The sequence below is a fragment of the Plecotus auritus genome (assembly GCF_963455305.1).
Source record: "Plecotus auritus genome assembly, chromosome: 2".
Classification (NCBI taxonomy): Eukaryota; Metazoa; Chordata; class Mammalia; order Chiroptera; family Vespertilionidae; genus Plecotus; species Plecotus auritus.
This window is the reverse complement of record NC_137771.1, coordinates 220,713,148-220,833,973: the sequence shown is the minus strand read 5'-3', so window position 1 is coordinate 220,833,973 and position 120,826 is coordinate 220,713,148. Positions and strand designations below refer to the sequence as shown.

Sequence of the window (120,826 nt, the reverse complement as noted above, 5' to 3'; positions counted from 1 at the left end):
CATACGTCAGCAGCCAGGCAGGAAGTCGGAGCAATTGAGATGAGAAAACCCCAAAGGGAGACCAGTGAGGTTATTTTATTTACGGACGTGGTGACTCTTCTTTCACCCAGTTTGTAATTGTGGCAGGCGAACCCCCAGACAGTCAGGAGACGGAGTCGTCAGCCACTGAAGTCTCTTATCACATGAAGTCACACCCACTCCCGCCTCTTGGCCAGCCTGGGGCAGGGGAACCGATGAGAATGCTTGCTCAGTCCTGCCGCCCTCCTCCCTTCACCCCTGCCCACCGCACACACTCAGACCTCCGGAAGGTCAGTGATGAGGGCCTGGCGGCGTCTCTGAGCAGCGGTCACCTCTGCACTAGACTTCCCCGAGGGGGCCACGTGCAGAATGGGCAGCTAGACCAGGCCCTCCAGCACAGCTCTTAGGTGCTGCCCTGTCAGACCCCACCAGGGCGTCCTCCCTATCCACTGGGTGAGCTGGAAGTGCCCCCCTTTGGCACCTGCTGTCCTGCTCCTGAGAGCCCTCAGCACCCCCACTGTCTCTGGCTCAGCCCTCAGCACCCCCACCTCTCTGCTCCCACTTCTGGACACCAGGGCCGGGTCCTGCCGTCTCTCTGTGGGAGATCTCGGAATTAGTGGTGTTGACCAGAGGGTCGCCCTGCGGGTGGTCAGCTGGACTCCGCCCCCACCAGGCTCCCGGGTGCTTTGTGGTCTCTCCGTAGCCCCTGCAGAAGTCACTGGACCAAGGGGTCAGAATGGTCGCCAAGCTTCCTGTCCTTGCCCTGAGCTGAGAAGTCATCTTCAAAAATCAGTCTGTTGGTCTGGACGTCACAACCATGAGGCCACCAAGACTGCGGTTTTCCCTTAGGCATTCTATTGTCACGAACCAAGAGGAAGTGTCTGGCTCCGTTTTAACGGTTGAGCAGCCCCCGTGAAGGACCCAGGCAGGTCCTGGTCACCGCGGCCGCTGGCCCAGGGGTGCCTGCTGTTGTGACACTCATAAGGGGCCTTGACTGTGGCTGGAACTCGTCAGAACTTAAGTCTGTTTTCATCGCTGGGATGTCCTCCGTTGAGAATGTCTGCTCACGCCCTGGGTCCCGTATGGGCCTTGGTTCCCGTGTTTGTTAGAGCTCCTCAGACCCTGAGGACTGACGGAATGAATCAAGCCCTGGGTGTGCCGATAGCATCACCCATCTGTGCTGGCTTCTCACCTCCACTTACCAACGTTTTAACATAACAGTATATGCTCAACAGATATGCAACCATCTCTCTGTCATTTCCATCTTCCCTTTCATTTTCTTCCATTGTCTTACCTTTAGAAAGGTAAAACATTTCCTCCAAATAGCGGGGAAATCTAGTCTAGAACCTTTTGCTTTCCAATATCTGTAACTTTAACTTTACCAGGTTATGCCAATACCAGGTTGACTTGTTTAATTTTAGTACAATTTAATACCTGGAGGCCAAGCTTTCCCTCATTTTTTCAAAGTTTTTATTTTATTTTATTCTGCCTGTGAATTCTTGGAATGCTCCGTAGATCACTTCATTAATTAACAAGGCAAGCTTTGGCCCTAGCTGGTTTGGCTCAGTGGATAGAGCGTCGGGCCTGCGGACTGAAGGGTCTCGGGTTCGTTTCCGGGCAAGGGCATATGCCTGGGTTGCAGGCTCAGTCCCCAGTAGGGGGATGTGCAGGAGGCAGGTGATCAATGATTCTCTCTCATCATTGATGCTTCTATCTCTCTCCCTCACCCTTCCTCTCTGAAATCAATTAAAAAAAAACATTTTTAAAAAAGGGCAAGCTTTGGGATTTTGATTGGCATTGTATGTGTGTGCATGTGTGGGATATGTGTGTGTGTGTGTGTGCATAGGTGGGATGTGCGTGCATGTGTGTGTGTGTGTGTGTGTGTGTGTGTGTGCGCGGTGGAGGGCAGGGGATGGGTGTTGGCAAAGTTAATGGGCGCTACAGCAACCCTGACACCAGGAGTGATGGCCACGGTGAAAACAAGACAAGTTTGTCAGCAGCCCTCCACTTCCCAACCTGGCAAACGGTGAGACAGAAACGCCCGGTCTTGGCAGGACCAATGGAACAGGGGCTACTCTGCACATCTGGCCGTCCTTGGCCTTGTTCGGGGTTCAGGAGGAGCCCTGGAAGTCAGAAGCAGATGCAAAAATTGCTGTGGAAAATATTTCTCCAGAAATCACGACCTCGAAGAAGTAACTCCAAATAAAAATACAATTTGTGCTAAGATGTTCTTAAAGGGTTTGTTATTTATCACAGAGAAGACTGTTGAGAAGAATCCCCGTGGATTTACAAAGGTGCCCAGCTCAGCGGAGTGGGGACTATTGCACAGGAAACACAACATGCTTGTCAAAAAGACAAGAATGTAGCTCGTCAAACCATATGCAAATTCACGTGCAACCGCAGGCTGCCCTGCGAGCCATTTATCAGCTGGACAAAACCCAGAACGCCTTACCTGAAAAGATGTAAATATTTCAATGTTCTCTGCATTTCCCTTCTCCTGTTTGCATTCATAATTTAAACAAGTCTTGATTTGTGGTTTTTGTTTCCACACAGTAGAAGAGATTGAATATTGTGCCAAGGCGAGGTGGCACCGTTCGCTTGCTGAGGAAGTCCTCGGCAGGGACATGATGGCTCCCCGTGTGCACTGCTGTGCTGGCGACCCGTGTGTCTGCCTCCTTCCTCTCTGGGCGCCAGTCCTCCCCCACCCCCCCCTGTCCCCGTGGTGAGCCAGACCATGGAGTGACACCCTCAGGGCAGAGAGAAAACTGGGCGTCTGGGTTACCCCAGAGAGAGAGAAGCTGTGAAGGGGGGGTGCTTGGAGGTCATGGGCAGTGCCCAGTTTGCCCCTCCCACAGGGGTAAACTGAGGCTCAGGGATTGGGAAGTGGCAGGTGAGAGGGACTAAACACCCTGGGGCCCTGGCTGCCCAGGGCAGGGATACTGCCAGGCCTAAGGGACAGTGACAGCAGAGATGTGGGGTCTAGCAGGGACATGGGGGCGGCTGCCGTGGGGCCTGACTTGGCGTGAAGGGCACATCTTCTTTCTCCAAAATAATGAGTAATGGGTGTGTACAGAGGTGGGAGTGGGGGGAAGGTCCACGCCTGTGGGATTGCCCAGGGGGTGCAGGAGCCTGAGACTTCTCTCTCACAGGTCCCCTGGCCTGGCCCAGACCTCTCCCCGCCCCCACCCCTGCCCTTTGCTGTTCTCCTTGAGGAGGGAACATCCTTGTCTGGGGTCAGCCCCACCTTCCCCAAGGCATGAAGGAGGCTCTAGAAAAATCTCAGCCTTTAGAAATCAGAAGGGCCCTGCTCAGGGTCTGGAAACCCCAGATCTGATTGGACTGAGGAGGAGCAGGCTCAGTGTGGGCCTCCTCCCTGGGCGGTGGGGCACCCGCCCTGTCCTCGTGGGGAACTGACCACGGGGAGCCAGGGCTCCGGGGGCCGGAGCCGCCACAGTGCCCTGGCTGTGTGATCTTGGGCAAAAATCACAGTTTTAAGGAGGAAACAGCAGAGCTTCCTGCTGCTCAGCTCCGGCTCCCACATCCCTCCTGCAGCGTCACCTCCCCGAGCAGGTGGCACTGACAGCGGGACAGGCCTGGCCTTGCGACCACCGGTGGTCTGGCTCCATGTGGACTCCAGGGCCTCCCTAGCAAAGCCCCTGGCACGGAGCATTCCCACCCCCCCCACCCCCCCCCAGGCCTGGGTGGTGCCGGCCCCGCCCCTCCGCCCCCTCCAGGTTCCCAGGGTGTCATGTCACCCCAGCAGCATCCCAGGGAGGCAGGAGCCCCCCTGGTGGAGGGTTCGGGGTGTGAAGGCGGAGCAGAGGGAGCACTGGCCCTGAGGGGGCAGCCCCAGGCCATCCTGCACACACAGCTGCAGTGAGGGGCAAACGGAGGCCAGAGGAAGCAGCCCTGTGGAGGAGGGGTGTCCTCCGACCGCACTGGCGACTGGGGACCTGAGGGCGCCTCCGCTTTGGTGGCAGAGCGGAGCCCCAGGACGTGCTCACGGAGAGCCGAGGCCCCCCAGAAACATGCAGACGCAGCCCTGCTCTGTGTAAAGAGAGTCATAAATATATTTCAGTGTAGACAACGTACAATAAATAGCTGTATGAACCTGTAGGGCGGCATCACGCCTGTTCTCCATCTGGGCTCGACAACCAGGGCAGCGTGGCCAGGCCCCAAGTTGACACCGCAGGGAAGGTGACCGGGCTTTGGTGTGTGAGGTAAACAACTGTATGAACTTTCCTGTAAAGCGACATCCCGGCAGGGCCCCGAGGCATGCAGGGCAGCTCTGGTTTCCGGGTGAACGCCCACGAACCACCCGAATCTGTCCGCGATGGGCACCCGGCCAGAGAGGTGACAGACGTCTCCAGTTGGAGGAGGGCCAGGACAGCGAAGCAGCAGCTCTGGAAGCGAGGTGCATCTCCCCAGAGGTTCCAGGGCTTCTAAGGTGGGGTTCCGGGGTGCAGTGAGGTGGGTCCTGATCCCGGGGGGCAGGCCTGTCACCCTGTCCTGAGCTTCAGCACCCGGGAGAGGGGCTCCTTGGCGCTGGAGTAGACGAGGTAGGAGCCGGCCGTGGTGCGGAAGGCCTCCCAGTCCCGGCAGCCGAAGGTCGGGAGGCTGTGCACAGCCACGAAGCCTTCGTAACCCTGCCACCTGTGGGAGAGACACGTCAGCCGCGGACGGGCTGTCTGGGCCGGGCGGCCTGCAGGGCGGGAGAAGCTGCCTGCACGTCCAGGCTGTGCACTCCCCGGGCTCCTGCCCACCCCCCCAAGTGGGCAGCCTGGCCTCCTGTGCTCTTCTCCAGGCCTCCCCCTGCCTCCCCCATGTGCACGGCACGGAGGGGCCCCACGTCCCCGGTGGCACAGCTGCCCACTTATACTCTCAGAGAGCTAGACGCGGAGCCTGCAAAGAGGGAAAGTGAGGCCTGGAAGAAGGAACCTGCCCTGCCCACCACCCTGCAGCTCCTCCTATCCACCCAGACACTGGTCCCAGCCCAGAGTGCCCTTGGGGACTCTGCCACCGGGGCGGGGGGTGGGGAATAGGAGGGGGGGGCAGTGGCAGGGAAGGGTCCTGGAAGTTTCGATGGGTAACTGTAGGGGCTAAGCCCACACCGTCCCCACTCCTGGGGTCACAGTTGACATCGAGGCGCCTGCCCTCAGACACACACACCTGTCACCACATGGGTATGGCGCCCCCGGCACACTGCTCTGCAACTCCCTGCCCCCCAGGTTTGGATCGGGAACCCGGCCCATGGCCTGCTGCTCATGCAGTCAGCGGTGTCTGGGTTTTGCCTTCAAAAGGGATTTACTGACAGGTGGTTCCAACTTTTGTGGGGTGGAGCTCTCACAGTGGGGTGCCGGGTTCAAAGGCATGAGTCGTTTTAATTTTGTTATTTTTCCAGACTACTTTCCAGAAAGGCTGGGCGATCCCTGTCCTGATGGGAAAGGGCCAGGGTTCCACCCCCCCCTCCCCCCACTTCCACGCACCACTCCCAGAAGAATGGAGGGAAGAGAATGTGTCATCCTCCTGCTTTGAGAATAACAACTTCCAATGTTTATTCACATCTTCCATTGTTTTCTTCTGAAAATTCCTGTTCATATATTTTGCCCATTTTTCTGAATTAAAAAATATTTTATTACTTTGTAGGGGTTCCTTTTCTGTCCTAAGTGTGGTAAAGTTTGTCTTTTGATTTTGAATAGGATGTCTTTCTCCATTTATAACTTTTAAAGGTATGTAGTCAGCCAGGTGACCTATTTCCAGCCTTGTTTAAGGAGATCTCCATGTCTTCTTGTATAACTTTGTGGTTATAAAAAAATCATCTTAGCTTTTTCCTAATATTTCTATAGTTTAATTTTTTACATTTAGATGCCTAATCCTCATAAAACTTATTTTTTTCTATATAATATGAAGCAGGAATAGAGCTTTATTTTCTTCTAGATGGACAGAAAATGACATACAAATTATTTTACTAAGTAATGCATCCTTTTTTCATTGAATTGAAATACCACATTTATCACATTAAATGGCCATAATTATTGGCTTTCTTGTGGAGTGTATTACATGCCCCCACAGATTTATTTCTGCAAAAACCCACCTGCTTTCCTTGCACACTGTCAGAGCCTCCTTCACTGTTTTTATTCTTCCCACTGTTCTTGGCCACGTTTGAAAATTTAGTCTTAATACATTTAATTAATTTTAAAATTATGCTGTCATGTTGAACACTCTACAGCAAAAAAAAATTAGAAAGCCCAAAGAAAGTTGATTTTTCTAATAAAACATAGGTGACCAGAATTGCCTCAAGAAGAGACGGAAAACCTGATTACACCAATGACCCCAGGAGACACTGGAAAAAGGGACCTGGCCGGGGGGGGGGGGGGGGGCGCTTTAGAACGGGGTGTAACCTAATCATAAAGGAAATAGCGAAATCCTACTATTGAGACTCTCCCAGGCCAGAGGCGTGGGTGGGAAACGTGGTAACGGGTACCTATGAAGTTAGGCCCCGCCTCAAACTGGGTGAAGGTACAGCCCCAGAAGGAAACCACAGAGCAATTTCATTTCCTATTAAAGATGCAAAACTCGTAAATCATGCCGAAACCATTGGTAGCCACTGGCATGTTAAGTAATTACATAGTATCAAGTGGCACTCGTCCCAGGAATTCGAGGAAACCTCTCACAAGTCATTGCGTCAACAGATTAACCCGGCAGAGCCACGTGGCACATGGAGGCACGCCGGCCCACGGGCCCACGCGGACTCGGGCGCCGGCTCCCGTCCTGCTCAACCCTGTGACCCTGAGCCTGCACTCCCCACGCCCGCCGGCCGCACTGCTGGCCTCACGGTTCTTCTGGACGGTCTAGCGGCTGGGAACACTAGGCAAACAGTGAAAATATGAGCAGGAAAGAGGCCACGTTGCTTGTATTCACAGAGGCAGTGGTGTGTTCCGGACTCCCACGAGTCTCTGCTCCAGAAAACGATCAGAATTGATCGTTCGGTGGTTTGGTCATGTGGCTAGACACAGAAATGGTCACAAAAAGCAGCTGGAAACGGGAATGGAAAACCCACGTGCTGTGCTTACAATACGTGAGCAACAGCCAGAAGTGAACTTAGCAAGGATGGCACGGTGCCCGTGTGAGGACGTGAACTGTTACCGAAGACACGTGACGGGTGGAGAGACCCGCCGGCTTCCTGGGTGGGAACATTGAACAGAATCCTGTGTCTGTGTACTGCACCCGGCCAGACTCAAAGATGTGAGCATCGGCATGACCGCGGTCACCTGGCTGACCCAGGGTGTGACCGGCACTCGGGTGCACGCAGCTCCAGGCGGCCCATGGGCTCCAGGCTGTGACTCACTCTGAGCCTGGTCGCTGGCAGGGAAGGGGAGTCTACCCCAGGTGAAGCAGGTGGGGAGAAGGGTGCGGCCTTCCCAAGCTGTTTACCTGTAAATAATACTGTTTACTGAGAAGGTGTTTCCGTCAAAGGAGTTGGCAACCACCAAGAAGTAATCTTCTCCCACTGAGAAGAACTCCCAATCCAGAGCGCTGCGGGAGCAAGGGACAGCGTTAGGGGCCAACGTTAGGGGACAGGCACTAGGGGCCAACGTTAGGGGACAGCATTAGGGGCCAACGTTAGGGGACAGCATTAGGGGGCCAGCATAGGGGGCCAATGTTAGGGGAGAGCATTAGGGGCCAACGTTAGGGGACAGCATTAGGGGACAGCACTAGGGGCCAACGTTAGGGGACAGCACTAGGGGCCAACGTTAGGGCACAGCATTAGGGGGCCAGCATTAGGGGCCAATTTAGGGGAGAGCATTAGGGGCCAACATTAGGGGACAGCATTAGGGGCCAACGTTAGGGGACAGCATTAGGGGCCAACGTTAGGGGACAGCACTAGGGGGCCAACGTTAGGGCACAGCATTAGGGGCCAACATTAGGGGACAGCACTAGGGGCCAACGTTAGGGGACAGCACTAGGGGCCAACGTTAGGGGACAGCATTAGGGGCCAACGTTAGGGGATAGCACTAGGGGGCCAACGTTAGGGCACAGCATTAGGGGCCAACATTAGGGGACAGCACTAGGGGCCAACGTTAGGGGACAGCACTAGGGGCCAACGTTAGGGGACAGCATTAGGGGCCAACGTTAGGGGATAGCACTAGGGGGCCAACGTTAGGGCACAGCATTAGGGGCCAACATTAGGGGACAGCACTAGGGGCCAACGTTAGGGGACAGCACTAGGGGCCAACGTTAGGGGACAGCACTAGGGGCCAACATTAGGGGACAGCATTAGGGGCCAACGTTAGGGGACAGCACTAGGGGCCAACATTAGGGGACAGCACTAGGGGCCAACGTTAGGGGACAGCACTAGGGGCCAACGTTAGGGGACAGCACTAGGGGCCAACGTTAGGGGACAGCATTAAGGGACAGCACTAGGGGCCAACGTTAGGGGACAGCATTAGGGGCCAACATTAGGGGACAGCATTAGGGGCCAACATTAGGGGACAGCATTAGGGGCCAACATTAGGGGACAGCACTAGGGGCCAACATTAGGGGACAGCACTAGGGGCCAACGTTAGGGGACAGCACTAGGGGCCAACGTTAGGGGACAGCACTAGGGCCAACGTTAGGGCACAGCATTAGGGGGCCAGCATTAGAGGCCAATGTTAGGGGAGAGCATTAGGGGCCAACGTTAGGGGACAGCATTAGGGGCCAACGTTAGGGGATAGCACTAGGGGGCCAACGTTAGGGCACAGCATTAGGGGCCAACATTAGGGGACAGCACTAGGGGCCAACGTTAGGGGACAGCACTAGGGGCCAACGTTAGGGGACAGCACTAGGGGCCAACGTTAGGGGACAGCATTAGGGGCCAACGTTAGGGGACAGCACTAGGGGCCAACATTAGGGGACAGCACTAGGGGCCAACGTTAGGGGACAGCACTAGGGGCCAACGTTAGGGGACAGCACTAGGGGCCAACGTTAGGGGACAGCATTAAGGGACAGCACTAGGGGCCAACGTTAGGGGACAGCATTAGGGGCCAACATTAGGGGACAGCATTAGGGGCCAACATTAGGGGACAGCATTAGGGGCCAACATTAGGGGACAGCACTAGGGGCCAACATTAGGGGACAGCACTAGGGGCCAACGTTAGGGGACAGCACTAGGGGCCAACGTTAGGGGACAGCACTAGGGCCAACGTTAGGGCACAGCATTAGGGGGCCAGCATTAGAGGCCAATGTTAGGGGAGAGCATTAGGGGCCAACGTTAGGGGACAGCATTAGGGGACAGAATTAGGGGCCAATGTTAGGGGAGAGCATTAGGGGCCAACGTTAGGGGACAGCACTAGGGGCCAATGTTAGGGCCAGGCATTAGGGCATGGAGCCCGAGGTACCCCAGAGCTCGGATGCTGGTTTCCAGCCAGTTCTAATCACAGAACTTGGGGCCCAGGTCCCACCCCAAACCCACAGAGGAGGGGCCAGGCTTGAAGGGAGTGATTTTCTCAGCCACACAGCGAGTTTAGTCATTCACTTAAAATTTAAAAAAAATTTTAATTGTAGTAAAATACATATAAATTTTTAACACTTTAAAAAAAATCCTCACCCAAGGACGTGCTTAGAGAGGAAGGGAGAGAGAGAGAGAGAGAGAGAGAGAGAGAGAGAGAGAGAGGGAGAGAGAGAGAGAGAGAGAGAGAGAAACATCGATTGGTTGCCATCCAGGTATTAAAGCTGCAACCCAGGTATGTGCCCTGGCTGGGAATTGAACCGGCAACCTTTTGGTGCCTGGGACGACACCCAACCAACTGAGTACTCCAGCAGGGCTCATTTGAATCACTTTTACATGCACAGCTCAGTGGCATTAAGCACATTCACAGGTTTGTGCAACCACCACCACCATCCCCTTCCAGAACTTTCCAGTCTTTGCATGTCCGACTTATTTCACTCAGCATCTTGTCCTCTAGGTTTTTCTATATGGCAGCCTTGTTGGAATTTCGTTCCTTGTTAAGGCTGAATACCATTCCACTGTGTGGACGGACACAGTTGCCTATCCCTCCCCCGTCGATGGACACGTGGGTTGCCAGTGTGAATGGTGCTGCTGTGAAATGGGTACAGAGTCTTTCACTCTGAAGAGGTTGATATAATCAGAAAAGTGCTAAGCTGAGGGCATTCCTAAGCACTTGCAGCCCCCTGGAGGTGGGAACGTGAGGAAACTTGCCACCTCCCTCCCCTCTTCCCGCTCCTTCCCGACACCAATAAGGTGCCCACATAGAAATGGTCCCCTACACTTGGGAGCTGTGTTTCTTGTTGCAAACGGACACGTGCATTCTGTCTTAGTTGAAAAGCTCCTGAATCTGCTAAGGATGAGTCTGTGCACAGACTCGGTCAGTTCTGAGGGCTCTGACAGTTAACTTCCTGGAAGACCTCCCCAGAATCCTGTCCCTCCAGGAGGCCCCACCATCACCACTCTGATGACGCAGGCCCTGTGCCCACTTTACAGGTGAGGAAACTGAGGCTGTAGCCACACACTAGTCAGTCAGACACCGAGGCCCAGCCAGTGAGTCTGTGTCTGGTGGCCTCGGGCTGAGGCCTGGTCGGCAGCAGAGGGCCCCCTGTCTGGTGGAGACTCACTGCAGGTTCCCTCCCCATGGGGATTGAGAGCTCTGGCCTAGAGCGGGGTGCTCAGGCAGGACCCCAGGAGTGAGGGGGTGTCTAGGAGGTACTGGGGGCATGCAGGGATGGCTGAGGCCGGCGGAGACCCTGGGGCACCTCACACCTTCCTTCTCCCATTGGCCAGGATCACGTCTGGGCCTCTTCCAGCCATGGCCACTTATGATTCAGCCCATAAGTGCTGATTGTGGCCCAAGTGCTGGCCACAGCTATGCTCCCTGAGGAGTGGCCTGAGCGGTGTGGCCCTGGGAAGGGTCAGTGGTGTCATTCCACATGAGTTGTTCCTCCCATCGTAACTGGGTTCTGAAACCAAGACCCATGGAAAAGTCGCGAGCAGCAGACGTTCACAGCCTGCACCCCGCGCACCGCAGAGGCCGCCTGGCCTCGCCAGGAGGAAGACGGTGTGCAGCGCACTTCCTACTCTTCTCGAGGCAGCGCGACAGCAGTTACCCTGACTGTCCTCTGAGGGTTCTTTATTCTTTAGAACAACTGCATTTAGGCAAAAGATGGAAATGACCTACATGTGCATCAACGGACAACTGGGTGAGTGAAATGTGGCCTGTCCATACGATGCCCATCATTTGGCCACACAAGGAATGATGACACGTGTTCCTTCGTGTGAATGTCCACCACAGGGGATCCGCGGGCACGGGCAGCCGGCTGGTGGTGCCAGGGGCTAGGGACCATGGGGGAGGGTGACAGTTAAAGGTAGGGGTTTCTTTCCCAGGCACGAAATGTTCTAAAATCACCTGTGGTGATGGTTGCACATACCTGTGAATTTAATACAAACCACTGAAGTGTAACAAACGAACCACACTGTTTCAAAGGAATTAGAGTCAAGATTATAAACACCAGCCACAAAATCCCTGGACTGGCCCTGGAGGAGGTTTGCAACATGCAGGAGTGAGGCCACGCCCCACCTACAAGGGATGCAGGCAGCCTTCTGTGCTGGTAGCCACCGTGTGTGGCTTTGGGGACCGAGCACGAGGCTGGGCATGCCACCTCCTCAGGGTGGGCTCGGTGGGGAGCGCAGCGGGGAAGGTCGCTGTGAGCCGACCTGATGCTGTGCCCAGCCGGCCTCGCCCTCCCACCCAGCCAGTCACCGGCTCAGCCATACCTGCAGGTCGGGATCTCCTGGAACTTGACGAATGCCTGTGCAGTGACGTTCAGCTCGTAGATGACCGAGTTGATGACGTAGGAGTCATTTTGCACTTGCGTTTCCACATCGTAGCTGTGACTGTTGGCAACAGCGAGAAAGATCCTGTCTCCAATATGGAAAACTTCCCAGTCCGCGGCGCCAAATGTCTGGGAGGGAAGGAGAGGAGGGCAGGCCGCACTCATGAACAGAGACTGCAGGAGCCGCCAAGTGACGCCACACACACACACACACACACACACACACACACACACACACACACCGCCAAGCTCGTCTGGCAAGGTCCCCGCTCTCCAGCCTGGATTCACTCAATTTCCCAAGGCATTGACTCTCACTCCCTTTACAAACATGAGTGCCAGTTGTGCCTGTACCTGAACTGTGCCATCTGAGGTGACTGCTTCTTAGCCATCTGTGCCACCCACTCGCCCAAGTCCCAATGCTGCCCTTCCTTCAAGGTCTAGCTGCTACAACACCTCTTCCAGGGAGCCCTCCCTGCTTCCTCCAGTCTGGCCCTGAACTCTGAAGCAACCTCTAGGTACCTCTTGTATTTCTTACTATGCGCTGTTCCTGCCTGAGGTTCTCCCCACAGCCCCATCTCTGGGTCCCCGTGCATGCTGTTGCTCCTAAATCACTTGTCACCCTCGAGGCTGAGGTGTGCAGGGTCAGCAGGGCTGGGCTTTGGCACGAGTGGCCAGCTGTGGAGCCTTTGCCCCACACCTCGAGCTGCATGAGCTGATTTGCATGTGGGGCCCACAAGGAGGAAGTTCACGGCCAGCATCTTGGGCCTAATGGTGTCGCTGGTGCATGGGGAGGAGAGGACCAGCGAAATCCACATCCAGGCCCTGGCCTGAGCTCAGGAGAGAGAGGGCAGGGCAGAAACGAAAGGAGACATTTTCCTGGGGAACAAGGGGCAGGTGCAGGGAAAGGCCCAGTGGTGAGAGAGGGAGACCCTGGCAGTGCACTGTGGCAGGGGACAGTGTTTTTCCCCACGCCCAGCAGAGGGCGACATTGTCCGCCTCGGCCCAGACCACAAAGCTGCTGTCTGAGAACATTCCTGGGGGCCCCTAAGCTGGGCTGGGAGCCAGGAGCTCTAGAAACAGGTCTGGATCGGTCCTGAGGAGCGGAGCCAAGTAAGGTTAAGCCAAAGGATGACTCACTAGGACAAGGACCGGAACCAGGACACCTGGCAGCCCCTGATCCCTCACAGGGGCCAGGAGCTTGGTAAGGCCTTTCTGGATCAGCGTGTCCTCTCCTCCACGCGGCTCCGGGAGGTGGCACCATTCTTTCCCTGGGGCGCCCCACGACTTCTGAGCAGGCTCGGACACTGGGGGCCGCAGGGGCCTTCAGCATCACCCGCCCGGTGGCTGCTTCACGGACAGCGACAGTTACAGACCCACACGGGGCGGAGAGTCACACACACCGGCAGAGAGTCACTCACACCGGTAGAGAGTCACACACACGGGGCGGAGAGTCACACACATGTGGTGGTGACTTCGCAGAAACCGATCAGGAGATGTCAGACTGTTAGATCCCAGCTCCTCTGACCTGTGCTGGGGAAACCATGTCAATGGGAAACGGCACACGCGTGTGCAAGAGTAAATGCACATACCTGTGTGCACACACCTGCATGTACACACACCTATGCACACACTCCTGCATGCATGCATGCACACGAGCACTCCCACAGAGTTCAGGGGCCAGGAGCTGAAAGAGGATCTCCCCCAGGTAGCCAGGACTTCCTTGGGCTCTGAGCCACTGGACTCAGACCGCTCCCTTCTCCTGAGCCCCAGCACCGAGGGTGAACAACGGGGGCCGGGAGGGTGCTGGGGCATTGGCAGCTTGGGAAGAAGAGGTCCCAGGGTGTGGCGGGGGTGGGAGGCATGGAGGAGTATCAGGTGGGCGTCACTCAGGGGGTCCATCATCCTGCCTCTGCTCTGTGCGCCCAGCCGGTTGGAGCCGATACAGCAAACACGAGGAGCTTCGTTCCATGCGAATTTCAGAGGAACAACCATTTTCCAGGACTTGTGTATCCCATGCAATACTCAGGACATGCTCTTACTAAAAAGTCATTCCTTGTTGCTCTAGAATTCAAATGCAACAGGCACTCTGCAGCGTATCTGGCCACAGGCTAGCAGAGACCAGTCACTACTGCCAGTGACCCCTCACCCCACAGTGTATCCGCCAGGAGCCCCTCAGAGCGGGGCCAACGCCTGCACCCTGGGCCAGAGGTTGGGCTCCCCGCACTGGGAAGCCGGTCTGAGGCTGCCTGGGGCTGCACCAGCCTGAGGCACCTGCTGGGCTGGCGGGCTCTCCCTTCTTCCCCTCCTTCCAAGGGAATTCCCCCGGAGCCCTGCCCTGCCAGCCCTGGCATGGTGCCCGGGGGCTCGGGAGCACCTCTTGGGGTGATGGTGCCACCCGGAGCCCCTGGAGCCCCTGATAGCCTCCCTCGAGGGTGGGTGGGCTCCCGGGGTCATCGGACCAGTGTGGGCAAGGAGGTCCTTGGGTTCCAGCTTTGATGGAGCAAAGAACCAAGGGAGTGGGGGTGCCTGGGAGAGGGCAGGGGAGGTGGGGACACTGCCAGGGGAAGACACCCAAAGGACCTGGGGCGATGCTGCCATCCTCACTGCAGGCAGTTGGTGGGCAATGGTCTTATCCTGGGAGGCTGTGGAGAGCACCACACTCCCCAGCAAACTTCTGGGTACCCCTCCGAGCTCCTCCCCCTGACCCCCTCGCCCCGCAGGCCTTCCAAACCATGCCGCCTGAGCCACTGCCAGCTCCTGCCTCCCAGAGCCAGCGGAAGTCACAGGAGAAAGCACCCTCTCTCGCAAGCATGGCCTGCATTGAGCCTGGCCCCTCCCAGGTCTTTCCTGGGCGTGGGGACCACAGGAGGGTGCTCTCCTTACAGAAGTGGATCTTAAACCAACTTCCTTGCCTCTTTCTTTCTTTTCATTTGCTTCTGGACATTTGCATTCTTGGTGGAGACGGTTTCCAACAAGCCCACAGCTTCCCCGCCACCGGCACACCTGCTGGTCACTCCGTGCAGCACCTCCATGTGTCCCATCCACCTGCCTGGCTCAACGCTCCCTCCATCACTGACCCTCTCCCGGGGGCCCTGGGCACTCAGCCAATCTGCCCCAAGCCTTCCTGCTCTGGGTCCTCAGGTCCACCAGGGCCTTACCCTCAGGCCCATCACCCAAGGCAGCGAACCCGGAACCCAGAACCTTGGTCAGCTGTGCCTCACTCCCCTCCCTTACCATTTCCCCTCCTCATCCCCACCCCCTCCACCTGAGCCTCCATTTGATCACGTGACCACAGCCCCACAACCCCACAGCCTTCACTTAGGGAGCAGACACCCCAGCAGCTGGAGGCTGGGTTTCCATGCACGGAGCCGTTCCCTCCTGGACACGCCCAGCTCAGGCCTCCTTTGGTCCAAGATGATGAGAATGAGTAGCTGGGGCCTGGGTTTCTGCCACCTGGAGGGAGGATGCTAGAGTCCCTGGTGGGTGGGCAGCCAGCCTCCACTCACACCTGGACCCAAAGCCCTGTGTGCCCGGATTCCCCGGGAGTAGCAGCTCCACGTCACCCAGACCCACCGCTGCTCCTCCCAGCGAGGGCAGGGTGCACAGTTCTGCAAACAGGGCCCAAACCTGCGCCCCGAGCCCTGCGAAGGGGCTCCCGGGACGCCGGCACCTCTCCCCCGACATGCTCTCTGAGCACCCTGCCTCTCCTGCTTCAAAGCTCACGGTCACACCAAACTCCACACCAAACAGTAAACACATCGAGGCCTCTCCAAGGCTCAAAAGGACTTAAACACAGTACAGAAATGCTGGCAAAACAGGAAAGTGGGATTCTGTGGAGTTTGAGGAATTGTCGAGGTGTGAACAGCTGCGGCTCGTAAGAGAAGGCGGCCTTCAGGCAGGGCGTAAAGCTGGTGGATGCCCTCCGAGCTTGGGTGGCCACAGTGCCCTGAGCGTCCATCCAAGCCGCCCCAGAGTCCTGGCTCCCAGGACAGCTCTGCCCTCGGGCTGGAGACCTCCATCCTGGCCACAGAGTCCTGCTCCCGCCACCTGCTCCTGGATGTTTCTCTTCTGCCCTCGGCCCGCGCTCCTTAGCGTTGCATCGCAGGGACGAGCCTTCACCTCCGTGCAGCTGGCCCATTTCTGCCCTCTGCCTCCGCCTCCCTTCTGAGGATGCCCATGTCCAGGACTGGGCACAGACTGAGCTGGCTCACAGATGCCACTTGAAAATGCAGGGCCACCTCCTTCCAGGCCGGTTTGTCTGCCGTCATGGACATCACCATGGATGGGTCCTGTAACCACCTTCCGGACCCCTCCTCCTGCCTTCCCTCCAGCGTCTTGTCCTGGCCCTGTTTTTGTTTTGTTAATCCTCACTCGATGATATTTCTTCTATTGCTTTTTAGGGAGAATGGAAAGAGCGGGGGAGGGCGGGAGGGGAAGAGAGAGAGAGAGAGACATCGATTGATTGCCTCCTGCACACACCCTGACTGGGGCCAGGGATCGAACCTGCAACCCAAGTATGTGCCCTTGAGCAGATTCAAACCCGGACCCTCAGTCCATGGGTTGACTCTCTAGCCACTGAGCCACACCAGCCAGGGTGATAATGACAATTTGTAAGAATCCTCTTCTGCTTCTGGAACTAGTTCAGTTTCTCCCCATGAGGGTCTGTGTGTCAGGGGTGAGGGGTCACTTTAGCCTCCGTGTCTCAGGTCTCCTGTCGGACCCCTGGACACCCTTAGTTGTCTGAGTCCGTTTAGTGGTGAGGAAGGCTGTGGCTGGATTTGCCGCTGGCAGGCTGTGTCCTGGGACCTGGGACCTCCGGTTGTGGCCCTTGGAGACGTGCTGTAAGGAATAGCTTCCTAAATCGGCCTTTTGTCGTATTGCATCTTTTTGTTCAAATGTAGGCAATTTAGGATCACCGTGTTGGTAGCTGTAGGATGGCAATCTCCAAAATGACCCCCAACCCACTACAGGAGCCCCCCCCCCCATCACATGATGGTCTGGCCCTGCCAAGGACCTGGCCTGGTTGACCAAAGCCACGAGCTGCCCCTTCTGTGCCAGGCTGCGGCCCTGCTCCCAGGACACCACAGCGCTCGGCTCCCGGCCCCAGCGCGCCTGCTGGAGACTTGGAAACAATCACCTGAGTCTTCTTCCAGAACAGTCTCCGGTTCCTACCATTGTCCCTCCTTCCATAGGATTCAGATCCCTTCCAGACCCGCCCACCTCCCCAAGCTCCCAGGGTGTCGAGCTGCAGCTGCACAGCCCTCACCCCTCCTGGGTGGGCACCTCACTGGGGCGCTGCCATCCCGCCCGCTTCCCAGGCACCCACGGGGCCTCGGTGACACATGCAATTAACTTAGAGCCCACGGAGTTTCCACATGCACGGCCGTCGCCTGTCGCCTGCACCCCTGCCCGGGGCCTCCACACGGCCCTTTTCCTGCGGCCCTGTCCCTGCTAGTCCGGGCTCCTCGGGAACCTGCTTTACCACCGCAGACTTGTCCCGCCCACCCCTAACCCAGATGCCTTTGACCTCCTCAGTCTAATTCCAGTCAGAGATCCCGTCACCCTGGGCAGACCCCGCCAGCCCATTGCTGAGCCCTTTCAGATCAGCACGCACCCCCAGCACCTCCTTCTCTCACCAGGACGGCTGTGCTGTGTCCCCGAGTCTCAGCGTGCTATGGCACCCAGCAATGACCTATGTAAGGAGCATTCGAGAAAGACCCTGCCCGACGCTGAATAAAGCCACGGCACCACAACTGGGTTCCAATCCCGGCTCCATCGAGAGCAAGTCCGATAACCCCCGAGCCTCAGTTTCCCATGAGAAGAGGAAACTAGTGGCAGAAGTTACTGCACAGCCCAGCCAGCGTGGCTCAGTGGTTGAGTGTCGACCTATGAACCAGGAGGTCATGGTTCGATTCCTGGTTGGGGCACATGCCTGGGTTGCAAGCTTGATCCCCCAGTGTGAGGTATGCAGGAGGCAGCTAATCAGTGATTCTCTCTCATTGTGGATGTTTCTGTCTCTCTCCCTCTCCCCTCCTCCCTGAAATCAATAAGAATATATATATATAAGAAAAAGAAAAAGAATAATGCCTCGCCCTAGTCCTGCTTCCCCAAGCGAATCCCCCCCACCCCACTTGGGAAGCAGCACTCTGAGTGTTAACCTTGGAGTCATGCTGGCTCTTCCCGGCCTCACTGTCCAGGCAACAGCGCTCGTGAATTCGGCTTCCTGGAAGTGCTTTAGAAGCCTCCGCAGCTTCCTGACGGTGCTGCCACCTCCCTCACCGGGGCCGCAGCTCCTGCCCCGCGATGGGCACATGCACGCCCAGCCCTGCCCCCGTGCTCCTGTCATGATCCACGTCACAGCCGCCTGGGACACGTGCGGTCCGCCGGGGTGTCTAATGCTGTCCCACCCTAATAAATACGTCTGCAGCCCTGATCACAGGTCCTGCCGGCCAGCCCATGGCGACTGGGACCAAATGAGGGACATCGAGATCTGAGGGAGTGTGGAGAGTGCCACCCCACCCACCGCATGTGGCTAGGTCAGAGGTCAGCTGCCCAGCCGCCCCAGGGCAGGAGCCTGGCACCCAGAGGTGGCCAGACAGTGGGGGTCAGGAGGCCAGTCTGAGCACCCGACACAGCCAGGACACCTTTGTGACAGAGGGACAGGCGAGCCAGCGCACCCCTCCTCTCATGTTAGGGCTCCCCAGGCTCTTTTGGGGGCTAACAGAGCCTGACCGTGTGCAACATGACCTGAGCCTTATTCAGCTGGAAGGCACCTGGGGTGGAGGCGCGGGGGTGAAGGTCCCGACCCGGCACTGGTCCTGGCTGGGGCGCCCGACCCTGCATCACCAGGCGCTGTGTGGGATCAGTAGGCGCCTGGGGGCACCGGGCGCAGTGCAGTTCCTTACCAGGAAAGACTGGAAGAGCCGGAAGGAGCCGACCAGCCAGACGTACAGGTGGGAGTGCACCTTGGTGGACGTGCCGTTGAAGGCGTTGGCCACCACCAAGAACGAGTAGGGCCCCACCGTGAAAAACTCCCAGTCGTAGGCGCCGGAGGTGGCGATGGTCTGGTTGGCCTCGAACAGGCGCGTCCGCGGGTTCCACTTGTAGATGACGCTGTCGATGTTGTGGTTGTCTCCTGGAAGCCAAGCGGCTGCGATGAGGGAGGGGGCACGGACTTCTGTGGCCTCACGGTGGCCTTGGCGGAACCCTGGCCTCCCAGACCCTGCTCCAGGGCCCCTGCCACCTGTATAGCCCAGCCAGGCCTGGGCCACTCTGGGTGTGGCCCGCTCACCCCACACTCTCCTGCACCCTTTCACTCCCCAGCAAGGACGCCCTTCAGGTGGCCTCACTCCTGCCTCCTCCCAGATGAAAACCCTCAGGGTGCTCCCCTTTGGGTGGCTCAGGACCCTTCCCATGGCCTTCAGGGTCTTGGAGGTGGAGCCCCCTTCCTCTCCCCAGCCTCACCTGTCACAGCCCAGGGCCCCCTTGGCTCCCATCTCTCCCGCAGGTCAGGCCGCATGCTCCCTGGGGCCCCTCTGGCCAGCCTCTCACTTCCATGGAGAGCTTGGGGTCGCCCTGCCCATCAGCAGGTGGTGGGGGCTCCTCCTCAGGCCCCCACAGAGCTCCCTTGCAGACCTCAGGCTCAGGGGACACTGAGCATGGAGCCCACTGAGGCCTGAGCTAGAGGTGCCCTGCAGGGCCGTGGCCACCTTGGACCTCCCCTCCCAGCCTGTCCCCCATCACACCCATGTTTCACAGGGTGTGTGTGCACACGATGACCTGTTTTCAGAAACCAGGTCCATGTCCTTCCAGTGACACCCCACCTGTCCACACCCCGTCCCCTGGGCTGACCCTGGGCCTGCTGGTCAGAGAGGTCACCTTCCCACTATGTCAGTCAGAGCCTCCCAGAAGGAGGTGAGTTAGTTAGTCAGTTAGTCAGTTACTAGTTAGTTAGTTTTAAATGAGGCAGTCTGGGCAGCCAGGTAGCCCTCATTTCTGTGGCGACTCTCCTGGGGGCAGGCACAGACCACCGTCTTCCTACCTGGACAGATGGGGAGGTGCTCAGGTGTGTTCACCCTCAGAGGCCGCCATCAGGTGGCCGAGCCTGAGGAATTGGGCTGCTGTGATTTATTATCGTTTTTAATGAGATGAAGACAAGCTTTGCAGTGAGTCATGCCCGCCCCGGGAGGGTCACCTTCAGGTTGCAGGTCACAGCCCTACCTTCCCTGTGGTTGGCCACAGCCAGGAAGTGCTCCCCAGCCACCTCGAAGGCCTCCCAGTCCCGGGCGCTGTGGGTGGCCACCCTCTGGTAGGGTGTGAACCGCAGCTTTCTCGGGCTCCATTTGTAAATGACGGAGAACTCCTGGCCCTTTTCGTTGGGGTCAAAGTTGGCCACAGCCAGGAAGATCTGCAAGAGAGGACCGGGACATTCAGTTCCCTGCCCGCAGCCAGGTCTGTGCAGGTTTCCCAATAGCCGCGTCTCTGTCCGCATGGGCAGGCGTTTGTCTGTCTGCTCACTGTTCCACCCCCAGTGGTGGGTCGAGGGAGGGGCAGGGCTGTACCCAGCACATGCGTGTAGGTGCAGGGACGGAGGCGGAACCCACCCTCTGTTACTGATGGCCTTGGCCGCCTGGGAGCCTGTCTCCAGACCCGTTCATTACATTTAAAACCCTTAAATGTGCCCATATTCGCTAGTCCAGGGGTCCTCAAACTTTTTAAACAGGGGGCCAGTTCACTGTCCCTCAGACGGTTGGAGGGCCAGACTATAGTTTTTTTAAAAAACTATGAACAAATTCCTATGCGCACTGCGGGCCCAGGACGAGTCGGCTGCTAAGCAGGACAGGCAGCGGCACCCGGCAGGCCGGATAAATGTCCTCGGTGGGCCGCATGTGGCCTGCGGGCCGTAGTTTGAGGACGCCTGCACGGCTAGTCCATTAGTGCCATGTCTACCTCCCAACCCCAGGAAAAGCTTCATCACAAAAGTGTTCCTCATCACCCGAGGGAGTAGGAAAGCTCGTAATGCCCTACTCTCCCCCAGAAAGTGGTGTTTGCCATGCAGCCAAGTAGGACACAGAAACCCACTCCATGTGACGTGACCAGCGGGCATGATCGCGCGCTTATGTGGCTGTAACAGGGGCCAGGAGCTTGGCCTGTCGGGTGTGCGCGCTAGAACTAGGAGCCAGAATGCCCAGGTAAGTCCTGTATCTGCTTAGGCAACCTGACAGATGATCTCCCCCTTGTTTTTCCAAATTTCCCTTTTATGTAAAGTTATTATTTTTGATAATTAAAACATAAGCACTTTTAAAATATCATCAACCAAATAATCGGAGAGCGAGTCTCATTCACCATGTTGGACCGGGCGCAAGAACCATGGCAGGCAGCCAGCCACCGGAGGGCAGGGGCTTGTCTGCTTGCTCACTGCTCTACCCCAGTGGGTGGGTCCAGGTGGGGGCAGGGCTGTACCCAGCACATGTGTAGATGAGTGAACGATTTAGGGACAGGCATGGGAAGGTGTCCCCAAGACACTGTTGTTTCAAAGGGAGGAGCTGGGAGAAAATTCATCTGAACGGGAATGGGGTCCTCTCAGACCCTCCACCCGCAGGCCCTCTTGGTGCATCCCTGCCTGGAATGGGGGGCGGAGGGGCTGTCCTTGAGGGTCTCTGTCGCTGGGGCCTGTTTGTGGGGGACAGGGGTAGGCAGGATTGGGCGGGTGGATCAGTTGCATTCTCTCATGACTTCTGCCTTGTTGCCGGGTCCAAGTCAAACGACCTCCACTGGTTTCTAAGTTAGTAACGAGGGTCTGCACCCTATCTGGGCGGCATCTTAGCCAATGGCTTTCCTAGTGTATCGGAAGCTGAACAGACTTTCTCAAGGCCCCTTCTGGGTACAGAGACGCAGGGAAGCCGTCTGGAACCCGACAAAGGCTTTGGAGCCACGAGAAACACGTTTTCCTGGAGAAGCCGTGTCAGGAGCCCACCCTCCGGACTCTGCAGGTGATTCCAACTTGAAAAGGACGGAGAGTCACGAACGCACACTTGCCTTCTTCCCGATGGTGAAGTGCCTCCAGGACTGCGCCTGGTGTGTGCGGATGCTCTGGTACGAGGCGAACTTCCCGTCCGTCCACTTGTAGATGGCGGACGTGGCCTTCCGATTGGCGGTTGCTATGAAGAGCCCGGCCTCGGGGATGACGAAGACCTCGATGCCCAGCGTCTCCGAGTGCGTGAAGAGGTGCTGGTGCTCCTCCACGTAGTCCAGTCTCTCTTTGGCTGGCGAGAGAGACATGGAGACGCGGTTAATGGTCAACGTTTCCCGGCACGGAAGCCTGGAGGCACCATCCTGGGAGCATGACCCCAGGCCCTGAGCCCTGACCCCGGGGCATTAGCGTGGGGCAAGGGCAATTTGCTCAGAGCACCTGGTCACCGCCAGAGGCCTGTCGAGAAGCCCACTCGGCTTGTGTGGGTTTCAGGATCTAGCGAGCCCCAGTGGTACTCATTGGGGGAACCCGATGTGTTGGGTCTTGTGAGACATCCCCCACGCTCACTGCGGCTACAAAAGGCTGTCGTCCCCTAAGGTGACCCAGGAGCTCGAGAGCAGTCCAGCTGGAGCTGGTCCCCCTTTCCTGTGGACACCAGGGCTACCTCACTCCCCCTTCCCACACCAGGAATGGAGCCCTGGACGGCTTGCTCAGTGGTTAGACGTCAGCCCATGAACCGAAGGGTCTCAGGTTCTATTCCCAGTCAAGGGCACATACCTTGGTTGCAGGCTCAATCCCTGGCCCTGGTCTGGATGTGAAAGGGGGGCAACCCGTTGATGTGTCTCTCTCACATGGATGTTTCTCTCTCTCCTCCCCCAACCCCCTCACTCCCCTCCACTCTCTAAAAAAAAAAATCAGTGGAAAAAATATCCTTGGGTGAGAATAGAAAAAAAAAAAAAAAGGGAATGGACAGCTGCAAGGCTTGCTGCGGCAATAATGCCCTCGGGTCCCTGGCATCATCACATCGAATCTACGGTCCGAGCACAGGCAGGGTGCGAGGAGGGAGAGTGGGCAGGGCCCCCACGAGGGAGGCTGGCTGTAGGGAGTCCTGAGCTTTTCCCTGGGCAGGGACGAGGGGAGGTGGCGAGCCCTGCCAGCCTGCCTGTGGTGCCCAGGAGGGCGCATGGTTCCAGATGAAACATAGGGGCTTGCTGCTCTGAGTGGGGGTGCCTCCTAGTCTCAGGTAACGCTGACTCTGAGCAGAGCCGCTAAGTCTCCGGAGCCCCGGGACCACGCCCTCCCTGTCCACCTCACCTGCCAGCACGGAGACCCACTCGCTGCCCACGCACAGGTACAGCCCCTTCTGCCCGGCGTCAAACCAGAACTGGGCATCCTCCACTTTGGTGCACGGAGGAGGGGATCCCAGCGTCACCTTCATGTCGGTTTCTGGGCAGACAGGGAAGTGTCTGGTGAGTGTCCAGTGGAAACGAACTCCCTGCAGGAGGCAGTCCTGCCTTTGCTCTGAAGCTGGGCTCCCAGGACCCACGCAGGCTCTTAAACGGGTCCCAGGAGGCAGGGAGACCAGGGCATGTGGCCGGCCCCAGGGCGTCTGCGTGGCGGGACGTGGTAAAGCTCCCTGTGGCTCCAGAGCAGTATGTCCACCTCCCCCTGGGCCTCCCACTCTTCTGAAAATCCTCCCATATCTGTGACCAATGGGCATGAGTTTATCTAAACTTCTGTTTGGCTTCGTGTTGTGGCATTTTGAGCCCATCTCTTCTTGGAATTACGCCTCCATCTCAGGTCAAACACACACGTCCTAAATGACGCTACTTGGCCACTTCAAAGTGATATCTGCCCTGTGGCCCAGGCCCGAGGCCAGGCTGTGACACTGAGCATGCCCTTGACCCCTCACAGCACGGGGCAGAGGCCTGGGGGCCGAGTCCTTCCCCCGGAGAACCCCTTTGGTTACAGCGGTCCATGTCGCCTGAGGAAGATGCCCAGAGGCCTCCTGCCCAGGGGCTTGAAAACACCGTTACGGGACTGGCTCTCAGTGTCACCCGCTCAAGGTCAAGGGTGTGCCCAGTGAAGCTGGGGAGAGGACCAGGTTGTCCTCCCACCTCGCCGAATAGTGGGGGGTTAGGTGGGTGGGTGAGGGGGTTGGATTCTCCCTAGCAGGGGCTGTGGTTTACATAAATTGTCAATAGCCCTGCCACCATGGCTCAGTGGCTGAGCATCGACCTATGAACCAGGAGGTCACGGTTCGATTCCTGGTCAGGCCACATGCCTGAGTTGCAGACTTGATCCCCAGTGTAGGGCGTGCAGGAAGCAGCCAATTAATGATTCTCTTGCATCATTGATGTTTCTATCTCTCTTTCCCTCTCCCTTCCTCTCTCTTAAATCAATAAAAACATACCAGTATTTTTTTTAAATAATAAATAGTCAACCTCTTACCTTTAGATTGGGAAGGTGCAAACAGAAATTAAAAAGGCGAAGCTGGGGACCCTCTCGGCAGGGGGTTCATGGAAAATAGAAATGTATCTTGCAAAGGTGGGGCCCCCACTGGGACAGGGGCTGGGGTGTGGTGTCTATCGGGGAGGGATGAGGAGAAAGGGCCCCCATCGCTGCTCTGGGCAGCAGGTCGAAGTCGGAGGCTCAAGAGGAAGCAGACTTCTAGTGGGAGCAGGTGGCTCTGGCTTACTAACCATAGGGATATTTTAGCACCTCATTATCCTCCGGCTTCCCCGTGAGACCCTGCAGGATTGGGGGGATGGACAGCACGAGCTCTGCATTCCTGCAGGGACACAGCCTGGGAGTGGCGTCGGAGCCGGGCAGCAGGACCAGCTGCCTGACCAGGCCCTGCGGAGAGAGGGACAGTGTGTTCAGACCCTGGGAGATGGTGGAAATGCCGTGAGGGGCTAGCCATCTCTAGAGCTAGGAGGTAAGAGTCTGCATATAGGTTATGGGGGGCACTGGGTGCATCAGTGGAGAACTAGACACCCTTCTAAGGTCACTAAACCACAAGGGGGCTTTCCTGTGGACTAATCTAGAGTTACTGGCCAACATTGCTTATCTATCCACCCATCCATCCACCCATCCATTCATTTGTCTATCTATTCATACACCATCCATCCAACCATCCATCCATCCAAACATCTATTATCCATCCACCCACCCCCCTATCCATCCATCCATCTATCCATCCATCCATCCATCCATCAATCCACCCATTCACCCATCTATCCATTTATACACCATCCATCCTGCCATCCATCCATCCATCCATCCATCCATCCATCCATCCATCCAAGCATGCCATCAGTGAATATTCACAGAGCACCTGTTATACATCAGGCATGGTTCTAGACATAGGACACACAGGGAACAAGGCTCCCCCACCTCCACTCTAGGAGACAAACAATGAGCAAAAACAAAACACAGCTGGTCTGAAGGTGGTCAGGGCTATGATGAAGAGCCAGGGTCGGATCTAGGAGGGCTGGGTGCGGAGTCATCTTCTCAGAGTGGTGGGCAAGGCCTCCATGGTAAGAGGACATGGGGTAGGGCCCCAAGGGAGTAGGATGTGCGCCGTGGCAGCAAAGGGGACATGTGGGCAGCAAAGGGGACATGTGGGCCAGGAAGAGGGCCCTGAGGGTGTAGGATGTGCGCCGTGGCAGTAAAGGCACATGTGGGCAGGAAAGGGGACATGTGGGCAGGAAAGGGGACATGTGGGCAGCGAAGGGGACATGTGGGCAGTAAAGGGGACATGTGGGCAGTAAAGGGGACATGTGGGCAGCAAGGGGGACATGTGGGCAGCAAGGGGGACATGTGGGCAGCAAAGGGGACATGTGGGCAGTAAAGGCACATGTGGGCAGCAAAGGGGACATGTGGGCAGTAAAGGCACATGTGGGCAGCAAAGGGGACATGTGGGCAGCAAGGAGGACATGTGGGCAGTAAAGGGGACATGTGGGCAGTAAGGGGGACATGTGGGCAGTAAGGGGGACATGTGGGCAGTAAAGGGGACATGTGGGCAGCAAGGGAGACATGTGGGCAGTAAAGGGGACATGTGGGCAGTAAGGGGGACATGTGGGCAGTAAGGGGGACATGTGGGCAGTAAGGGGGACATGTGGGCAGCAAGGAGGACATGTGGGCAGTAAAGAGGACATGTGGGCAGTAAGGGGACATGTGGGCAGTAAAGGCACATGTGGGCAGCAAAGGGGACATGTGGGCAGTAAAGGGGACATGTGGGCAGTAAAGAGGACATGTGGGCAGCAAAGGGGACATGTGGGCAGCAAAGGGGACATGTGGGCAGTAAAGGGGACATGTGGGCAGTAAAGGCACATGTGGGCAGTAAGGGGGACATGTGGGCAGTAAAGGCACATGTGGGCAGTAAAGGGGACATGTGGGCAGTAAAGGCACATGTGGGCAGCAAAGGGGACATGTGGGCAGTAAAGGGGACATGTGGGCAGCAAAGGGGACATGTGGGCAGTAAAGGGGACATGTGGGCAGCGAAGGGGACATGTGGGCAGTAAGGGGACATGTGGGCAGCAAAGGGGACATGTGGGCAGCAAAGGGGACATGTGGGCAGTAAGGGGACATGTGGGCAGTAAGGGGGACATGTGGGCAGTAAGGGGGACATGTGGGCAGCAAAGGGGGACATGTGGGCAGTAAGGGGGACATGTGGGCAGCAAAGGGGGACATGTGGGCAGTAAGGGGGACATGTGGGCAGTAAGGGGGACATGTGTAGGTGAGTGAACGATAAAAGGGGACATGTGGGCAGCAAAGGGGATATGTGGGCAGTAAGGGGACATGTGGGCAGTAAAGGGGACATGTGGGCCAGGAAGAGGGAACAGGGAGTGCAAAGGCCTTGTGTCAGGTGTGCCCGGCGTGTGTGGGACTCCACTGAGCCTCGTGTTCCTCATTCCTGTCTGACACGTGACAATCTGTGGAGCCAGAGCATCGGGACGGCAGGCCTGTGGTGACAGCCCCTCTGCGAACACTGACGAGGGAAGGCCGTCAGGCAGCCCGTCCACACTCACCGTGAACAGGCCTTTGGTCCTCCTCCGGCTGCCGATGAAGAACCTGGCTCCTTGCACCGACAGGGTGGCTGGGAAGGGCACATCGGCAGTTCTGAAAACAGTGGGTGAGGGTTTTAGCCGTGGGAGAGCAGCAGTGCAGGCCATTTGTGTAGAAAAGGACAGAGCAGTGCCGCATGCGGGACGTGCCAGTGTCCTGGGTGACTAACACAGGACCACAGGCTGGGCGGCTTCAACCACGGACATCCATTTCCTCACAGTTCTGGGGGCCAGAAGTCCAACACTGAGGTGCTGACAGGCCCGAACTCCTGCAGAAGGCTCCAGGGGGTCCTTCCTGCCTCTTCCTGCTCCTGGGGGCTCCTGGCTGTGGCTGCATCACTCACTCCCTGTGCTCACCATCACATGGCTCCTCCCCTGAGCCTCTTCTCCTCTTCTTAGGAGGACACCGGTCATTGGGTCAGGACCCACCCTCTCCAGTGTGACCTCAACTGAGCTGGATCACACTGCAAAGGTGCTATCTCTCAATAAGGTCCCAGGCCCTGTGGGACATGAATTAGGGCGGCCCCCTTCGCCCCAGGATGGGGATCTTCTGCAAAAGCGTGTGCTGCCGGGAGTTCCTCGCCACTTCACAGAACGTCCAGTGGCTCCTACGGGCATGGGGTTTCCAGCCAGTTCACCGTCCACTGAGCCCTGGGGGTGGGGGGACAGATGGTGTCAGGGCAGAATGGGGTTCCCTCTCTGGTGACTTGAGCGTGTTGGAAAATGTGGCTGGAGTTGGGTCTTGATGTGCAAGGGGGGGCCAAACTCTGGGGAAAGGTGAGAAGGCGGGAGCCCCGTGGGAGAGGACTGTGGGGCTGGAAAGCCAGGGGTCTCTCCTCACTGCCCAGCGTCTCCCGGGCCTGGTGCCAGGTCCTCTGGTCCTTCCAGTCTTTGCCGTCTGGTGAGGTCAGCCCAGTGTCCGCACAGTTCCCAGGTGGCCTGAGTTCTGGCCTGTGAAGCCCAGGGCCTGAAATCCTCCGTGGCCACTGTGGCTGCAGCCCCGGTTCCCCGCCCCGGCTGGGCCTTTTGCACCCTCCCCGCATGGGTGTCAGCTGCGGGCGCTCGGCCTTGAGCAGCCATCGCCCTGTAAAGGCTCTGGTGTAGCTGAGAGCGTGGTGGGAGGGGTGGTGTAAAAGACATGTTTAAACCAAGTGTATACACGGTATGGATTCTTTTGATTGTGGAATAAGTTTCATAATAACAAAACAGAGTAAGATTCTACCTTTGAAAGTACTATTTGGTATAATGATAGATTTAAAGTAAGCTGGACCACTCGACATGCAAATGTCTCCAGCCCCACTCAGCAAGGATGGATGCGGAGGCCCATGGGTCAGCAGCTGGCCAGGCCGCAGGGACTCGCTGTCTCTGGCCCAAAACGAGGCGCTGGCAAGGACAAGTAATGAACTCGGGCTTCTCCATGCCCAGGGCTGTGTCAGAGTTACTCAGGATCCCTCTGCATGTTTATCTGGAGTTTCAATGAATATTTATTCCCTTATTTCAGATGAGGAAACTGAGTCAGAGAGGTTAAATGACGTGTTGAAAATCACACAGCAAGACCTGGGCCTCAAGCCGGGTCACAGCTTCCGCTTGTCTCTGGTGCCCAAGTTCCTTATGCTCCTCCTCTGTGGCCCTTTCGTCATGGTAACAGCGCCCTGCAGGGCACATACCTGGGCAAGCTCAGCCTGGACTCACACTTCAGCCCCCGCCCAGGGCCAGGCGTCAGCTCGCCGCCCTCCGCCCTCCGCCCTCCGCTCTCAGACTGGTGCCTGCCCTTGTCCCGGCCCCACCACGCCCTCTCTGGAGGCAGGTGTGCTGTCCACCTGCTGGTGACCCAGGCACTCCTGCCACAAAGGCTCCCCCACAAGCCTGACGCCTCCGGCCCACCCTGCAAACTCGAGCTGCCCCTGGATGTCCACTCTGGACTCTATGTCGGACAGCCCACAGCACCAGGCGACCCACCCCGGCATCCCGGTACCCACATGTCCACGGGGACGCCGCAGTCCGTGGTGAGGGAAAAGGAGTCTTCAGACACAGCCAAGACCAGCGTGTGCCACTGGCTGTCCATCAGGGCGGGGCTGCGGAAGGACACTCGGGTCTGCCAGGCGCCCGCCGCGTCCTGGCTGAGGAAGAGGAAGTGCAGCCGGGTGGGTGAGTACCGCAGGCCCAGCAGCAGTGCGTCGGGCCCCTCCGCCACCACCGTGAACAGGTACTCATTCTTCTGCAAGAGAGGGCGGGCAGGTGAGTGCAGGCAGGTGCGGGCGGATCAGGTGAGGGTGGGAGGTGAAGGTGGGCAGGTAAGGGCAGGGCTCACAGCGCAGGGCTGGCTGCCACAACCCTGTGTGTGATAAAGCCAGGGGCACGCTCACTCCCATGACCATGCCGGTATCAGGAACACAGGAAGCAGTGTGCTGGTGAGGACTTAGAGAAATGTGAGCCTGGTGCGCTGCGGGTGGGAAGGTAAAATGCTGCAGCCCCTATAAAAAACAGTGTGGCGTTTCCTCCACAAATTACAAATGGAACTGCCGTATGATCCAGCAATTCTCTCTGCTCTAAATCCAAAGGGACTGCCAGCAGGGTCTCAGAGAGACACATGGACACCTGTGCGTCCTGCAGCGTTACTCACAAGAGCATTATCCACGCAGAAGCAACCCAGCTGCCCACCGGTGGATGGAGGGATGAGCGTAAGTAATGCGGCCAGCCACAACATGGAGCATCTTCAGCCTTAAGAAGGAAGGTCCGACATCGACAGGGATGAACCCCGACGACATTGCGCTGAGTGAAACAAGCAGTCACGAAAGGACGAAGGCTGTAGGATTGCACTAACACGGGGTCCCTGGAGCCGTGGCATCCACCGACACCGAGTGCAGAGGTGGGCGCCAGGGGCCGGGGGCCGGGACAGGAGCCAATCTTTAATGGGAACAGAGTCATCCTGGGAAGATGAGAAAGTTCTGAGATGGAGGGTGGCTATAGCTGCGCACCAATGTGACTGTGCGTCATGCCATTGAGCCATACTGGTAAAGATGATTAAAACGGTAAGCTTCCGGTGATGTGTGTTTTACCACAATTTAAAAACCACACCCCCTCCACAATGGTGACTTCAAACACAATGTGACCCCAAAACCCCAGCCACCCCAGCCACTCGAGCTGCGCAGACACATGTATACATGCCTATAAGCAATTGCAACTTAGAGTCTCTAAATTCCTAGCCGAACACAGTTCAAAGAGTAAAGAATTGAAAGTGATGAAACCTGGGTGATAATTACAGTGTCATTTTTTACAAGTCTTTGCCCATGCAACACTGCGCCCCGAATTCCATGCAACTATTATTCTAAAGAAGTTCAAAGCCTCCACATGCCTCATAATTAATTTAATGCCTAATCAGCAAAATCCACTTGGCTCAGATTGGGTCCCTTGGCCTCTGACCACTCCTTCACGGACCTTCCTGTGTTGGGGTGAGAGTCCCACCCAGTGCCCCGCCCAGAGGACGTAGGCGTTGTGATCACTCAGTCACTCATGCCTAGAAGTACTCCTGGCTGGAGGAGACCCATGTCTGGTGAGAACCCTGTTTCCCAACACCGCCACCGCGGCAATGAAATCAGATGGAGGAAGCGCTCAGGTGATGAAGTGAGTTTATTGGGGTGCAAGAGGAGGTGCTAACAGGTTGAGAATGGAGGTCAAGTGATGGACCGAGAAATTGGGAGGGAATGGCAGGAGACCCTGAGGCAGGTGGAGGCTCCTCCTGGGAGGCAAGAGCCCAGGGGAGCACTGAAGTTGAGGGCTCCTGGGAGCAGAGGTCAGCTCAGAACAGTGGAGTCTGGGGGACCCCATCCTGAGTGGGGGCAGCCACCTGACACTGCTCAGGACCAGACTGAGGGGTGGCTGGGAGGACCACAGTCACAGGGTGAGACCTGAGCCAGGTTGGCACGGGGGACATGCCTGCTCAGCAGCAGGACTTCTGGGCCGAGGTGGAGACACAGCAGGCCGGGCGGGAGCACACGGGGCGGCAGAGCAGGGACATGCAGGAGGAGGGTCTGCAGCAGGATGAGGTGCAGGTGGTGGGCTGGCAGCACGAGGGGGCTGGGCAGGGGGTGGTCCCAGAGCAGACAGGCACACAGCACAGGGGCTTGCAGCAGACAGGTGTGCAGCTGATGGGCACACAGCAGGCCTGCTGACAGGGGGAGGAGGTGCAGCAGGAGGGCTGGCAGAACAAGGATGTGCAGGAGCTGGTGCAGGTTGACTGGCAGGGGCTTGGCCCACAGGTGGTCGGACAGCAGGGGCTGGGTATACAGCTCACTGGGGTGCAAACAAGGGTAAGGCAGGAGGTCGTGGGGCAGCAGTTGGGGACACAACAGGTGGGGACACAGCAGCTGGAGGCACTGCAGGTGGGGACACAGCAGCTGGGGGTGCAGCAGGAAGGCTGGCAGCAGCTAGGGATGCAGCAGGAAGGGGCGCAGCAGGAGGGCTCACAGCAGCTCTCTGGACAGTCGTCCACCTGCCAGGAGGAGTCCGTGCAAGTGTCACAGGTCCCGGGCTGGCAGGCACGGCTGCCATAGCTCATGTCATTGGAGCAGACGGACAGGGTGGATGCGGCCATGGTGGGGCAGTGGGGCTGGAGGAGGGTGTGAGTGTGAGTGTGTGAGTGGGTGAGTGAGTGTGAGTGTGTAAGGTGCCCAGGGCTGTTGGTTTTTATACCCTCCTGGTGTTTGTTTTCCAAGCAGGAGGCTTCCCACGCCTCCTTTCCTTGTTGATATTTTGAGCTGAGTCCTGGGAGCCCTCATTTCTTCTGGTTTATTTCCAGGAAAGAGTCTGCTGCTTGTAAATGTCTGTCATTGTTGAAGAGTGGGTTGACCCTGCCCTGTGTGTGTTTCCTAAGCAAACACCCCTGGAAACATCTGGAGTGGTGGAGCCCTGGCAGCCCACCTGCCCTGCCGTGCTCCACTGCCCAGCTGTTCTCCTGACGTTGCAAGGGATGGTTTGAATCCCAGAGTCAGACACGGCAGCGGGGGCTGAAATTGGGACACTGCTGCTCATCGCTGCAGGACATCCCCACACCCAGGCGGCTGAGGAGGGGGCACCAGCCACAGAGGAACGCAGTAAAGGGGAAGGTAGACGGACAAGGGCCTCAAACAGCAAGAATGACAATAGCTTTGACTATTTGAGCTCCTTTGCTTTCCAAATACTTTCAGACTCAGCTTACTGACAACAAAAAACATCCTGCTGCAATTTTTATTGGGAGTGCCTCTAGTCTACAGATCAATGTGAAGGCAACTGACATCCACCCATGAGGATGGTCGAATTCCCCATTTATTCATGTCTTATTCATTGATTTATTTCATCAGCGTTTTGATAGTTTTCATTATGTTAAATTTATGCTAGTTTTCATTTTTTATTTTGTTGTAAGTCATACTTTTCAACAAAAAGATTGAAATCCAATTCTTTATTAATATTGTAGGGAGGTGGACAAAAGTAGGTTAAATTACCGGCCATCATTACCTAAAAAATAAATCATAGGCAAGGATACAAAATAATAACAATAATAATGAGACAAGTAATAAAAATAAACAATACAATTATCAATAAACAAATAATAACACAAGAATAAGCTGTTTCATGTACTCATAACTGTAAATCTACTTTTGCCCACCCCTGTATAGAACTACAATTAATTTTTACTATTTTAAGTTTGCATTCTTCAGCCTTGCCAAACTCTTATATTTCCAGGAGACCTTTTGTAGATTCTGGCATGCACGTTTTCTACGTGGACAAGCATGTCCTTTATGAATAGAGACAATTTTATTTCTGCATTTCCAATATGCCTGCCTTTTTACTCCTGTCTCTTGTCTGGGTCAGACCCTCAGTGTGAGGCTGAATAGGTGTGGTGGGAGAGGACATCTGTGTCTGGTTCCTAATCTCAGGGAAAAGTGTTATCTTTTCAATGGAATGTGGGGTTGGCTGTGAGATTTTCAGAGATGCCTTATATCAAGTTAAGGATTTTTTGTTCATTCCTAGGTCACTGTAAACCTCAGAGGGAACTCTCCATAACCAATTCTATGAGGCCAGTATTACTCTGATACCAGAGCCAGACAAAGACACTACAAGAAAAGAAAGCTACAGGTCAACATCCCTTATGAACATTGATATAAAATCCCTCAACAAATTACTAACAAATAAAATTCAGCAGCAGATGAAGAGATTTATACACCTTGGCCAAGAGAGATCTATTGCTGAAATGCAAGGAAGGTGCTGCATATGATAGTGTATCAGTGTAATATACAACATTAGCAGAATGAGGGGAAAATACACACTGGTCTCAACTGATGCAAAAAAACACAACCCACATTTGACAAAATTCAACACACTTTCATGATAAAAATACTCAACAAACTAGAAATGGAAGGAAACAGCATATATATAAATATATGTGAATAAAGACATGAATATGTATGAAAAAGCTACAGCAAACATCATACTCAATTTTGAAAGACTAGAAGCTTTTCCTCTAAGACCAGGAGTAAGATAAGGAGGCCCACTGTTGCCACCTCTGTTCTCCATAGTACTGGAACCTCTGGGAAAGCAGATAGCCAGTGAAAGAAATAAAAGGCATCTAAATGGGAAAGAAGTAAAATTATCTGTGTTCACAGGTGCTATCATATTAAATGTAGAAAATCCTAAAAATTCTTGGGAATGGCTCATTCTTTAAAGTTTGCTCTCAGCTTTGTCAGGTAGGACTGAACCACTGGGGCTAATTTTACCCACAACTGAGGCAATGCCCTCTGAGTGGTCTCCCCGATGTCCTGAGAATCAGGACCATGTTCCGACTGGCAGGTGGGAATAGGCGCTACTTTGGGCATGTTTCATTTCTGGGATTAGCCCTCTAATTTTGTGGATTTCCCCAATCCCAGACTCACATGGGGTTGCTGATCATTACTTCGCTGACACTTGAGGGAGACCCTTTGAGGACCAAGAGTTACTCAGGGCAGATCTCCCTCTCTGGCACTCTGGCCATAAACACTAGCTGCCTGGGGCTCCCCCATCGCCCAGGGCCGCCTCTGACTCAGGGGTGCATGGAGCGCTTGGGTTTTCCACAAGAGCCTGGAAATGCTCTAATGGCGGTGAGTGGGGCCAATTATGAGGCTCACTTTGTGTGTTCCCCTCTCTCAGGGGGCCCTGGTGTGTGATCTTCAAATCCACCATCTGAATACCATGGCTCCACGATTTGGCTAATTGATTGGTGAGGCCCTGACAGGAAGGTCATCCAGTCCCTCTGACTCGATATCAGGGTTGGAGCAGCCCCTCCCACCCTCCCTCCATCAGGTCTCTGCTAACAGTGCAGCCCTGAGGGTGGACCACAGGGAAAGCCCCAGGCCCACGGTCTGTGCAGCAAGGAGCCCCATGTTTCTGATGGGACAGTGGGTGGAATGGCCCCGGGGCCGGACACTCCTTAGACCAGGACTTTCTGCAGGAGAGCAGCCTGAGGAAGCCCAGGCACAGGCCCAGCAGGCACTGACCTCCGGGCCAGGGCGAGATCCCTCCTGGTGCCCCACCAGGAGGAGTTAGGCCACTGCCCTTTGGGATCTCTCAGCCAATCATTTCTAGAAATATCCCTGACTGAAGAAGGCAATGTCTGGTGAAAACCACGTGTCCCCACCCTTCCCCATGAAATCAACTGAAGGAAACGATCAGGTGATGAGGTGAGTTTATTGGGGTGCCTGAGGAGGTGCTGACAAGCTGAGAGTAGAGTTCAAGTGACTCAACAGAGAAACTAGGAAGGAAGGACAGGTGTCCAGGGGCAGGCGGAAGCATCGTGTAGGAGGAAAAAGACGAGGGAACAGTGAGGGCCAAGGGTCCTGAGAGTAGACATCAGGTCAAGTTAGTGGAAACTGAGGGACTCCGTAGTGAGTGGCGGCAGCCATCTAACACAGCTCAGGACCAGACTGAGGGGTGGCTGGGAGGACCTCAGTCACAGGGTGAGACCTGAACCAGGCTGGCCCTGGGGGACATGTTTGCTCAGCAACAGGATGTCTGGGCTGAGGTGGGGACACAGCAGGCCGGGCGGGAGCACACGGGGCGGCAGAGCAGGGACATGCAGGAGGATGGGCGGCAGCAGCTGGGCTGGCAGGAGGAGGTAGAGCCACAGCAGGAGGAGGCGGACACGCAGCAGGCAGGCCTGCACACGGGGCGGCAGATGAGGGACACGCAGGAGGAGGGTCTGCAGCAGCTTGAAGGGGCTGGGCAGGGGGTGGCCCCAGAACACACAGGCTTGCAGCAGATGGGTGTGCAGCAGAGGGGCACACAGCAGGCCTGCTGGCAGGGGGAGGAGGTGCAGCAGGAGGGCTGGCAGCTAGCCTGCTGGCAGCATGTGGGCGTGCAGGAGCTGGTGCAGGAGGTAGTGCAGGTTGACTGGCAGGGGCTGGTCCCACAGGTCACTTGGCAGCAGGGGCTGGACATGCAGCTCACTGGGGCACAGACAAGGGTCAGGCAGGGCGTCAGCGTACAACAGCTGGGAGTGCAACAGGTGGGCTGGCAGCAGCTGGGGGTGCAGCAGGAAGGCTGGCAGCAGCTGGTGACACAGCAGCTGGGGGTGCAGCAGGAAGGCTGGCAGCAGCTAGGGATGCAGCAGGAAGGGGCGCAGCAGGAGGGCTCACAGCAGCTCTCTGGACAGTCGTCCACCTGCCAGGAGGAGTCCGTGCAAGTGTCACAGGTCCCGGGCTGGCAGGCACGGCTGCCATAGCTCATGTCATTGGAGCAGACGGACAGGGTGGATGCAGCCATGGTGGGGCAGTGGGGCTGGAGGAGGGTGTGAGTGTGTGAGGAAGTGTGAGGGTGTGATTGTGTGAGTGGGTGAGTGAGTGTGAGTGTGTAAGGTGCCCAGGGCTGTTGGCTTTTATACCCTCCTGGGTGTTTGTTTTCCAAGCAGGAGGCTCCCCACGCCTCCTTTCCTTGTTGATATTTTGAGCTGAGTCCTGGGAGCCCTCATTTCTTCTGGTTTATTTCCAGGAAAGAGTCTGCTGCTTGTAAATGTCTGTCATTGTTGAAGAGTGGGTTGACCCCTGCCCTGTGTGTGTTTCCTAAGCAAACAGCCCTGGAAACATCTGGAGTGGTGGAGCCCTGGCAGCCCCACCTGCCCTGCCGTGCTCCACTGCCCAGCTGTTCTCCTGACATTGCAAGGGATGGTTTGAATCCCAGAGTCAGAGACTGGGCAGCCGGGGGCTGAAATTGGGACACTGCTGCTCATCGCTGCAGGACATCCCCACACCCAGGCAGCTGAGGAGGGGGCACCAGCCACAGAGGAATGCAGTAAAGGGGAAGGTAGACGGACAAGGGTCTCAAACTGCAAGAATGACAATAGCTTTGACTATTTAAGCTCCTTTGCTTTCCAAATACTTTCAGATTCAGTTTACTGACAAGAAAAAACATCCTGCTGCAATTTTTATCGGGAGTGCCTCTAGTCTACAGATTAATGTGAAGGTATCTGACATCACAATATCTCCACCCATGAGGATGGTTGAATTCCCCATTTATTCATGTCTTATTCATTGATTTATTTCCTCAGCGTTTTTATAGTTTACATTATGTTAGATTTATGCTAGTTTTCATTTTGTGTATGTCATACATTTAAACAAAAAGTTTGAAATCCAGTTGTTTATTAATATTATATGGAGGTGGCAAAAGTAGGTTAAATTACCAGCCATCATTACCTAAAATATAAATCATAGGTAAGGATACAAAACAATAACAATAATAATAAGAAAAGTAATAAAAATAAGCAATACAATTATCAATAAACAAATAATAACGCAAGAATAAGTTGTTTTGAGAGAAACCAAGATGGCGGCATAGGTAAACACCTAAACTGCTGCCTCGCACAACAATTTCAAAACTACAACTAAAAGACAGAACGGACACCATCCAGAACCGCAGGAAAGCTGACTGAGTGAAAATTCTACAACTAGAAGGAAAGAGAAAAGCTCACAGAGAATTGGAGGTACAGCAAAGGGGCTTTGTGCGCGCAGAGAGGAAGGGCGGCTGAGAGCCTGGCTGACTTTCTCTGGCGGAAGGGGGAAGGGAGCCCCCGACCGCACTGAACCCCAGTTCTGACTGCACTGAACACCTGTTCCGGGCGAGCCCCTGGGGACCCACGCTCTTGTGGGGGGAGTCTGGACTCTCGGGCGGAGAATCGGGAGCCGGGAAAGCAGAGGACTGAAAGTCTGCTCGCGCCAGTGCGCACAAAGGCTGCGGAGGCTGCCACAGGCTTTCCCTAGCAGAAGGGAGTGAGAGGCTACTGATGGCACTGAACTCCAGTTCTGACTGAAGTGAGCCCCAGTTCTGACTGCAGTGAACCCCAGTTCCAGGCGAGCCCCTGGGGACCCACGCTCTTGTGGGGGGAGTCTGGACTCTCGGGCGGAGACTCAGGAGCCGGGGAAGGCGGAGGACTGAAAGTCCGCTCGCGCCAGTGCGCACAAAGGCTGCGGAGGCTGCCACAGGCTTTCCCTAGCAGAAGGGAGTGAGAGGCTACTGATGGCACTGAACTCCAGTTCTGACTGAAGTGAGCCCCAGTTCTGACTGCAGTGAACCCCAGTTCCAGGTGAGCCCCTGGGGACCCACGCTCTTGTGGGGGGAGTCTGGACTCTCGGGCGGAGAATCGGGAGCCGGGAAAGCAGAGGACTGAAGGCACACACGTGCGCGCAAGGGCAAGGCTGACGGGAAGCCAAGACTGAGACTCCACCCCATCCAAGCTGAGCACAGAGGCTATTGCAATTTGGCAAGCCTAATCCTATAAGGCTGTCTCCAGCACCGGACTTCTCCCAGCATAGACACAGCTGATCCTTACAGCCAACTGGCCTGGAGGTCAATTCTTCCCAGTGATACCAACAACAATAAAGACTTAATTACAACAAGGCTGTACACACAGTCCACAAAGGTGTGCACCAAGAGTGTCCACCTCAGGTTAACTGGGGAGGCAGACCCACTGGGCCAAATTGGAAACCTAGCACACAAATCTACCAACTCAGGGAAGCAGTGAAAATGCGGCGTCTAAGAATCAGATCACAAACAAAAGAAATGGAGGAAAACAAACGACTGGATATAGAATTCAAAACCACGGTTATAAGGCTTTTTAAGAATATCCTAGAAAAGGCCGATAAATATAACGAGACCCTCGAAGAGATGAAAAAGGACCAACTAGAAATTAAACATACACTGACTGAAATAAAAAATATTATACAGAGACCCAAAAACAGACAAGAGGAACACAAAAATCAAGTCAAAGAATTGAATTACAAAGAAGCAAAAAACACTCAACCGAAAAAGCAAAAAGCAAAAAAAAAAATCCAAAAAGTTGAAGATAATGTAAGAAGACTCTGGGACAACTTCAAGCGTACCAACATCAGAATTATGGGGGTGCCAGAAGAAGAGAGAGAGCAAGATACTGAAAACCTATTTGAAGAAATAATGACCGAAAACTTCCCCCACCTGGTGAAAGAAATAGACTTACAAGCCCAGGAAGCCCACAGAACCCCAAACAAAAGGAATCCAAAGAGGACCACACCAAGACACATCATAATTAAAATGCCAAGAGCAAAAGACAAAGAGAGAATATTAAAAGCAGCAAGAGAAAAACAGATAGTTACCTACAAGGGAGCACCCATACGACTGTCAGCTGACTTTTCAACAGAAACTATGCAGGCCAGACGGGAGTGGCAAGAAATTTTCAATGTGATGAATAGCAAGAACCTACAACCAAGATTACTCTACCCAGCAAAGCTATCATTCAGAATTGAAGGGCAGATAAAGAGTTTCACAGACAAGAAAAAGCTGAAGGAGTTCATCACCACCAAACCAGTATTATATGAAATGCTGAAAGGTATTCTTAAAGAAGAGGAAGAAGAAAAAAGGAAAGATAAAAATTATGAACAACAAATACATATCTATCAACAAGTGAACCTAAAAATCAAGTGAATTAAAAAAACCTGAGGAACAGAATAATCTGGTGAATATAATAGAATCAGGGGCATAGAAAGGGAGTGGACTGATAATTCTCAGGGAGAAAGGGGTATGGGGGGGTTCATAAAGAGACTGGACAAAAATCATACACCTATGGATGAGGACAGTGGGGGGTAGGTAAGGGCAGAAGGTGGGGTGGGAAATGGGTGGAGGGGAGCTATGGGGGAAAAAAGGAGAAATAATTGTAATCTGAATAAAGATTTATTTAAAAAAAAAAAAAAGAATAAGTTGTTTCATGTACTCATAACTATAAATTTACTTTTGCCCACCCCTGTATACAACTACCATTAATTTTTACTATTTTAAGTTTGCATTCTTCAACCTTGCCAAACTCTTATTTCCAGGAGACCTTTTGTAGATTCTGGGGGAGTTCTATGTGGACAATCATGTGCTCTGTGAATACAGACAATTTCATTCCTGCATTTCCAATATGCCTGCCTTTTACTTCTGTCTCTTGTCTTGTTGTGCTGGGTCAGACCCTCAGTCTGAGGCTGAATAGGTGTGGTGGGAGAGGACATCTGTGTCTGGTTCCTAGTCTTAGGGAAAAGTATAGTCTTTTCAGTAAAATGTGGCGTTGCCTGTGACATTTTCCTACATGCCTTATATCAAGTTAAGGATTTTTTGTTCATTCCTAGGTCACTGTAAACCTCAGAGGGAACTCTCTATAACCCATTCTATGAGGTCAGTATTACTCTGATACCAGAGCCAGACAAAGACACTACAAGAAAAGAAAGCTACAGATCAATATCTCTTATGAACATTGATGTAAAAATCCCTCAACAAAATACTAACAAACCCAATTCAGCAGATGAAGAGATTTATACACCTTGGCCAAGAGAGATCTATTGCTGAAATGCAAGGAAGTTGCTGCATATGATAGTGGATCAGTGTAATATACAACATTAACAGAATGAGGGAGAAAATACACATTGGTCTCAACTGATGCAAAAAAAACACCGCACATTTGAATGCAACACACTTTCATGATAAAAATACTCCACAAACTAGAAATGGAAGGAAACAGCATATATATAAATATATGTGAATAAAGAAATGAGTATGTACAAAAAACCTAAGCAAACATTATACTTAATTTTGAAAGACTGGAAGCTTTTCCTTTAAGATCAGGAAAAAGATAAGGAGGCCCACTTTTGCCACCTCTGTTCTCCATAGTGCTAGAAGATCTGGAAACCAGATAGCCAGTGAAAGAAATAAAAGGCATCTAAATGGGAAAGAAGTAAAATTATCTGTGTTCACAGGTGCTATCATATTAAATGCAGAAAATCCTAAAAATTCTTGGGAATGGCTCATTCTTTAAAGTTTGCTCTCAGCTTTGTCAGGTAGGACTGAACCACTGGGGCTAATTTTACCCACAAGTGACGCAATGCCCTCTGAGTGGTGTCCCCGAGGTCCTGAGAATCAGGACCATGTTGCACCTGGCAGGAGGGAATAGGCGCTACTTTGGGCATGTTTCATTTCTGGGATTAGCCCTCTAATTTTGTGGATTTCCCCAATCCCAGACTCACATGGGGATGCTGATCATTACTTCGCTGACACTTGAGGGAGACCCTTTGAGGACCAAGAGTTACTCAGGGCAGATCTCCCCTCTCTGGCACTCTGGCCATAAACACTAGCTGCCTGGGGCTCCCCCATCACCCAGGGCCGCCTATGACTCAGGGGTGATGGAGCGCTTGGGTTTTCCAGTTTTGCACAAGAGCCTGGAAATGCTCTCATGGCGGTGAGTGGGGCCAATTGTGAGGCTCACTTTGTGTGTTCCCCTCTCTCAGGGGGCCCTGGTGTGTGATCTTCAAATCCACCATCTGAATACCATGGCTCCACGATTTGGCTAATTGTTTGGTGAGGCCCTGGCAGGAGGTCCAGTCCCTCTGACTCTATCAGGGTTGGAGCAGCCCCTCCCACGCTCCCTCCCTCAGGTCTCTGCTAACAGTGCAGCCCTGTGGGTGGACCACAGGGGAGGCCCCCGGCCCACGGTCTGTGCTGCAAGGAGCCCCAGGTTTCTGATGGGACAGTGGGTGGAATGGCTCCTGGGCCGGACACTCCTTAGACCAGGACTTTCTGCAGGAGAGCAGCCTGAGGAAGCCCAGGCACAGGCCCAGCAGGCACTGACCTCCGGGCCAGGGCGAGATCCCTCCTGGTGCCCCACCAGGAGGAGTTAGGCCACTGCCCTTTGGGATCTCTCAGCCACTCATTTCTAGAAATATCAGTGGCTGGAGGGGATCCAGGTCTGGTGAAAACCACATTTCCCCACCCATCCCCCATCAAATCAGATGAAGGAAGTGATCAGGTGATCAAGTGAGTTTATTGGGGTGCCTGAGGAGCTGCTGACAAACTGAGAGTAGATGTCAAGTGACTCAACAGAGAAACTAGGAAGGAAGAACAGGTGTCCAGGGGCAGGTGGAGGCATCGTGTAGGAGGAAAAAGACGAGGGAGCAGTGAGGTCCAGGGGTCCTGAGAGCAGAGGTCTGGTGAGGACAGTGAGACTGCGGGATCCCGTCCTGAGTGGGGACAGCCACCTGACACTGCTCAGGACCAGATTGAGGAATGACTGGGAGGACTACAGTCAAAGGTGGGACCTGAGCCAGGCTGGTACTGGGGACATGCTTGCTCAGCAGCAGGATGCCTGGGCCAAGGTCGGGACTCAGCAGGCTTGGCGGGAGCACACGGGGCGGCAGAGCAGGGACATGCAAGAGGATGGGCGGCAGCAGCTGGGCTGGCAGGAGGAGGAAGGGCCACAGCAGGAGGAGGAGGGCACGCAGCAGGCAGGCCTGCACACGGGGCGGAAGATGAGGGACACGCAGGAGGAGGGTCTGCAGCAGCTCGAAGGGGTTGGGCAGGGGGTGGCCCCAGAACACACAGGCTTGCAGCAGATGGGTGTGCAGCAGACAGGTTTGCAACAGACAGGCCTACAACAGACTGGCTTACAGCAGACGGGTGTGCAGCAGACGGGCACACAGCAGGCCTGCTGGCAGGGGGAGGAGGTGCAGCAGGAGGGCTGGCAGCTAGACTGCTGGCAGCATGTGGGCGTGCAGGAGCTGGTGCAGATAGACTGGCAGGGGCTGGATCCACAGGTCACCTGGCAGCAGGGGCTGGACATGCAGCTCACTGGGGCACAGACAAGGGTCATGCAGGGCGTCAGCGTACAACAGCTGAGAGTGCAACAGGTAGACTGGCAGCAGCTGGGGACACAGCAGCTGGGGGTGCAGCAGGAAGGCTGGCAGCAGCTAGAGGTGCAGCAGGTGGGTTGGCAGCAGCTGGGGACACAGCAGGTGGGGGCACAGCAGGAGGGCTCACAGCAGCTCTCTGGACAGTCGTCCACCTGCCAGGAGGAGTCCGTGCAAGAGTCACAGGACCCGGGCAGGCAGGCACGGCTGCCATAGCTCAGGTCGCTGGAGCAGATGGACAGGGTGGAAGCGGCCATGGTGGGACAGTGGGGCTGGAGGAGGGTGTGAGTGTGTGAGTGTGTGAGTGTGTGAGTGAGTGTGAGTGTGTAAGGTGCCCAGGGCTGTTGGCTTTTATACCCTCCTGGTGTTTGTTTTCCAAGCATGAGGCTCCCCACGCCGCCTTTCCTTATTGATATTTTGAGCTGAGTCCTGGAGCCCTCATTTCTTCTGGTTTATTTCCAGGAAAGAGTCTGCTGCTTGTAAATGTCTGTCATTGTTGAAAAGTGGGTTGACCCCTGCCCTGTTTATGTTTCCTAAGCAAACACCCCTGGAAACATCTGGAGTGGTGGAGCCCTGGCAGCCTACCTGCCCTGCCGTGCTCCACTGCCCAGCTGTTCTCCTGACGTTGCAAGGGATGGTTTGAATCCCAGAGTCAGAGACAGGGCAGCGGGGGCTGAAATTGGGACACTGCTGCTCATCGCTGCAGGACATCCCCATACCAATGCGGCTGAGGAGGGGGCACCAGCCACAGAGCAACCCAGTAAAGGGGAAGGTAGACAGACAAGGGTCTCAAACAGCAAGAATGACAATAGCTTTGGCTCTTTGAGCTCCTTTGCTTTCCAAATAATGTTAGATTCAGCTTATTGACAACAAAAAACATCCTGCTGCAATTTTTATTGGGATTGCCTTGAATCTACAGATCAATGTGAAGGCAACTGACATCACAATGTCTCCACCCATGAAGATGGTCGAATTCCCCATTTATTCATGTCTTCTTTGATTTATTTCATTAGCGTTTTTATAGTTTTCATTATGGAAGATTTACGCTAGTTTTCTTCTTTTTTTTTTGTATGTCATACTTTTATTTATTTTTTTAAATATTTTCAACAATACAGATTTATTTATTTATTTATTTATTTATTTATTTATTTATTAAGGTATTATATGTGTACATATCTTACCATTATCCCCCCACCCCACTCCCATACATGCCCTCACCCCGCAATGTTCTGCATCCATTGGTAATTCTTATATGCATCCATATAAGTCCTTTGGTTGATTTCTTATTTCCCCACCCCCACAACCTTCCCGTTGTAATTTGACAGTGTGTTTGATGCTTTACTGCCTCTGTATCTATCTCTTTGTTCATCAGTTTATAATGTTTTTTTCTATCCACAAATGAGTGAGATCACGTGGTATTTTTCTTTCATTGACTGGCTTATTTCACTTAGCATAATGTTCTCCAATTCCATCCAGGTTGCTACAAATGGTAAGAATTCCTTCTTTTTTATGGCAGCATAGTATTCCATTGTGTAGATGTACCATAGTTTTCTGATCCAGTCATCTGCTGACGGGCACCTAGGTTGTTTCCAAATCTTAGCTATTGTAAATTGTGCTGCTATGAACATAGGTGTGCATATATCCTTACTGATTCCTGTTTCTAGTTTCTTAGGATATATTCCTAGGAGTGGGATTACTGGGTCAATTGGGAGTTTCATTTTCAGTTTTTTGAGGACACTCCATACTGTTCTCCACAGTGGCTGCACCAGTCTGCATTGCCACCAGCAGTGCACGAGGGTTCCTTTTTCACCGCAACCTTGCCAACACTTGTCGTTTGTTGATTTGTTGATGATAGCCACTCTGACAGTTGTGAGATGGTACCTCGTTGTCGTTTTGATTTGCATCTCTCTGATGTTTAGTGACTTTGAGCACGTTTTCATGTGTCTCTTGGCCTTCCTTCTGTCTTCTTTTGAAAAGATTCTATTTAGGTCCGTGGCCCATTTTTTTATTGTATCATTTATCTTCCTTTTATTAAGTTGTATAACCTGCCTATAGATGTTGGAGATTAAACCTTTATCAGTGATAACATTTGCAAATATGTTCTCCCATACAGTGGGGTTTCTTGTTGTTTTCTTGATGGTTTCTTTTGTTGTGAAAAAGCTTTTTATTTTGATGTAGTCCCATTTGTTTATTTTCTCTTTGGCTTCCATTGCCCTAGGGGCAGTATCAGTGAAGAAGTTCTTTGGCATATGTCTGAGATTTTGCTGCCTATGGATTCCTCTAGTATTTTTATGGTTTCCCGTCTTATGTTTAAGTCCTGTATCCATTTTGAGTTTATTTTTGTGTATGGTGTAAGTTGGTGATCTAGTTTCATTTTTTTGCATGTATCTGTCCAATTTTCCCAACACCATTTATTGAGGAGACTCTCTTGACTCCATTGTATGTTCATGCCTCCCTTGTCAAATATTAATTGCGCATAGTGGTTTGGGTCGATATCTGGATTCTCTATTCTATTCCATTGATCTATATGTCTGTTCTTGTGCCAGTACCAGGCTGTTCTAAGAACAGTGGCTTTGTAATACAGCTTGAAATCTGGTATTGAGATCCCTCCTACTTTATTCTTCTTTCTCAGGATTGCTGTGGCTATTCGGGGTCTTTTTTTATTCCAGATGAATTTTTGGAGAGTTCTTTCTAGGTCTGTGAAATATGCCGTTGGTATTTTAATGGGGAGTGCATTGAATCTATAGATTTCTTTGGGTAGTATGGACATTTTAATGATGTTGATTCTCCCAATCCATGAACATGGTATGTTCTTCCATCTGTTTACGTCTTCCTCTCTTTTTTCAGTGTCCTTCAGTTTTCCGTGAATGCGTCTTTTACCTTCTTGGTTAAGTTTATTCCTAGGTATCTTAATTTTTTTGGTGTGATGGTAAATGGGATTGCTTTTTTAGTCTCTCTTTCTGTAAGTTCACTATTGGTGTACAGAAATGCCATAGATTTCTTGGCGTTAATTTTGTATCCTGAACATTGCTGAATTCATTTATTAACTCTGTTAGTTTTTTGATGGAGTCTTTCGGGTTTTTTATGTACAATATCATGTCATGTGCAAATAAGAACAGCTTTACGTCTTCTTTTCCAATTTGGATGCCTTTTATTTCTTCTTCTTGTCTAATTGCAATGGTTAATACTTCCAGTACTATGTCAGACAGGAGTGGTGAGAGTGGGCATCCCTTTCTTTTCCTGTTCTTAGGGGAAATGGTTTTAGTTTTTGCCCATTGAGTATGATGTTAGCTGTAGGTTTAGCATATATGGCTTTTATTATGTTGAGGTATGATCCTTCTATTCCCACCTTGTTGAGAGTTTTTATCAAGAAAGGGTGTTGGATTTTGTCAAAAGCTTTTTCTGCATCAATTGATATGACTATGTGATTTTTATCTCTCAATTTGTTTATGTGATGTATCACATTTATTGATTTGCGGATATTGTACCATCCTTGCATTTCTGGGATAAATCCTACTTGGTCATGGTGTATGATCTTTCTGATGTAGTGTTGGATCTGATTTGCTAAAATTTTGTTGAGGATTTGGCATCTACGTTCATGAGGGATATTGGCCTGTAATTCTCTTTCATTGTGTTGTCTTTATCTGGTTTTGGTATTAGGGTGATGCTGGCTTCATAGAAGGAGCTTGGAAGTGTTCCTTCCTCTTGAATTTTTTTGGAATAGTCTGAGGAGGATAGGTTTTAGTTCTTCCTTGAATGTTTGGAAAAACTCTCCTGTTAAGCCATCTGGCCACAGGCTTTTGTTTGCCGGAAGCTTTTTGATGACTGCTTCAATTTCTTCCATAGTTACTGGCATATTGAGCTGTTTAGATTCTTCCTGATTGAGTTTTAGAAGGTTATATTTTTCTAGGAATATGTCCACTTCCTCCAGGTTGTCCAGTTTGTTGGAATAGAGTTGTTCATAGTATTTTTAAACAATCCTTTGTATTTTGGCGGGATCTGTTGTTATTTCACCTCTTTCATTTCTGATTTTGTTTATTTGGGTCCTCTCTCTTTGCTTCTTGGTGAGCCTGGCTAGAGGTTCATCAATCTTGTTTATCCTTTCAAAGAACCAGCTCTTGGTTTTGTTGATCTTTTGTATTGTTTCTTTGGTCTCTATGTCGTTTATCTCCGTTCTGATCTTTATTATTTCCTTCCTTCTGCTTACACTGGGCTTTTCTTGTTGCTCTTTTTCTAACTCTTTGAGTTGTAGGGTTAGGTAATTTATTACCATTGTTTCTTGTTTTTTGCAGTATGCTTGTAGAGCTATGAAGTTCCCTCTTAAGACTGCTTTCGCTGTGTCCCATAGATTTTGGATTGTTGTGTTTTCATTGTCATTTGTTGCCATGATGTTTTTTATTTCTTCCTTGATCTCTCTGGTAACCCAGTCATTGTTTAATAGCATGCTGTTTAGTCTCCATGTGTTTAATTTCTTTGGATTGTTTTTATTGCAGTTGATTTCCAGTTTTATGCCACTGTGGTCTGAGAAGACGCTTGATATGATTTCTATCATCTTGAATTTGAAGAGACTTTGCCTATGTCCCAACATATGGTCTATCTTTGAAAATGACCCTTGTGCACTTGAGAAGAATGTATATTCTGTGGCTTTGGGGTGAAATGTTCTGAAGATGTCAATTAATTCCATCTGGTCTAGTGAGTCATTTAGGATTGATGTTTCTTTGCTAATTTTTTGTTTAGAGGATTTGTCCAATGGTGATAGTGGGGTATTAAAGTCTCCTACTATGATTGTATTGCTGTCAATCTCTCCCTTGATATCTCTAGGAGATTTTTTTATGTATTTGGGTGCTCCTGTATTGGGTGCATATATGTTTACCAGAGTTATTTCTTCTTGTTGGATTGCTCCCTTTAGTATTATGAAGTGGCCTTCCTTATCTCTTGTTATGTCCTTCACTTTGAGATCTAATTTGTCAGATATAAGCATAGCTACCCCAGCTTTTTTTTCATTTCCATTCACCTGGAATACCTTTTTCCATCCCTTCACCCTCAGTCTGTGTGCGTCTTTTTTTCTGAGGTGGGTTTCTTGTAGACAGCAGATATATGGGTCTTGTTTTCTTATCCAATCCGTTACCCTATGTTTTTTGATTGGGGCATTTAATCCATTTACATTAAAAGTTATTCTTATTCTTTAAGAGTTATTTTTATTCTTTACCCCTGTGTTCCTTCTTCGCTTCATAAATATATATATATATATATGAAGCGAAGAAGGAACACAGAGGTAAAGAATAAAAATGGTGACAAATAAGTACCTATCAATAATAACTTTAAATGTAAATGGATTAAATGCCCATATATATATATATATATATATATATATATATATATATATATATATATTTTTTTTTATAGCAGACCCTTTAGCATTTCTTGCATTGCTGGTTTGGTGGTAATAAATTCCCTTAGTCCTTTTTTGTCTGTGAAGCTCCTGATTTCACCTTCAATTTTGTTGTTTGTTTTTTTAATATATTTTATTAATTTTTTACAGAGAGGAAGGGAGAGGTATAGAGAGTTAGAAACATCAATGAGAGAGAAACATCGATCAGCTGCCTCCTGCACACCTCACACTGGTGATGTGCCCGGAACCAAGGTACATGCCCTTGACCGGTATCGAACCCGGTATCCCTTCAGTCTACAGGCCGACGCTCTATCCACTGAGCCAAACTGGCCAGAGCTCACCTTCAATTTTGATTGATAGCCTTGCTGGGTACAGTATTCTTGGATTCAGACCCTTCCTTTGCATGACTTTGTATATTTCATTCCATTCCCTTTTGGCCTGATGAGTTTCTGTTGAGAAATCAGTTGCTAGTCTGATGGGGGTTCCTTTGTAGGTAACTTTCTGTCTCTCTCTGGCTGCTTTATAGATTCTTACTTTGTCGTTGGTGTTTGCCAATTTAATTATAACATGCCTTGGCATTGGTCTTTTGGGGATCTTTTTGCTTGGGACTCTGTGGGCTTCTTGAATTTGTGTGGGTTTTTTTCTTCCCTATATCAGGGAAGTTTTCTGTCATTATTTCTTCAAACAGGTTTTCTATTTCTTGCTCAGTTTCCTTCCCTTCTGGAACCCCTATTATGCGGATGTTGTTTTGTTTCGTGTTGTCCCAAAGTTCCCTTAGGCTCTCCTCCTGCTTTTTAATTTTTTTTTCCTAGAAGCTGCTCTACTTGGGTATTTTTTCCCATCTTGGTGTTTGTTTTCCAAGCAGGAGGCTCCCCACGGCTCCTTTCCTTGTTGATATTTTGAGCTGAGTCCTGGGAGCCCTTTTTCTTCTGGTTTATTTCCAGGAAAGAGTCTGCTGCTTGTAAATGTCTGTCATTGTTGAAGAGTGGGTTGACCCCTGCCCTGTGTGTGTTTCCTAAGCAAACACCCCTGGAAACATCTGGAGTGGTGGAGCCCTGGCACCCACACCTGCCCTGCCAAGCTTCCCTGCCCAGCTGTTCTCCTGATGTTGCTAGGGATGGTTTGAATCCCAGAGTCAGACAGGGCAGTGGGGGCTGAAATTGGGACACTGCTGCTCATCGCTGCAGGACATCCCCACACCCAGGCAGCTGAGGAGGGGGCACCAGCCACAGAGGAATGCAGTAAAGGGGAAGGTAGACCGACGAGGGCCTCAAACAGCAAGAATGACAATAGCTTTGGCTATTTGAGCTCCTTTGCTTTCCAAATACTTTCAGATTCAGCTTATTGATAACAAAAAACATCCTGCTGCAATTTTTATTGGGAGTGCCTTGGATCTACAGATCAAGGTGAAGGCAACTGACATCACAATGTCTCCACCCATGAGGATGGTTGAATTCTCTATTTTTCATGTCTTCCTTGATTTATTTCATCAGCATTTCTATAGTTTACATTATGTTAGATTAACGCTTGTTTTCTTTTTTCATTTTGTGTAAGTCATACTTTTAAACAAAAAGTTTGAAATCCAATTGTTCATTAATAGTATATGGAAGTGGGCAAAAGTAGGTTAAATTACCGGCCATCATAACCTAAAATATAAATCATAGGTAAGGATACAAAATAATAACGATATTAATGAGACAAGTAATAAAAATAAGCAATACAATTATCAATAAACAAATAATAACAGAAGAATAAAGTGTTTCATGTACTCATAACTATAAATCTACTTTTGCCCACCCCTGTATACAACTACAATTAATTTTTATTACGTTAAGTTTCCATTCTTCAACCTTGCCAAACTCTTATTTCCAATATGCCTGCCTTTTACTTCTGTCTCTTGTCTTGTTGTGCTGGGGGAAACCCTCAGTCTGAGGCTGAATAGGTGTGGTGGGAGAGGACATCTGTGTCTGGTTCCTAGTCTTAGGGAAAAGTATAGTCTTTTCAATGGAATGTGGTGTTGGCTGTGAGATTTTCATGGATGCCTTATATCACGTTAAGGATTTTTTGTTCATTTCTAGGTCACTGTAAACCTCAGAGGGAACTCTCTATAACCCATTCTCTGAGGCCAGTACTACTCTGATACCAGAGCCAGACAAAGACACTACAAGAAAAGAAAGCTACAGGTCAACATCCCTTATGAACATTGATGTAGAAATTTCTCAAAAATGCTAATAAATCAAATTCAGCAGCAGATGAAGAGATTTATACACCTTGGCCAAGAGAGATCTATTGCTGAAATGCAAGGAAGGTGCTGCATATGATAGTGTATCAGTGTAATATACAACATTAGCAGAATGAGGGGAAAATACACACTGGTCTCAACTGATGCAAAAAAAACACAACCCACATTTGACAAAATTCAACACACTTTCATGATAAAAATACTCTGCAAACTAGAAATGGAAGAAAACAGCATATATATAAATATATGTGAATAAAGACATGAATATGTAAGAAAAACCTACAGCAAACATCATACTCAATTTAGAAAGACTAGAAGCTTTTCCTCTAAGACCAGGAACAAGATAAGGAGGCCCACTGTTGCCACCTCTGTTCTCCATAGTACTGGAACCTCTGGGAACCAGATAGCCAGTGAAAGAAATAAAAGGCATCTACATGGGAAAGAAGTAAAATTATCCGTGTTCAGAGGTGCTATCATATTAAATATAGAAAATCCTAAAAATTCTTGGGAATGGCTCATTCTTTAAAGTTTGTTCTCAGCTTTGTCAGGTAGGATTGAACCACTGGGGCTAATTTTACCCACAACTGAGGCAATGCCCTCTGAGTGGTCTCCCCGAGGTCCTGAGAATCAGGACCATGTTCCGACTGGCAGGTGGGAGTAGGCGCTACATTGGGCATGTTTCATTTCTGGGATTAGCCCTCTAATTTTGTGGATTTCCCCAATCCCAGACTCACATGGGGTTGCTGATCATTACTTCGCTGACACTTGAGGGAGACCCTTTGAGGACAAAGAGTTACTCAGGGCAGATCTCCCCTCTCTGGCACTCTGGCCATAAACACTAGCTGCCTGGGGCTCCCCCATCGCCCAGGGCCGCCTCTGACTCAGGGGTGCATGGAGCGCTTGGGTTTTCCACAAGAGCCTGGAAATGCTCTCATGGCGGTGAGTGGGACTAATTATGAGGCTCACTTTGTGTGTTCCCCTCTCTAAGGGGGCCCTGGTCTGTGATCTTCAAGTCCACCATCTGAATACCATGGCTCCACGTTTGGCTAATTGTTTGGTGAGGCCCTGGCAGGAGGTCCAGTCCCTCAGACTCTATCACTGTTCCAGCAGCCCTTCCCACCCTCCCTCCATCAGGTCTCTGCTAACAGTGCAGCCCTGTGGGTGGACCCCAGGGGAGGCCCCAGGCCCATAGTCTGTGCTGCAAGGAGCCCCAGGTGTTTCTGATGGGACAGTGGGTGGAATGACCCCGGGGCCGGACACTCCTTAGACCAGGACTTTCTGCAGGAGACCAGCCTGAGGAAGCCCAGGCACAAGCCCAGCAGGCACTGACCTCCGGGCCAGGGCGAGATCCCTCCTGGTGCCCCACCAGGAGGAGTTAGGCCACTGCCCTTTGGGATCTCTCAGCCACTCATTTCTAGAAATATCCCTGACTGACGAAGGCAATGTCTGGTGAAAACCACGTGTCCCCACCCTTCCCCATGAACTCAAGTGAAGAAAGGGATCAGGTGATGAGGTGAGTTTATTGGGGTGCCTGAGGAGGTGCTGACAAGCTGAGAGTAGAGTTCAAGTGACTCAACAGAGAAACTAGGAAGGAAGGACAGGTGTCCAGGGGCAGGTGGAGGCATCGTGTAGGAGGAAAAAGACGAGGGAGCAGTGAAGGCCAGGGGTCCTGAGAGCAGAGGTCAGGTCAGGTTAGTGGAGACTGGGGGACCCCGTCCTGAGTGGGGGCATCCACTTGACACTGCTCAGGACCAGAATGAGGAATGACTGGGAGGACCTCAGTCACAGGGTGGGACCTGAGCCTGGCTGGCCCTGGGGACATGTTTGCTCAGCACCAGGATGCCTGGGCCAAGGTTAGGACTCAGCAGGACAGGCGGGAGCACACAGGGCGGCAGAGCAGGGACATGCAAGAGGATGGGCGGCAGCAGCTGGGCTGGCAGGAGGAGGAAGGGCCACAGCAGGAGGAGGTGGACACGCAGCAGGCAGGCCTGCACACGGGGCGGCAGATGAGGGACACACAGGAGGAGGGTCTGCAGCAGCTCGAAGGGGCTGGGCAGGAGGTGGCCCCAGAACACACAGGCTTGCAGCAGATGGGTGTGCAGCAGATAGGTTTGCAACAGACAGGCCTACAACAGACTGGCTTACAGCAGACGGGTGTGCAGCAGACGGGCACACAGCAGGCCTGCTGGCAGGGGGAGGAGGTGCAGCAGAAGGGCTGGCAGCTAGACTGCTCGCAGCCTGAGGGCATGCAAGAGCTGGCACAGGAGCTGGTGCAGGTTGACTGGCAGGGGCTGGATCCACAAGCCACCTGGCAGCAGGGGCTGGACATGCAGCTCACTGGGGCACAGACAAGGGTCCGGCAGGGCGTCAGGGTACAACAGCTGGGAGTGCAACAGGTAGACTGGCAGCAGCTGGGGACATAGCAACTGGGGGTGCAGCAGGAAGGCTGGCAGCAGCTGGTGACACAGCAGCTGGGGGTGCAGCAGGAAGGCTGGCAGCAGCTGGAGGTGCAGCAGGTGGGTTGGCAGCAGCTGGGGACACAGCAGGTGGGGGCACAGCAGGAGGGCTCACAGCAGCTCTCTGGGCAGTCGTCCACCTGCCAGGAGGAGTCCGTGCAAGAGTCACAGGACCCGGGCTGACAGGCACGGGTGCCATTGCTGAGGTCGCTGGAGCAGACGGACAGGGTGGAAGCAGCCATGGTGGGCAGTGGGGCTGGAGGAGGGTGTGAGTGTGAGTGTGTGAGTGTGTGAGTGAGTGTGAGTGTGTAAGGTGCCCAGAGCTGTTGGCTTTTATACCCTCCTGGTGTTTGTTTTCCAAGCAGGAGGCTCATCACGGCTCCTTTCCTTGTTGATATTTTGACCTGAGTCCTGGGAGCCCTCATTTCTTCTGGTTTATTTCCAGGAAAGAGTCTGCTGCTTGTAAATGTCTGTCATTGTTGAAGAGTGGGTTGACCCCTGCCCTGCGTGTGTTTCCTAAGCAAACACCCCTGGAAACATCTGGAGAGGTGGAGCCCTGGCAGCCCACCTGCCCTGCGGAGCTTCCCTGCCCAGCTGTTCTCCTGAAGTTGCAAGGGATGGTTTGAATCCCAGAGTCAGAGACACGGCAGCGGGGGCTGAAATTGGGACACTGCTGCTCATCGCTGCAGGACATCCCCACACTCAGGCGGCTGAGGATGGGCAACAGCCACAGAGGAACGCAGTAAAGGGGAAGGTAGACGGACAAGGGCCTCAAACAGCAAGAATGACAATAGCTTTGGCTCTTTGAGCTCCTTTGCTTTCCAAATACTTTCAGATTCAGCTTATTTACAAGAAAAAACATCCTGCTGCAATTTTTATTGGGAGTGCCTCTAGTCTACAGATCAAGGTGAAGGTAACTGACATCACAATGTCTCTACCTGAGAAGATGGTCGAATTCTCCATTTATTCATCTTTTCCTTCATTAATTTCCTCAGTGTTCTTACAGTTTTCATTATATTAAATTTATGCTGGTTTTCATTTTTTATTTTGTTGTAAGTCATACCTTTAAACAAAAAGTTTGAAATCCAATTGTTTGTTAATATTATAGGGAGGTGAGTAAAAGTAGGTTAAATTACCATCCATCATTACCTAAAATATAAATCATAGGTAAGGATACAAAATAATAACAATAACAATTGCACAAGTAATACAAATAAACAATTCATTAATTAATAAACAAATCATTATATAAGAATCAGGTGTTTCATGTACTCATAAATGTAAATCTACTTTTACCCACCCCTATACACAACTACAATTAATTTTTACTATTTTAAGTTTGCATTCTTCAACCTTGCCAAACTCTTATATTTCCAGGAGACCTTTTGGAGATTCTGGGGGTGTTCTACTTGGACAATCACGTGCTCTGTGAATACAGACAATTTCATTTCTGCATTTCCAATGTGCCTGCCTTTTACTTCTGTCTCTTGTCTTGTTGTGCTGGGTCAGACCCTCAGTCTGAGGCTGAATAGGTGTGGTGGGAGAGGACATCTGCGTCTGGTTCCTAGTCTCAGGGAAAAGAATTGTCTTTTTAATGGAATACGAGGTTGGCTGTGATATTTTCAGAGATGCCTTATTTCAAGTTAAGGATTTTTTATTCATTCCTAGGTCACTGTATACCTCAGAGGGAACTCTCCATAACTCATTCTATGAGGCCAGTATTACTCTGATACCAGAGCCAGACAAAGACACTACAAGAAAAGAAAGCTACAGATCAATATCTCTTATGAACATTGATGTAAAAATCCTCAACAAAATACTAACAAATCAAATTCAGCAGCCGATGAAGAGATTTATACACCTCAGTCAAGAGAAATCTATTACTGAAATGCAAGGATGGTTCTACATATAATAGTTAATCAGTGTAATATACAACATAATAGAACGAGGGGGAAAATACATGACTGTCTCAATTGATGAAAAAGAAACCCACGTTTGACAAAATTCAACACCCTTTCATGACAAAAATACTCAACAAACTAGTAATGGAAGGAAATGACATATGTCTGAACAGCAAACATTAAATCAATTTTGAAACACTGGGAGCTTTTCTTCTAAGATAACTTACAAGACAAGGATGCCCACTTTTGCCACCTCTATTCTCCATAGTACTGGAAATCTAGGAGAGCAGATAGACAATCCTATATAATAAAGAGATAATATGCAAATTGACCCTCATGCCATAATGCTGTCACAAAACGGCGGTGGCGTGCACAGCGGAGGCTCAGTTCCCATAATGAGTGATCAGCAAGGACCTGAGGCTGCGTGGTGCCAGGCTGGACCCGGTCAGGCGCCCTGAGGCTGCGCCCCCCTGCTCGCCCAGCAAGTCTTGACAGGGGACCTCAGGCCATGACCCCCTTCATGGAGGGCTTGATGGGGGACTTCAAGGCGCGCCCCCCAACCCAGCCCAGTTCGGGGGATCTCCAGCTGCGCCCCTTCTGGTGTTCGCCTGGGCACCTGAGGCTATGCCCCTGGCCCAGCGGGGCTTAACGGGGGACCTGAGGCTGCACCCATCCCAGCGGAGCTTGGTGGGAGTGGGGCAGGCCGGGTCTGGGTCTCGCGTGATTTTGAGGCAAACTAGGGTGTGTGGGGACTTGACTCTGGGTCCAGCGGCATGCCCCAGACTCTGACAGGAGGAAGATTTTCATATACGTTTTACTAATTTTCTTTCATCTCTGACACTTCTATTACAGAGAAAGGGCAAATAGCAATATTAAAACATTTCCTCTAATTAATTTCCTTTTAATTAGATCCCTGAGACTAGGAACCAGACACAGTGCATGAATTTCGTGCACTGGGCCATTAGTGAAAGAAATAAAAGGCATCTTAATTGGAAAGCAGTGAGATCACTTCTGCTCACAGATGCTATAATATTAAAGGTAGAAAATCCTAAATATTTCACAAAAGACTGTTAGAACCAACAAAAGAATTCAGCAAAATAGCAGGATACAAAGTTAACACACAACACTCAGTTGCATTTTTGTATGCTAACAGTGAACAGCCCAAAAAGAAAATTAGAAAAACAATTAAATTTACAATAGTATCAAAAAGAATAAAATACTTAGGAACTAACTTAAACAAGGAGGTGAAAGACCTGTACAATGTAAAATTGTTGAAAGAAATAAAAATAAATAAATAAAAAGACAAATGGGATGACAGCCCATGTTCATGAATTAGAATATTTAATAGTTAGGATTTTAATACCACCTAAAGTAATCCACAGATTTAATGCAATCACTATCAAATTCTCAATGTTGTGATGTTTTCAGAAATATAAAAATCCATCCTAAAATTCATATGTAATCTCTTTTTGTTTGTTTACTAATCGCAACCTGAGGATATTTTTCCATTGAGAGTAGAAGGGAGGGAGAGAAACACAGAGAGAGAAACATCGATGTGAGAAAGACACATTGATTGCTTGCCTCCCACACATGCCCCCACCAGGGCCAAGGATTGAACCTGCAACTGAGTGAGGTATGTGCCCTTGACTGGAATCGAACCCATGACACTTCAGTCCTTAGGTGGACACACTATCCACTGAGCCAAACCGGTTAGGGCCATATGGAATCTTAAGGGACCCTGAACCGCCAAAACAATCCTTTAAAAGAACAAAGCGGGAGGGCTCATAGTTCCTGATTTCAAAACTTACTACAAAGCTATAGTAATCAAAAGAGGGTGGTACTGGCATAAAGACACGTAGACCAATGGAATAGGATACAAAGTCCTGAGATAAACCCTCACACAGCAGGTCAAATCAGTTTTGACAAGGGCACCAAGTCCATTCAACGGAGAAAAGACAGTCTTTTCAACAAATGGTGCTGGGTAAACCGATACCAACATGCAAGACCTAAAGCTACAAAACTCTCAGAGGAAAACAGGACAAAAGCCTCACAGCTTTGCACTTGGCAGTGACTGACTGGATATGACACCAAGGGCATGGACAACATAGGAAAAATACACACAGTGGACTTGGTGAAAATTTTAAATGTTTTTACATCAAAGGACAATATCAACAGAGAAAAAGGTAACCCAAGGAAATGAGAAAAACATTTGAAAAGCATGTGTCTGCTAAGGGATAAATATATAGAATGTATAGAGAACTCCTAAAAAGGAAGAACAAACAAAACAAAACAAAATCCAAAAATGAACAAACGAGTTAAATAGACCTTCTTCCAAGGAAGATACAGAAATGGCCAATAAGCCCATGAAAAGATGCTCAACATCACTAATCATTGGAGAAAAGTAAATCAAAACTTTGAGATACCAGCTCACATCCATTAGGATAACTACTGCATTTTAAAAAACAAATACACAGAAAACAGCAGGTTGCTGTGTGCTAGATATTTTGTGTTCAAATGAATACCATTGACCTTTGTTAAAGTATGTGGTGAAGTTCCTGGGAAATGGCTCATTCTTTAAAGTTTGCTCTCAGCTTTGTCAGGTAGGACTGAACCACTGGGGCTAATTTTTCCCACAACTGACGCAATGCCCTCTGAGTGGTGTCCCCGATGTCCTGAGAATCAGGACCATGTTCCGACTGGCAGGTGGGAAGAGGCGCTGAAGCATCCATCTTATATAAATACTGCTGTTTGAAATTTTAGCCCTGCTATTTGGCTTCTGTAAATTCTTGCTTGCTAAGACTACTCCCACTTCAGAGAGGCCATTAAACATTCCACAGACAAGGTTATCAGTGCTGGTGCCAGGCCAGGCCTCTGGTTGAGGTCTCGAGACCCCAGCACATACGGTTTCTTTAAGAACTTGCAAAAGGGGCCGGAAACACCTCATATTGGGGGAGAAAGAAGGTAAAAACATATAAATAGGGAAAATTACTGCATGTTGGGGCCCAGAATTTGAGAGACATTCTCCTCTGGACCCCCGCGTAATAAATGTAACTCCATCTCTCTAAGCATTGCTTTGTTCTTCTTCGGTTTTCTGTAACAGCGCTACTATGGGCATGTTTGATTTCTGGGATTAGCCCTCTAATTTTGTGGATTTCCCCAACCCCAGATTCACATGGGGTTGCTGATCATTACTTCGCTGACACGTGAGGGAGACCCTTTGAGGACCAAGAGTTACTCAGGGCAGATCTCCCTCTCTGGCACTCTGGCCATAAACACTAGCTGCCTGGGGCTCCCCAACTCCCAGGGCCGCCTCTGACTCAGGGGTGCATGGAGCGCTTGGGTTTTCCACAAGAGCCTGGAAATGGTCTCATGGCGGTGAGTGGGACCAATTATGAGACTCACTTTGTGTGTTCCCCTCTCTAAGAGGGCCCTGGTCTGTGATCTTCAAGTCCACCATCTGAATACCATGGCTCCACGATTTGGCTAATTGTTTGGTGAGGCCCTGGCAGGAGGTCCAGTCCCTCTGACTCTATCAGGGTTGGAGCAGCCCCTCCCACCCTCCCTCCCTCAGGTCTCTGCTAACAGTGCAGCCCTGTGGGTGGACCGCAGGGGAGGCCCCAGGCCCACGGTCTGTGCAGCAAGGAGCCCCAGGTTTCTGATGGGACAGTGGGTGGAATGGCCCCTGGGCCGGACACTCCTTAGACCAGGACTTTCTGCAGGAGACCAGCCTGAGGAAGCCCAGGCACAGGCCCAGCAGACACTGACCTCCGGGCCAGGGCGAGATCCCTCCTGGTGCCCCACCAGGAGGAGTTAGGCCACTGCCCTTTGGGATCTCTCAGCCACTCATTTCTAGAAATATCCCTGACTGAAGAAGGCAATGTCTGGTGAAAACCACGTGTCCCCACCCTTCCCCATGAAATCAACTGAAGGAAACGATCAGGTGATGAGGTGAGTTTATTGGGGTGCCTGAGGAGGTGCTGACAAGCTGAGAGTAGAGTTCAAGTGACTCAACAGAGAAACTAGGAAGGAAGGACAGGTGTCCAGGGGCAGGCGGAAGCATCGTGTAGGAGGAAAAAGACGAGGGAACAGTGAGGGCCAAGGGTCCTGAGAGTAGACATCAGGTCAAGTTAGTGGAAACTGAGGGACTCCGTAGTGAGTGGCGGCAGCCATCTAACACAGCTCAGGACCAGACTGAGGGGTGGCTGGGAGGACCTCAGTCACAGGGTGAGACCTGAACCAGGCTGGCCCTGGGGGACATGTTTGCTCAGTAACAGGATGTCTGGGCTGAGGTGGGGACACAGCAGGCCGGGCGGGAGCACACGGGGCGGCAGAGCAGGGACATGCAAGAGGATGGGCGGCAGCAGCTGGGCTGGCAGGAGGAGGAAGGGCCACAGCAGGAGGAGGAGGGCACGCAGCAGGCAGGCCTGCACACGGGGCGGCAGATGAGGGACACGCAGGAGGAGGGTCTGCAGCAGCTCGAAGGGGCTGGGCAGGGGGTGGCCCCAGAACACACAGGCTTGCAGCAGATGGGTGTGCAGCAGACAGGTTTGCAACAGACAGGCCTACAACAGACTGGCTTACAGCAGACGGGTGTGCAGCAAACGGGCACACAGCAGGCCTGCTGGCAGGGGGAGGAGGTGCAGCAGGAGGGCTGGCAGCTAGCCTGCTGGCAGCATGTGGGCGTGCAGGAGCTGGTGCAGGAGGTAGTGCAGGTTGACTGGCAGGGGCTGGTCCCACAGGTCACTTGGCAGCAGGGGCTGGACATGCAGCTCACTGGGGCACAGACAAGGGTCAGGCAGGGCGTCAGCGTACAATAGCTGGGAGTGCAACAGGTGGGCTGGCAGCAGCTGGGGACACAGCAGCTGGGGGTGCAGCAGGAAGGCTGGCAGCAGCTAGGGATGCAGCAGGAAGGGGCGCAGCAGGAGGGCTCACAGTAGCTCTCTGGACAGTCGTCCACATGCCAGGAGGAGTCCGTGCAAGAGTCACAGGACCCGGGCTGGCAGGCACGGGTGCCATAGCTGAGGTCGCTGGAGCAGACAGACATGGTGGATGCGGCCATGGTGGGGCAGTGGGGCTGGAGGAGGGTGTGAGTGTGTGAGGAAGTGTGAGGGTGTGATTGTGTGAGTGGGTGAGTGAGTGTGAGTGTGTAAGGTGCCCAAGGCTGTTGGCTTTTATACCCTCCTGGTGTTTGTTTTCCAAGCAGGAGGCTCCCCACGCCTCCTTTCCTTGTTGATATTTTGAGCTGAGTCCTGGGAGCCCTTTTTCTTCTGGTTTATTTCCAGGAAAGAGTCTGCTGCTTGTAAATGTCTGTCATTGTTGAAGAGTGGGTTGACCCCTGCCCTGTGTGTGTTTCCTAAGCAAACACCCCTGGAAACATCTGGAGTGGTGGAGCCCTGGCAGCCCACCTGCCCTGCCGAGCTTCCCTGCCCAGCTGTTCTCCTGACGTTGCAAAGGATGGTTTGAATCCCAGAGTCAGACAGGGCAGCGGGGGCTGAAATTGGGACACCGCTGCTCATCGCTGCAGGACATCCCCACACCCAGGAGGCTGAGGAGGGGGCACCAGCCACAGAGGAACGCAGTAAAGGGGAAGGTAGACCGACGAGGGCCTCAAACAGCAAGAATGACAATAGCTTTGGCTATTTGAGCTCCTTTGCTTTCCAAATACTTTCTGATTCAGCTTATTGATAACAAAAAACATCCTGCTGCAATTTTTATTGGGAGTGCCTCTAGTCTACAGATCAAGGTGAAGGCAACTGACATCACAATGTCTCCACCCATGAGCATGGTTGAATTCTCCATTTATTCATGTCTTATTCATTGATTTATTTCATCAGCATTTCTATAGTTTACATCATGTTAGATTTACGCTTGTTTTCTTTTTTCATTTTGTGTAAGTCATACTTTTAAACAAAAAGTTTGAAATCCAATTGTTTATTAATATTATATGGAAGTGGGCAAACGTAGGTTAAATTACCGGCCATCATAACCTGAAATATAAATCATAGGTAAGGAAATAAAACAATAACGATATTAATGAGACATTTAATAAAAATAAGCAATACAATTATCAATAAACAAATAATAACAGAAGAATAAAGTGTTTCATGTACTCATAACTATAAATCTACTTTTGCCCACCCCTGTATACAACTACAATTAATTTTTATTACTTTACGTTTGCATTCTTCAACCTTGCCAAACTCTTATTTCCAGGAGACCTTTTGTAGATTCTGGGGGAGTTCTATGTGGACAATCATGTGATCTGTGAATACAGACAATTTCATTTCTGCATTTCCAATATGCCTGCCTTTTACTCCTGTCTCTTGTCTTGTTGTGCTGGGGCAAACCCTCAGTCTGAGGATGAATAGGTGTATGGGAGAGGACATCTGTTTCTGGTTCCTAGTCTTAGGGAAAAGTATAGTCTTTTCAATGGAATGTGGTGTTGGCTGTGAGATTTTCATGGATGCCTTATATCACGTTAAGGATTTTTTGTTCATTTCTAGGTCACTGTAAACCTCAGAGGGAACTCTGTATAACCCATTCTCTGAGGCCAGTACTACTCTGATACCAGAGCCAGACAAAGACACTACAAGAAAAGAAAGCTACAGGTCAACATCCCTTATGAACATTGATGTAAAAATCCCTCAAAAAATGCTAATAAATCAAATTCAGCAGCAGATGAAGAGATTTATACACCTTGGCCAAGAGAGATCTATTGCTGAAACGCAAGGAAGGTGCTGCATATGATAGTGTATCAGTGTAATATACAACATTAGCAGAATGAGGGGAAAATACACACTGGTCTCAACTGATGCAAAAAAACACAACCCACATTTGACAAAATTCAACACACTTTCATGATAAAAATACTCTGCAAACTAGAAATGGAAGAAAACAGCATATATATAAATATATGTGAATAAAGACATGGATATGTAAGAAAAACCTACAGCAAACATCATACTAAGACCAGGAACAAGATAAGAAGGCCCACTTTTGCCACCTCTGTTCTCCATAGTACTGGAACCTCTGGGAACCAGATAGCCAGTGAAAGAAATAAGAGGCATCAAAATGGGAAAGAAGTAAAATTATCCGTGTTCACAGGTGCTATCATATTAAATGTAGAAAATCCTAAAAATTCTTGGGAATGGCTCATTCTTTAAAGTTTGCTCTCAGCTTTGTCATGTAGGACTGAACCACTGGGGCTAATTTTACCCACAACTGAGGCAATGCCCTCTGAGTGGTCTCCCCGAGGTCCTGAGAATCAGGACCATGTTCCGACTGGCAGGTGGGAATAGGTGCTACTTTGGGCATGTTTCATTTCTGGGATTAGCCCTCTAATTTTGTGGATTTCCCCAATCCCAGACTCACATGGGGTTGCTGATCATTACTTAGCTGACACTTGAGGGAGACCCTTTGAGGACCAAGAGTTACTCAGGGCAGATCTCCTCTTTCTGGCACTCTGGCCATAAACACTAGCTGCCTGGGGCTCCCCCATCGGCCAGGGCCGCCTCTGACTCAGGGGTGCATGGAGCGCTTGGGTTTCCCAGTTTTGCACAAGAACCAGGAAATGCTCTCATGGCGGTGAGTGGGGCCAATTGTGAGGCTCACTTTGTGTGTTCCCCTCTCTCAGGGGGCCCTGGTCTGTGATCTTCAAGTCCACCATCTGAATACCATGGTTCCACGATTTGGCTAATTGTTTGGTGAGGCCCTGGCAGGAGGTCCAGTCCCTCTGACTCTATCAGGGTTGGAGCAGCCCCTCCCACCCTCCCTCCCTCTGGTCTCTGCTAACAGTGCAGCCCTGTGGGTGGACCGCAGGGGAGGCCCCAGGCCCATAGTCTGTGCTGCAAGGAGCCCCAGGTGTTTCTGATGGGACAGTGGGTGGAATGGTCCCTGGGCCGGACACTCATTAGACCAGGACTTTCTGCAGGAGACCAGCCTGAGGAAGCCCAGGCACAGCCGAGCAGACCCTGACCTCCAGGCCAGGGCGAGATCCCTCCTGGTGCCCCAACAGCAAGAGTTAGGCCACTGCCCTTTGGGATCTCTCAGCCACTCATTTCTAGAAATATCCCTGACTGAAGAAGACAATGTCTGGTGAAAACCACGTGTCCCCACCCTTCCCCATGAAATCAAGTGAAGGAAACGATCAGGTGATGAGGTGAGTTTATTCGGGTGCCCAAGGAAGTAATGATAAGTTTAGAGTAGAGGTCAAGTGACCCAACAGAGAAACTAGGAGGCAAGGACAGGTGTCCAGGGGCAAGAGGAGGCATCGTGGAGGAGGAAAAAGACGAGGGAGCAGTGAAAGCCAGGGGTCCTGAGAGCAGAGGTCAGGTCAGGTTAGTGGAGACTGGGGGACCCCGTCCTAAGTGGGGGCAGCCACTTGACACTGCTCAGGACCAGACTGAGGAATGACTGGGAGGACCTCAGTCACAGGGTGGGAACTGAGCCTGGCTGGCCCTGGGGGACATGTTTGCTCAGCACCAGGATGCCTGGGCCAAGGTCGGGACTCAGCAGGACGGGCGGGAGCACACAGGGCGGCAGAGCAGGGACATGCAAGATGATGGGCGGCAGCAGCTGGGCTGGCAGGAGGAGGAAGGGCCACAGCAGGAGGAGGCGGACACGCAGCAGGCAGGCCTGCACACGGGGCGGCAGATGAGGGACACGCAGGAGGAGGGTCTGCAGCAGCTCGAAGGGGCTGGGCAGGGGGTGGAACCAGAACACACAGGCTTGCAGCAGATGGGTGTGCAGCAGACAGGTTTGCAACAGACAGGCCTACAACAGACTGGCTTACAGCAGACGGGTGTGCAGCAGACGGGCACACAGCAGGCCTGCTGGCAGGGGGAGGAGGTGCAGCAGGAGGGCTGGCAGCTAGACTGCTCGCAGCATGAGGGCATGCAAGAGCTGGTACAGTAGCTGGTGCAGGTTGACTGGCAGGGGCTGGATCCACAAGCCACCTGGCAGCAGGGGCTGGACATGCAGCTCACTGGGGCACAGACAAGGGTCCGGCAGGGCGTCAGGGTACAACAGCTGGGAGTGCAACAGGTAGACTGGCAGCAGCTGGGGACACAGCAGCTGGGGGTGCAGCAGGAAGGCTGGCAGCAGCTGGTGACACAGCAACTGGGGGTGCAGCAGGAAGGCTGGCAGCAGCTGGAGGTGCAGCAGGTGGGTTGGCAGCAGCTGGGGACACAGCAGGTGGGGGCACAGCAGGAGGGCTCACAGCAACTCTCTGGACAGTCGTCCACCTGCCAGGAGGAGTCCGTGCAAGAGTCACAGGACCCGGGCTGGCAGGCACGGGTGCCATAGCTGAGGTTGCTGGAGCAGACAGACAGGGTGGAAGCAGCCATGGTGGGGCAGTGGGCTGGAGGAGGGTGTGAGTGTGAGATGTGAGTGTGTGAGTGAGTGTGAGTGTGTAAGGTGCCCTGGGCTGTTGGCTTTTATACCCTCCTGGTGTTTGTTTTCCAAGCAGGAGGCTCCCCACGCCTCCTTTCCTTGTTGATATTTTGAGCTGAGTCCTGGGAGCCCTTTTTCTTCTGGTTTATTTCCAGGAAAGAGTCTGCTGCTTGTAAATGTCTGTCATTGTTGAAGAGTGGGTTGACCCCTGCCCTGTGTGTGTTTCCTAAGCAAACACCCCTGGAAACATCTGGAGTGGTGGAGCCCTGGCAGCCCACCTGCCCTGCCGAGCTTCCCTGCCCAGCTGTTCTCCTGACGTTGCAAAGGATGGTTTGAATCCCAGAGTCAGACAGGGCAGCGGGGGCTGAAATTGGGACACTGCTGCTCATCGCTGCAGGACATCCCCACACCCAGGCAGCTGAGGAGGGGGCACCAGCCACAGAGGAATGCAGTAAAGGGGAAGGTAGACCGACGAGAGCCTCAAACAGCAAGAATGACAATAGCTTTGGCTATTTGAGCTCCTTTGCTTTCCAAATACTTTCACGTTCAGCTTATTGATAACAAAAAACATCCTGCTGCAATTTTTATTGGGATTGCCTTGAATCTACAGATCAAGGTGAAGACAACTGACATCACAATGTCTCCACCTGAGAAGATGGTCGAATTCTCCATTTATTCATCTTTTCCTTCATTAATTTCATCAGTGTTCTTACAGTTTTCATTATATTAAATTTTTGCTGGTTTTCATTTTTTATTTTGTTGTAAGTCATACTTTTAAACAAAAAGTTTGAAATCCAATTGTTTGTTAATATTATAGGGAGGTGAGTAAAAGTAGGTTAAATTACCAGCCATCATTACCTAAAATATAAATCATAGGTAAAGATACAAACTAATAACAATAACAATTGGACAAGTAATACAAATAAACAATTCAATTATTAATAAACAAATCATTACACAAGAATAAGGTGTTTCTGTAAATCTACTTTTACCCACCCCTGTATACAACTACAATTAATTTTTACTATTTTAAGTTTGCATTCTTCAATCTTGCAAAACTCTTATATTTCCAGGAGACCTTTTGTAGATTCTTGGGGTTGTTCTATGTGGGCAATCATGTCCTCTGTGAATAGAGACATTTTCATTTCTGCATTTCCAATATGCCTACCTTTTACTTCTGTCTCTTGTCTTGTTTTGCTGGGTCAGACCCTCAGTGTGAGGCTGAATAGGTGTGGTGGGAGAGGACATCTGTGTCTGGTTCCTAGTCTTAGGGAAAAGTGTTATCTTTTCAATGGAATGTGGGGTTGGCTGTGATATTTTCAGAGATGCCTTATTTCAAGTTAAGGATTTTTTTCATCATTCCTAGGTCACTGTAAACCTCAGAGGGAACTCCCCATAACTCATTCTCTGAGGCCAGTATTACTCTGATACCAGAGCCAGACAAAGACACTACAAGAAAAGAAAGCTACAGATCAATATCCCTTATGAACATTGATGTAAAAATCCTCAACAAAATACTAACAAATCAAATTCAGCAGCAGATGAAGAGATTTATGCACCTCAGTGAAGAGAGATCTATTACTGAAATGCAAGGATGGTTCTACATTTAATACTTAATCAGTGTAATATACAACATTAACAGAATGAGGGGAAAAATACATGACTGTTTCAACTGATGAAAAAGAAACCCACGTTTGACAAAATTCAACACCCTTTCATGACAAAAATACTCAACAAACTAGTAATGGAAGGAAATGACATATGACTGAACAGCAAACATTATAATCAATTTTGAAACACTGGGAGCTTTTCTTCTAAGATAACTTACAAGACAAGGATGCCCACTTTTGCCACCTCTATTCTCCATAGTACTGGAAATCTAGGCGAGCAGATAGACAATCCTATATAATAAAGAGGTAATATGCAAATTGACCCTCATGCCATAATGCTGTCACAAAACTGCGGTGGCGTGCACAGCGGAGGCTCAGTTCCCATATTGAGTGATCAGCAGGGACCTGAGGCTGTGTGGTGCCGGCCAGGGCCGGGTCGGGGGCCCTGAGGCTGTGCCCCTCTGCTCGCCCGGCAGGGCTTGACGGGGGACCTCAGGCCATGCCCCCCTTCATGGAGGGCTTGATGGGGGACTTCAAGGTACGCCCCCCAACCCAGCCCAGTTCGGGGGACCTCCGGCTGCGCCCCTGCCCGGTGTTCACCTGGGCACCTGAGGCTATGCCCCTGGCCCAACGGGGCTTAACGGGGGACCTGGGGCTGCACCCATCCTAGCAGAGCTTGGTGGGGGTGGGGCAGGCTGGGTCTGGGTCTCGCGTGATTTTGAGGCAAACTGGGGTGTGTGGGGACTTGACTCTGGGTCCGGCGGCATGCCCCAGACTCTGACAGGAGGAAGATTTTCATATAGGTTTTACTAATTTTCTTTCATCTCTGACACTTCTATTATAGAGAAAGGGCAAATAGCAATATTAAAACATTTCCTCTAATTAATTCCCTTTTAATGTGCATGAATTTCGTGCACTGGGCCATTAGTAAAAGAAATAAAAGGCATCTAAATTGGAAAGCAGTGAGATCACTTCTGCTCACAGATGCTATAATATTAAAGGTAGAAAATCCTAAATATTTCACAAAAGACTGTTAGAACCAACAAAAGAATTCAGCAAAATAGCAGGATACAAAGTTAACACACAACACTCAGTTGCATTTTTGTATGCTAACAGTGAACAGCCCAAAAAGAAAATTAGAAAAACAATTAAATTTACAATAGTATCAAAAAGAATAAAATACTTAGGAACTAACTTAAACAAGGAGGTGAAAGACCTGTACAATGTAAAATTGTTGAAAGAAATAAAAATAAATAAATAAAAAAGACAAATGGGATGACAGCCCATGTTCGTGAATTAGAATATTTAATAGTTAGGATTTTAATACCACCCAAAGTAATCCACAGATTCAATGCAATCACTATCAAATTCTCAATGCTGTGATGTTTTCGAAATATAAAAATCCATCCTAAAATTCATATGGAATCTCTTTTTGTTTGTTTACTAATCCCAACCTGAGGATATTTTTCCATTGAGAGTAGAAGGGAGGGGGAGAGACACAGAGAGAGAAACATCGATGTGAGAAAGACACATTGATTGCTTGCCTCCCACACATGCCCCCACCAGGGCCAAGGATTGAACCTGCAACTGAGTGAGGTATGTGCCCTTGACTGGAATCGAACCCATGACACTTCAGTCCTTAGGTGGACACACAATCCACTGAGCCAAACCGGTTAGGGCCATATGGAATCTTAAGGGACCCTGAACCGCCAAAACAATCCTTTAAAAGAACAAAGCGGGAGGGCTCATAGTTCCTGATTTCAAAACTTACTACAAAGCTATAGTAATCAAAAGAGGGTGGTACTGGCATAAAGACACGTAGACCAATGGAATAGGATACAAAGTCCTGAGATAAACCCTCACACAGCAGGTCAAATCATTTTTGACAAGGGCACCAAGTCCATTCAACAGAGAAAAGACAGTCTTTTCAACAAATGGTGCTGGGTAAACCGATACCAACATGCAAGACCTAAAGCTACAAAACTCTCAGAGGAAAACAGGACAAAAGCCTCACAGCTTTGCACTTGGCAGTGACTGACTGGATATGACACCAAGGGCATGGACAACATAGGAAAAATACACACAGTGGACTTGGTGAAAATTTTAAATGTTTTTACTTCAAAGGACAATATCAACAGAGAAAAAGGTAACCCAAGGAAATGAGAAAAACATTTGAAAAGCATGTATCTGATAAGGGATAAATATATAGAATGTATAGAGAACTTCTAAAAAGGAATAACAAACAAAACAAAACAAAATCCAAAAATGAACAAAGGAGTTAAATGGACCTTTTTCCAAAGAAGATACAGAAATGGCCAATAAGCCCATGAAAAGATGCTCAACATCACTAATCATTGGAGAAAAGTAAATCAAAACTTTGAGATACCAGCTCACATCCATTAGGATAACTACTGCATTTAAAAAACAAATACACAGAAAACAACAGGTTGCTGTGTGCTAGATATTTTGTGTTCAAATGAATACCATTGACCTTTGTTAAAGGATGTGGTGAAGTTCTTGGGAAATGGCTCATTCTTTAAAGTTTGCTCTCAGCTTTGTCAGGTAGGACTGAACCACTGGGGCTAATTTTACCCACAAGTGACGCAATGCCCTCTGAGTGGGCTCCCCGATGTCCTGAGAATCAGGACCATGTTCCGACTGGCAGGTGGGAATAGGCGCTACTATGGGCATGTTTCATTTCTGGGATTAGCCCTCTAATTTTGTGGATTTCCCCAATCCCAGATTCACATGGGGTTGCTGATCATTACTTCGCTGACACTTGAGGGAGACCCTTTGAGGACCAAGAGTTACTCAGGGCAGATCTCCCCTCTCTGGCACTCTGGCCATAAACACTAGCTGCCTGGGGCTCCCCCATCGGCCAGGGCCGCCTATGACTCAGGGGTGCATGGAGCGCTTGGGTTTTCCACAAGAGCCTGGAAATGCTCTCATGGCGGTGAGTGGGACCAATTATGCGACTCATTTTGTGTGTTCCCCTCTCTCAGGGGCCCTGGTCTATGATCTTCAAATCCACCATCTGAATACCATGGCTCCACGATTTGGCTAATTGTTTGGTGAGGCCCTGGCAGGAAGGTCATCCAGTCCCTCTGACTCTATCAGGGTTGGAGCAGCCCCTCCCACCCTCCCTCCCTCCCTCTGGTCTCTGCTAACAGTGCAGCCCTGAGGGTGGACCGCAGGGGAGGCCCCAGGCCCACAGTCCGTGCTGCAAGGAGGCCCAGGTGTTTCTGATGGGACAGTGGGTGGAATGGCCCCTGGGCCGGACACTCCTTAGACCAGGACTTTCTGCAGGAGACCAGCCTGAGGAAGCCCAGGCACAAGCCCAGCAGGCACTGACCTCCGGGCCAGGGCGAGATCCCTCCTGGTGCCCCACCAGGAGGAGTTAGGCCACTGCCCTTTGGGATCTCTCAGCCACTCATTTCTAGAAATATAGTGGCTAGAGGGGATCCATGTCTGGTGAAAACCACATTTCCCCGCCCATCTCCCATCAAATCAGATGAAGGAAGTGATCAGGTGATGAAGTGAGTTTATTGGGGTGCCTGAGGAGGTGCTGACAAACTGAGAGTAGAGGTCAAGTGACTCAACAGAGAAACTAGGAGGGAAGGACAAGTGTCCAGGAACAGGTGGAGGCATCGTGTAGGAAGCAAAAGCTGAGGGAGCAGAGAGGTCCAGGGGTCCTGAGAGCAGAGGTCTGGTGAGGACAGTGAGACTGCGGGATCCCGTCCTGAGTGGGGACAGCCACCTGACACTGCTCAGGACCAGACTGAGGAATGACTGGGAGGACTACAGTCAAAGGTGGGACCTGAGCCAGGCTGGTACTGGGGACATGTTTGCTCAGCAGCAGGATGCCTGGGCCAAGGTCGGGACTCAGCAGGCTGGGCGGGAGCACACGGGGCGGCAGAGCAGGGACATGCAAGATGATGGGCGGCAGCAGCTGGGCTGGCAGGAGGAGGAAGGGCCACAGCAGGAGGAGGAGGGCACGCAGCAGGCAGGCCTGCACACGGGGCGGCAGATGAGGGACACGCAGGAGGAGGGTCTGCAGCAGCTCGAAGGGGCTGGGCAGGGGGTGGAACCAGAACACACAGGCTTGCAGCAGATGGGTGTGCAGCAGACAGGTTTGCAACAGACAGGCCTACAACAGACTGGCTTACAGCAGACGGGTGTGCAGCAGACGGGCACACAGCAGGCCTGCTGGCAGGGGGAGGAGGTGCAGCAGGAGGGCTGGCAGCTAGACTGCTGGCAGCATGTGGGCGTGCAGGAGCTGGTGCAGATAGACTGGCAGGGGCTGGATCCACAGGTCACCTGGCAGCAGGGGCTGGACATGCAGCTCACTGGAGCACAGACAAGGGTCATGCAGGGCGTCAGCGTACAACAGCTGGGAGTGCAACAGGTAGACTGGCAGCAGCTGGGGACACAGCAGCTGGGGGTGCAGCAGGAAGGCTGGCAGCAGCTGGGGGTGCAGCAGGAGGGTTGGCAGCAGCTGGGGACACAGCAGGTGGGGGCACAGCAGGAGGGCTCACAGCAGCTCTCTGGACAGTCGTCCACCTGCCAGGAGGATTCCGTGCAAGAGTCACAGGACCCGGGCTGGCAGGCACGGGTGCCATAGCTGAGGTTGCTGGAGCAGACGGACAGGGTGGAAGCAGCCATGGTGGGCAGTGGGGCTGGAGGAGGGTGTGAGTGTGAGTGTGTGAGTGAGTGTGAGTGTGTAAGGTGCCCAGGGCTGTTGGCTTTTATACCCTCCTGGTGTTTGTTTTCCAAGCAGGAGGCTCCCCACGCCTCCTTTCCTTGTTGATATTTTGAGCTGAGTCCTGGGAGCCCTCATTTCTTCTGGTTTATTTCCAGGAAAGAGTCTGCTGCTTGTAAATGTCTGTCATTGTTGAAGAGTGGGTTGACCCCTGCCCTGTGTGTGTTTCCTAAGCAAACACCCCTGGAAACATCTGGAGTGGTGGAGCCCTGGCAGCCCACCTGCCCTGCCAAGCTTCCAGCCCAGCTGTTCTCCTGACATTGCAAGGGATGGTTTGAATCCCAGAGTCAGAGACAGGGCAGCGGGGACTGAAATTGGGACACTGCTGCTCATCGCTGCAGGACATCCCCATACCCATGCGGCTGAGGAGGGGGCACCAGCCACAGAGCAACCCAGTAAAGGGGAAGGTAGACAGACAAGGGTCTCAAACAGCAAGAATGACAATAGCTTTGGCTCTTTGAGCTCCTTTGCTTTCCAAATAATGTTAGGTTCAGCTTATTGACAACAAGAAACATCCTGCTGCAATTTTTATTGGGAGTGCCTTGAATCTACAGATCAATGTGAAGGCAACTGAAATCACAATGTCTCCACCCATGAAGATGGTCGAATTCCCCATTTATTCATGTCTTCTTTGATTTATTTTATTAGCGTTTTTATAGTTTTCATTATGGAAGATTTACGCTAGTTTTCTTTTTTTTATTTTTTGTATGTCATACTTTTATTTATTTTTTAAAATATTTTCAACAATACAGATTTATTTATTTATTTATTTATTTATTTATTTATTTATTTATTTATTAAGGTATTATATGTGTACATATCTTACCATTATCCCCCCACCCCACTCCCATACATGCCCTCACCCCGCAATGTTCTGCATCCATTGGTAATTCTTATATGCATCCATATAAGTCCTTCGGTTGATCTCTTATTTCCCCACTCCCCCAAACTTCCCGTTGTAATTTGACAGTCTGTTTGATGCTTACTGCCTCTGTATCTATCTCTTGTTCATCAGTTTATAATGTTTTTTTCTATCCACAAATGAGTGAGATCATGTGGTATTTTTCTTTCATTGACTGGCTTATTTCACTTAGCATAATGTTCTCCAATTCCATCCAGGTTGCTACAAATGGTAAGAATTCCTTCTTTTTTATGGCAGCATAGTATTCCATTGTGTAGATGTACCATAGTTTTCTGATCCACTCACCTGCTGACGGGCACCTAGGTTGTTCCCAAATCTTAGCTATTGTAAATTGTGCTGCTATGAACATAGGGGTGCATATATCCTTACTGATTCCTGTTTCTAGTTTCTTAGGATATATTCCTAGGAGTGGGATTACTGGGTCAAATGGGAGTTTCATTTTCAGTTTTTTGAGGACACTCCATACTGTTCTCCACAGTGGCTGCACCAGTCTGCATTGCCACCAGCAGTGCACGAGGGTTCCTTTTTCTCCGCAACCTCGCCAACACTTGTCGTTTGTTGATTTGTTGATGATAGCCACTCTGACTGGTGTGAGATGGTACCTCGTCGTTTTGATTTGCTTCTCTCTGATGTTTAGTGACTTTGAGCACGTTTTCATGTGTCTCTTGGCCTTCCTTCTGTCTTCTTTTGAAAAGATTCTATTTAGGTCCGTGGCCCATTTTTTTATTGGATCATTTATCTTCCTTTTATTAAGTTGTATAAGCTGCCTATAGATGTTGGAGATTAAACCTTTATCAGTGATAACATTTGCAAATATGTTCTCCCATACAGTGGGGTTTCTTGTTGTTTTCTTGATGGTTTCTTTTGTTGTGAAAAAGCTTTTTATTTTGATGTAGTCCCATTTGTTTATTTTCTCTTTGGCTTCCATTGCCCTAGGGGCAGTATCAGTGAAGAAGTTCTTTGGCATATGTCTGAGATTTTGCTGCCTATGGATTCCTCTAGTATTTTTATGGTTTCCCGTCTTATGTTTAAGTCCTGTATCCATTTTGAGTTTATTTTTGTGTATGGTGTAAGTTGGTGATCTAGTTTCATTTTTTTGCATGTATCTGTCCAATTTTCCCAACACCATTTATTGAGGAGACTCTCTTGACTCCATTGTATGTTCATGCCTCCCTTGTCAAATATTAATTGCGCATAGTGGTTTGGGTCGATATCTGGATTCTCTATTCTATTCCATTGATCTATATGTCTGTTCTTGTGCCAGTACCAGGCTGTTCTAAGAACAGTGGCTTTGTAATACAGCTTGAAATCTGGTATTGAGATCCCTCCTACTTTATTCTTCTTTCTCAGGATTGCTGTGGCTATTCGGGGTCTTTTTTTATTCCAGATGAATTTTTGGAGAGTTCTTTCTAGGTCTGTGAAATATGCCGTTGGTATTTTAATGGGGAGTGCATTGAATCTATAGATTTCTTTGGGTAGTATGGACATTTTAATGATGTTGATTCTCCCAATCCATGAACATGGTATGTTCTTCCATCTGTTTACGTCTTCCTCTCTTTTTTCAGTGTCCTTCAGTTTTCCGCGAATACGTCTTTTACCTTCTTGGTTAAGTTTATTCCTAGGTATCTTAATTTTTTTGGTGTGATGGTAAATGGGATTGCTTTTTTAGTCTCTCTTTCTGTAAGTTCACTATTGGTGTACAGAAATGCCATAGATTTCTTGGCGTTAATTTTGTATCCTGTAGAGTGCTGAATTCATTTATTAACTCTGTTAGTTTTTTGATGGAGTCTTTCGGGTTTTTTTTGTACAATATCATGTCATGTGCAAATAAGAACAGCTTTACGTCTTCTTTTCCAATTTGGATGCCTTTTATTTCTTCTTCTTGTCTAATTGCAATGGCTAATACTTCCAGTACTATGTCAAACAGGAGTGGTGAGAGTGAGTATCCCTGTCTTTCCTGTTCTTAGGGGAATTGTTTTTAGTTTTTGCTCATTGAGTATGATGTTAGCTGTGAGTTTATCATATATAGATTTTATTATGTTGAGGTATGATCCTTCTATTCCCACCTTGTTGAGAGTTTTTATCAAGAAAGGGTGTTGGATTTTGTCAAAAGCTTTTTCTGCATCAATTGATATGACTATGTGATTTTTATCTCTCAATTTGTTTATGTGATGTATCACATTTATTGATTTGCGGATATTGTACCATCCTTGCATTTCTGGGATAAATCCTACTTGGTCATGGTGTATGATCTTTCTGATGTAGTGTTGGATCTGATTTGCTAAAATTTTGTTGAGGATTTGGCATCTACGTTCATGAGGGATATTGGCCTGTAATTCTCTTTCATTGTGTTGTCTTTATCTGGTTTTGGTATTAGGGTGATGCTGGCTTCATAGAAGGAGCTTGGAAGTGTTCCTTCCTCTTGAATTTTTTTGGAATAGTCTGAGGAGGATAGGTTTTAGTTCTTCCTTGAATGTTTGGAAAAACTCTCCTGTTAAGCCATCTGGCCACAGGCTTTTGTTTGCCGGAAGCTTTTTGATGACTGCTTCAATTTCTTCCATAGTTACTGGCATATTGAGCTGTTTAGATTCTTCCTGATTGAGTTTTAGAAGGTTATATTTTTCTAGGAATATGTCCACTTCCTCCAGGTTGTCCAGTTTGTTGGAATAGAGTTGTTCATAGTATTTTTAAACAATCCTTTGTATTTTGGCGGGATCTGTTGTTATTTCACCTCTTTCATTTCTGATTTTGTTTATTTGGGTCCTCTCTCTTTGCTTCTTGGTGAGCCTGGCTAGAGGTTCATCAATCTTGTTTATCCTTTCAAAGAACCAGCTCTTGGTTTTGTTGATCTTTTGTATTGTTTCTTTGGTCTCTATGTCGTTTATCTCCGTTCTGATCTTTATTATTTCCTTCCTTCTGCTTACACTGGGTTTTTCTTGTTGCTCTTTTTCTAACTCTTTGAGTTGTAGGGTTAGGTAATTTATTACCATTGTTTCTTGTTTTTTGCAGTATGCTTGTAGAGCTATGAACTTCCCTCTCAAGACTGCTTTCGCTGTGTCCCATAGATTTTGGATTGTTGTGTTTTCATTGTCATTTGTTGCCATGATGTTTTTTATTTCTTCCTTGATCTCTCTGGTAACCCAGTCATTGTTTAATAGCATGCTGTTTAGTCTCCATGTGTTTAATTTCTTTGGATTGTTTTTATTGCAGTTGACTTCCAGTTTTATGCCACTGTGGTCTGAGAAGACACTTGATATGATTTCTATCATCTTGAATTTGAAGAGACTTTGCCTATGTCCCAACATATGGTCTATCTTTGAAAATGACCCTTGTGCACTTGAGAAGAATGTATATTCTGTGGCTTTGGGGTGAAATGTTCTGAAGATGTCAATTAATTCCATCTGGTCTAGTGAGTCATTTAGGATTGATGTTTCTTTGCTAATTTTTTGTTTAGAGGATTTGTCCTATGGTGATAGTGGGGTATTAAAGTCTCTTACTATGATTGTATTGCTGTCAATCTCTCCCTTGATATCCTCCAGGAGATTTTTTTATGTATTTGGGTGCTCCTGTATTGGTTGAATATATGTTTACCAGAGTTATTTCTTCTTGTTGGATTGCTCCCTTTAGTATTATGAAGTGACCTTCCTTATCTCTTGTTATGTCCTTCACTTTGAGATCTAATTTGTCAGATATAAGCATAGCTACCCCAGCTTTTTTTTCATTTCCATTCACCTGGAATACCTTTTCCATCCCTTCATCCTCAGTCTGTGTGCATCTTTTTTTCTGAGGTGGGTTTCTTGTAGACAGCAGATATATGGGTCTTGTTTTCTTATCCAATCTGTTACCCTATGTTTTTTGATTGGGGCATTTAATCCATTTACATTTGAAGTTATTTATATATATATGAAGCGAAGAAGGAACACAGGGGTAAAGAATAAAAATGGCGACAAATAAGTACCTATCAATAATAACTTTTAATGTAAATGGATTAAATGCCCCAATATATATATATATATATATATATATATATATATATATATATATATATATATATATATATATTTTTTTTTTTTTTTTTTTTTTTTTTTTACAGCAGACCCTTTAGCATTTCTTGCATTGCTGGTTTGGTGGTAATAAATTCCCTTAGTCCTTTTTTGTCTGTGAAGCTCCTGATTTCACCTTCAATTTTGTTTTTTGTTTTTTTAATATATTTTATTAATTTTTTACAGAGAGGAAGGGAGAGGTATAGAGAGTTAGAAACATTGATGAGAGAGAAACATCGATCAGCTGCCTCCTGTACACCTCGCACTGGTGATGTGCCCGCAACCAAGGTACATGCCCTTGACTGGTATCGAACTGGGACCCTTCAGTCTACAGGCCGATGCTCTATCCACTGAGCCAAACTGGCCAGAGCTCACCTTCAATTTTGATTGATAGCCTTGCTGGGTACAGTATTCTTGGATTCAGACCCTTCCTTTGCATGACTTTGTATATTTCATTCCATTCCCTTTTGGCCTGATGAGTTTCTGTTGAGAAATCAGTTGCTATTCTGATGGGGGTTCCTTTATAGGTAACTTTCTGTCTCTCTCTGGCTGCTTTATAGATTCTTACTTTGTCGTTGGTGTTTGCCAATTTAATTATAACATGCCTTGGCGTCGGTCTTTTGGGGATCTTTTTGCTTGGGACTCTGTGGGCTTCTTGGATTTGTGTGGGTTTTTTCTTCCCTATATCAGGGAAGTTTTCTGTCATTATTTCTTCAAACAGGTTTTCTATTTCTTGCTCAGTTTCCTTCCCTTCTGGGACCCCTATTATGCGGATGTTGTTTGTTTCGTGTTGTCCCAAAGTTCCCTTAGGCTCTCCTCCTGCTTTTTAATTTTTTTTTCCTAGAAGCTGCTCTACTTGGGTATTTTTTCCCATCTTGTCTTCTAGCTCACTGATGTGGTCCTCTGGTTCTTATAGTCTACTCTTGATGCTTTCTATGGAGTTCTTTACAGCAGCGATGTCATTTTGCATTTCTTCTTGGTTCTTCATTTTCTCTTGGTTCTTACTTATATTGTCGAATTAGTCTTCCATTCTTTTCAGCCACCTTATGATCATTTCTCTGAATTCTTCCTCTGGCAGGTTGCTTGCCTCCATTTCCTTTACTTCCTTTTCTGGTGATGCCTGCTTTTCTTTCATATGCGGGCTGTTTCTTTGTCTCCCCATGGTCTCTCTTCTGTAGATGTCTGGTTATGTAGTTCTCTCTCTCCTTTCCGTGGTGGAGTGTAGAGCTCCTCTGAATCTGCGTGTTTACGCCAATTGGGAACCGGTCTTGTGGGGCTCGCAGCTGTTCTGTGGGTGTCGCAGTTATGGATTTTCAGGCTTTCGATAAGCTCCACTTTCCCTTTAAGGATGACGCAGTCTCCGCGTCCGAGCCAGCAGCACCGGGAGAGGTCCCAACCGCAGTGGGGGCTGCCAAGTCAGGTGAACCCCGACTAGCAGTCCCCCACCTTCTCCTGGAGTTTATCTGTCCCTTAACCTGCCAACAAACACTCCTCGTGTGACCCTCAGCTGTTCTTTCTTTCTGCTCCGGGACAAGGCTCGGGACACGTCTGTCTATTCCGCTGCCTTTTTTTTTTTTTTTTTTTCTGTAGGTCATACTTTTAAACAAAAAGTTTGAAATCCAATTGTTTATTAATATTATATGGATGTGGGCAAAAGTAGGTTAAATTACCAGGCATCATTACCTAAAATATAAATCGTAGGTAAAAATACAAAATAACAACAATAATAATGAGATAAGTAATAAAAATAAGCAATACAATTACCAATAAACAAATAATAATGCAAGAATAAGTTGTTTCAAGTACTCATATCTATAAATCTACTTTTGCCCACCCCTGTATACAACTACAATTAATTTTTATTACTTTACGTTTGCATTCTTCAACCTTGCCAAACTCTTATTTCCAGGAGACCTTTTGTAGATTCTGGGGGTGTTCTATGTGGACATTCATGTCCTCTGTGGATAGAGACAATTTCATTTCTGCATTTCCAATGTGCCTGCCTTTTACTTCTGTCTCTTGTCTTGTTGTGCTGGGTCAGACCCTCAGTCTGAGGCTGAATAGGTGTGGTAGGGGAGGACATCTGTGTCTGGTTCCTAGTCTTAGGGAAAAGTATAGTCTTTTCAATAAAATGTGGGGTTGGCTGTGACATTTTTCTAGATGCCTTATATCAAGTTAAGGATTTTTTGTTCATTCCTAGGTCACTGTAAACCTCAGAGGGAACTCTCTATAACCCATTCTATGAGGTCAATATTACTCTGAAACCAGAGCCAGACAAAGACACTACAAGAAAAGAAAGGTACAGGTCAATATCTCCCATGAACATTGATGTAAAAATCCCTCAAAAAATGCTAAGAAATCAAATTCAGCAGCAGATGAAGAGATTTATACACCTTGGCCAAGAGAGATCTATTGCTGAAATGCAAGGAAGGTGCTGCATATGATAGTGTATCAGTGTAATATACAACATTAGCAGAATGAGGGGAAAATACACACTGGTCTCAACTGATGCAAAAAAACACAACCCACATTTGACAAAATTCAACACACTTTCATGATAAAAATACTCAACAAACTAGAAATAGAATAAAACAGCATATATATAAATATATGTGAATAACATCATGAATATGTATGAAAAACCTGCAGCAAACATCATACTCAATTTAGAAAGACTAGAAGCTTTTCTTCTAAGACCAGGAGTAAGATAAGGAGGCCCACTTTTGCCACCTCTGTTCTCCATAGTACTAGAAGATCTGGGAAAGCAGATAGACAGTGAAAGTAATAAAAGGCATCCAAATGGGAAAGAAGTAAAATTATCTGTGTTCACATGTGCTATCATATTAAATGTAGAAAATCCTAAAAATTCTTGGGAATGGCTCATTCTTTAAAGTTTGCTCTCAGCTTTGTCAGGTAGGATTGAACCACTGGGGCTAATTTTACCCACAACTGAGGCAATGCCCTCTGAGTGGTGTCCCCGATGTCCTGAGAATCAGGACCATGTTCTGACTGGCAGGTGGGAATAGGCGCTACTTTGGGCATGTTTCATATCTGTGATTAGCCCTCTAATTTTGTGCATTTCCCCAATCCCAGACTCACATGGGGGTGCTGATCATTACTTCGCTAACACTTGAGGGAGACCCTTTGAGGACCAATAGTTACTCAGGGCAGATCTCCCCTTTCTGGCACTCTGGCCATAAACACTAGCTGCCTGGGGCTCCCCCATCGGCCAGGGCCGCCTATGACTCAGGGGTGCATGGAGCGCTTGGGTTTCCCAGTTTTGCACAAGAGCCTGGAAATGCTCTCATGGCGGTGAGTGGGACCAATTGTGAGGCTCACTTTGTGTGTTCCCCTCTCTCAGGGGGCCCTGGTCTGTGATTTTCAAGTCCACCATCTGAATACCATGGCTCCACGATTTGGCTAATTGTTTGGTGAGGCCCTGGCAGGAGGTCCAGTCCCTCTGATTCTATCAGGGTTGGAGCAGCCCTTCCCACCCTCCCTCCCTCAGGTCTCTGCTAACAGTGTAGCCCTGTGGGTGGACCGCAGGGGAGGGCAGGCCCACAGTCAGTGCTACAAGGAGCCCCAGGTTTCTGATGGGACAGTGGATATAATGGGCCCTGGGCCGGACACTCATTAGACCAGGACTTTCTGCAGGAGACCAGCCTGAGGAAGCCCAGGCACAGGCCCAGCAGACACTGACCTCCGGGCCAGGGCGAGATCCCTCCTGGTGTCCCACCAGGAGGAGTTAGGCCACTGCCCTTTGGGATCTCTCAGCCACTCATTTCTAGAAATATCCCTGACTGAAGAAGACAATGTCTGGTGAAAACCACGTGTCCCCAAACTTCCCCATGAAATCAAGTGAAGGAAATGATCAGGTGATGAGGTGAATTTATTCCGGTACCCAAAGAAGTAATGATAAGTTTAGAGTAGAGGTCAAGTGACCCAACAGAGAAAGTAGGAGGCAAGGACAGGTGTCCAGGGGCAAGTGGAGTCATCGTGGAGGAGGAAAAAGACGACGGAGCAGTGAAAGCGAGGGGTCCTGAGAGCAGAGGTCAGGTCAGGTTAGTGGAGACTGGGGGACCCTGTCCTGAGTGGGGGCAGCCACTTGACACTGGTCAGGACCAGACTGAGGAATGACTGGGAGGACCTCAGTCACAGGGTGGGACCTGAGCCTGGCTGGCCCTGGGGACAGGTTTGCTCAGCACCAGGATGCCTGGGCCAAGGTCGGGACTCAGTAGGACAGGCGGGAGCACACAGGGCGGCAGAGCAGGGACATGCAAGATGATGGGCGGCAGCAGCTGGGCTGGCAGGAGGAGAAAGGGCCACAGCAGGAGGAGGCGGGCACGCAGCAGGCAGGCCTGCACACGGGGCGGCAGATGAGGGACACGCAGGAGGAGGGTCTGCAGCAGCTCGAAGGGGCTGGGCAGGGGGTGGCCCCAGAACACACAGGCTTGCAGCAGATGGGTGTGCAGCAGACAGGTTTGCAACAGACAGGCCTACAACACACTGGCTTACAGCAGATGGGTGTGGAGCAGACTGGCACACAGCAGGCCTGCTGGCAGGGGGAGGAGGTGCAGCAGGAGGGCTGGCAGCTAGACTGCTCGCAGCATGAGGGCATGCAAGAGCTGGCACAAGAGCTGGTGCAAGTTGACTGGCAGGGGCTGGATCCACAAGCCACCTGGCAGCAGGGGCTGGACATGCAGCTCACTGGGGCACAGACAAGGGTCCGGCAGGGCATCAGGGTACAACAGCTGGGAGTGCAGCAGGAAGGCTGGCAGCAGCTGGTGACACAGCAGCTGGGGGTGCAGCAGGAAGGCTGGCAGCAGCTAGAGGTGCAGCAGGTGGGTTGGCAGCAGCTGGGGACACAGCAGGTGGGGGCACAGCAGGAGGGCTCACAGCAGCTCTCTGGACAGTCGTCCACCTGCCAGGAGGAGTCCGTGTAAGAGTCACAGGACCCGGGCTGGCAGGCACGGGTGCCATAGCTGAGGTTGCTGGAGCAGACGGACAGGGTGGAAGCAGCCATGGTGGGGCAGTGGGGCTGGAGGAGGGTGTGAGTGTGAGTGTGTGAGTGTGTGAGTGAGTGTGAGTGTGTAAGGTGCCCAGGGCTGTTGGCTTTTATACCCTCCTGGTGTTTGTTTTCCAAGCAGGAGGCTCCCCACGCCTCCTTTCCTTGTTGATATTTTGAGCTGAGTCCTGGGAGCCCTTTTTCTTCTGGTTTATTTCCAGGAAAGAGTCTGCTGCTTGTAAATGTCTGTCATTGTTAAAGAGTGGTGACCCCTGCCCTGCATGTGTTTCCTAAGCAAACACCCCTGGAAACATCTGGAGTGGTGGAGCCCTGGCACCCACACCTGCCCTGCCGAGCTTCCCTGCCCAGCTGTTCTCCTGACGTTGCAAGGGATGGTTTGAATCCCAGAGTCAGACAGGGCAGCGGGGGCTGAAATTGGGACACTGCTGCTCATCGCTGCAGGACATCCCCACACCCAGGCGGCTGAGGAGGGGGCACCAGCCACAGAGGAACGCAGTAAAGGGGAAGGTAGACGGACATGGGCCTCAAACAGTAAGAATGACAATAGCTTTGGCTCTTTGAGCTCTTTGCTTTCCAAATACTTTCAGATTCTGCTTATTGACAAGAAAAAAAATCCTGCTGCAATTTTTATTGGGAGTGCCTCAAGTCCACAGATCAATGTGAAGGTAACTGACATCACAATGTCTCTACCTGAGAAGATGGTCGAATTCTCCATTTATTCATCTTTTCCTTCATTAATTTCATCAGTGTTCTTACAGTTTTCATTATATTAAATTTATGCTAGTTTTCATTTTTTATTTTGTTGTAAGTCATACTTTTAAACAAAAACTTTGAAATCCAATTGTTTGTTAATATTATAGGGAGGTGAGTAAAAGTAGGTTAAATTACCAGCCATCATTACCTAAAATATAAATCATAGATAAGGATACAAAATAATAACAATAACAATTGCACAAGTAATACAAATAAACAATTCAATTATTAATAAACAAATCATTACACAAGAATAAAGTGTTTCATGTACTCATAACTGTAAATCTACTTTTACCCTCCCCTGTATACAACTACAATTAATTTTTACTATTTTAAGTTTGCATTCTTCAACCTTGCCAAACTCTTATATTTCCAGGAGACCTTTTGGAGATTCTTGGGGGTGTTCTATGTGGACAATCACGTGCTCTGTGAATACAGACAATTTCATTCCTGCATTTCCAATATGCCTGCCTTTTACTTCTGTCTCTTGTCTTGTTGTGCTGGGGCAAACCCTCAGTCTGAGGCTGAATAGGTGTGGTGGGAGAGGACATCTGTGTCTGGTTCCTAGTCTTAGGGAAAAGAATTGTCTTTTCAATGGAATACGGGTTGGTTGTGATATTTTCAGAGATGCCTTATTTCAAGTTAAGGATTTTTTGTTCATTCCTAGGTCACTGTGAACCTCAGAGGTTACTCTCCATAACCAATTTTATGAGGCCAGTATTACTCTGATACCAGAGCCAGACAAAGACACTACAAGAAAAGAAAGCTACAGATCAATATCTCTTATGAATATTGATGTAAAAATCCTCAACAAAATACTAACAAATCAAATTCAGCAGCAGGTGAAGAGATTTATACACCTCAGTCAAGAGAGATCTATTACTGAAATGCAAGGATGTTTCTACATTTAATACTTAATCAGTGTAATATACAACATAATAGAATGAGGGGAAAAATACATGACTGTCTCAATTGATGAAAAAGAAACCCACGTTTGACAAAATTCAACACCCTTTCATGACAAAAATACTCAACAAACTAGTAATGGAAGGAAATGACATATGACTGAACAGCAAACATTATAATCAATTTTGAAACACTGGGAGCTTTTCTTCTAAGATAACTTACAAGACAAGGATGCCCACTTTTGCCACCTCTATTCTCCATAGTACTGGAAATCTAGGAGAGCAGATAGACAATCCTATATAATAAAGAGGTAATATGCAAATTGACCCTCATGCCATAACGCTGTCACAAAACCACGGTGGCGTGCGCAGCAGAGGCTCAGTTCCCATAATGAGTGATCAGCAGGGACCTGAGGCTGCCTGGTGCCGGCCAGGGCCGGGTCGGGGGCCCTGAGGCTGTGCCCTTCTGCTCGCCCGGCAGGGCTTGACGGAGGACCTCAGGCCATGCCCCCCTTCATGGAGGGCTTGATGGGAGACTTCAAGGTGCGACCCCCAACCCAGCCCAGTTCGGGGGACCTCCGGCTGCGCCCCTGCCCGGTGTTCACCTGGGCACCTGAGGCTATGCCCCTGGCAGAGCGGGGCTTAACGGGGGAACCGAGGCTGCACCCATCCCAGCGGAGCTTGGTGGGGGTGGGGCAGGCCGGGTCTGGGTCTCGCGTGATTTTGAGGCAAACTGGGGTGTGTGGGGACTTTACTCTGGGTCCGGCGGCATGCCCCAGACTCTGACAGGAGGAAGATTTTCATATAGGTTTTACTAATTTTCTTTCATCTCTGACACTTCTATTATAGAGAAAGGGCAAATAGCAATATTAAAACATTTCCTCTAATTAATTCCCTTTTAATGTGCATGAATTTCGTGCACTGGGCCATTAGTGAAAGAAATAAAAGGCATCTAAATTGGAAAGCAGTGAGATCACTTCTGCTCACTGATGCTATAATATTAAAGGTAGAAAATCCTAAATATTTCACAAAAGACTGTTAGAACCAACAAAAGAATTCAGCAAAATAGCAGGATACAAAGTTAACACACAACACTCAGTTGCATTTTTGTATGCTAACAGTGAACAGCCCAAAAAGAAAATTAGAAAAACAATTAAATTTACAATAGTATCAAAAAGAATAAAATACTTAGGAACTAACTTAAACAAGGAGGTGAAAGACCTGTACAATGTAAAATTGTTGAAAGAAATAAAAATAAATAAATAAAAAAGACAAATGGGATGACATCCCATGTTCGTGAATTAGAATATTTAATAGTTAGGATTTTAATACCACCCAAAGTAATCCACAGATTCAATGCAATCACTATCAAATTCTCAATGTTGTGATGTTTTCAGAAATATAAAAATCCATCCTAAAATTCATATGGAATCTCTTTTTGTTTGTTTATTAATCCTCACCTGAGGATATTTTTCCATTGAGAGTAGAAGGGAGGGGGAGAGACACAGAGAGAGAAACATCGATGTGAGAAAGACACATTGATTGCTTGCCTCCCACACATGCCCCCACCAGGGCCAAGGATTGAACCTGCAACTGAGTGAGGTATGTGCCCTTGACTGGAATCGAACCCACGACCCTTCAGTCCTTAGGTGGACACACTATCCACTGAGCCAAACCGGTTAGGGCCATATGGAATCTTAAGGGACCCTGAACCGTCAAAACAATCCTTTAAAAGAACAAAGTGGGAGGGCTCATAGTTCCTGATTTCAAAACTTACTACAAAGCTATAGTAATCAAAAGAGGGTGGTACTGGCATAAAGACACGTAGACCAATGGAATAGGATACAAAGTCCTGAGATAAACCCTCACACAGCAGGTCAAATCATTTTTGACAAGGGCACCAAGTCCATTCAACAGAGAAAAGACAGTCTTTTCAACAAATGGTGCTGGGTAAACCGATACCAACATGCAAGACCTAAAGCTACAAAACTCTCAGAGGAAAACAGGACAAAAGCCTCACAGCTTTGCACTTGGCAGTGACTGACTGGATATGACACCAAGGGCATGGACAACATAGGAAAAATACACACAGTGGACTTGGTGAAAATTTTAAATGTTTTTACTTCAAAGGACAATATCAACAGAGAAAAAGGTAACCCAAGGAAATGAGAAAAACATTTGAAAAGCATGTATCTGATAAGGGATAAATATATAGAATGTATAGAGAACTTCTAAAAAGGAATAACAAACAAAACAAAACAAAATCCAAAAATGAACAAAGGAGTTAAATGGACCTTTTTCCAAAGAAGATACAGAAATGGCCAATAAGCCCATGAAAAGATGCTCAACATCACTAATCATTGGAGAAAAGTAAATCAAAACTTTGAGATACCAGCTCACATCCATTAGGATAACTACTGCATTTAAAAAACAAATACACAGAAAACAACAGGTTGCTGTGTGCTAGATATTTTGTGTTCAAATGAATACCATTGACCTTTGTTAAAGGATGTGGTGAAGTTCTTGGGAAATGGCTCATTCTTTAAAGTTTGCTCTCAGCTTTGTCAGGTAGGACTGAACCACTGGGGCTTATTTTACCCACAAGTGACGCAATGCCCTCTGAGTGGGCTCCCCGATGTCCTGAGAATCAGGACCATGTTCCGACTGGCAGGTGGGAATAGGCGCTACTTTGGGCATGTTTCATATCTGTGATTAGCCCTCTAATTTTGTGCATTTCCCCAATCCCAGACTCACATGGGGGTGCTGATCATTACTTCGCTAACACTTGAGGGAGACCCTTTGAGGACCAATAGTTACTCAGGGCAGATCTCCCCTCTCTGGCACTCTGGCCATAAACACTAGCTGCCTGGGGCTCCCCCATCGGCCAGGGCCGCCTATGACTCAGGGGTGCATGGAGCGCTTGGGTTTTCCACAAGAGCCTGGAAATGCTCTCATGGCGGTGAGTGGGACCAATTATGAGACTCATTTTGTGTGTTCCCCTCTCTCAGGGGCCCTGGTCTATGATCTTCAAGTCCACCATCTGAATACCATGGCTCCACGATTTGGCTAATTGTTTGGTGAGGCCCTGGCAGGAGGTCCAGTCCCTCTGACTCTATCAGGGTTGGAGCAGCCCTTCCCACCCACCCTCCCTCAGGTCTCTGCTAAGAGTGCAGCCCTGTGGGTGGACCGCAGGGGAGGCCCCAGGCCCACAGTCTTCGCTGCAAGGAGCCCCAGGTTTCTGATGGGACAGTGGGTGGAATGGCCCCTGGGCCGGACACTCCTTAGACCAGGACTTTCTGCAGGAGACCAGCCTGAGGAAGCCCAGGCACAAGCCCAGCAGGCACTGACCTCCGGGCCAGGGCGAGATCCCTCCTGGTGCCCCACCAGGAGGAGTTAGGCCACTGCCCTTTGGGATCTCTCAGCCACTCATTTCTAGAAATATCAGTGGCTAGAGGGGATCCATGTCTGGTGAAAACCACATTTCCCCGCCCATCTCCCATCAAATCAGATGAAGGAAGTGATCAGGTGATGAAGTGAGTTTATTGGGGTGCCTGAGGAGGTGCTGACAAACTGAGAGTAGAGGTCAAGTGACTCAACAGAGAAACTAGGAGGGAAGGACAAGTGTCCAGGAACAGGTGGAGGCATCGTGTAGGAAGCAAAAGCTGAGGGAGAAGTGAGGTCCAGGGGTCCTGAGAGCAGAGGTCAGGTGATGACAGTGAGACTGCGGGATCCCGTCCTGAGTGGGGACAGCCAGCTGACACTGCTCAGGACCAGACCGAGGAATGGCTGGGATGACTACAGTAAAAGGTGGGACCTGAGCCAGGCTGGTACTGGGGACATGTTTGCTCAGCAGCAGGATGCCTGGGCCAAGGTCGGGACTCAGCAGGCTGGGCGGGAGCACACGGGGCGGCAGAGCAGGGACATGCAAGATGATGGGCGGCAGCAGCTGGGCTGGCAGGAGGAGGAAGGGCCACAGCAGGAGGAGGCGGACACGCAGCAGGCAGGCCTGCACACGGGGCGGCAGATGAGGGACACGCAGGAGGAGGGTCTGCAGCAGCTCGAAGGGGCTGGGCAGGGGGTGGAACCAGAACACACAGGCTTGCAGCAGATGGGTGTGCAGCAGACAGGTTTGCAACAGACAGGCCTACAACAGACTGGCTTACAGCAGACGGGTGTGCAGCAGACGGGCACACAGCAGGCCTGCTGGCAGGGGGAGGAGGTGCAGCAGGAGGGCTGGCAGCTAGACTGCTGGCAGCATGTGGGCGTGCAGGAGCTGGTGCAGGTTGACTGGCAGGGGCTGGATCCACAGGTCACCTGGCAGCAGGGGCTGGACATGCAGCTCACTGGGGCACAGACAAGGGTCATGCAGGGCGTCAGCGTACAACAGCTGGGAGTGCAACAGGTAGACTGGCAGCAGCTGGGGACACAGCAGCTGGGGGTGCAGCAGGAAGGCTGGCAGCAGCTGGGGGTGCAGCAGGTGGGTTGGCAGCAGCTGGGGACACAGCAGGTGGGGGCACAGCAGGAGGGCTCACAGCAGCTCTCTGGACAGTCGTCCACCTGCCAGGAGGAGTCCGTGCAAGAGTCACAGGACCCGGGCTGGCAGGCACGGGTGCCATAGCTGAGGTTGCTGGAGCAGACGGACAGGGTGGAAGCGGCCATGGTGGGGCAGTGGGGCTGGAGGAGGGTGTGAGTGTGAGTGTGTGAGTGTGTGAGTGAGTGTGAGTGTGTAAGGTGCCCAGGGCTGTTGGCTTTTATACCCTCCTGGTGTTTGTTTTCCAAGCAGGAGGCTCCCCACGCCTCCTTTCCTTGTTGATATTTTGAGCTGAGTCCTGGGAGCCCTTTTACTTCTGGTTTATTTCCAGGAAAGAGTCTGCTGCTTGTAAATGTCTGTCATTGTTGAAGAGTGGGTTGACCCCTGCCCTGTGTGTGTTTCCTAAGCAAACACCCCTGGAAACATCTGGAGTGGTGGAGCCCTGGCAGCCCACCTGCCCTGCCAAGCTTCCAGCCCAGCTGTTCTCCTGACGTTGCAAGGGATGGTTTGAATCCCAGAGTCAGAGACAGGGCAGCGGGGACTGAAATTGAGACACTTCTGCTCATCGCTGCAGGACAACCCCATACCCAGGCGGCTGAGGAGGGGGCACCAGCCACAGAGCAACCCAGTAAAGGGGAAGGTAGACAGACAAGGGTCTCAAACAGCAAGAATGACAATAGCTTTGGCTCTTTGAGCTCCTTTGCTTTCCAAATAATGTTAGGTTCAGCTTATTGACAACAAGAAACATCCTGCTGCAATTTTTATTGGGAGTGCCTTGAATCTACAGATCAATGTGAAGGCAACTGAAATCACAATGTCTCCACCCATGAAGATGGTCGAATTCCCCATTTATTCATGTCTTCTTTGATTTATTTTATTAGCGTTTTTATAGTTTTCATTATGGAAGATTTACGCTAGTTTTCTCTTTTTTATTTTTTGTATGTCATACTTTTATTTATTTTTTAAAATATTTTCAACAATACAGATTTATTTATTTATTTATTTATTTATTTATTTATTTATTTATTAAGGTATTATATGTGTACATATCTTCCCATTATCCCCCCACCCCACTCTCATACATGCCCTCACCCCGCAATGTTCTGCATCCATTGGTAATTCTTATATGCATCCATATAAGTCCTTCGGTTGATCTCTTATTTCCCCACTCCCCCAACCTTCCCGTTGTAATTTGACAGTCTGTTTGATGCTTACTGCCTCTGTATCTATCTCTTGTTCATCAGTTTATAATGTTTTTTTCTATCCACAAATGAGTGAGATCATGTGGTATTTTTCTTTCATTGACTGGCTTATTTCACTTAGCATAATGTTCTCCAATTCCATCCAGGCTGCTACAAATGGTAAGAATTCCTTCTTTTTTATGGCAGCATAGTATTCCATTGTGTAGATGTACCATAGTTTTCTGATCCAGTCATCTGCTGATGGGCACTTAGGCTGTTTCCAAATCTTAGCTATTGTAAATTGTGCTGCTATGAACATAGGGGTGCATATATCCTTTCTGATTCCTGTTTCTAGTTTCTTAGGATATATTCCTAGGAGTGGGATTACTGGGTCAAATGGGAGTTTCATTTTCAGTTTTTTGAGGACACTCCATACTGTTCTCCACAGTGGCTGCACCAGTCTGCATTGCCACCAGCAGTGCACGAGGGTTCCTTTTTCTCCGCAACCTCGCCAACACTTATCGTTTGTTGATTTGTTGATGATAGCCACTCTGACTGGTGTGAGATGGTACCTCGTCGTTTTGATTTGCTTCTCTCTGATGTTTAGTGACTTTGAGCACGTTTTCATGTGTCTCTTGGCCTTCCTTCTGTCTTCTTTTGAAAAGATTCTATTTAGGTCCGTGGCCCATTTTTTTATTGGATCATTTATCTTCCTTTTATTAAGTTGTATAAGCTGCCTATAGATGTTGGAGATTAAACCTTTATCAGTGATAACATTTGCAAATATGTTCTCCCATACAGTGGGGTTTCTTGTTGTTTTCTTGATGGTTTCTTTTGTTGTGAAAAAGCTTTTTATTTTGATGTAGTCCCATTTGTTTATTTTCTCTTTGGCTTCCATTGCCCTAGGGGCAGTATCAGTGAAGAAGTTCTTTGGCATATGTCTGAGATTTTGCTGCCTATGGATTCCTCTAGTATTTTTATGGTTTCCCGTCTTATGTTTAAGTCCTGTATCCATTTTGAGTTTATTTTTGTGTATGGTGTAAGTTGGTGATCTAGTTTCATTTTTTTGCATGTATCTGTCCAATTTTCCCAACACCATTTATTGAGGAGACTCTCTTGACTCCATTGTATGTTCATGCCTCCCTTGTCAAATATTAATTGCGCATAGTGGTTTGGGTCGATATCTGGATTCTCTATTCTATTCCATTGATCTATATGTCTGTTCTTGTGCCAGTACCAGGCTGTTCTAAGAACAGTGGCTTTGTAATACAGCTTGAAATCTGGTATTGAGATCCCTCCTACTTTATTCTTCTTTCTCAGGATTGCTGTGGCTATTCGGGGTCTTTTTTTATTCCAGATGAATTTTTGGAGAGTTCTTTCTAGGTCTGTGAAATATGCCGTTGGTATTTTAATGGGGAGTGCATTGAATCTATAGATTTCTTTGGGTAGTATGGACATTTTAATGATGTTGATTCTCCCAATCCATGAACATGGTATGTTCTTCCATCTGTTTACGTCTTCCTCTCTTTTTTCAGTGTCCTTCAGTTTTCCGTGAATACGTCTTTTACCTTCTTGGTTAAGTTTATTCCTAGGTATCTTAATTTTTTTGGTGTGATGGTAAATGGGATTGCTTTTTTAGTCTCTCTTTCTGTAAGTTCACTATTGGTGTATAGAAATGCCATAGATTTCTTGGCGTTAGTTTTGTATCCTGAACATTGCTGAATTCATTTATTAACTCTGTTAGTTTTTTGATGGAGTCTTTCGGGTTTTTTTTGTACAATATCATGTCATGTGCAAATAAGAACAGCTTTACGTCTTCTTTTCCAATTTGGATGCCTTTTATTTCTTCTTCTTGTCTAATTGCAATGGCTAATACTTCCAGTACTATGTCAAACAGGAGTGGTGAGAGTGAGTATCCCTGTCTTTCCTGTTCTTAGGGGAAATGGTTTTAGTTTTTGCCCATTGAGTATGATGTTAGCTGTGAGTTTATCATATATAGATTTTATTATGTTGAGGTATGATCCTTCTATTCCCACCTTGTTGAGAGTTTTTATCAAGAAAGGGTGTTGGATTTTGTCAAAAGCTTTTTCTGCATCAATTGATATGACTATGTGATTTTTATCTCTCAATTTGTTTATGTGATGTATCACATTTATTGATTTGCGGATATTGTACCATCCTTGCATTTCTGGGATAAATCCTACTTGGTCATGGTGTATGATCTTTCTGATGTAGTGTTGGATCTGATTTGCTAAAATTTTGTTGAGGATTTGGCATCTACGTTCATGAGGGATATTGGCCTGTAATTCTCTTTCATTGTGTTGTCTTTATCTGGTTTTGGTATTATGGTGATGCTGGCTTCATAGAAGGAGCTTGGAAGTGTTCCTTCCTCTTGAATTTTTTTGGAATAGTCTGAGGAGGATAGGTTTTAGTTCTTCCTTGAATGTTTGGAAAAACTCTCCTGTTAAGCCATCTGGCCACAGGCTTTTGTTTGCCGGAAGCTTTTTGATGACTGCTTCAATTTCTTCCATAGTTACTGGCATATTGAGCTGTTTAGATTCTTCCTGATTGAGTTTTAGAAGGTTATATTTTTCTAGGAATATGTCCACTTCCTCCAGGTTGTCCAGTTTGTTGGAATAGAGTTGTTCATAGTATTTTTAAACAATCCTTTGTATTTTGGCGGGATCTGTTGTTATTTCACCTCTTTCATTTCTGATTTTGTTTATTTGGGTCCTCTCTCTTTGCTTCTTGGTGAGCCTGGCTAGAGGTTCATCAATCTTGTTTATCCTTTCAAAGAACCAGCTCTTGGTTTTGTTGATCTTTTGTATTGTTTCTTTGGTCTCTATGTCGTTTATCTCCGTTCTGATCTTTATTATTTCCTTCCTTCTGCTTACACTGGGTTTTTCTTGTTGCTCTTTTTCTAACTCTTTGAGTTGTAGGGTTAGGTAATTTATTACCATTGTTTCTTGTTTTTTGCAGTATGCTTGTAGAGCTATGAACTTCCCTCTCAAGACTGCTTTCGCTGTGTCCCATAGATTTTGGATTGTTGTGTTTTCATTGTCATTTGTTGCCATGATGTTTTTTATTTCTTCCTTGATCTCTCTGGTAACCCAGTCATTGTTTAATAGCATGCTGTTTAGTCTCCATGTGTTTAATTTCTTTGGATTGTTTTTATTGCAGTTGACTTCCAGTTTTATGCCACTGTGGTCTGAGAAGACACTTGATATGATTTCTATCATCTTGAATTTGAAGAGACTTTGCCTATGTCCCAACATATGGTCTATCTTTGAAAATGACCCTTGTGCACTTGAGAAGAATGTATATTCTGTGGCTTTGGGGTGAAATGTTCTGAAGATGTCAATTAATTCCATCTGGTCTAGTGAGTCATTTAGGATTGATGTTTCTTTGCTAATTTTTTGTTTAGAGGATTTGTCCTATGGTGATAGTGGGGTATTAAAGTCTCTTACTATGATTGTATTGCTGTCAATCTCTCCCTTGATATCCTCCAGGAGATTTTTTTATGTATTTGGGTGCTCCTGTATTGGTTGAATATATGTTTACCAGAGTTATTTCTTCTTGTTGGATTGCTCCCTTTAGTATTATGAAGTGACCTTCCTTATCTCTTGTTATGTCCTTCACTTTGAGATCTAATTTGTCAGATATAAGCATAGCTACCCCAGCTTTTTTTTCATTTCCATTCACCTGGAATACCTTTTCCATCCCTTCATCCTCAGTCTGTGTGCATCTTTTTTTCTGAGGTGGGTTTCTTGTAGACAGCAGATATATGGGTCTTGTTTTCTTATCCAATCTGTTACCCTATGTTTTTTGATTGGGGCATTTAATCCATTTACATTTGAAGTTATTTATATATATATGAAGCGAAGAAGGAACACAGGGGTAAAGAATAAAAATGGCGACAAATAAGTACCTATCAATAATAACTTTAAATGTAAATGGATTAAATGCCCCAATATATATATATATATATATATATATATATATATATATATATATTTTTTTTTTTTTTACAGCAGACCCTTTAGCATTTCTTGCATTGCTGGTTTGGTGGTAATAAATTCCCTTAGTCCTTTTTTGTCTGTGAAGCTCCTGATTTCACCTTCAATTTTGTTTTTTGTTTTTTTAATATATTTTATTAATTTTTTACAGAGAGGAAGGGAGAGGTATAGAGAGTTAGAAACATTGATGAGAGAGAAACATCGATCAGCTGCCTCCTGCACACCTCGCACTGGTGATGTGCCCGCAACCAAGGTACATGCCCTTGACTGGTATCGAACTGGGACCCTTCAGTCTACAGGCCGATGCTCTATCCACTGAGCCAAACTGGCCAGAGCTCACCTTCAATTTTGATTGATAGCCTTGCTGGGTACAGTATTCTTGGATTCAGACCCTTCCTTTGCATGACTTTGTATATTTCATTCCATTCCCTTTTGGCCTGATGAGTTTCTGTTGAGAAATCAGTTGCTATTCTGATGGGGGTTCCTTTATAGGTAACTTTCTGTCTCTCTCTGGCTGCTTTATAGATTCTTACTTTGTCGTTGGTGTTTGCCAATTTAATTATAACATGCCTTGGCGTCGGTCTTTTGGGGATCTTTTTGCTTGGGACTCTGTGGGCTTCTTGGATTTGTGTGGGTTTTTTCTTCCCTATATCAGGGAAGTTTTCTGTCATTATTTCTTCAAACAGGTTTTCTATTTCTTGCTCAGTTTCCTTCCCTTCTGGGACCCCTATTATGCGGATGTTGTTTTGTTTCGTGTTGTCCCAAAGTTCCCTTAGGCTCTCCTCCTGCTTTTTAATTTTTTTTTCCTAGAAGCTGCTCTACTTGGGTATTTTTTCCCATCTTGTCTTCTAGCTCACTGAGGTGGTCCTCTGGTTTTTCTAGTCTACTCTTGATGCTTTCTATTGAGTTCTTTACAGCAACGATGTCATTTTTCATTTCTTCTTGGTTCTTCTTCATTTTCTCTTGGTTCTTACTCATATTGTCGAATTAGTCTTCCATTCTTTTCAGCCACCTTATGATCATTTCTCTGAATTCTTCCTCTGGCAGGTTGCTTGCCTCCATTTCCTTTACTTCCTTTTCTGGTGATGCCTGCTTTTCTTTCATATGCAGGCTGTTTCTTTGTCTCCCCATGGTCTCTCTTCTGCAGATGTCTGGTTATGTAGTTCTCTCTCTCCTTTCCGTGGTGGAGTGTAGAGCTCCTCTGAATCCGCGTGTTTACGCCAATTGGGGACCGGTCTTGTGGGGCTCGCAGCTGTTCTGTGGGTGTCGCAGTTATGGATTTTCAGGCTTTCGATAAGCTCCACTTTCCCTTTAATGATGGCGCAGTCTCCGCGTCCGAGCCAGCAGCACCGGGAGAGGTCCCAACCGCAGTGGGGGCTGCCAAGTCAGGTGAACCCCGACTAGCAGTCCCCCACCTTCTCCTGGAGTTTATCTGTCCCTTAACCTGCCAACAAACACTTCTCGTGTGAGCCTCAGCTGTTCTTTCTTTCTGCTCCGGGACAAGGCTCGGGACACGTCTGTCTATTCCGCTGCCTTTTTTTTTTTTTTTTTCTGTAGGTCATACTTTTAAACAAAAAGTTTGAAATCCAAATGTTTATTAATATTATATGGAAGTGGGCAAAAGTAGGTTAAATTACCAGGCATCATTACCTAAAATATAAATCATAGGTAAGGATACAAAATAATAGCAATAATAATGAGATAAGTAATAAAAATAAGCAATACAATTACCAATAAACAAATAATGCAAGAATAAGTTGTTTCAAGTACTCATATCTATAAATCTACTTTTGCCCACCCCTGTATACAACTACAATTAATTTTTATTACTTTACGTTTGCATTCTTCAACCTTGCCAAACTCTTATTTCCAGGAGACCTTTTGTAGATTCTGGGGGTGTTCTATGTGGACATTCATGTCCTCTGTGGATAGAGACAATTTCATTTCTGCATTTCCAATGTGCCTGCCTTTTACTTCTGTCTCTTGTCTTGTTGTGCTGGGTCAGACCCTCAGTCTGAGGCTGAATAGGTGTGGTAGGGGAGGACATCTGTGTCTGGTTCCTAGTCTTAGGGAAAAGTATAGTCTTTTCAATAAAATGTGGGGTTGGCTGTGACATTTTTCTAGATGCCTTATATCAAGTTAAGGATTTTTTGTTCATTCCTAGGTCACTGTAAACCTCAGAGGGAACTCTCTATAACCCATTCTATGAGGTCAATATTACTCTGAAACCAGAGCCAGACAAAGACACTACAAGAAAAGAAAGGTACAGGTCAATATCTCCCATGAACATTGATGTAAAAATCCCTCAAAAAATGCTAAGAAATCAAATTCAGCAGCAGATGAAGAGATTTATACACCTTGGCCAAGAGAGATCTATTGCTGAAATGCAAGGAAGGTGCTGCATATGATAGTGTATCAGTGTAATATACAACATTAGCAGAATGAGGGGAAAATACACACTGGTCTCAACTGATGCAAAAAAACACAACCCACATTTGACAAAATTCAACACACTTTCATGATAAAAATACTCAACAAACTAGAAATAGAATAAAACAGCATATATATAAATATATGTGAATAACATCATGAATATGTATGAAAAACCTGCAGCAAACATCATACTCAATTTAGAAAGACTAGAAGCTTTTCTTCTAAGACCAGGAGTAAGATAAGGAGGCCCACTTTTGCCACCTCTGTTCTCCATAGTACTAGAAGATCTGGGAAAGCAGATAGACAGTGAAAGTAATAAAAGGCATCCAAATGGGAAAGAAGTAAAATTATCTGTGTTCACATGTGCTATCATATTAAATGTAGAAAATCCTAAAAATTCTTGGGAATGGCTCATTCTTTAAAGTTTGCTCTCAGCTTTGTCAGGTAGGATTGAACCACTGGGGCTAATTTTACCCACAACTGAGGCAATGCCCTCTGAGTGGTGTCCCGGATGTCCTGAGAATCAGGACCATGTTCTGACTGGCAGGTGGGAATAGGCGCTACTTTGGGCATGTTTCATATCTGTGATTAGCCCTCTAATTTTGTGGATTTCCCCAATCCCAGACTCACATGGGGGTGCTGATCATTACTTCGCTAACACTTGAGGGAGACCCTTTGAGGACCAATAGTTACTCAGGGCAGATCTCCCCTTTCTGGCATTCTGGCCATAAACACTAGCTGCCTGGGGCTCCCCCATCGGCCAGGGCCGCCTATGACTCAGGGGTGCATGGAGCGCTTGGGTTTCCCAGTTTTGCACAAGAGCCTGGAAATGCTCTCATGGCGGTGAGTGGGGCCAATTGTGAGGCTCACTTTGTGTGTTCCCCTCTCTCAGGGGGCCCTGGTCTGTGATTTTCAAGTCCACCATCTGAATACCATGGCTCCACGATTTGGCTAATTGTTTGGTGAGGCCCTGGCAGGAGGTCCAGTCCCTCTGATTCTATCAGGGTTGGAGCAGCCCTTCCCACCCTCCCTCCCTCAGGTCTCTGCTAACAGTGTAGCCCTGTGGGTGGACCACAGGGGAGGGCAGGCCCACAGTCAGTGCTGCAAGGAGCCCCAGGTTTCTGATGGGACAGTGGATATAATGGGCCCTGGGCCGGACACTCATTAGACCAGGACTTTCTGCAGGAGACCAGCCTGAGGAAGCCCAGGCACAGGCCCAGCAGACACTGACCTCCGGGCCAGGGCGAGATCCCTCCTGGTGTCCCAACAGCAAGAGATAGGCCACTGCCCTTTGGGATCTCTCAGCCACTCATTTCTAGAAATATCCCTGACTGAAGAAGACAATGTCTGGTGAAAACCACGTGTCCCCAAACTTCCCCATGAAATCAAGTGAAGGAAATGATCAGGTGATGAGGTGAATTTATTCCGGTGCCCAAGGAAGTAATGATAAGTTTAGAGTAGAGGTCAAGTGACCCAACAGAGAAAGTAGGAGGCAAGGACAGGTGTCCAGGGGCAAGTGGAGGCATCGTGGAGGAGGAAAAAGACGAGGGAGCAGTGAAAGCCAGGGGTCCTGAGAGCAGAGGTCAGGTCAGGTTAGTGGAGACTGGGGGACCCTGTCCTGAGTGGGGGCAGCCACTTGACACTGCTCAGGACCAGACTGAGGAATGACTGGGAGGACCTCAGTCACAGGGTGGGACCTGAGCCTGGCTGGCCCTGGGGACATGTTTGCTCAGCACCAGGATGCCTGGGCCAAGGTCGGGACTCAGTAGGACAGGCGGGAGCACACAGGGCGGCAGAGCAGGGACATGCAAGATGATGGGCGGCAGCAGCTGGGCTGGCAGGAGGAGGAAGGGCCACAGCAGGAGGAGGCGGGCACGCAGCAGGCAGGCCTGCACACGGGGCGGCAGATGAGGGACACGCAGGAGGAGGGTCTGCAGCAGCTCGAAGGGGCTGGGCAGGGGGTTGCCCCAGAACACACAGGCTTGCAGCAGATGGGTGTTCAGCAGACAGGTTTGCAACAGACAGGCCTACAACACACTGGCTTACAGCAGAGGGGTGTGCAGCAGATGGGTGTGGAGCAGACGGGCACACAGCAGGCCTGCTGGCAGGGGGAGGAGGTGCAGCAGGAGGGCTGGCAGCTAGACTGCTCGCAGCATGAGGGCATGCAAGAGCTGGCACAGGAGCTGGTGCAAGTTGACTGGCAGGGGCTGGATCCACAAGCCACCTGGCAGCAGGGGCTGGACATGCAGCTCACTGGGGCACAGACAAGGGTCCGGCAGGGCGTCAGGGTACAACAGCTGGGAGTGCAGCAGGAAGGCTGGCAGCAGCTGGTGACACAGCAGCTGGGGGTGCAGCAGGAAGGCTGGCAGCAGCTAGAGGTGCAGCAGGTGGGTTGGCAGCAGCTGGGGACACAGCAGGTGGGGGCACAGCAGGAGGGCTCACAGCAGCTCTCTGGACAGTCGTCCACCTGCCAGGAGGAGTCCGTGTAAGAGTCACAGGACCCGGGCTGGCAGGCACGGGTGCCATAGCTGAGGTTGCTGGAGCAGACGGACAGGGTGGAAGCGGCCATGGTGGGGCAGTGGGGCTGGAGGAGGGTGTGAGTGTGAGTGTGTGAGAGTGTGAGTGAGTGTGAGTGTGTGAGTGAGTGTGAGTGTGTAAGGTGCCCTGGGCTGTTGGCTTTTATACCCTCCTGGTGTTTGTTTTCCAAGCAGGAGGCTCCCCACGCCTCCTTTCCTTGTTGATATTTTGAGCTGAGTCCTGGGAGCCCTTTTTCTTCTGGTTTATTTCCAGGAAAGAGTCTGCTGCTTGTAAATGTCTGTCATTGTTGAAGAGTGGGTGACCCCTGCCCTGCGTGTGTTTCCTAAGCAAACACCCCTGGAAACATCTGGAGTGGTGGAGCCCTGGCACCCACACCTGCCCTGCCGAGCTTCCCTGCCCAGCTGTTCTCCTGACGTTGCAAGGGATGGTTTGAATCCCAGAGTCAGACAGGGCAGCGGGGGCTGAAATTGGGACACTGCTGCTCATCGCTGCAGGACATCCCCACACCCAGGCGGCTGAGGAGGGGCACCAGCCACAGAGGAAAGCAGTAAAGGGGAAGGTAGACGGACATGGGCCTCAAACAGTAAGAATGACAATAGCTTTGGCTCTTTGAGCTCTTTGCTTTCCAAATACTTTCAGATTCTGCTTATTGACAAGAAAAAAAATCCTGCTGCAATTTTTATTGGGAGTGCCTCAAGTCCACAGATCAATGTGAAGGTAACTGACATCACAATGTCTCTACCTGAGAAGATGGTCGAATTCTCCATTTATTCATCTTTTCCTTCATTAATTTCATCAGTGTTCTTACAGTTTTCATTATATTAAATTTATGCTAGTTTTCATTTTTTATTTTGTTGTAAGTCATACTTTTAAACAAAAAGTTTGAAATCCAATTGTTTGTTAATATTATAGGGAGGTGAGTAAAAGTAGGTTAAATTACCAGCCATCATTACCTAAAATATAAATCATAGATAAGGATACAAAATAATAACAATAACAATTGCACAAGTAATACAAATAAACAATTCAATTATTAATAAACAAATCATTACACAAGAATAAAGTGTTTCATGTACTCATAACTGTAAATCTACTTTTACCCTCCCCTGTATACAACTACAATTAATTTTTACTATTTTAAGTTTGCATTCTTCAACCTTGCCAAACTCTTATATTTCCAGGAGACCTTTTGGAGATTCTTGGGGGTGTTCTATGTGGACAATCACGTGCTCTGTGAATACAGACAATTTCATTCCTGCATTTCCAATATGCCTGCCTTTTACTTCTGTCTCTTGTCTTGTTGTGCTGGGGCAAACCCTCAGTCTGAGGCTGAATAGGTGTGGTGGGAGAGGACATCTGTGTCTGGTTCCTAGTCTTAGGGAAAAGAATTGTCTTTTCAATGGAATACGGGTTGGTTGTGATATTTTCAGAGATGCCTTATTTCAAGTTAAGGATTTTTTGTTCATTCCTAGGTCACTGTGAACCTCAGAGGTTACTCTCCATAACCAATTTTATGAGGCCAGTATTACTCTGATACCAGAGCCAGACAAAGACACTACAAGAAAAGAAAGCTACAGATCAATATCTCTTATGAATATTGATGTAAAAATCCTCAACAAAATACTAACAAATCAAATTCAGCAGCAGGTGAAGAGATTTATACACCTCAGTCAAGAGAGATCTATTACTGAAATGCAAGGATGTTTCTACATTTAATACTTAATCAGTGTAATATACAACATAATAGAATGAGGGGAAAAATACATGACTGTCTCAATTGATGAAAAAGAAACCCACGTTTGACAAAATTCAACACCCTTTCATGACAAAAATACTCAACAAACTAGTAATGGAAGGAAATGACATATGACTGAACAGCAAACATTATAATCAATTTTGAAACACTGGGAGCTTTTCTTCTAAGATAACTTACAAGACAAGGATGCCCACTTTTGCCACCTCTATTCTCCATAGTACTGGAAATCTAGGAGAGCAGATAGACAATCCTATATAATAAAGAGGTAATATGCAAATTGACCCTCATGCCATAATGCTGTCACAAAAGGTCGGTGGTGTGCACAGTGGAGGCTCAGTTCCCATAATGAGTGATCAGCAGGGACCTGAGGCTGCGTGGTGCCGGGCTGGGCCGGGTCAGGCGCCCTGAGGCTGTTCCCCCCGCCCCCCTCCCCCCCCCCCCCCCCCGCTCGCCCAGCAAGTCTTGACGGGGGACCTCAGGCCATGCCCTCCTTCATGGCGTGCTTGATGGGGAACTTCAAGGCGCGCCCCCCAACCCAGCTCAGTTCGGGGGACCTCCGGCTGCGCCCCTGCCTGGTGTTTGTCTGGGCACCTGAGGCTATGCCCCTGGCCCAGCGGGTCTTAACGGGGAACCTGAGGCAGCACCCATCCTAGTGGAGCTTGGTGGGGGTGGGGCAGGCCAGGTCTGGGTCTTGCGTGATTTTGAGGCAAACGGGGGTGTGTGGGGACTTTACTCTGGGTCCAGCGGCATGCCCCAGACTCTGACAGGAGGAAGATTTTCATATACGTTTTACTAATTTTCTTTCATCTCTGACACTTCTATTATAGAGAAAGGGCAAATAGCAATATTAAAACATTTCCTCTAATTAATTTCCTTTTAATGTGCATGAATTTCGTGCACTGGGCCATTAGTGAAAGAAATAAAAGGCATCTAAATTGGAAAACTTTGAGATCACTTTTGCTCACAGATGCTATAATATTAAAGGTAGAAAATCCTAAATATTTCACAAAAGACTGTTAGAACCAACAAAAGAATTCAGCAAAATAGCAGGATACAAAGTTAACACACAACACTCAGTTGCATTTTTGTATGCTAACAGTGAACAGCCCAAAAAGAAAATTAGAAAAACAATTAAATTTACAATAGTATCAAAAAGAATAAAATACTTAGGAACTAACTTAAACAAGGAGGTGAAAGACCTGTACAATGTAAAATTGTTGAAAGAAATAAAAATAAATAAATAAAAAAGACAAATGGGATGACAGCCCATGTTCATGATTTAGAATATTTAATAGTTAGGATTTTAATACCACCCAAAGTAATCCACAGATTCAATGCAATCACTATCAAATTCTCAATGTTGTGATGTTTTCAGAAATATAAAAATCCATCCTAAAATTCATATGGAATCTCTTTTTGTTTGTTTACTAATCCCAACCTGAGGATATTTTTCCATTGAGGGTAGAAGGGAGGGGGAGAGACACAGAGAGAGAAACATCGATGTGAGAAAGACACATTGATTGCTTGCCTCCCACACATGCCCCCACCAGGGCCAAGGATTGAACCTGCAACTGAGTGAGGTATGTGCCCTTGACTGGAATCGAACCCACAACCCTTCAGTCCTTGGGTGGACACTCTATCCACTGAGCCAAACCAGCTAGGGCCATATGGAATCTTAAGGGACCCTGAACCGCCAAAACAATCCTTTAAAAGAACAAAGCGGGAGGGCTCATATTTCCTGATTTCAAAACTTACTACAAAGCTATGGTAATCAAAAGAGGGTGGTACTGGCATAAAGACACGTAGACCAATGGAATAGGATACAAAGTCCTGAGATAAACCCTCACACAGCAGGTCAAATCATTTTTGACAAGGGCACCAAGTCCATTCAACGGAGAAAAGACAGTCTTTTCAACAAATGGTGCTGGGTAAACCGATACCAACATGCAAGACCTAAAGCTACAAAACTCTCAGAGGAAAACAGGACAAAAGCCTCACAGCTTTGCACTTGGCAGTGACTGACTGGATATGACACCAAAGGCATGGACAACATAGGAAAAATACTCAAAGTGGACTTGGTGAAAATTTTAAATGTTTTTACATCAAAGGACAATATCAAGAGATAAGAAGGTAACCCAAGGAAATGAGAAAAACATTTGAAAAGCAGGTATCTGATAAGAGATAAATATATAGAATTTATAGAGAACTTCTAAAAAGGAATAACAAACAAAACAAAAAAATCCAAAAATGAACAAAGTAGTTAAATAGACCTTTTTCCAAAGAAGATACAGAAATGGCCAATAAGCCCATGAAAAGATGCTCAACATCACTGATCTTTGGAGAAAAGTAAATCAAAACTATGAGATACCAGCTCACATCCATTAGGATAACTACTGCATTTTAAAAAACAAATACACAGAAAACAACAGGTTGTTGAGTGCTGGATATTTTGTGTTCAAATGAATACTCTTTTTTTTAATGTGAGATTCTTTCTTTTAAAATATATTTTTATTGACTTCAGAGATGAAGGGAGAGGAAGAGAGGGATAGAAACATCAATGATGAGAGAGAATCATTGATCGGCACCCCCCTACTGGGGTTGGAGCCTGCAACCCAGGCATGTGCCCTTGACTGGAATTGAACCTGGGATCCTTCAGTTCCCAGGTCAACACTCTATCCACTGAGCCAAACCAGCCAGGGCCAAATGAATACTCTTGACCTTTGTTCTAGGATATGGTGAAGTTTCTGGGAAATGGCTCATTCTTTAAAGCAGTGGTTCTCAACCTTTCTAATGCCGCGACCCTTCAATACAGTTCCTCATGTTGTGGTGACCCCCAACCATAAAATTATTTTTGTTGCTACTTCCTAACTGAAATTTTGCTACTGTTATGAATCATAATGTAAATATCTGTGTTTTCCGATGGTCTTAGGCTCTACAGCAGCGGTTCTCAACCTGTGGGTCGCGACCACTAGCAGGGTCTCCTAAGACCATCGGAAAACACAGATATTTACATTACGATTCATAACAGTAGCAAAATTACAGTTAGGAAGTAGCAACGAAAATTATTTTATGGTTGGGGGTCACCACAACATGAGGAACTGTATTAAAGAGTCGCGGCATTAGAAAGGTTGAGAACCACTGCTTTAAACTTTGCATATCAGGTTTGTCAGGTAGGACTGAACCACTGGGGCTAATTTTACCCACAACTGACGCAATGTCTTCTGAGTGGTCTCCCCGATGTCCTGAGAATCAGGACCATGTTCTGACTGGCAGGTGGGAATAGGCGCTACTTTGGGCATGTTTCATTTCGAGGATTAGCCCTCTAATTTTGTGGATTTCCCCAATCCCAGACTCACGTGGGGTTGCTGATCATTACTTCGCTGACACTTGAGGGAGACCCTTTGAGGACCAAGAGTTACTCAGGGCAGATCTCCCCTCTCTGGCACTCTGGCCATAAACACTAGCTGCCTGGGGCTCCCCCATTGCCCAGGGCCGCCTCTGACTCAAGGGTGCATGGTGCGCCTGGGTTTTCCAGTTTTGCACAAGAGCCTGGAAATGCTCTCATGATGGTGAGTGGGGCCGATTGTGAAGTTCACTTTGTGTGTTCCCCTCTCTTAGGGGGCCCTGGTCGGTGATCTTCAAATCCACCATCTGAATACCATGGCTCCACGATTTGGCTAATTGTTTGGTGAGGCCCTGGCAGGAGGTCCAGTCCCTCTGACTCTTTCAGGGTTGGAGCAGCCCCTCCCACCCTCCCTCCCTCCGGTCTCTGCTAACAGTGCAGCCCTGTGGGTGGACCGCAGGGGAGGCCCTAGGTCCACAGTCTGTGCTACAAGGAGCCCCAGGTTTCTGATGGGACAGTTGGTGGAATGGTCCCTGGGCCGGACACTCCTTAGACCAGGACTTTCTGCAGGAGACCAGCCTGAGGAAATCCAGGCTGGAGGGGACCAATGTCTGGTGAAAACCACGTGTCCCCACCCTTCCCCATGAAATCAGATGAAGGAAGCCATCAGGTTATGAGGTGAGTTTATTGGGGTGCCCAAGGAGGTGCTGACAAGCTGAGAATAGAGTTCAAGTGACTCAACAGAGAAACTAGGAGGGAAGGACAGGTGTCCAGGGGCAGGTGGAGCCATCGTGTAGGTGGCAAAAGCCGAGGGAGCAGTGAAGGCCAGGGGTCCTGAGAGAAGAGGTCAGGTCAGGTTAGTGGAGACTGAGGGACCCCGTCCTGAGTGGGGGCAGCCACTTGACACTGCTCAGGACCAGACTGAGGGGTGTCTGGGAGGACCACAGTCACAGGGTGGAAACTGAGCCTGGCTGGCCCTGGGGGACATGTTTGCTCAGCAGCAGGATGTCTGGGCCGAGGTGGGGACACAGCAGGCTGGGCGGGAGCACACGGGGCGGCAGAGCAGGGACATGCAGGAGGACGGGCGGCAGCAGCTGGGCTGGCAGGAGGAGGCAGGGCCACAGCAGGAGGAGGCGGGCACGCAGCAGGCAGGCCTGCACACGGGGCGGCAGATGAGGGACACGCAGGAGGAGGGTCTGCAGCAGCTTGAAGGGGCTGGGCAGGGGGTGGCCCCAGAACACACAGGCTTGCAGCAGATGGGTGTGCAGCAGACAGGTTTGCAACAGACAGGCCTACAACAGACTGTCTTACAGCAGACAGGTGTGCAGCAGACGGGCACACAGCAGGCCTGCTGGCAGGGGGAGGAGGTGCAGCAGGAGGGCTGGCAGCTAGACTGCTGGCAGCATGAGGGCGTGCAGGAACTGGTACAGGCTGATTGGCAGGGGCTGGGCTCACAGGTCACCTGGCAGCAGGGGCTGGACACACAACTCACTGGGGTACAAATGAGGGTCTGGCAGGGGGTCAGGGTGCAACAGGTAGACTGGCAGCAGCTGGGGACACAGCAAATGGACTGGCAGCAGCTGGGGGTGCAGCAGGAGGACTGGCAGCAGTTGGGGGCGCAGCAGGAGGGCTCACAGCAGCTCTCTGGACAGTCGTCCACCTGCCAGGAGGAGTCGGTGCAAGAGTCACAGGACCCGGGCAGGCAGGCGCAGCTGTCGTAGCTCAGGTCACTGGAGCAGACAGACAGGGCAGATGTGGCCATGGTGGGGCAGCGGCTGGAGGTGAGCTGGGAGAAGTGAGCGGGTGAGTGCCTATGAGTGTGTGTAAGCTGTCGTGGGACTCCAGCGCTTTTATATCTGGTCTCTGGCCTTTGTTGTCCCCACAAAAGGCTCACATGCCCCCTTTCCTTGTTGGGTCAGTGCAGGGCCCGGAAGCCTCATTAGATGAGTCAGATGCCCGTGGGGACCTTGATGGCAGCCTGACCCCCATTTGGCCCTCAGGGAAGCTGGTGCTAGGGCCCTGCTGTGGTCAAATGGTTTCTCCTGCAGGTCTTGATGAGCCGGGGCAATGTGTGGCCGTGATTCTCTCTGGCAGATGGTGGAAGTGGTCACTGGTAGGGCTGCTTGTGGTGGTGTTGGGTCCCACAGATTGTTAGAGAGACCTCTCCTCCTGCTCCTGGAGAGGACCTTGGGGGTGACCGGTCTCCTCGGTGGGGAGGCCACGTGCCAGGCAGGAGCAGAGGACCTGGGTGGTGAGACCCTCGGGGTTCTGGACCCTGACTCCGCCAGGTCCTGCTTGGTTCACTCACTTTCACACCCACACGTAGGCGAGGAGTGGGGTGGTGTGGACGTTGGGCTGGAGTGGTCCCAGGGCCGCCGGGCAGTCCTGGGAATTCGGAAGGGAGCCAGGACAGCATCTTTCTCAGTCCTGCTTGCACGTCGGTCTGGTGTGCACTGGGGCGAGGGGTCCTGACTTCACCCTAAACCTGTTTCCCTCTGGTAGCATCCTGCCTAACCTCAGTACAAATCCCAACCAGGAGATTGAAAAGCCACCGGTCTTATACAGATTTCACCAGATGTACATGTACTTGTGTGTGTGTGTGTGTGTGTGTGTGTTTCTATGCAGTATTTTCACATTTGAAGATCATAGAACCACCCCCACCATCAGACACAGTGTTGTACCATCACCGCAAGGCTCCCACATCCACCCCTTTAGACCACACTCACCCGTACTCTCACCCCTAATCCCTGACAACCACCTATCACTTCTCCATCGCTATTCTCAGCTATGCCGAGAACGTATATAAATGGAGTCACACACTGTGTCACTTTTCCAGAGGGACTTTTTTCATACAGCACCATTCCCTTGCAATCCATGCAAGCTGCCGAGCCCAGATTTGGTCCTTTCTATTGAGGATGATGCTCTGTGGTTGCTTAATCATTCATCTGTTGAAGGACAGCTGGGTTGTGCGAAGGTCTTTAACTACATGTTCCATTTCTTCCATAGATACAGAGCTACTCTGGTTATATGTCTTCTTGATTGGGTTTGGCATTTTGTTTCTGTCAAGGAATTTGTCCATTTCATTTAGGTTGTCAAATTTATGGACATAAAGTTGTTCATAATGTTCTCTTATTATACTTTCAGTGTCTGTAGGATCTCTAATGATGTCACATGATATTGGGGACTAGTGTCTTCTCTCTTTGTTTTGCTGGTCAGCATGGATAAAGATTTATCAATGTTTTTTATCTTTTCAAGGAAACAGCATTTGGTATCCTTCCTCTCCCCGCCCCCCCTCCCGGCCCCATTTCTTTTTTTCCCATTTCATTGCTTTCCTCACTGATCTTTGGTATTGTCTTTCTGCTCTGAGCTTTATTTGCATCCTAGTTTCTTAAAGTAGAAGGTAAGGTCATTTATTTAAGAACCTTTTTGTTTTCTTTTTTTTATTATTGTAAGTAGTTTTATTTTTGTTTTGTTAATCTTCACCTGAGGATATTTTTTCCCCATTGATTTTTAGAGAGAGTGTAAGGATGGGGAGAGACGCACAAAGAGAAACATCCATGTGAGAGAGAAACATCAATTAGTTGCATCCTGCAAGCACCCCTTCCTATGCAACTGAGGTATGTACCCTTGACCGGAATCGAACCTGTGACCCCTTCAGTCCACGAGTTGCCACTCTAACCACAGAGCCAAACTGGCTAGGGCTGAACTTTCTTGTCTTCTGAAAAGGACATTCAGTACTCTAAACCTCCCCCTCCCTCAGTATTGCTTTAGCAGCATCCCATACATTTGGACATACGTTTAATTTTTGTATAGTTCAAATATTTTCTAATTTTCCCTTTCATTCTTCTTTGCTCTGCATGCTCTTTACAAGTCTGTTTTATTTTTGAATATTTGGGGGCTTCACAGAATCTTGTTAATACTGAGGTTCTAATTTAATTACATTGTGATGAGAGACCATGCACTGTATAATTTAAATTCTTTTACATTTGTTGAGACATGTTTTACAGCCCACAATGTAGTCTATCTTAGTAAATGTGGTCTAGATTGGTACCTGTTTTTCATGCACTTAAGAAGAATGGTTATTCTATTCTCAACAAAATATTAGCAAGTGGGATACAGCAATACATTGAAAGAATTATATACCATGACCAAGTGGGATTCATCCCAAGGATTCAGAATGTCTTAAAACCCATAAATCAATTACTGCAATACAGCACATTCAAAAATAAAGGATAAAAACCATATGATCATCTCAACAGATGTAGAAAAAGCATTTGACACAATTCAACACCCTTTTCTGACAAAAACTCTCAACAGAGTGGGAATAAGAGGAACATATCTTAGCATAATGAAGGCCGTATATGACAAACCCACAGCTAATATCATACGCACTGGTGAAAAGCTGAAAGCCTTTCCTCTAAGACCAGGAACAAGACAAGGACGCCCACTATCACCACTTCCATTCAACATTGTCCTGGAAGTTCTAGCCACAGAAACCAGGCAAGACAGAGAAATAAAAGGTAGAATCAAACCGTGACTTCCTGGTTCATAGGTCGATACTCAACCACTGAGCCACACCAGCTGGGCAAGATGTTGTGTTTTTAAACTGAGCTACATGCAAACGAAGGAGAAATTTTTGCCAGAATCTTCTCAGAACAGATTGGAGTAATTTAAAGGCAACAAGAAGTTGGTGTGAATTTTTCATGTATCATGTTCAAGAATATTGATATACTATTGGGTCATAGCTAAACTGGTCATGTTTCTTTCTCCCTCCCTTTCTTTTCTTTTTTTTTTTTAATATATTTTTTATTGATTTCAGAGAGGACAGGAAAGGGATAGAGAGAGATAGATACCTCAATGATGAGAAAGAATCATTGATTGGCTGCCTCCTGCACACCCCCCACTGGGGATCAAGCTCGCAACCCTGCAACCCGGGCATGTGCCCTGACCGGGAATCAAATTGTGACCTCCTGGTTCATAGGTCGACGCTCAACCCTGGCCCCCACACTGGCCGGGCCCTCTCTTTCTTTATAAGAGTAATGGTTCACTTGTCCGTTTGGGTTCTCTACGTAGCAGATGCCAACAGGATAGCTCTGCCAGGGCTTTATTGCAGGCATGTCCATGAGCGAGTAAGGAGTTGCTGAGCAGGTGAGAGGAGCCAAGCAGGTGAAGGGAGGCTGAGTGGGCCAAGACTCCGCTGCCTTCTGTGAGCGGATGCAGAGGAAAGAAGGCCTGGTGAACAGCACCTCAGACCACGACATAGCTCTGAGAAGGCCTCCAACAGGTGGGGGTTCCTGGAGCGAAGGGGCCTGTGAGAGGAGATGTGTGCCCTGCAGGTCCCCTGCTGTGCTTGGTCAATGGCTGAGAGTAGCTTGGGTGGAGCCGAGGTGAATGAGGGATGGCTGCCTGAGTGTGCATCAACCACACTTTCATGGGGGTTTCTCCTGAGGGACTTCCAGGTGGTGCCCACAGGGACAGCCATAGTGTGCCGTTCATAAGCAGCAGCTGACAGGGAAGGAAACACTGTGTTCACCACCCCCAGGACCCCACACCAGGAGGGAGGGCCCCAGGGTGCCAAGGAGGAGAGGGCAGGTGTGGGAGTAGGATCCAGCAGCACTAGGCCCCCAGAGGCCTTATGATTAACCATGGGTGCATGTGGTGGTGCCCTGCCAGGCAAGCACAGGGCAGCGGGGCCTCAGCCAGAAGCACAGGGTGGCTGCTCCATGGTCATGCCACGCTTGGACTCTTGGATTTTTCTGGTTCTCTTTTCCCATGAAAGGTCACAGGAGGTTATGTCAGAAGTCCTGGGGGGCCTGTGCATGCACTCTGCTCCTCAGCCCCTGCCACATTGCACTAGGATCAGGAGAGAAAATGTGAATAAGTATTCGGTGTAAGGAAGGAAAGTTTATCAACCAGATGGGCATGTCCTTTCACAGGACTGACAAGGTGCAGGAATTGGAGCAGGGTGAGGGGAGAGGAGAGAACTGGGACCCAATATGATGACTTACCAATAAATCATATAAACTAGATGAAGTGAACAAGTACTCAGGAACAAAAGAACTGCAAAACTGATATTCTGAGAACTGCAAAGCATTGTTTTTATCTTAAAGAAGTTCAAAATCAGTGAGAAACATCCCACGTTCATGGATCAGAAGACAATATTGCTAAGAAGGCAACACTCCCCCAATCTATCTACATATCTGTGCAATCCTTCTCAGAATCCAAGCTGATGTCTTAGTGAAGGTTGACAAGTTGACTTTACAATTCATATGGAATTACAAGGAGTGAATAGCCAAAACAATCTTGAAAAAGAACAAATTTGGAAGACTCACACTTCCCAATTTCAAAATTTACTACAAAGCTACAGGAATCAAGACAGTGTGGTGCTGGCATAAGGACAGACAATATTGATTTATCAATGAAATAACATTGAGAGTCCAGAAATAAACCCACACATGTATGGCTGACTGACTTCAACAAGGTGCCAAGACCATTCAGTGGGAAAAGAATAGTCTCTTCAACAAATGGGGTTGGGACAACTGGAAATCCATAGGCAAAAAGAATGAAATTGGACCCCTACCTTACACTATACACAAAAAATTAACTCCAATTGGCTAAAGACCTAAATATAAGAGCTAACGCTATAAAACTCTTAAAAGAAAGCATTGGGGTAAATTCTCGTGACCTCAGATTTGGTACTAGATTCTAAGATATGACACTAAAAATATAAGCAAGAAAGGAAAAATAAGATAAATCTGACTCTACCAAAATTAAAAGGTGGTTTTGTGCTTCAAAGGGCACTACCAAGAAAGTGAAAAGGCAACCAACAGAACAGGAGAAAATACGTGCTAATCATATGTGATAGGTGACTTTATCTAGAATATATAAATTCATATAACTCACGAATAAAAAAGGGAAATAACTGAAATGACTCAATTAAAAACTGGGCAAAGGGCCCTTGCCAGGTGGCTCAGCTGGTTGGAGCATCATTCCTTTCACCAAACTGGGCTTGATTCCCAGTTGGAGCACATACCTAGGTTGCAGGTTCAATCCCCAGTCACAGTGATGGAAGAGCAAGGACTTGGACTTGTAAACAGAAAGGGTTTGTCACACGCTTAGGAAGTGCGTTGTCTTGGATCCCACAGTATAGGAGGCAACCGATCGATGTTACTCTCTCACATTGATGCCTCTCCTTTCTCTCTTTCAAAATCAATAAAAACATATCATTGGATAAGGATTAAAAAAAAAACTGGGTGAAGGATTGGAAAAGACATTTCTCCAAAAAAAGATACACAAATTCACACATGAAAAACACGCAACATCATTATTCATCAGGGAAATGCAAATCAAAGCCTCCGTGCAATACCATTTCAGGCTCATGAGGACGGCTAGAATACAAAAGTCAGATAATAACAAGTGTGGACGAGGATGTGGAGAAACAGCAACCCCCAATCCCTGCTGGTGGGAGTGTAAGCTGGCGCAGCTACCTCAGAAAACAGTCTGCTTGTTCCTCCAAGTTAATCATAGAGTCACCATGAGCCAGCAATCCCACGCCTAGGTATGTACACCCCCAAATTAAAAATATTTGTCCATACAAAACCATGTACGTGAATGTTCATAGCAGCATTACTCACAACAGCCAACGGGCAGAAAGAATGCAAGTGCCCGTCAACCAATCTACACTAATAAAAGAGAAACATGCAAATTGACCATCACTCTACTACGCCCACCAGCCAATCAGAGTGAGTATGCAAATTAACCCAACAAAGATGGAAGTTAATTTGCATACGTAGATGCAGAGTGAAAACTGAAGACAGCATAGAAGGAAGAAGGAGGGAAAGCGGAAAGCAGGGCGGTGGTGGCAGCGGGAGGGAAAGCACAGGGCAGCAGCAGTGTCAGCAGTGGCTGCGGGAGGGAAAGTGTGGAGGGGGGTGGGCAGCGGTGGGAGGAAAAGCGCAGGGGGTGAGGGGGTGGTGGCGGTGGCAGCGGGAGGGAAGCCCGCCTGGGCAGGTTTCGCTCAGGCCGCAGGAAGCCCTGTTCCTGCAAGAATCTTCCTACAACAGGCCTCTAGTGAATAGATAAACAAATAGTAGTGTATCTGTACCGATGAATATGATTTGGTCATAAAAAGGAATGATGTACTGACATGTGCTACAATATGGGTGAACCTTGAACACATACTCCATAGAAGAAGCTCTATATTATGTGATTCCATTTATATGAAATGTCTAGACTAGGCAAACCCATGGGTACAGAAAGTAAATTAGTTGTCGGGGGGGCAGGTGAGAGCTAAGTGTGCAGAGCTTGTTCTGGGGGTGATGGACATGTTCCAAATTCACTGTGGTGAGGGTTGGTCCTGTCAGTTCAATGTACTAAACATCACTGAATTGTGACTGTAAATGGGTGACATGTGTGGTATGTTTATTGTGTCTCAATAAGGCTGTTAAAAAAGGACTGGGCATGACAGGAAATGAAAAGATGAAGCAGAGCCAGTCCTCAGGGGATCCACATATTGGAGTCCTCCGCAGAAAGGAATTCTTGCTTCAAAAATTGGAGTTACATTGAAGAAAGTAGCTGGCAAGACAGAGACTTTATCTTGGGACTGGAATTCATATAAAAAAAGAAGAAAATCGAGATTACAAGACTGAAAACACAATGGCTGAGATAGAAAACTCAGCAGTTGTGTTTGACAGCAGATTCGATGGAGCGAAAGGAGAGAGGTTAGTGAGCAGAAGTCCCGGGAAAGATCAGACAGAATCACAGACAAAACCCATAAGGAGGATCACAGTGATGGAAGAGCAAGGACTCGGACTTGTAAACAGAAAGGGTTTGTCACAAGCCTAGGAAGGGCGTTGCCTTGAATCCCACAGGGAACGGTGGCGAAAGATGCCACATCCTTCCCCAGGGCACCCAGCCCAGCAGGGAGGAGGCAGTGCCAGCTGGGTCTGGGGTGGATGGACTGCAAGGCACAGGTAATCAGGCCCCCAAAGGGTACGCTTTGTTAGTTTACAGTTTACTTTTCCTGTTAAATGATGTTAAACTCAAAACTCTAAGCGGTATTTCTAGCCTAGCCTTTGACAGCTTAGCACACCAGGAAAATTGTAACAGCAAGAACTGCTGGCACAAACCCTGAGCAAATGGCCACACAGGCTCTGCCTGCACACTCCAAGTGATGGGGACCTCATGACCCATCAAGGCCAGCATGCCTGACCCCAAAGGCCTAGGAGACTTTGATCGGTGCCTCTCTGTAACCTGAGTCAGCTGTGCCCATCGCACGCGGCCCTGAGGACATCAATTGTCCTAACACGCAGATGAGAAGTGTCACTAACCTTAGGGGGGAGATTGGGAGCTTTCAAGGTTACAACGATGGAAAATTCTTCAGGGAAGAGATCACATCTGACGAAAATCCTCGAAGCAGGGAAGCTCATGGCATGGGGGCTGGAGAGCTGGAGACCCAGCGCTCCTTGAACCCGTGTCACGCTGATGCCACTCTCAGCGCCATTCGGAGGGACCGCCTCTGCCAGGATGTCCAGGGGGCGCAGATCTGTGACAAGGAAATGACAGGCGGGTTATGCCAGGATGTTTACAGGGCACCCGTGTGGCTGGCCAGGTCTCAGCATGGTACAGAATCCTCGCAAGAACCCCAAAGGCTGGTATCATAATTATCCCCAGTTAACCACCCACCTGGGCCTGCCGGTGACCTCTCCTACCCTCCCCCATGACCTGGCTGTGCTGGCTATGTTGAGGGACAAGTCCCAACCCTGGCCCCGGGGAGTGAATGGTCCCACAGGGACAGGCTCACACACATAAGGCATCTGGGGTTGAGAGGTCAAGCCTGGCATCCCCAGTGCCCTCAGCAGTGCCACATCACCAACCAGACATGGGGACACAACAGTGGTCCCTGCAGCTGAGACTGACAGAGTGAGGAGCCACAGCCATGCCAGGCCCCTCTGTCTCAGGCAGTTTCCAGGCACTGTCTGGTTCTGTACCCCTGCACACACCTAGAGTGGGTGCTTTGTTCTTGCCTGTACCTGGACCGACTCCACCATTCCCTGCTGGCATGATGGACAGCGTTTTCTAGTTCCCAGTGTTCCCTGCGGGCCATCCCAGCTCATCTTGCCCATGCCCAGCCAGGCTGGTGTACCAGGGGGTGTGATTATGTCCCTGCCTGCATGAAACCCTCCTCAGGCCTCTCCTCTGTAAATGTGGGCGAGGACAACGGTGACCAGTCAGAGAGGACAGCTTCATCTGTTGCCCTGCACTGGGCATGAGGCACATGGCCGCCGACTGCAGTCACATTGGACCAGACTTCAGGAGCTGGGCAGACAGGTGTCCCTGCAAAGCAAGATGGCCCATGGGATGATCCAGAAATCCCAGGGACACCTTCCCTTATGGGTCAAACCAGTGCCCTTTCTTGAAGCCACAAGGGCTGTTGCCCAAGTGGGCCGTGGAGAGTCTTAGGTTCATTTCCAGCCATTTTTGCAAGAAGCACAGAGTAAGGCAGCAGCGCCAGTGAGAATAGTGGGTAGCAATTGATGCTGGAGAGAGGGGCTTTGAGGCCCGGGGGTCTGTATTATGAGCCAGATCGGGGGATTGGAAATCTTATCCTTCCACTCTCTTTAAAATCAATGGAAAAAATATCCTCCTGTGAGGATTAACCACAAAAAATCCCTCACAAAAAAGCATTTCATGAAATCCAGCATCATTCTTGATAGACTCTCTAAGCAATAAAAGGGAACTTCTAGCCTGAGAAAGCTAAACTAGAAAACACTGCAGCTAATGTGATCCACACGGGAAAGACTAAGTGTGTTCCCAAGTTCAGGCATGTGTGAGTACATGTACATGTGTCTCCTTGCTCTATCCACGGGGAGCGCCTGGGAGAAGTGACACGCTAGCAGCAATGAGCACACCTGGTTCCAGACCTTGGTCTCTACATGCCATCATCCACTAAAAGGGACCAGTGCTCCTTGGAGAAGTGGTTGATTCAGGGAGGGGACAGGGGAAATTCAAGGTGAGCTTGCACCAGAACGTGAGAAGTCAGGGAGGGTGGCATGCCAAAGGGGTCCAAGAGCCAAATGAAGACGCCCCCGATGGTCAAAGTTGGAATGATTCGAACAACAGAAATAGAGAATGATAATATTGCCATCCAATGCAATAGAATAAGTACTTTTTAGTCCATATTGAAATAAATAACAGAACAAATAAGCAAATGGAGGAGAAGGGACCACTCTTCCGTAGAGAAGAATTTTAGCTAGGAAATGGCGATGGATTGGGGAGGGATAAAATCACCATGAGAACGCTGCAGTGACTGGCTGCACATAGTCCCTGACGAACAACGAAGCCAGTGAGCAGAGGTTCAGTAGAAACCAGATATTTGCAAAGTCTTAAAAAAATCTCCCCCAATATGTACTAATTACAAAGGGGGACATGGTCACATTTCCAGAGATAAGACGCATGAACACCCTGACCCCTGCTTCAATGGACATGTGACTTCGGTGAGATTCTGCCCCCAAATATAGCAGCCCCAGACAAATTGTGAAAACACACCAGACAAACCCAATTTGAGGGACGTTCTACAATCCACCCAACCAGTGCTCCTCAGAAGTGTCAAGGTCATAAAGCACAAGGAAACAGAGCAATTGTCCCAGGCAGGAGAAGAAGGAGACTTGACAAGTGCCATGGGGGGTTAGGGGATGGAGGGAGGGTGTTCGTGGGCAACTGGTGACTCTAATACAGTCAGTCCTTTAGTGAACACCAGTGTGGTTTCTAAAATTTGGTAATTGATCTATGGCTATGTAAGATGGCGACACCAGAAGAAGCTGGGCGAGGGGTATAGGTAAATTCTCTGTACTCTTTTTATGATTATTTGATAAAATAACTTTAAAAAAGTCATCCCAGGAGCTCAAGCCGTTCGTGGACAAGCAGAAGTCAGGTGCGAGCTGCCAAACCCTGTCCTTCACCTGCCGCAGACCCAAAGCCCCGAGAAAGGAGACCCGCTCAGCCTCTCCTTCCACCCTGGACCCTGGCATGGGGCCTGCTTCAGAGCAGGTGCTTGTGATGGGCTGAATCGCATCCTCACATGTTGCCGCGCCCTCTCCCCCAGGACCTGCGAATGTGACCTTATTTGGCAATAGGGTCTTTGCAGTTACAGTCAAGTTCAAATGAGGTCCTAATCCGATATGACTGATGTCCTTACGAAAAGGGGAAATTTGGACAGGGAGGCACACAAGGACAAGGCCTTGTGAGCATGGAGGCGGAGATCGGGGTGATGCTTCTCCAAGCCAAGGAACCCAAAGATGGCCAGCAACCACGAGAAGCTGGGGGAGAACGCGGGGGCAGGCGCTCCCTCACAGACTCAGAGCCAACCCTGCCGGCACCTGGACCTGGGACTTCTGGCCTCCAGACGGTGACAAAATACGGTTCTGCTGTTTCTGCTGTGCGAGGCCCACTGTCTGCGGTGCTTTGTTATGTGGCCCCAGGACACTGATGCGGTATCGCATGCACATGATGACTCACACTGTCTTTGTTTAGAAACTAAATACACCTCCAACCACAAGGCACACGACCTGGTTCCGCCTGCAGGGCAGCAACCTCGGGGCTCCGCGGACCAGGGACCAGGATCTAGCTGCCCACACACGTGGGCTCTGACTTGGCCCCCAGTGATCCCACTAACACCGTGGTCGGCAAACTGCGGCTTGCGAGCCACATGTGGCTCTTTGGCCCCTTGAGTGTGGCTCTTCCACAAAATACCACGGCCTGGGCGAGTCTATTTTAAAGAAGTGGCGTTAGAAGAAGTTTCAGTTTAAAAAAATTGGCTCTCAAAAGAAATTTCAATCGTTGTCCTGTTGATATTTGGCTCTGTGGACTAATGAGTTTGCCGACCACTGCACTAACACATCAAGACAAGATTTATTTCTAGGACTATAAACAGGTAAACACACCCCACGCCAATGTAAAGAGTTTTGTGAGCTGAGCAATGAGTCCTGGGATGAAAACATCTGCTGCTTATTCTCCACGACCCACTCTCACTGTCAACAAGGAAGGGACGCGTGAGCCTGCTCCTGGGACAACATACACAGCCAGGGAGGGGCATAAAAGCTGGACGGCCCTCAGCATCTCACACATTCACACATTCACCACACGCTCACACCTCCTCCAGCCCCACTGCCCCACCATGGCCGCATCCACCCTGTCCGTCTGCTCCAGTGACCTGAGCTACAGCAGCCGAGCCTGCCTGCCTGGTTCCTGTGACTCTTGTACTGAATCTTCCTGGCAGGCGGACGACTGTCCAGAGAGCTGCTGTGAGCCCTCCTGCTGTGCCCCCAGCTGCTGTGTCCCCAGCTGCTGCCAGCCTTCCTGCTACACCCCCAGCTGTTGTGTCCCCAGCTGCTGCCAGCCTTCCTGCTACACCCCCAGCTGTTGTGTCCCCAGCTGCTGCCAGCCCGCTTGCTGTACCCCCAGCTGTTGTGTCCCCAGCTGCTGCCAGCCCGCCTGCTGTACCCCCAGCTGCTGTGTCTCCAGCTGCTGCCAGCCTACCTGCTGTGTCCCCAGCTGCTGCCAGCCCTCCTGCTGTACCCCCAGCTGTTGTGTCCCCAGCTGCTGCCAGCCCACCTGCTGTGTCCCCAGCTGCTGTGCTTCAGCCCCGTGCTTGACTCTTGTCTGTGCCCCAGTGAGCTGTGTGTCCAGCCCCTGCTGCCAGGTGGCCTGTGGATCCAGCCCCTGCCAACCAGCCTGCACCAGCTCCTGCACGAGCTCCTGCATGCCCTCATGCTGCCAGCAGTCTAGCTGCCAACCCTCCTGCTGCACCTCCTCCTCCTGCCAGCAGGCCTGCAGTGTGCCTGTCTGCTGCAAACCGGTGTGCCGCAGGCCTATCTGTACTAGGGCCACTCTCTGTCCAGCCCCCTCAAGCTGCTACAGACCCTCCTCCTGCCTCTCATCCTGCTATAGACCCTCCTCCTGCACCTCGTCCTGCTACAGGTCCTCCTCCTGCGTGTGCCTCACCTGCCGCCCAGTGTGCAGGCCTGCCTGCTGCGTGCCTGTCTCCTCCTACTGTGGCCCTGCCTCCTGCTGCCGGCCCAGCTGCTACCGCCCATCCTCCTGCGTGTCCTTGATCTGCCGCCCTGTGTGCTCCCGCCCAGCCTGCTGAGTCCCTGCCTTGGCCAGAAGTCCTGCTGCTGACTGGGCACATCCCCCAGGGCCAGCTTGGCTCAGGTCCCACTGCATGACTGTGGCTTTCCCAGCCACCCTTCCATCCAGTCCCAACCCATGTCAGGAGGCTGCCCCATCTGGAAGCTGATGCCACATCCTGAAATGCCCCAGCACTTAGACCTGGTGACTGCTGGTCCAGCCTGCTGCTGAGCGGGACAATTGGAAGAACTAAAGGACCAGACTAGATGCAATGGCTCTTGAGGGGCTCCTAGGAAGTCCTCCAGGAAGTGCCCCCTCCATGTCTCCCACCCCCTCTCTGTCCCCCGAGGACCAGCTCAGCCTCCATCAGTCTCTGACCCTGAGCCTTGTCTGGATGCACTTTAGTAAACTGGCCAATAAACACGCCTTGAATTGAGCATTGCACTGATGTCAATGTGTCCTCATGGTCATTTCTCAGCTTCACTGCACGTCTACTTTCCCCTTGGCACATGGCACTCTGCCATCCAGCAGGACCCTATGGGTTTCCTGTGGCTCCCAGGTTTCCCAGCTGCGCAGGTAGAGGGTGGGGCAGGCCTCACAGCCCTTTGGCCATTTGGGGCCATCTTGAGTTCATCCTTCACCCTGCTGTCCTATTATTCACTGAATACTAGTAGTTCTTTTTCTTGATCTTACTTTGTGACGTCTCTACAGATGTATTTACCACGGGGTCTGGGCAAGCCACTGAGCCTTGGGTGGAATGGGGGTTGGTGACATCTCTCATGGAGCCCAGAGACCCCAAAAAGTTAGGCTGTGGTTTCTGATATCTCTCTAGGACCCACTGTTAGGATCTCCAGGATCCATTCCTCCCTGGAGAATGTTGGCTGCATGGCCCAGTCCTTGGGGAAGTAGGTATGTCTCAGGTTGAGCTTGAATTTAGCTGGAGTATTTCCCAGCAAGGAAGCAGACAGACTCAGCTCCAGAGCCAGGAAAGAACTTGAGGAATCAAAGAGGGAAGCAAGGGATTGGATTAGAAGAGAAACAGACTCCTCCCACCCTAAGTAATTAGAAAATGAGATGAAAGATATAAAAAGCCACGTTTCAGACACTAAACAGCTGACAGTACAGGACGCAGGTCCCCAAGAGAGGGAAACAAAGGAAGGGAGCCCTGTCATTTAATTTCCTAATTGGACAACTTTCTAGATATCCCTCTGTTAATAATTTCTGATTCTATTGTGGTCAAACAAAATTCTCTGTATGATTTCAGTCCTATCCTATCTAATAAAGAGGGAATACGCTAATTGACTCTCACACCATCCCAAAGATGGCGGTGCACACAGCCAATAAGGAGAGAATACGCTAACTGACTGCCCCGCCCTCAAAGATGGTGGCACCCACAGCCACAAGATGCGGTGTCCAGTCCCCCATCCTGCCGGGGTGGCAGGTACACTCCATGCGCCTGCCTCCGGAGTCCCCCAGTCCCCTCAGCCCCCCAGCCTCCCAGGGCCAGCCCGAGGATCAGGCAAGCCTCGGAGGGTGGCTGCCCAGCCACCCAGGGCTGCCAGAGGCTCAGGTAACCAGGGCCGACCGAGGCTTGCACTGCCGGCAGTGACAGCAGCAGAGGTGTGATGGGGCATCGCCTTCCCCTGATCGCCTGGTTGCCTCCTGCCCCTGAGGCCTCCCGGACTGTGAGAGGGGGTAGGCCAGGCTGAGGGACCCCCACTCCAGTGCATGAATTTTCATACACCGGGCCTCTAGTTAAATATATTGAGGCAACCCTTGTGCACTGCTGGTGGGAATGCAGACTGTGGTGCAGCCACTGTGGAGAACAGTATGGAATTTTCTCAAAAAACTAAAAATGGAACTCGCATTTGACCCAGTAATCCCACTTCTAGGAATATATTCCAAGAGACTAGAAACACCAATCATAAAGGATATATGCACCCCAATGTTCATAGCAGCACAATTTACACTAACTAAGATTTGGAAACAGCCTAAGTGCCCATCAGCAGATGAGTGGATTAAAAAACTATGGTACATCTACACAATGGAATACTATGCTGCTGTAAAAAGGAAGGAACTCCTACCATTTGCAACAGCATGGATGGAGCTGGAGAATATTATGCTAAGCGAAATAAGTCAGAGAAAGATAAATATCACATGATCTCACTCATTTGTGGAATATAGTGAACAACATAAACAGATGAACAAAAACAGATCCAGAGACAGAGAAGCATTGATCAGATGCTCAAACCTCAGAGGGAAGGTGGGGGAGGGTGGAGGTAAAGTGGAGAGATCAACCAAAGGACTTGTATGCATGCATATAAGCCTAACCAATGGACACAGACACCAGGGGGTTGAGGGCATGAGCAGGGGTGGAGGGTAGGGGGATAAGGACACATATGTAATACCATAATCAATAAAGATAGATAGATAAATAAATAAATAAATAAATAAATAAATAAATAAATAAATAAATATATTGAGGCTTGTTTAATTGCTCTGGCTCGCTGGCTGAGAGTTTCCAGACTGCAGCACATGGAGAGGTCACAAATAGTATGGTGGTTTTACAGAGTAGGAATCAGAGTTCATGGAGAATGAGGCAGCATTCAGCAGTATTATGGTTTTATTTTATTGAATTCCAGCATTCAATAAAATATCAGTAGACACATGAAGAAGAGGAAAATGTCACCCCTAACCAAGAGATAAAACAGTTTATAGAAACAAACCCACAGACAGAGTTGATAGAATTAGAAGACAAGATAGTTAAAACAGCCACTATACATATGTTCAGGATTTAAAGAAAAATATGAACATAATGGGGAGAGAAATGGATGATACAAAAGAAAATTAAACAGAATTCCAAACGTTGAAAAATATAACATTAACAATAAAAAATTAGAAGGATGAGCCTTAAAGTAGTTTAGATACCCCAAAAGAAAAGAGTAGTAACCCTGAAGACATAGCCATAGAAATTATCCAAATCAGAGGACAGTGAGAAAAAAAAATAAAAACTTTACAGAGCCTCAGTGAACTGGGAAACAATATTAAGTTGTCTAATATAAACACATCTGGAGTATCTAAAAGAAATAAAGGTGGGGGAGAGGGCAAAAGATATTTTAAGAGATAATAGCCAAATATTTTTTTAATTTGAAGAAATTGATAAATATACACAAAACCTGAAAAACACTGTAAATTAACCTGACCTAATTGATATTTATACAAAATACCATATAAAAACATTCACCAAAATATATCATATGCTAGGCCATTAAACAAGTCTCAATATATTTAATAGGTATGAATCATACAGAGAATGTTGTTTGACCACAACAAGATCAGAAATCATTAACAAAAAGATATCTGGAAAATTGTCTAATATTAGAAAATTAAACAACAAACATCAAAATAATCCTTTAAAATAATCAATTATCTAAGTTTGTACCATAAGAAGCTATAAAAAGAAGTACAAATTGAATCCAAAAATAAGTAGAGGGAAGGAAATAATTAAGAAGTGTAGAAATCTACCAAATAGAAAATGGACAGACAAGAGAGAAAAATCAATAAGCCAAATTTGGTTTTTTAAAAAGATCAATAAAATTGATACATTTTTGCTTTATCAGTCAAGTGAAAAGAGAAAAGAAATAAATTTCTAATATCATGAATGAAAGAAGGCTTACAAGCACAGATTCTACTGACTAAAAGAATAGAAGGATGAAAGCAAACGTTATGCTGATACATTCAACAACTTAGATGAAATAGGCAAATAACTGGAATGATATAAATGATAAAATCGAATATAAGATGAAATGAAAACCTGGATAGCCCTCTGCCAATTGAAGAAATTGAATTCATGGTTAAAACCTTTCCCACAAAGAAGACATCAAGCCCAATGCCTTGACTACTGAAAATCCTAAGGAAGAAATATACAAAAAATACAAAAAAAAAGCTACTAAATTCAAGCGAATTTTGCAGTGTTACAGGATACAAGGTCAATATACAAAAGCCAATTGTATTTTTACCTAATAACAATAAATAGTGAAAAATGAAAAAAAAATCTTACCATTAATTAAAACATTAAAAATGAAATAGGAGCCCTAGCCTGTCTGTCTCAGTGGATAGAGCATTGGTCTGCAAACTGAAGGGTCCTGGGTTTGATTTCAGTCAAGGGCACATGCTGGGGTAGAGGGCTTGATCTTCAATGGGAGGCTTGCAGGAGGCAGCCGATCAGTGATTCTCTCTCATCATTGATGTTTCTATCTCTCTCTCCTTCTCTAGATCTGGATTAGCCAACCAATTTGGAAAAAGAAAAACAGAATTGGAGGACTTACATTGCTTGATTTCAGCACTTAATTTAAAGCTACATTGATTAAGACAGTGTGTTATTAGCATAATAATAAAGATATTTATTATTGGTGTACTAATAAACATAGAAAAATAAAGTAGACGAGAAAGTGTAGAAATAGATCTTCCATATACATGGTTAATAGATTTTTTGGCAAGGGTAATTCAGTGGAGAAAGAATAATCTTTTTTCTTTTTTTTCTTTTTTTTATATATATATTTTATTGATTTTTTACAGAGAGGAAGGGAGAGGGATAGAGAGTTAGAAACATCGATGAGAGAGAGACATTGATCAGCTGCCTCCTGCACAACCCCTACTGGGGATGTGCCCGCAACCAAGGTACATGCCCTTGACCGGAATCGAACCCGGGACCCTTGAGTTCGCAGGCTGACGCTCTATCCACTGAGTCAAACCGGTTAGGGCAAGAAAGAATAATCTTAACAAATGATGTTGGAACAACTCAGAATATATTAAAAAATTAACTTGAAAAAATTTAACTTGAAATGGATCATAGAACTAAGCATGAAAGTTAAAACTGTAAAATATTTAGAAGTAAGCATAGGACAAAATCTGTGTGACCTTAGGTTTAGGCAAAGATTTCTTAGCTAAAATCATTGAAGAAAACATGATCAATTGAATTTAATCAAAATTAAAGATATTAGCTCTTCATAAAGCACTGTTAAGAAGATGAAAGTGGGTCTTTGGGAGAAACCAAGATGGCAGCATAGGTAAGCACCTAAACTGCTGCCTCGCACAACAATTTCAAAACTACAACTAAAAGACAGAACGGACACCATCCAGAACCACAGGAAAGCTGGCTGAGTGAAAATTCTACAACTAGAAGGAAAGAGAAAAGCTCACAGAGAATTGGAGGTACGGCAAAGGGTCTTTACGCACGCAGAGAGGAAGGGCGGCTGAGAGCCTGGCTGACTTTCACTGGTGGAAGGGGGAAGGAAGCCCCCGACCACACTGAATCCCAGTTCTGACTGCACTGAACCCCAGTTCCAGGCGAGCCCCTGGGGACCCACGCTCTTGTGGGGGGAATCTGGACTCTCGGGCGGAGACTCGGGAGCCGGGGAAGGCAGAG

The 120,826-nt window shown here is 49.0% G+C and overlaps 9 protein-coding genes and 2 pseudogenes across 12 annotated transcripts; 1 reads left to right on the top strand and 10 right to left on the bottom strand.

Moving 5' to 3' along the window:
- Positions 1–4,065: 4,065 nt before the first annotated feature.
- TSPEAR (thrombospondin type laminin G domain and EAR repeats) lies at positions 4,066–110,809 on the bottom strand. The gene is made up of 11 exons (XM_080657200.1): positions 110,601–110,809; positions 28,869–29,107; positions 26,854–26,944; positions 24,523–24,676; positions 23,135–23,266; positions 21,886–22,112; positions 20,068–20,254; positions 18,753–18,982; positions 11,789–11,976; positions 7,453–7,554; positions 4,066–4,671 (listed from the first exon to the last, which is right to left on the bottom strand). The coding sequence occupies exons 1-11, from the start codon at positions 110,697–110,699 to the stop codon at positions 4,518–4,520; spliced, it is 1,803 nt and encodes a 600-aa protein (XP_080513326.1). The 5' UTR covers positions 110,700–110,809; the 3' UTR covers positions 4,066–4,517.
- LOC308242650 (uncharacterized protein) lies at positions 30,830–31,483 on the bottom strand (the record flags this gene model as incomplete). Its single annotated transcript, XM_080657072.1, has 2 exons — positions 30,830–31,054; positions 31,184–31,483. 2 exons carry the CDS (start codon positions 31,481–31,483, stop codon positions 30,830–30,832), a joined length of 525 nt encoding a protein of 174 aa, XP_080513198.1.
- On the bottom strand, positions 34,897–42,382 carry LOC308242744 (uncharacterized protein; the record flags this gene model as incomplete). The annotated part of the gene is made up of 2 exons (XM_080657213.1): positions 41,798–42,382; positions 34,897–35,289 (listed from the first exon to the last, which is right to left on the bottom strand). The coding sequence occupies exons 1-2, from the start codon at positions 42,329–42,331 to the stop codon at positions 34,897–34,899; spliced, it is 927 nt and encodes a 308-aa protein (XP_080513339.1). The 5' UTR covers positions 42,332–42,382.
- Positions 51,570–52,406, bottom strand: LOC308242739 (uncharacterized protein; the record flags this gene model as incomplete). The annotated part of the gene is made up of 2 exons (XM_080657209.1): positions 51,570–51,946; positions 52,088–52,406. 2 exons carry the CDS (start codon positions 52,404–52,406, stop codon positions 51,570–51,572), a joined length of 696 nt encoding a protein of 231 aa, XP_080513335.1.
- Positions 58,330–59,124, bottom strand: LOC308242649 (annotated as a pseudogene). Its single transcript has 2 exons — positions 58,878–59,124; positions 58,330–58,723 (listed from the first exon to the last, which is right to left on the bottom strand). The product of its transcript is annotated as an uncharacterized misc_RNA (transcript).
- On the bottom strand, positions 62,573–69,727 carry LOC308242732 (uncharacterized protein; the record flags this gene model as incomplete). 2 transcript variants are annotated; one of them, XM_080657201.1, is made up of 2 exons in its annotated part: positions 62,573–62,992; positions 69,194–69,727. In XM_080657201.1, the coding sequence occupies 2 exons, from the start codon at positions 69,725–69,727 to the stop codon at positions 62,573–62,575; spliced, it is 954 nt and encodes a 317-aa protein (XP_080513327.1). The 2 variants fall into 2 exon arrangements, with proteins under 2 accessions (XP_080513327.1, XP_080513328.1); XM_080657202.1 differs by having other exon boundaries at positions 69,224–69,727.
- On the bottom strand, positions 79,021–79,812 carry LOC308242648 (uncharacterized protein; the record flags this gene model as incomplete). Its single annotated transcript, XM_080657071.1, has 1 exon — positions 79,021–79,812. The coding sequence occupies one exon, from the start codon at positions 79,810–79,812 to the stop codon at positions 79,021–79,023; it is 792 nt and encodes a 263-aa protein (XP_080513197.1).
- LOC308242735 (uncharacterized protein) lies at positions 85,353–86,132 on the bottom strand (the record flags this gene model as incomplete). The annotated part of the gene is made up of 2 exons (XM_080657205.1): positions 85,353–85,718; positions 85,818–86,132. 2 exons carry the CDS (start codon positions 86,130–86,132, stop codon positions 85,353–85,355), a joined length of 681 nt encoding a protein of 226 aa, XP_080513331.1.
- LOC308242647 lies at positions 95,397–96,265 on the bottom strand (annotated as a pseudogene). Its single transcript has one exon. The product of its transcript is annotated as an uncharacterized misc_RNA (transcript).
- On the bottom strand, positions 102,266–103,033 carry LOC308242736 (uncharacterized protein; the record flags this gene model as incomplete). The annotated part of the gene is made up of 1 exon (XM_080657206.1): positions 102,266–103,033. The coding sequence occupies one exon, from the start codon at positions 103,031–103,033 to the stop codon at positions 102,266–102,268; it is 768 nt and encodes a 255-aa protein (XP_080513332.1).
- Positions 110,810–114,445: 3,636 nt separating the features above from the next.
- Positions 114,446–115,417, top strand: LOC308242738 (uncharacterized protein; the record flags this gene model as incomplete). Its single annotated transcript, XM_080657208.1, has 2 exons — positions 114,446–114,577; positions 114,803–115,417. 2 exons carry the CDS (start codon positions 114,446–114,448, stop codon positions 115,415–115,417), a joined length of 747 nt encoding a protein of 248 aa, XP_080513334.1.
- Between the last annotated feature and the right edge of the window lie 5,409 nt (positions 115,418–120,826).

Excerpts from the sequence above, each read along its gene's own strand:
- TSPEAR (XM_080657200.1), bottom strand. The coding sequence starts at position 110,699 with ATGAGCTTCCCTGCTTCGAGGATTTTCGTCAGATGTGATCTCTTCCCT. Across the intron at positions 26,945-28,868 it reads TGCGGCGTCCCCGTGGACAT|AACTGCCGATGTGCCCTTCC; the intron begins GTGGGTACCGGG and ends CACTGTTTTCAG. Across the intron at positions 7,555-11,788 it reads CAGGAGATCCCGACCTGCAG|CGCTCTGGATTGGGAGTTCT; the intron begins GTATGGCTGAGC and ends TTGCTCCCGCAG.